The sequence below is a fragment of the Orcinus orca genome, chromosome 7 (assembly GCF_937001465.1).
Source record: "Orcinus orca chromosome 7, mOrcOrc1.1, whole genome shotgun sequence".
Lineage (NCBI taxonomy): Eukaryota > Metazoa > Chordata > Mammalia > Artiodactyla > Delphinidae > Orcinus > Orcinus orca.
Window position 1 is genome coordinate 95,932,942 of NC_064565.1, and position 144,179 is coordinate 96,077,120.

General features: G+C 33.9%; 1 pseudogene; it reads left to right on the forward strand.

Annotated features, from left to right (window-relative positions):
- The first annotated feature begins 11,458 nt into the window (after positions 1-11,458).
- Positions 11,459-86,847, forward strand: LOC117201830 (NAD-dependent protein deacetylase sirtuin-7-like; annotated as a pseudogene).
- Positions 86,848-144,179: the final 57,332 nt, after the last annotated feature.

Sequence of the window (144,179 nt, forward strand, 5' to 3'; positions counted from 1 at the left end):
CAACTTCATTTTTAGTATTCTCTATCTCACCCAGCTAAGATTTCATCAACTAAAGACAGCAAATATGTTATATTTTATCACAAATGTAGTTTTACACAAAATTCAAACAGAAAGAGAAATTAGGAAGTTATAACACCGTATCTTACTTCACTGCTTGTTTTTTCTTGCCCTCTGTCCCAAGTAGGGACACAGAAAACAAAACAAAACAATATTTTGTTAAATGAGAAAATAGTTATAGGATACAAATACTTGATATAGGAATCTTACTTATTTGTCCACCATTTAATGGAGTTACAAATATATCACTTATTTATCTTACAAAGCTATTCAGGAAAACTTAAATTCAGGCTTGTTCTCCCTTTCTATATAATCCAATTAAAATATGTGTACAATTGAAATAGATATGCTGATTTAGAAAATGTTGCCCTCATATTTTAGGTAAATGTGAATATAATACATGTGGACCCACCTTTACTATGCCATAGATGTTTAACTTAAATGGTGTTTTCCTCTTCAATTTTTAATGATTCTAGAATATCACTACTTTTCTCATCTTGATTCCAATCAATCTTTCCAACACAATCTCACACAAGTCATTCTATCTGGTATGTAATGATCTAAAAACAAACATGAATAGGCAGTGATAGCTACTACTTTTTCTTTTTTTTATAGCCACACCCTATAAAAAAGAATCTGTGCCCTCGGCAGTGAAAGCACGGAATCCTAACCACTGGACCACCAGGGAATTCCCGATAGCTACTATTTAAGCAAACTATTCAATAAAGCATTTTCTAACCCAAAGAAATAAAGTATTTTGTAAATTATCTATTTTAAGAATGAATTTTTCAGTGTAGGGTTTTGCTAAATCATACTACACAGCAGAAAGTTTAGAGCAGGCAGAGTTCAATGTGAGTGAGTAGGATATTGAAACAACACAAAACAAATACAAACCTCCACCATACACTGTTGGATTTAATTTTAGTCATCTGCTTTGAACTGCCAGAGGAGAATAAAAGGTAGGTCTTGAAGCTAGAAGTGGGCTGAAATGTAAATATTTCAGGATTTTATATTGAGCATGACTAGTTGTTCATTCTTACTGGAAACAGCTATGAAATAGGCAAAAGCAGGGTTGCTTGTTGCAACCTGAAACTCATTATTGCCAAGCATCATCCTTGATTTACTGTAACAAAACCATGCTGATGAAGCCAAGGTCTTAGGTTCCAGTGAGCCAGTCTGCATCTTGCAGTCTCTTATTTGCAGATTTATCTGCCTTTCTGCAAATATTTGTCCTTAGAAGAGTAACTATGCGTAAGTATGAAAATGAAGTAATGTATAATAGGTCCATTACCAGCACGGGGAAAATGATGCAAATTTCATGTCCTATGGAGAGTGGTTGAAAAAGCAACATCCTCATACATGAAAAAAAAAAAAAAAAATATATATATATATATATACACATATATATAATATATATAAAATAAAAGAGGATTATAAGTCCATAGCATTATAAAATATTATTAACTAAAAGACAAAGATAATATTTGAATTTAAAAATAGGACTTTTCTTTAGTAAAGAAAAAATGAACTATTTATATGATTTCTATAAAGAAATAACACGTTTTATTTTTCAAAAATAGACAGTGTTAGATGGCAGTTTCTCATATACTCAAAAAACTCCCTATAGCTCTGTCAAATATACAATAAAAGAAGACTTGTTTTTTTCAAAATTTGTTGCATTCCCATTGCAACATGTGTTATTCATTACCTGAGAGTAGATATTTTTAAAAGATTTTTGCTTTAAAAAACTATACTTTCTGACTCTTTCAAAGTCATTGCCTTTTGCTACCAATAACAGAATATTAATGCTGCTCTTTGAAAAGATATCTTAATGTATCAATTTATTTTATTTATTTTTCAGTAATAAAAGACATGTTTAATCATTAAGATTTAAGGTTTCTAGACTGCAGCACACAGAAGTCCAATGAATTACTGGCATTGTAGTATTCCAGGTCAATGGATCAACTGTTAAATAAATGTATCTCTTCATCTCTTCTTAACATACACTTTTTCAAAAACAATTTGCAAACAACTAAATTCAAGCCACAGATTAAAAGTGATTACCTATTATAACAATGGTTGAAGATAGGTATTAACATTCCTTATATATACTCTACATTATAAATCACACTGCTTTACACTTATTTGGCACTTAAAAATTATTTGCTTAAAGTGAATATATAAAACAGAGAAAATAAATTTAAAGTACAAAAGCTAGCAGGTCAGGCACCTTGTTAGAAGCTCTGAGTTACTGAATGCCAGCAGTAGCAACGAAGACCAATGGGATGACAAAGGAGAGAAACCCTCAAGAATTTTAATGAGGGTAAAAGGTCCAATGGTTCATTCCCATTACTTGCTATATTTCATCTTGTTTTAGAGAGTTCACAAAGTGTAAGACAATAGTGCAAAATCTGTGATTTTTATGCCTTGCTGTTTTCTATTATAAGTCTTAACCTTGTGACGGTGATAAAGTACATAGTAAGTAAGTTTTAGGGCCTTTTTCTAGCCAACTATACAGTGTCTCAGGGGTCTAAATTTAAGTACCATTAACTAGATTTTTTTTTCCCCAAAAAAGAAATATAAAAACTTGAGGTTACAACAAAGCTGGGTTAAAAGGTGTATACAGAGATAAGCATCAAGTTTGATATAATAAAACCATCTTGAAAGAAGGCATTTCAAAGTATTTTAATAACATATATCTAACAAAGATTAAGAAAGTATCTACAAAATATTACAGGGTTGTTGGGTTTTTTTGATTATATATAAGCACATCTTCAATCCAATTTCAAAGGCCCACTTCTGCTGTGTTCTTGAGATCTTGGGAGATATACTACATAAGATATTTTAGTATCAGTGAAAGAAAACAAACCTATCTAGTTTAAGAAAAAAAAGGGAAATCACTTCAAGGCTACTATCAAGTTCCAAGAGTATCCTATTGACCCAATGGCTGTAATGCAACCAATCTTCAGAAGCAGATTGGAACCTGGAAATGAATGGCTTCCTCATTATTAATTTGGGGTGAACGATCTCTTTCTCTGGTCTCTATGTCATTTTCAGTGTGTTGGCTCCATTCTGCTGTTTTCACAGCTCTCTCTGACACTCAAACAATGAGGAAAAAACAGCTGTGTTCTGGTATCCAAGTGGTCAAGAAGCTAACTAATATACAAACTGAATGGTCTTAGTCAAAATTCCAAATCCTCATGGGAATGGATTCTGATTGACCTAGCCTGTGTCTTATGCCCACACATGTGACCTGTGGAGCTGTCACACTGAAATAACATGAGGAGAGTCCCACATATTTATCTAGGGAACATACCACATATAAAACAGCGATTTATAATTATTATTAAATATTAAGAATAACACATTTGTCCATTAAACAAAGACTTAATGAAAACCTACTATATTTTAGGCACCATTCTAGACATTGACAATTCAGATAGTAAAAGAGGTAAATAGAGTATATGGTTAAACTGCTCTCGTGAATCACAGAAACTAGAGTGGTTTCTTACAAAGCGAGCAACAAAAAAACACTATGACCTTGCTAGTAGAGACGAAAATAAGGATGGAAAATATTTTTAAAACAAAAATACTTTCTTAATTTCTTAAAGACAGAAATAAATTCCAAAATGAAATTTAAAATCCCTATCTATGATGTCTTTCTAAACACCTTATAGATATGGGTCATTCTTAGAGGAAGGGAAATTACACATCTCTATAAAAAGCAGCTCAATGAATTACAGTTCTATAAATATATGTGAGGGCTATGTAATCCATAGGATAAGTTAATGGAAGTTTACTATTCACTCATACAATTCAAAATTTATCATAAATGATAGCATAATGCAACATAACTAGATTTCCTTTATACGGGCTCTATTTATCGCAATGTGTCAATATCGAACAGATTATGTACTTTGGAAGGAAGCTACTAAGAACACAAATGAACCATAATGTAGTTATCAGAAGGAATTAAATTTTATATTAAACAGAGAGCTTTTAGCATATTCTAAGGTATAGTTTGAAATAATGGCTCATCCAGTGCAGTAGAATGAAGATTTCAGCTAATAGTCCTAACTTTCAGGGACTCACCAAAAAACAGAGAATGGGAATCCAGAGAGTTCTGTCCTAGGACCACTTGTTGGACTAACACTTGTCAATCTCCCTTGACTATTTCATCTTATCCCCAAATGCTAATTTGTCATTTGGGTGCTGATGTTTCCTAGATATTTATCTATATTATAAGGGTCTCTATCTCTCCAATTTAATATTTTATTCCATCCCCCAATTTATCTTCATCCACACTATAAGTTCCATGAGAGGAAGAACCCTGTTTGATTCATTTGAACGCATGTGTACAGTATCTAAAGCAATAACACTAGGTACACATTTATTAACTCTGACTTAGGGCCTTCTTTCTAAGCCTTAACTTATATTACTCCCATTGGAACGCCCTCCCACCCACCCACTTTGTGAGCCTCTATTCATTTTCTCATGACTCAATCTAAGCATGTTTCTGATGAAATCTTTCCTGAATCCTTCAGAATTACCCATTCCTTTCTTTGCCCAGCACCCACACTTACCATTAACACAAGACCATGCTTTCATTCTGATTCTGGCTTCTTATTTCAGTCTTGGCAACTAAAAAATTTTGTATGTGCATATATATGTATACATGCACACACACTCATACATGCAGTAATTATTTATTACACATCTGTAACCCTCTACAAGACTGCAAGATTGTTGAAACCAAGAACAATAGATTACTTGCTATTGTATCCTTGGGCTAAGACCATTTGCTGAGCAAATGAATACATGTCACCATTAGAAATGATTATTTTCCAAAGGAACAAAGTATAAGCTCTTATTAGTAAGTCAAAAACAAAACCTATTATAATTTTCATTAAACAAACATTAAAATTGAGATATGTGCATGAGTTAGTACAAAGATTATATGAATTTTTAGAGATGCTTCTTAGGAGCCAATAATTACTTTTTTAAAGAAATAACTTATTTCTTGCTCCAAGTACAAATCTTGGTCCTCCTTATTTTATTCTTTCCCAAATGTGTTCATTCTATTAACTTATTTTTTTTTAACTTCAGAATAGTTCCTAAAAATGTAGAATATCCAATGGTATAGACCATGATGCCCAAAGATTTATATGCTACTTTCATATTTCTAAGATTAAAATTGACTAAAGTCAATTTTTGATCATTCTGTTACCTTATAAGAGATTAAGAATGATAAAATAATAAAATATGTAATAAGACAATTTTATGTTATTTATTTTAAAGACTGTCATAGTACTCATGCTATTTTTTGTTAAGCCAGTGAAATCTAGAGTAAACAAAGCAAGGAAAGAATAAGAAGAAAAACTAACATCTTAGATTGCCTTTTAAAATTTTCTCATATTATTCTGTTCTAATAGACCATTTAACCCATTTCCTCTGTTTTAGAATTCAGCTCTTACTTTTCCTTTTCTACAACATCATTGAGTTTCTTGGCATTTCTAACTAAATCTACAAATCAGCTCATATACCATCAAGTTTTTATTTTGATTTTGAAGAATAAATTCTATCTGAAAATAATCGACATGTTAGAATCTTGCAAACAAATTTTAATAACTAATACTCAGATGCACTGTTATGAAGAGGTTGTTCTAGGATAGCTTGTATGTGTTCATTTCTTGAAACGGTAGTCCAAAATAGAAAAAAAAAAAGTGCTAAGTTCTTTTTAGGTCTTCTCACTCAAGGCTTCAGATAAATTTTTACTATCTACTCTTGATAAACAAAGATGTCATAATTAAACACCATAGCTAATACAAGCTACATAACCTGTAGAATTAGAGTTCTATCAACCAAACAATACTATATGGAAACACCTTGATATGGAAATTCCCTATATCAATACTAGTATGATAGTCATTTTAAAAGCAGATATCATGTCTCATAGTGTTATTTAAGTTTTGAGGTGGTACATTTTCTGAGGTTGTTATCACTTCTAGACATTTTTATTACATTCAAAGTATTTCAAAAATGACTTTTTTACTTCTTATCTAAGTATGGAATGATTAAAAGTATCATAGTTCTCTAATTTACTATCTACTAAATAGTTTACTGTATCAGTATTCAAAACATTATTTACATCTTTATTTATATAAGACAGTGCTCCTGAGAAGTCTGTAAATAATACTGAAAATAAGATTGAATATATTCTAGGGATGCTATTATTTAAAATAATCTTATTAATTATTTTATGAAGAATAAATTATTAGTTATACAAAACACTGCATCCTCATCTCACTTCGTCAAAGTCTCTTTGAAGTTCAGATTTTCCTATACCTGTACCGGATGAAGCAAAACTTAAGAAACTGTAGGCATTAAGTACTAATAACAGGTTTAACAGAATAAGGATAAATGAGAGCCCCCAAAACAAGTCTGTAAAAGGACTCGTCTCTGGGTAACTTCATATATGCACGTGTGCGTTTATATGCATGCATATATCAACTTATATAAGTACTTGTGATTTCCTATGACTCTCAATAATTTGTTGGTTTTCAAAAACTGATGTCATTTTTCTTCTAAAGTTAACAGTATTACTCTCATTATGGTAATATGAAATAGTTTAAAATTTCCAAAGTGACAGAATGGGGCAGAAAAGGAGATTACTAGCTAAAGTTACCAATTCTTATCTGATTGGTCCTCTGATGCTCCTAGCCCACAGTCTAAAGTTTTCCTCTTGCCCGCCATTCAGAAAAAGACACACTTGCTAGAAGTCATGTCCTACACCCTGACAGAATCTTCTATCAATCTTAGGGCAACAGTAACTGTTCTAAACTAGGGTGTCAATCATGATGCCATTGGTACTCTTTTTCTTTTCCTGGGTGTGCCTTGGCATCTCTTCTCTTCTACATGTCTACAGTCATGAACACTGCCAGGCAGGGCAGACGAACATAACCATCAGGTACAAGAAGCTGGTCTGTCTTTTGCATTGTGACAACACTGTGCATTTACAAAGAAAGAAGAGAAAGAGACAGCTTTACCCGCAGAAAAGAGAGGTCCCGGTTGTGCTCGATGCTGGTTATCTCCAGGTTGCCCATGACTACCTCACAGTTCTCATAGTATTTGCGCAAGGCTCGGTACTGCTGTTCCAGGTCAGAGAGAGAGCTCAGCTTATTCTCTGTTCCTGCGCACACTGCCAAGACAAGAAAAAACATGGGAACTTATGTAAACTTTATATGACATGCACCATGACAATATTTCCCTCAACTCTCTTCCACAACAATCTACTCCAATTCCCTGAATTAAAATATTTTGAATGTTATTAAGACCCATAACCCAAACACTGATAAATATCTTCACTTTTATTTTTTCCAGCTTTACTGCATTATAATTGACATATAACATTATGTAAGTTTAAGGTGTACACATGCGGTATTGATACATTTATATATTGCAAAATGATTACCACCATAGCATTAGCGAACATCACCATCATGTCACCTGATTACCATTGTTGTGTGTGTGTGTGTGTGTGTGTGTGTGTGTGTGTGTGTGGTGAGAACATTTAAGATTTACTCTCCCAGCAACTTTCAGGTATATAATACAGTATTGTTAACTATAATCACCGTGTTACACCCAAACTTATTCATCTTATAACTGGACGTTAGTACTTTTTGACAAAAATCTCCTCATTTCCTCACCCCCAAGTCCCTGGTAACCACCATTCTTCTCTTTGTTTCTATGAGTTCAGCTTCTTTAGATTCCACATATAAGTGACATCATACATTTACATTCATAAAATGTATGTACTAACCACAGAGAGTAAGAAAGCATGGGTTCCACAGAAACATATAGCAAGGAGATAAACTTAAAATAATCACATTTGCTGTGGGCATATAAAGCATGTAAATACATTTAATTTCACTCAAATAAGATTTTCTTTCAAATTTATAATTTACTCTATTTTCTACATATGGAAGTAAATCAAAATCAAAAGATGATAAAAGTAACAATTTTATTTAAAAAATATTTTTGTATTGCAAAGTAATCTGATCTTAGTAAATTTTCTACAGAATTAAAACTTATGCTTTAAGCCCTCAAAAATGCTACCTTTTAAAATAAAAATATTAAACAACTTAGACTGAAACATTTATAACCATACACTACAAACAATATGTACTGAATTATAAACTTTTATCATATCAACTGTGTCGTTGTGTATTCATTAGTGTTCTGAGGTAAAATAGACTGTTAATAAATGTTCTCAATCTGCCATCTTTGGGGGGTGGATTTTGAATGTTTATATATAAGCTCAAGAGTATACACACATCTGTGTTTTTTAGGTTGTGTGTGTATGTATCTTTCCTCTCCTCCAGAAGTCGGAGTTTTAGTTATTACTTCTCATGGTTTGCATAGCTACCTGAACAATTTAATGCACCAACTCTACCATTTAATGCACCAATTCTAATCTTCAATAGACTGAAAAAACTCTATTATGATAAGTGTGTAAAGTTAAAAAAATGAATTGTGAATGAAACATCTTTGAGTATGTTACATGGTATACACCAAACTTAGGACAAGATACATGAAGTAAACACTGAAGACACTAGAGAAAGAGCTTAGTAATGATGTCAAATATACATTTGTGTGTCATCTCCACAGGAATGACAAAGAAGACATGAGGCTTGATGTGGTGCTCAAGGGGATAAGTTTCAATACCGAAAGGAAAAAAAAAATCTAGATTGGTATATTCTAAATAATTAGGGTCACCATAAAGCCTGTTTTTGCCTATTGACACATCAAAAATAACAAAAATCTGGATCTAAAAGTCTTGAACAATAACATAGACCTCTAACCATAGTGGAAGTTCATTATAAAAACTAAAATAAAACACAAACGTTTCTTGTTTGGATTTCTAAACCTCATCAAACAGTATATTTTCTAGAAATACTCTTTTATAAGTGGAATTGTGTCCCTCTAAGAGATATACTGAAGTCCTAACCCCTGGCACCTGTGAATGTGACCTTGTTTGGAAATATGGTTTATGAAATTAAGGTAGGATGAGTACGTTAGAATAGGCTCTAACCCAATATATTCAATGTCCTTCTAAGAGGAAAACACCCTGTGAACATCAAGACGCACAGGGGGAAAGCCATGTGACCACAGAGGCAAAGATGGGAGTGATGCAGCTGCAAACAAGGGATGCCAGCAACTGATGGCCAACACCAGAAGCTAGGAAGAGGCAAAGGAAGATTCTACCATGGGTCTCAGAGGGAGCTTGACCTTACTGACACCTTGATACTAGACTTTTAGCCTCCAGAACTGTGAAAGAATAAATTATTATTGCTTTAAGCCATCTAGACTGTGGTACTTTGTTAAAGACGCCCTAGGATATACAATCTTCAGACTATTTCTACCTGAAATCTCACATTTAAAGAAACATTAAAAATCACTTCCATACTCCAGGGTTCGATTAGTTTATCACCTTGAAGTTACTCTCCCCATTCTCCCTTCTGAATGTCAGAGTCCTCATACACGATGCTGGAACTCATTTGTTGCCCTTGAGAATATACTTTTTGTAGTGATAAGGATGGATACAAAGACTTCTAGAATCCTCAATATCCATTCTCTTCTTCTTTCACAGTAACAGACTGCACAGTTTTAGCTGGGCTTGTGGCCACCCCAAATAAAGATTACATTTCTCTGCTCCTCTTGGAGGTAAACTTTGCAGGGGACTAAGTTCTAACATGTTGTATGACACTTTCCCAGAACTTTATTTAAAACATGGTTGGAGCCTAACTTTGACTCCTTTCTTTCCCACACCTTCCTCCAATCTGCTGCCTGGAATGGAGATGTGATGGTTAAAACTTGAACCGCCATCTTGGAGCATAAGAATGAGGCACACACTAGAGACTGGCTGAGAAATGAGCTAAAGGAACCAGGATTTTCAAACAAACCTGTTTACATGTTTATTAATCATGTTTATTATCATTAACATCAAGATAATAGTGAAAAAAAAAAGATAATAGTGAATATTGGTCCTGGCTGCTAAAATATTATACGTAGGAAGGATTAAATTCAAATTAAGTTATATGCTTCTGACCTTAAGTAATTTTAACTATTCTGTCTTGTTGTTTAACTGAATTTATTCCAATGGTAATAAAACTACCAAATCATTCTTGATCATCTGAAAATTTTACTGGTTCTGTGGAAGTTTCCCTTATTACTAAAACTAACAAACATTATGAAAAAAAATAAACTATTGATAAGTACAGTAATATTCAACATAAGCAGGAGAACAAGAAGCAATTGATTCTGGTATATGATCCTTCTCCATCAAGATCAAAGTCCCACTTTTTTTTTCAATAAACTGTAGAGACTCTAAAAAACACTCCTGAGCCACAATCTTTATTTTTATTGCTCACAGCAGCTTTATAACTTGTAAAATGTCTCCTGAGAAAAGGTATAATTATATGGGTTTATGAAATATAGATTTCAATTATTTTAAATTCCAAGGAGGACAAGCTTATATTTTAATGCAACTACTGATGGGGGTAATTAAGCATCGATTAAGAAACTTGCTCACCATTTCTAAAATGTATATAATGCCACATTGCAATTTATGTATCGTTTATGTAGTAAAAGTTTCTTTCAGTCAGAAATAAAACCCACACTTTACTATCAATATGTAAAAATCAATATCTAAACATCTAAATGAAAAGATTTCTAAAATATTTAGTGTATTCTGACCTTTTCTATAAAAGCTTAAACAAATTTTGGGAGAAAATCTATCAATATAACTGTAATGCCTATGCATTTTTTCATGCTTCTCATTCTGCATATATGAAAATAATATATAATATTAAATTGCTATTATTAATTATTATTACAATAATCTGTTATATAAGAGACCTACAAAGGCTATAAACTCTTTGAAGACAGATGCAATATATTAATCATTATTTTGTATCTGCTGAGCTGTATAGCATAGTGCTTTGCAAGAAAGTTTTCTTTTTTTTTTACATTTATAAATATATTTTATTGCATGCATTTAGTTTCACATTTTTGGGGTAATTCAATTTTTTTGTGGAAAGCTTAAAGAAAATTTGAACAAAGTGAATAATTTAACTTTTACCCATAGGTGACTGCCCATTTCACAGAGGACTTCTCGCTGAATTCTGCAATTTTTCAACTGATGGGACTCAGTGATGCTCTCTCAGTAAGTGGCCCATCTGTACTCATTTGCTGGTAGCCAAGGAGGGGGCATGGTTTCCAGTCACGTGGTAAGGTGGCCTGCAGCTCCTAAAGGGCAGAGACCATGACTTTCTCTCTAAAGTCTGGTGTATAGTAGGTGCCCCATAAAGTGAATGGGTGTGACTGAGTTAACTGATTAGCCATGCCTCTGGAAGACACTGAGTGTTTGCAGGAACTGGTAAAGAATAGGGACCCCTGAGATCCCAGAGAGGGGTAAGAGGAACCCTGTCCGGGAGGTTCCACATTGCAGAAACTTTGAGCAAGTATCTGCATTTCCCACTGGTTCTGTGCACACAGGAACTTAGCTGAGTTGTTATGAATTAGGACTGACCCGGATTCTAATCTGGTCTCCACCTTTTGGTTAACCGTGTACCCAGGGACAGATGACTCTCCCTCTCTAACCCTTAGCTACTTCATCTTTCAAATGGGGTAACAATACTACCCTCGAAGGGTAGTAAGAACCAAATGAGTTATTTAATAATGTTAATTGCCATAAAAACAATTACAATTTGTATTCAGAAAATAACCCTCAATTCAGAAAAGTACCCATGTTCAATAAATGATCAGCTGTATTTTTATATACCATATGAAAAGAGAAAATTGGAATAAGTATATTTAAAAATATCTTTCAGTAACAACAAAAAATCATACAGTAAACAAATTCTAAATAATCAGAATACTCTATTCTCCAAACATTCTGATTTTTGGAGTTTTTACTATACATGGTTCCAGTTAGGAAATATTTTTGTCTCAGTGAGACTTTCCTTTATATTTATGTTTGAGTCAAGCTATCTAAAACGAGTATAATATTTCTCATAACTTTCATCTTGAAAGACGGACTTGATTTTAAAAGAACTAGTTTTGATAGATGCATAAAAATCATTTGTATTTCTCTTCATGAAGCCTTCACTGAATGCCTCGCAACTTCAATTTGTCAATCGATTGTACAATCAGGCAATGTATACAAGACAATGCTTAAACCATCAAGTTTCATTGATTTCACAAAGCTGTTTATCAGACAGAATTGAAAAATCTTTTTCACCAGCCAAAACAAGTTTAACAAAATTCAGCCCCCTTTGCCAACACTATTATAAAGTCCTTAAACTAAAAGCTTACAATAATCAAGCTTCAGAAATCCCGAATTTACATGTACTCCCTAGAGTTTTCATTTCAACAGTGACTCCAGGAGTAAAGCTATATGTGAGGCCTTAATAAAATCACCAATTATTCTATTTGGTATTGATTCCATCACAAATGCAGCTATAGTTGCAAACATGGGCTTTTTAGTCTTAAGATTTACATCCAACAGTGAGTGAACTACATGATCCTCATTCAGTAAAAAATTAAGACTATAATTAGGAGTTTGTAGCAATATAAAAAGGTTGGTTAACAAAATTATTCATTTATTCATGGGGCAAATATATTAGAAGCACAAAGAAGAAACATTAGCAATATCCATATTAATACTAAAAATCAATTATTGCCTCCACGCTTACGGCTGTGGAAACCAGCACTCCATTTGCTTACTCAAGATGAAAAGAGGGAAAAAAAATTAAATCAAAATATTGCCTGACTTTCGAATCAAATGCCTATGTGAGATATTAAGAAATAAATAATTATTTATTTAGCATCTACTGTTGACCTAGTATCATGAAAAAAATGTATATTGATTAAAATGCCCAAGGTCTTTTGTAAGGGCTCATGAAGTTGTACATGGCACCTAGTAAGGAAAGCAGCAAGCAGTGTATGTAAGTTATGTATATATTGTGTATGCACCATTCAGGGACTGTCTGCATAAAAAATATTTGGTAACCTGATAAAAGTTCTCTAATTTTTTTAATCTGATTTAACACTAAGTACTTTCTCTTTCAGAAATGTTACCATAATAAATACGCTTTAGTTTAATGTATGTTGTTGGGCATTTAAAAATCATTAAAAAATATAAAATAGTTAAAGAGAATATCAGAAGTAGCATACATTTTCAGTGACTATTGAGTGCTATTGTAGTTACACAAAGAAGTTTTGCAGCTCTGTTCAATATATGTACAGAAATGGGGCCAAATTTGCTACTTCCTCTACTATAGCCATTTAATCCAAGCCATCAAGGCTATCTACCCTGGACTTTGAAAGCAGCCTCTTAACTAACTTCTTACTTTCCCTACTTTCCCCTGTTAATTCTTTGCATAGAGGCCAGAGTGATCTTTTTAAAAACATGAATCATTCACATCACTCCATCACTGAAAACAACCCTTGGCTTCTAATCACATTTCTTACAAAATCCAAACTTCTTACCATAGCCTGTAGAACGTATATACAGATCTTTGCTCAAATGTCACTCTTTCAGAAAAGCCTTCTCTGACAATCTTATCTAAAATAGATACCAGGTTCCCATTCATCATGCTCTGTCTTCTTTGCCTTCTTTATTTTTGTTTTACTGCTATCTGAAATTATATTATACACTTGCTTGTTTACTTGTTTATTATATGTCTCTACGTTAGAATGCAAGCTCCGTTGTCAGAGGCCCTTTCTCTGCTCAACACCTAAGGAGAAGACACATAGCAGACTCTCAGTCAATACCTGTTGAATAAATAAAATGGACCTTGGAGAAATAATTAAGCCAGTATCAAATGCTGGTCCTTCTATTTTTAAGAGCTGAATGAACTTGAGCAAGTCACTTTGTTACTTGGAGTTATGTGGAATGAGCACTGGGCAAGGGCAGTGAAGGTCAGGATGCCATTGCTCCAACATTTCCTAGCTGTGTAAATTGGGACAATTATTTTCTTCTCATTGGGTCCAATTTTCTCTTTTATGTTTCCTTCCAGCTCGAAAATTCTGTGATTGAATTTATTTCTAAAATACTTATTTAAAACCTACTCTACACTGTTGGGAATGTAAATTGGTACAGCCACTATGGAGAACAGTATGGAGGTTCCTTTAGAAACTAAAAACAGAGCTAACATATGAACTAGCAATCCCAGTCCTGGGCATATAGCCAGAGAAAAACATGGTCTGAAAGGATACAGGCACCCCAATGTCCATTGCAGTGCTGTTTTCAATAGTCAAGACATGGAAGTAACCTAAATGTCCATTGACAGAATGACTGGATAAAGAAGATGTGGTACATATATACAATGGAATATTACTCAACCATTAAAAATGAAATAATGCCATTTGCAGTAACATGGATGGACCTGGAGATTATCATACTAAATGAAGTCAGACAGAGAAAGACAAATGTCATATGACATCACTTATATGTGGAATCTAAGGAAAAACATGATGCAAATGAACTTATTTACAAAACAGAAACAGACTCACAGACTTAGAAAACAAACATAGTTATCAGGGGGAAGGGTGGGGGACGAGGGATAGATTGGGAGTTTGGGACTGACATGTACACATCGCTATATTTAAAATAGATAAACAACAAGGACCTACTGTATAGCACAGGGAACGCTGCTCAATATTCTATAATAACCTAAATGGGAAAAGAATTTGAAAAAGAATAGATACATGTATATGTATAACTGAATCATTTTGCTGTACACCTGAAGCTAACACAACATTGCTAATCAACTGTGCTCCAATATAAAATAAAAATTTTTTAAAATGATAAAAAATAAAATAAAACCTACTCTACACTAAGTAATGAGTTGCATTCAGTGGGTGCTTTTAAGGAGGTCACACTGTGGCAACATCATATAAAGTTATAAGGTTAAACACTTATCAAATTATCCAGCAATCCCATTTATAAGTACATCCCTAGATAAATGAAAATTATGTTCACATAAAAATGTGTACATGAGAGTTTAACGGAACTCCACTCAAATTCACCAAAAATTGGAAACAACACAAATGTCCTTCAATGGCTGAATGCTAACAAACTATGGTATATCTATTTCATGAATATCTAGTCAGCAATAAAAATGGACAGATGATTGCTATAGCAACATGGAAAATTCCCAAAGGCATTATGCTGACTGAAAGAAGCAGGCTCAAAAGGCTACATACTATACGATTCCATTGGTATGACATTTTGGAGAAAGACAAAACTACAAAGGATGGAGAACAAATCAGTGGTTGCCAGAAGATGGGTATCTGAGAGAGAGGGTTTGACTGAAAGATCATGAGGGGAATTTAGGAGATGGCAGAATTCTTCTGCATACTGACTGTGGTGGTGATTACATAGTATACATGGGTTAAAACTCAGAGAACTGTACACCAAAAAAAGTCAGTTTTACTGTATGTAAATTAAAACACACACACACTCAAGTTGGCTTGTATGTTTAACAGAGTTAAAAATGCCCCTTTATATAAATCATAAAACATTCTTAATATATTTGTTCTTAGGCATTTTATACTTGTCATCTTTGAATAATTTTAGTTACATTTTTGAACTGCTTATTATTATTACATATTTTTAAAACTCTTGATGACTCTGGTATTTTTTTTTCCCCCTCAAAACTTGGCTACATTGCTAAATCCTTGTAATTTCTAATTAGTTTTCTTCATTGAGGTTCTTGATTTATCTAGTCTTCAATCATGTTATTTTATTTTGTTTTTTTGGCTGGTACTACTTAGACTTTCTAGATAATTTTTTTCAATTAATAAGCATAGTTGTCAATTCTATCTCTGTTCCGATCTTTACAGAAATGTTTTCCTTGGCTCGGCATATATTTTGTTATGTTATATGTTCCAGGGTCTGGCTTTACCAGATTTTTATTTTAGATTCGAATGTTGAATGTTGCTATTTTTTGCTATCAATTAATGCTAATTAAATGTGCACTAATTTTGAAATTATTAATGAGTTCCAAATACTGAACCATTCTTATATTCCTGGAATGAACCACACTTAGTAATCATGCATTATAACATTAATATACTTCTAGATTTATTGTTTTTATTTGTACTGTTATTTTAATATTAAAAAATATCTATCAATGATTTAGAAATATTTGTACCAGATGTCATCACACACAAAGTGATAAATAATGGAAGTGGGTTTATATTTTATAAAATTTGCACTCTATATAATTAACTTTAAAAGTAGTAAAGAAAAAATTTAACATCAAGTAGGAAATTTGGTTTATAATTTACATTACATAAAACTGTAGATAAAATATTTTCAATCTAAAAATCAGTATCTTTTTAAAAAAAATAAGTGACCCTATAGTATATTCTCTGAATCTTTATCTTCTACCACTCTTTTATTGACTCCCAAAGTGACAAAACAGGAATCTGCTGAAATCAACTAAATCACTTTCTAAAGGATTCTTGAGCCAAATGAAAAGGGCATTTGGCATCATAGACCTTCACTAATAGAGTTGTAGCTAGGGAAGACATAGGCATTCTATAATACAGGCTGATGAAAGGCAAGTCCATAGACTATATATACTGCTATGTGCTGCTCCATCTAAAATTTAATTGAGCTGTATTTTACCTCTGTTGTTTACTTACAACAGTCCCTAAATGCCCTCAAAGATGCTTAAACGCTAAATAATATTGCAAAGGGAAAAAAGCTCATCATTGTAGACTACCAAAAAATGATAGATGTAAATATCACACATGATTATCTCCTGTTCATCAATGATATGTTTTGTGAGTGGTCTGTTCTAATCTAGTCTTCCCAATATAATAGGTTATACTTGTATTGTTTATTTAGTATTTCAAAGATAAGCTTAGTAAAATTAAAATAATTAAAAATTATTTTAAATGCATTATATGGGTCATCAAAAACTGACTTGTAACTGCTTGAATATAAATTTTAGTTCCTGTTCTTTATTGTTTTTCTGCCTTTACATATTTTATATTTTCTTAAATTGTATCTCAAAAAATTCCTATGTTGAAAGCTGAAAAACATAATAGAAAGACTTTACAGATTTAGAAATTACATTTCTGTCATCTATTCTTAGATGAAATAATATTCCCCTTACCACTATCTTGTCATAATTCCCTCCCTGCCCTTTTTGTCATTCTTCACACCCTCTTCCCTTTCCCCACACAAAGAGTCCTTCTTATTTACTTTGTAGTATTTCCTTTTCTGTGGAAGTGCTAGGTCCTTAACTTTAATGTAGGTACTGGACTTGACAAGCAATTAAAGCAAACAATTTCCACTCATCAAGACTTGCCAAATTAGTCATCTGCCATCTGCCCCATCATCTGGTTCTCCTTGAGGTCTTGCTGTGAATCTGGATGCACTCGCTCAGATTAAGAGGGACAGTGCCAACCTCCAACCTGGTAAAATGTCAGTGGGAGCTAAGTACGTAAACATTAGCGACCATCTTTCTTTCCTAGATTATCATGCTTTCAACCACCACTTTGCATGTAATAAAGACCAGTCTGTTTGTAATGGCTTATCACTGTGAGACATTTACCATTCACTGTAATTAAAGTGGCAGTCTGTGGGATTTTTTTTCCACTTAGAAATACTTTTAAAAAGATGGACATCACTTGTGAGAAACAATTTCCTGGGAGGGCTGTAACAGTAGTAAATGATATTACTAATATACCCAGTAGCAACTACACCTGAAGAAACACCACACCTTACAAATATTTTATTCAGTGAGCCAGGTTTCTGCATATCTCTGCCTAGGTCCTCATTCACTTGTCAAAGAGGGCAAAGAGTAATTGTTCTGACACAGACAAGATAGACATATTTTTGATAACTAAGATATATTCCATTTAAGCCTGATGACTTAATTACTCTATGACTGAACATGTGGGTTTTTAATTTTTTTCTTTCATTTTATTTATTTAAGGTATTTGTTACCATAGTTTTGAGATATTACCAAGACATTACACTACTAATATTACTAGCAACTTCCCTACTCATTCCATGATCTCATGGGTTAGTTAACAGGGCATCAGGTACTACATAGACAGTCATTTAATTTGGAATGTTTTCCCATGAAAGTTTCACTAATCTTTGGATTTAAAGATCTGATATCCTTTGAGATCCTATTTTCATTTCCTTTGGATATTTACCCCAAAGTAGGATTTCTGGATCACACGGTAGTTCTATTTTTAAGTTTTTGAGAAATTTCCATATTGTTTTCTGAAACAGAGAGTCTTGGTTACCAGGGTCTCAGGGGTGAGAGAAATGGGGAGATGTTGATAAAATGATACAAATCTCCAGTTATAAAATGAACAAATTATGGGGATCTAATGTACACCATGATGATTATAAGTAACAATACTCTATTACATACTTGACAGTTCTTAACAGAATAGACCTTCAATGTTCTCACCACCAAAAAGAAATTATAATCATGTGATGTGATGGTGGTGCTAGCTAACATTATAGTGGTAATCACTTTGCAATATATAAGTGTATAAAAGTCACACGTTGTACACCTTAAATTTATCCAATATTATATGCCATTATATCTCAATAGAGTTGGAAAAATAAAAGTTTTTAAAAAGATCTGATATCCTATTTGGAGGCTTTATTATAATGAAGCAGCAGTTAAAATCTTTAATAAGAAATTGAATGTAAAAGTTCAACTTTCTAATGGAATATGCATCATTCAATATAACATCTAAAAAGCAAGGTGATGTTTAACAACTTTTTTATTATTAAAGGACATGACTTTAGAAACGTCTTTTACATTTAAGAGAAATACTTAAAAATACATATAAGGGGGCTTCCCTGGTCGCGCAGTAGTTAAGAATCCACCCGTCAACGCAGGGGACACAGATTCGAGCCCTGGTCCGAGAAGATCCCACATGCTGAGGAGCAACTAAGCCCGTGTGCCACAACTACTGAGCCTGCACTCTAGAGCCCGCCTGCCACAACTACTGCAGCTTGTGCACCTAGAGCCTGTGCTCCGCAACAAGAGAAGCCACTGCAATGAGAAGCCCGCGCACAGCAACGAAGACCCAACACAGCCAAAAATTAAATAAATAAAATAAATAAATTTATTATATATATATATATATATAAGGATACAATATTTACTACATAGTGGTAACATATTTGAACTTTTCCTTGTTATGGTTTTGTCAAAAGTTTTAGGTAATGATAACGAAGGAATAAATGCCAAAATGTGTTACAAGTTCCTTAGTTTACTTTACCTAAGACAATTCAGTAATACAGGTATCAAAAACAAAACATTCAACACTAAGCCATAGGAGTTCTATAGCATCAGGTTCAATTTTAAAAGTAAAGAATAATCTATGATTTCCTTTGATAATATAAAATAGGCTGGTAACAAGAAAAAAAAGACTTGAATTAAAGGTTTAAAATCATTTAATACTTGCATTGTCATTTTAGTTCAATGTGAATTTTTGAGAGCCTGTGCAAATAAACATAATTGCTCTATATTATAAAAATAAAAGTATTTATATTCGTATCTGGCAAGGTTCATATGTACAAAAAAATTATCTAGAAGATAAATTAAAAATTTAAACTAAATTACTGTTTACTTAGAGATACAGGTGGAATGGGAATAAATACTACTATTTTTAATCCTATCACAGCACAGCACAAATTTGATAAATTTTTAAAATTTGAAGAATGCCTTTTCTGAACATGATTCATTTTTAATTCCTGACACAAAAATAATATGTATTTTAGGGTAAGTTTTAGAAACAAGTATCTTTTATTACAGACTTCAGATTTCTACTGACACTTTCTGCCAGGATAAAATAGAATAGATTCTCTGTTACATTCTTTGCAAATGTTCAGTTTTCAAATATATTTGCCACCTGACTAGATCTTGTAAGGAAAACAATGCAAATCAAATAATAACTATAGAATTTGATTTTAAAATGCATTACTTTTTTGAGGGACAGTCTCATGTAATTGTATAATTTTTATTGTTATGATTTCAAAAAGATAAAATAAAATCCCTCAATAAAATCAATTATTTTTCAAAGATACTTTTTAAGAATATATGGGAGCATGTATATGCTTATGTGTATAAACATATTCATTGGGAAGGAAATAAAATATGGTAAAAATGTTTTCTCTCTGATTAGAAGTTTCCCAGATGACACCTATTTTCCTTTTTTGTTTACGTGTAATTTCTAAATTTATAAATTCTATAAAGAATTTTTGTATGTAAAAGGTGAATTTTATTTCATGAAGGATATATACATATTTAATTTTTAAAAAGATAAGATATTTACTCTATGCTTTGCCATTTTTTTTATGGGAATGTGTATACTAATTCCAGTTACTATTAACACTTTTGATAATCTTGGAATTTTATAAAACATTAGCATTTTATATAAAAACATTATCTTGATTTTAATATAAACTCTTGAGAAATTGTATTTTAAATCATCTGAAAGAAAAGTAGAAAAATATATTATTCTAAAGATAGAATATAAGAGTTACCTGGAAAAACTAAAAATAGAGCTACCATGTGATCCAGCAATCCCACTCCTGGGCATATATCCAGAGAAAACCATAATTTGAAAAGATACATGCACCCCAATGTTCACTGCAGCACTGTTTACAACAGCCAGCACATGGAAGTAACCTGTGTCCATCAACAGAGGAATGGATAAAGAAGATGTGGTACATATATACAATAGAATATTATTCAGCCATAAAAAATAATGAAATAATGCCATTTGCATCAGCATGGATGGACCTAGAGATTCTCATACTGAGTGAAGTAAGTCAGACAGAGAAAGACAAATATCATATTGCTTATATGTAGGATCTAAAAAAAGGCTACAAATGAACTTATCTACAAAACTGAAATAGAGTTACAGATGTAGAAAATAAACTTATGGTTATCAAGGCGGGGGGGAGGGATAAATTGGAAGATTCGGATTGACTCATACACACTACTATATATAATATAGATAACTAATAAGGACCTACTGTATAGCACAGGAAACTCTACTTAATACTCTGTAATGGCCTATATGGGAAAACAATCTAAAAAAGAGTGGATATATGTATATGTATAACAGATTCACTTTGCTGTACACCTGAAACTAATACAACATTTTTAATCAATTATACCCCAATAAAAATTAAAAAAAAAAAGAAAGAAATCAAACTTATGATTGCCAAGGGGGAAGGGAGGGGAGGAGGGATAAATTAGGAGATTGGGATTGACATAGACACACTACTATATATAAAATAGGTAACTAATAAGAACTTACTGTATAGCACAGGGAACTCTACTCATTACTGTGTAATGACCTATATGGGAAAAGAATCTAAAAAAGAGTGAATATATGTATGCGTATAACTGATTCACTCTGATGTACAGCAGAAACTAACATAACATTGTAAATCAACTTTACACGAATAAAAATTAATTTTAAGAAAAGAATTACCTAGTGATCTATAAAGGAAAGTCCAATGGTAAACCAATTTTCCACCTGAGTTGAATAGGAAATATGATTGTGTGTGTGTGTATGAGTGTGCATGTGTATGTATGTGTATATAGCTATATCTACATGTGTATTTATGTACATTATATATATATATATATACACATATATATTCATTCTAGTTTCTACATATGCTCTAGGTTTTCTAGTTCATACAATTAGATATTATACATAATTTTGTAATATTGCTTCTGATAATTTATCTCTTCTAATATTATTTTTAAAGTATATTACTATGAAATTATTAATATGAAATACATTATTATTACTATTAATAGTCTGTTCCATCTGCATATTAGTAGTACCAGAAATTATTTACAGTGCTTTATATAACATTATCATTTACTCCACATACAATCACATTAAATACCTATTATTATCATCATCATAATAATCATCTCTTTTTTTACAGAAGAGGAAACTAAGACCCAGAAAGTTAAATAATATACCCAGAAAATTAACTAGTGGAAGAACTAGGAGTCAAAATCAGTTCCAATTTCATAAGTAGTTATCATTCAGAAACATAGTACTAGTTAGTTGATGTCTACAAATACTTGTTTCAAATTATCTGTATTTAGCATTAGTATGTTATAATCAAACAAAAATGTACAATAAATAAGCTGAAATGTTTATATGCTGAGGACACATTATCTTCTATAAATTTAGAATGACAGTTATACTATTACTAGTTATGCATTATACTAGAAGTCCATGGTAGGTGCTATAGGTGATAGCCTACATGCACTTACTTGAAAGTCTACTCTAACACTTTTACTTTTAATACCAAATCTTTTATTTTCTTTTAACTAGAAAGGGTTCGAAGGCTTATCCACTTCCACCCTCTAACTTCCTTCAACTCCATCTACTTATCTTAATAAATGGTTCTCCTTTCACCCAGTTACTGGGGTTCTAGTCAGCTGACCCCTTTCTTGTCTTAAACCACTAAGGAAGTCACACACATACACACACACACACACACACACACACACACATACACAAACACACACATACACACACATCTTCAGGTCAGCTCTACCTGCAGAATGTCTGTGGGCTCCACTTGACACTCTATCGGTCCCACCTGACTGACTGTCCCTACTTCATGAAAGGCGGTCTCTATCTGAATATTGCAATAGGCTCTCATTTGATGCCCCTGCCTTTCTCCTTGTCTCCTTAGATCTAGTTTACTGTATATCATATATAAAAGATTTTTATATTTTTAACCCTTAAATCAGATCATTTATCTCCTGTGTTCAAATATCTCCAATAGTTTCTCATGTCAATCAGAATAAAGGTCCTTATCCTGACCTACAAGGCCCTGATGTAATTTGAACCCCTGCCATTTTTCTGATATTGTCTTTCATGATGTTTCACTTCCTCACTAAGATCTGACCAGGACTATCTTACTTGTCTTTGAACATTTCTATAAAATGTTCTAAATAGTTGTTATCAATTTATTAATTTATCCCATGGTGCAGCAACAGACCGGCATTGGTCTACATATGGCACTTTGAGTAGCACTGTTCTAAATCATTACACTTCATATCACTTATCACCACCCACCATGTTGTATCTTTATCTAGAATGTAAGCTCTGTGAGGGCAAGGGCTGTATTTTGTTCACTGCTATATTTATAGCATTTACAAGTGTTTGACCCATAGTAGGCACCCAATAAATATTTAATGATTGGATGAATGGATGAATGGATAAGTGGTTGTTGAAGTGTTAAAATTTGTCCCGAATTCCCAGCTTACATGTAACCTACATGTTATTTTTAATGACCAGAATGTAAGAACCACAAAGATCTTTAGAGATCATCAAGTCCAGTTTATACATATAGATGAGAAAACAGACTGATAAGTCAAAGTGCTCAACAGAGATCAAACAGCTAATCAGGAGCAGAAATAGAACAGGACTCTCCATTCACAGGCTATATGCAAATGGCACAGTGCCTCATGTTACACAGAAGCCTTCATGAAACTCTCTAGCTTTATGGAAAGGATTCCCAAGCATAATACTCTGTGGCCAGTAAGAAAACTATAGCATGAAACTTGGCATGGGTACTTAAGAACATTTGGCTAAACAGTCGATTATATAATTGGACAGTAGCTCCTGAGCAATATCTTATTTTTTTTTTCAAGTTCTGGTTAAATGGAGTTAGATGTAGCTACTTAAAAAGAAAATCTGCTTTTTTGAGAGTCTGGTTCTCCCCGTTTCTCCAATGGCCCAAGGGCGTAGCCCATATGTGCTTCCTAGTGTGTTCCCACTAGGGGGCCACGTTCCTGCTGCCTTTCTCATAAAGGAGGTCTGATGGAAGCCTGCAGTTTCATGTAGCTTCACACCATCCTGGCATCTTGATATTATTGCTTGAGTTAGCTCTGGCCAATATCTCCAGCTTTCAGCCTAAAAATTTAGCTGAGGTAAAGAAATTATTATTCATTCTAGTGCCAGTTATATTTTTAGACTGGGCTCCTTAATGACCATTAATGCACACCATGTCTGTTAGTTATCCTGAACAGTCACGGACTGGGAACTGCTTTGCTCTTTTTTATTCAATTCTCTGCCTTCTGTTGCTCCCTGTTTTCAACCTCAACATTAAATAAATAGCCAACACACGAGTGCCAAAAATTGTTGACAAGAGAACTCTAGAAGCATATGGTACTAAGTACAAAAAAACAATTCTTAGCTAAGTAATGATTCTTCATTTGAAAATATGCACTATTCCTTCTTTTTGAAAAGTCAGCACACTTGAGGGCCAAGTGTTGCCTGGGGACTTTAACTTGCATAAAGCACTGTGTTGGCTCTGAAGCAGTGAAATTCCACAGCAATGCCAGCAACACTTAAACTTCTCAAGGACCCCTATGTTATTTATCTCTGAACAGCTAGGGGGCTTTTTGCAGAGAGGTCCCTAACTACTGCAGGCATTCACTCTATTTAATGTTTCTTAATTAACAACACACAAACACCAATTCTGTGTGTGCAGTGAAGTCTGTGAACTTCCCCAGATTTGCTTTCTGAATAGATTCGGAATTGCAGCTGCAGAATAGTGCCAGACTTCCCTTCTCCACCCCAACTCTCCCTCAAAACCCGAGGATCCCTAGTCAAGAGGACATTGGTTAAAATAGGATAAAACTAATACAGGTACATGATAAAGGGAAGGGATATCTAGGAAAAAAAATTAGTCGGTACAGAAAAGCCCTGTTTGTTGTTGTTTGCACACTTTTAAAACAATAATTATAATTATGAAATAATTGGCTTTCTCCATAATACAATATGTGGAATTAGACAACCTAGAGTCATTTGAGTTAGAGATAAGATGATCTCTAAGGTCACTGCCAGTTCTAAAATTCTATGTTCAAAATCATCTAGAGAGCCTCTAAATAGCACTCAGCCGTGGGACATCAAATGAGAATTATTATTCCTAAAGCACACAGGATAAAACTCAAAGAATGCAGTTCAGAGATTAAAATAAATGAAGAATCCACAAACTACTCTCTAACTTCCAAAGTACAGAACTCTAAAAATCTCTCTGTAAACATTGGAGAAAGAAAGAAAAGAAGCATCTTCTCAAGCAGAATTAAATACATTGGGGATTATGTACTGAAAGTCTCCTTCAGGATATAAGACTTCTCAGAAGAAAAATCACATCCATTAAAATAAAATCCTGTTACTTTGAAAAATGTTGTAAAGTTTGCTCTCATCTTCTGCTTGGAGCTCACTAGTAACCCTCAATTGGAGAAACTGCAGTGACACAAAGTTTCTTCACATTTGCAGTGGTGAGGAGGTGGCATCCTTAATCATCTCAGGTTAATTGTCTTTATTCTTGTTTATTGAATTACATTGTTTTTTGCAGACTCAGTGTCAGAATCTGCTTTTATTAATGAAGAATACATATTATTAAACTCATTTAAAGGTTCTATTCTATTACTCTGTGCATCACCAGGGGGCAGCACAATTCCCAAAGAACATTCCTTTGACTTAAAGAAAAGTTACAGTGGCATAATTGGTCCCAAACTCTGTCGCAGCTTTAGGCATACACAGCTTTATTCCAATTTTTTCCCTGCAATGAATGTAGACTAAAACTAGCTGGATTCAGGGAATTATACCTACAAAGAGGAATATGCACATGAGCCTCCAGCACACCTAGTATAACCCCAAAGGGGAGGAAGTATCAATAGAGGTGTGTGTATTTGTGTATCATCTTTGTGAGGTACAAGAACAATCAAGTTATTATCATTTTCAGAATTCCCTCACAGTTTGAAAATAAATGTGAGAGAAAAACATATGAAATGGTATCATTTTCTCTTGATAACAGGAGAAGGAATCATAAGAAATATAATCTACTATGTACTTTGCAAAGTCCTGGAGATGAAGGAGGGCTGGACAGGTGAAGAAAAGAGGAGACATCAAAGATAAAGAAAACATACTTGCTTTTTTAACAGAATTTATAGATCAAACACACCACAAATTGATAAATAACAATTAACCTATTATATTTTACCTTTACTTTTGATTTGCCAAATTCATGCAAATGATACATGGAAAGCGTAATTTATCTTTTCATGCCTTACCTGTTGGTAAAACCTCTAACAGCTGCTTGAAGTATCATCTTCACATACCTTCACACAGAACTTTCAAACCATCAGGATCATTATATGAATTCTTTTTCTTTTAAAAATATTTATTGTTTTTATGGATTCATAAAATGAAATGGGTCATAAAAAGTTAAAAGGTGCTGTAAATTTTACGAGACAATAAACAACTTATAAAATCCAATAATATTCGAAGACAACAAAGTCTACAAGAGGAGGAAAAACGTTTTGCTAACTTACAGGAAGATAGAAACAGCAGCACAGTAGTATATACCATTGAAGATGTTTCACGTGTCCTATTCTTAATGGTCAGAGATACAAAGATGTTCTTATATTTAAAGAAATAAAACATGTACACACACACACACACACACACACACACACACACACACCCTTCCATTATCCCTGCTTCATCATTAAACAATAAAATGTCTATTTTCTTTTACCCCCAAAAGGAATTCATTCATTCATTCATTCATTCTTTTTTTTTTTTTCATTCAGTAAGAATTTATTTTTTTAGCACTTATTAGGCCCCTAACCTTAAGATTTCACTATTGTGTTGGGGAGACAGACATGGCAACAAATCATTCCAATACAATTTAACAGCTGTTCCAGTATAACATGAAGTACCATGGAAACAGGAACATCAAAGTCATACACAATAAACTCTTGCATGGCAGAGACTGTGTTTATCTTGTTAAGCCATGTTTCCTTTGGTAGCTAAAGAAATACTATCCAAGCAGAAAGCAACTAATATGTGTTCATGTATAAAATACCCAAATTTGCCCATAATCAGAGGTGAGGATGGAACTTGCAAAACTAGTGAATTAGTTTCCTAGTGCTACCTTAATAAAGTACCTCAAACTGAGTGGCTTAGAAAAACAGAAACTGATCGTCTCAGGTCTGAAAGCCAGAATTTCAAAATCAAGGTGTCGGCAGGGCCAGACCCTATGAAAGATTCTATGAAAGGATCCTTCCTTGATTCTTCCCGCTTCCTGCCCCAGGCATTCCTTGGCTTGTGGCAGCATGACTCTACTTTCCACCTCCATCTTCACATGGTCTTTCTGTGTCGCTGTCTTTACATGACTGTATTTTTATAAGGACACTACACATATTGGCTTAGTTGTCTATTTGCCCAATAGGACCTCATTTTAACTTATTACATTTGCAATGACCTACTTTCAAATAAGGTCACATTCAGAGGTATTAGGAATTAGGACTTTAATATCTCTCTTTAGGGGGACACAATTCTACCCATGACAACTAGTAACAGTAATTCTCTCCTCTTCCACACTTTCACTTTTTCTTCCTCAATCCTCCTTTGTCTACCTTTTTCCTCTAAGAAGAGCTCATTTTGAGACTCTACTGAAGAACACAGATTCCCCTCACACCACTCACCTCCTGAGAGTACCCATTATTTTGCTAGATTCATTCTGCTTGTGCTTGGCTTGGCTGTGCTAAACTCATACAAATGACCATCATTTACAAGAGCTGCTTACATTCATGCATAATTATGCAGTAGAATAACAATTATGCATATCATTAAATTCATGTGAGATAACCTTCAATGTAAGTTTTATTTGATTATGGCACTAAACTCTGTTCATGCATGCTTGGCCTTCATAGCAGGTTGTTCAGGAAGAATGGTTGTCTCTGCCACTTAAAAATAATGGCAGTAATATTGACCATAACCCTAACTTTCTCCAACTGAAATATCAGTTCCATAAGTTGGTACCCACCTTGTGGAAGGTTAGCACAACCAAGTCTGGATTAAATAAAATAAACAGTTCATCTATCACATATGAAAGAAAATGAAATATTGTATTCAACATTTTTAAGCTTTCTAATTTGCATCTGTTTTCCAGAATGACAAGATACATGGTTTCAGAGTATAAAGCACAGTTTCCTCTATAAAAGGGAGTTAACATACTCTAGAGTTTCTATGATGATTAAATAAAAGAATCCACATAGTTGGCATAAATAGTGTTTAGCACATCCTAGGCCTCAGATAATTGGTAGCTGTCATTAATCAGGTTTACAGAATATATTGCTTTCTCCTGCCCTCATCTGTTTACTATCCTTGTTTTCTTATTTCTCTCTGGACTTTCCTTTCAGTCTTCCTTGCAAGTGACTCTTCCTTCATCTGCCATTTAAATAGTTTCCTGTGGAACTTAGACCCTCTTCTCTTATTCTATATTCTCTCTATTCTCTCCCTGAACAATCTCGTCTATGCCTGTGGCCTTCATTATTATCCATATACTAGTGGTGCCCATATTTCTATCTTTAGCCCACATCACTCTTTTGAGCTTTTATCCATACATCTAACTGCTTCATGCACACTTCCATTCAAACGTCTAAAGACACTTCAAAACCTAAAGGTCCCAAACTAAAAGTGTCATTTTGTCAAAATGAGCTTCTCTCCTTCTTACGATTCCTCATTCAGTGAATGACCACTAATAGCCCTTTGCTACTCTAGGCTGAATGCTGAGTTATTTTCCCCTCAGCATTCTCCCTTGCCTCACAGCACATGCGTTAACAAGTCACTGTGATTCCATATCTAAAATAGCTTTTCTTGTCCTCATTCCTCTGCAACTCGAATAGTACTACCCCAGACTATACCCCTGTCATCTATTGTCCAGATTGTGCTGTGGCAATCATCTAAACAGAATTCATCCAAAGCATTTTGCATACTGCCATAAGACTTCTTTTAAAAACATGATTAAAAACAAAAACATAAATCTTATCATACAGCACCTTCTACTTAAAATCTGTCAATAGTTTCCCTGAGCTTTGATGATGAAAGACTTTAAAGGCCATGCATCATCTAGCCTCTCTACCTCTCCAGTCTTACAACTCAGCATCACCTACCCCCAAATCCTACCAACTCTTCACTCCTGCCATCCTGAATTTCTCCCAGTTTCTCTCACCTTCAGGTCTTTACACTCTTCTCACTGCAGGGGCACTATTATTTCCAACCTTTCCTCACTAAACTAACTTCTTACTCAATCTTCAAGTCTCAGTTAATGATCAAATTATTTTAAAAAAGCAAATCCATTGTTATAGTTCCTGACTTCCACTGAGCACACTAAATGCCACATTATAATTAGCTGCACAGAAAAAATGTTTTGAAGAACAATGATATATTTTAAACTCAATAGAATGAATGAGCTCCACTGTCCACATTCCACATGAATTATATATGTATGTGTATGTGTGTATATAAATATCTTTTCAAAGTCAGAGTTACCTGGCAAGTTAGAGTTTGTAGAAGAAAGTACCAGGTGTGAAAAAAGCACATATTGATTTGAAAAAGGAGATGCATGATGACATGTTTCAACACATAACACCACTTTGTGAAAACAGGCATAGGCCTATTTTTTAGTCTCCATCATAGTAAGAACTACAAAAAACAGCTATCTCTTCAACAGATAAATATTTTAGGGAGCTGTCCCTAGTAACTAAGTTTCCATCTAACATCTGGTACCTTCTTAATTATCATTTCTCCCAAACCATGAATAATTTAAATGATTTTTTCTCTACCCCTGGAATATCTTAACTGTATAAATATGCTCTATGTGACAATTTCATTCCTACCAGTGATAATAAATACGTAGATTATTACCAAGTTTATTTTTCTTAAAAGTAAGCATTAAAAGGGAGATTTCAACATTCTAACACTGATATTAAGAAACTCATCTTCTTTTCTTTAGCTTTTTGGGCCCCCAAAATCTTAGAACAAATGTTGTATTTGTAGTCTCTAACCTTCCTGCACGTGATCTTGCGGGTTTTTATGGTCACGCACTTTGCTGTCCAGGAGAGTGAAGAAAGCACAGTTCAGCCAACCACATTCCACACTTCCCACTTCCAGATTCCTGACTCCCCTTGTCTTGGTAAATTAGGCTATTGGCAGTTGTGGATTGCACTTTTGTTCTCAACTCCTCCCTCCTGACACCCAGCTGTCTCCTGTCCCTTCCTAGGTGTCAGGGTGGGGGGCGGTTCATGCCCCTTTGTTAAGTGACTTTGCACTGTCTCTCACTGTATATAGGTAGAGTGCACTTCCCCGCCCAACTAAAACTGGGTTTGGCCTTGTGACAGAATCTGGCCAACAGAATATGTGCAGAAAAAAGAGTGTGCTAATTCTAAGCCCGGGCATTAAGAGGCATTGCATATTCCATGGCCCCATATTTTACTTCTATCGTCCTTATGGGAAGAACAGCTCTCAAGGTGGATGAGAGACACTTGGGGAAAATGTGCAACTTGAAAGCAGGCTCCGACTAGATCAGCTAATCCACAGACATATGATTGGGAATGAAAGTTTTGTTATTTTAAGCCACTAAGTTTTGAGATTGTTTGTTATGCAGCATTACTGTGGAAAATATTAACTAACTGAGTAGGCTACTGAAATTATTAAAGTTCATTTGCCTCTTTTCTAAAAGTAAATCTCGGCAAAAGTTCATTTTTTTTCTTTCTTCGGTTCTCCGTACATTAAGCCCATATTAGATTTCCAGAGTCAAAACCCCCTCTGCCAAAAGTTGGAGGCACCTGCTTCCCAAAATAAGAGAAGAATAGAGGCTGCCAGTAGGACAAAGGCCTCCTACAAGCTTGCCGAACAGAAACCCCAGAAATATCCTTCAGTGGCTACTTACTGACCTTCAATAAAATCCATGTTCTTTGATAGGCATAGAATCTATGAAGAAGTAGGACACAAACAATTTCTGATTTAGAGTACCGTAAATCCTATGAAAAGGAAAATACAATGTGCTATGGACAACAGCATGCTATATTTTTATTCCTTTTAAATTCAACTATCATAATTTATGCACATATTCATATTAAATTATATCACACAGAGCTCCCATCTCCTTTTTACTAATACCATATATTTCTGTGGTACATTTCAGTTCATAAAGCATTATCATTCCCATTGCTGTATATGAAACCTTGCAGTTTTCCTAAAGGTAGGATAAACAGATATTAATCTATTAACATTTTACTGATAAAGAAAATAAAAGTCAAAATACTTTTTAAGTGGTAACAGTAGGTAACATTTGTTGAGTTCTTAGAGTTGTCCAGCTCTTTGCTGAGCACCTTACAGAAATTATTCCATTTAATCATTACAACCCGAAGTAGAAAAGTACTATTATTATTCCCAAATTTCAGATGAGGAAACTGAGCTCAAGTAACTTGCATAGATCACATTACCAGTAAGTGTTGTAGGCAAGTTTTGTGTCATTCATATATTCACATACATTTATGTGATAAATATTTAATGAGTCCTTATAATATGACAAGTAGTGAAATCCAAAGCCCAGACTTTTACAACCAAACTGTGCTACCAGTAAAGGAAGCTGAGACTTTTTTGTAACCTCCAAAGTGGTTCTCAAAACCAGTACACAAAAGTATCACCTCAAATGTGTATTGAAAAGACAGTGATTCATTGGATCTTGAAGAAATCTGGGGATTTGTGTATTTAGTAGCCTCTAAGTTATTCGGATGGATGCAGTTGACTGAGACCACAGTGGCTCCCAAATGTATATTCCCTAAAAGCACTGGGAAGTAAAAAAAAAAAAAAAAAAAGCCAATGTAGTTAATTTTTCATAGAGCCATTTTTTTAATTTTGCAAAAGAAAATATGAGTGATCTTATATTAGTCACACAATATAGAGGTAGAGAGATTGGTCAAAGAAATCCCTAAAACTGGGAATTTTTGATTTGAGGTTTCTTTCTGCTGTAGATTTCACCTACAAGTACTGATTGTGTGTGTGTGTGTGGGGGGGGGGTGTCTCTTGGAATACAATTTACTTCAAATATAAAAATGGGGGCTTCCCTGGTGGTGCAGTAGTTGAGAATCTGCCTGCTAATGCAGGGGACACGGGTTTGAGCCCTGGTCTGGGAAGATCCCACATGCCGTGGAGCAACTAGGCCCGTGAGCCACAACTACTGAGCCTGCGCGTCTGGAGCTTGTGCTCCGCAACAAGAGAGGCCACGACAGTGAGAGGCCCGCGCACCGCGATGAAGGGTGGCCCCCGCTTGCCACAACTAGAGAAAGTCCTTGTACAGAAACAAAGACCCAACACAGCCAAAAATAAAAATTACAAAAGAAGCGTCAACATTAAAAAAAAAAAAAAAAGGACATGCATAGAGTTCTGTATATATTACTCACATAAGCCTATGTATTAATAGGCTATCAGTTTAAAAGCCTACAAGTTAAAATAGCATAAGGGAGCTAGTTACAGCTGAGTGACACTTCGTGTGAATTTACTCACTGCAAACCATCCTTGATATGCTGCCTGTTTCTTCCTGGTAAATGGCAGTGAAGGTCAGTGAATCTAATTTGACAATAATGAGGCTATTCTGCAACGTGTTGTAATATTGTTCCCCTACTGCTTTTTTTTTTTTTTTTTTTTAAGGTACCAGCCAATCAAAAAGGCTGTTCAATGACACTAGGGAAACCCCAGGAGAGATGGGGAGAGTCAAAGAACAGTACTCTCTTATTTTTCTTTTCCAATAATGGAGATGGCAGAGGTTATGAACATGTTCAGTATGCATTAAAACAAAACACATCCTGATAGGAATGTTTTAATTAATAGCAATTATCTTCTGCAGCATTGTGATTCAAGCCAGGTCTCTGAGCATGAAGGAGAAACTTGACACTTGTGCTTCTTTGTGGACAGAGAGATTTTAAGCAAAGTTAATGGAAACTCAGCAGATGAATGGTGCTGCAGTTCAAATGTACTGTAAAATTACTGAAATGATTTCAATGTCACAGGACTTCACTGCATTGCATTTATGATTATTACCCCTCGCTATGCTTTATTTTGTTAGCTATCCTAAAGATTGTCTTTTAAAAAATCATATTGTTCACAGAATTATGATGCAACAAATAATAATCATTATTTCTATAATAATTTATATATATTTTATATATAACCAAAATATCCTATATGTAGTTTCTCTATATAACAATTTTATAATAATAGCAAATAATAATTATTATTACAGAGAAGATACAAAAGCTGGAATGTTGACACAGGGTAATGACCTACCAATAGCTATATGCCATCCCAATGTCTTTATAAATATTATTCTATATCTTAAGCTTTTATTTCTTGAAGGATAATTCTGGAACCTGATACATGAAAATCACATTGAATAGATGTTTAAAATATGTTCTTCGTCCCCACCCCAGACATTCTAAGTCAGCATCTCCTGGGAAGGGACCCATAAATCTGTGTTTTAACAAGCTCTCCAGATAATTTTCACACACATTAAAACTTGAGTAACACTGTCCTACACCAGAGGTTTTTAAACTGTCGGCCACAGAATTCAGGGGTCCATGAACTTGTGGTGGGAAAGAAAAAATGCTTCTTAATTTTCACTGAACTCTAACTGAAATTTAACATTTCCTTCAATTACAGATGTAGTCAACAAATCACAGTATTGAATAGTTTAAAGTGTCTGTCAGTTGTCATCAATAAAAGTCAGAGATATTGCCCTATTATATTGCAGTTGTTATAGATTTCTCAAAATACTATTGACATTACTACTTTGAAATTATATTAGTTATTAGACTCACTGCTAGAGCTCTTAATTTAATGAATTATGAAATGAGTATATATATACATATTACTATATCAGTAAAATTTTAAATACTATTTTGATAACCAGTTCAATATAACTGGTATGCTTTGTAATCCTATATATTTTATGTGATGTATTTAAAATCATTTTTCTGAACAGAGTGCCCAGGCTTCATAAGACTAGCACAAGTGTCCATGATACACACAAAGTCAAGAAGCTCGGTCCTAGCTCTCCTCGGCCTCGTATTTACGCAGAGGGAGGAGGAAAGTGTGGAGAGAGCTAAATGTAAGCTGTTGCTCTGGCCCAAACAAACCCTCCCTGGCATTTCCTCTTAACGGACATAGATGTGGGAGCATAAAGGAAGGTGTCTCATAAATTCCAATGTGTTTAAGAGTGGGGGGAAAAAAAAGCAAAGGAAAGCAGGAACGCCTGTCAGTCATGAATGGCTTATTGGCTGAGTTCACCAGCAGGGGAGCTGAATTTGATCAGTTCTGCCATGATTAGCGTCACTACAGTCAAGTGTAAATTCTGTATAAATAGAAGTGGTGGATAGGAAAATAATCCAGTCCATCCCTCTAATTGTCTCAGTCAGCACAGACATCAAGAACTGTCAGCACGAGGGAGGGAATGCACACATGCCCAACCAAGCCTATTATTGTATTCAGTATTCAAATAGTTCAAACTACAGAATATTATTTTCAACATAAGACCAAAGAAAAATCAATGTTGATTGTACAGCTTATCTAATTGTGAAAACAGCATTTGTTTATTTTTCATTGTCTCCTTGGTAAAGTAAGCAAATAGTTTTTTTTGTATTTTATCACTTTTCACTAGTAGGATAATTTTGTCTAAAAATATGCCTCTCTTCTAATTCCTTAGCTTAATGAATGATACCTCCTTCCAATCAATTGTCCAAGACAAAGACTTGAAGGAATCCTTTCCTTCCTTCACCAAGTGGACCACTATCTCCCTAATATCTCTGAAACTAATCCACTTTTGTTAGGCCCATTGTTACTAGGTTATTAGTTCAGACGATCATTTTTTTTTTTTTTTGGTATGCGGGCCTCTCACGGTTGTGGCCTCTCCCCTTGCGGAGCACAGGCTCCGGACGCGCAGGCTCAGCGGCCATGGCTCACGGGCCCAGCCACTCCGCAGCATGTGGGATCTTCCCGGACTGGGGCACGAACCCGTGTCCCCTGCATCAGCAGGCGGACTCTCAACCACTGCGCCACCAGGGAAGCTCCAGACCATCATTATTTTAACTACAATTACAGTCGACTCCTAACTGATCTCCTTGGCTTTAACCCTTCTTGTTGCTAATCTCTTCTTCATATGTTCACCAGAACAACAGTGTTAAAATGCAAGTCTTGATGTCATTTCCCTGCAAAAACACACCCATGAAATCTCACTGATCTCAGGGAACATGTCATACTTCTTGTCATGGCACATCAGGTCCTTCATGATCTGGTCCCAGGCTTACATTTGTAGTCTTAATACTCACCCCTGATACTACTGTCTTGGAACATCAGTGTAGGAGAAAACAACACACCAGGACTATATCACTGTTTGCTCATATGATATAAATGATGCTCCTAATGATGACGTTGCATGATCAATGAATCTTGGTGAATTGTGGTCAATATAGTATTTTTGAAGAGGCAGGAAGGAAGAATGCACCTTTCTAACATGATTAGACCCAATATTGTCATTTAAGAGTATCAATTATCCAGAAAATTAAGTATTATCTGGTGACTTTTATATAGATGAGATCTGTTTGCAAACATGCACATAGAGAAACACTTTTCAAAGAGCAGGCAGTTGGGGGATGTTAGCTCTATCTCAAATGTCTCTGCGTCTTTGCACAAATCATTTTTCACTGGGCCTTGAGTTTCTCATATGTGAAATACATGGAGGAAATGCATATCTATCTTTAAAATTCAAAGTCCATGTGGTAGTTTAAACAATATATCCACAAGTTATTTAACATTTCTGCCTTTAAGAGGTATAGCTCGATTTCCCTCCATTTAAATGTGGGTTGGACTTAGTGACTCATTTTAAATGAACAGAATATGGTAGAAACGATGATATGTTACCTCTGTGGTTAGAATGCAAAAGGTTTGAGGCATCAGGCTCCCATTTTGGACGCTCTTGCACTCTCTGTCTCTCTCTCATGCTTTCTTTTTTCTCAGGTAGCCTATGGAGATGTCCAAATAATGAGAAAAATAGATCTCCAGCCAACAGCTGACAAGAAACTGATGCCTGTGAACAATGTGAGTGAGCTTGGAGGTGACCACAGCCCCAGCCAAGAGCTTGACTGCCACCTCCACAGAGACACTGAGTTAGACTGACTGCTAAACCACTCTCCTAATCTCTCAATCTGTGAGATAACACGTGTTTGCTTTTTTAAAGTGCTAAATCTTGGGGTAACTTTTTATGCAAAATACATAACTCACACAGATCTGAATCCCATATATTATGTAATTCTATAACATTATCTTTCAAGTACTTCCTTATTCTTGAGCCTTACACTCTTCTCAATATCTAAAATGGCAAACTAATTGCTACCGTAGATTTACTTCTTAACTAAAATTACTGAGGTTAGAAAACACATGTATATTTGCACAACATAGATTTACACATGCATTACTTATACTCTTAAAAGGATTAGAGTTAATATATTTTCAATGAAAAGGAACTCATCTAAATGCCAGCCGAGTTGCATAATGTGGACCCCATGCTGTGGGATTTGCTGCTTTCCCAAGTTGTGTATGACAGGCTAGTTACAATTACATCAATGAATTGTTTTCTATCATCCTCACCGGTGCTTTAATGAAAGGTTGCACAATTAAAGAAAAGATCACTGCATAAGGAAGGCAGGGCAACCAGGTTAAACAAGTAGATGGAATTAAAATCATTTTACTAGCACTATTTTCCAACCCAGTAATTGCTGGAACTACTCTGAAATGCTGTGTACATCCATATTCAATATGGGCCATACTCAGAGCCAAATTTCCAAACTTATCATTAAAAATGGAACAGAGGTCTTCCCTGGTGGTCCAGTGGTTAGGATGCCGTGCTTCTACTGCAGGAGACACGGGTTCGATTCCTAGTCCAGGAACTAAGATACCACAGAACGTGCCCATCAATCAAGCAATCAAGAAACAGTTAGCTAATATAATTTAAATTATTCTATCAAACTGGCAAACTGAAAATTTACTAAATAATGGAAAGGCATTATTTTTAGGGTTACTCTATGTCCAAAGCTTTAACTCAGATTCTTTCCTTTAACACAGGCTTCCAATAACAAATCCATGTTAGGTCCAACTGCATTGTCTTCATAGTTCTCCATTTCTCCTCTTTTCAGTAATCATCCTTTTATCTAGCTGAACCTCTACCCTGGATTTTAGCACCTCCCTTTCCTCAGCAGGGTGGATAATTCTTATACACTTTGGGTTCAACTTATTCAAATGAGCCACGGACCAGTTAGTGTCACGCCAAGCATAATGAGCACTGGGCTGGTAGCTTAAGGCTCATCTGCATACTTTCACAAACCTGTGTGATAGCTATAAGCCCAGGGAGGGGGGCGCTGGGGAAGACGGAGGTGGCCAACTCTTATTCAAAATTAATAATAATCAAAAACATTGATTTATAATCAAGTGGCTCATAATTGTGCCCTCTTTTTATTCCCTAGTAAAGAAGTGAGACTTTTTATCCACATGAGTCCCCTACAGTCAAATGAAACATGTTTTTAAATCTGTATTTATCACACACAGAAAGTATTATAAATGTACAGGGATGTGAACAAAAAACTGAAAGATAAAATAATTTTTCTGTGCCACTTTAGTGTTAAAGTTCACAATTTTGTTACATTATAATCATGGTGTGGTTACACGTCATCATTCTGTATCTTCCTCTTAAGGGAAAAGAGATGTGCATCAAATCCCAAATTCTACTGGAAATTCATGGGTCTAGGCCTAAGGATTTTTCTTTCTTCAGAGAATTAGAGAGACTTTTCATGGATTTTCTTAATCGAAAGTTACTCAAGGGCTTCCCTGGTGGTGCAGTGGTTGAGAGTCCACCTGCCGATGCAGGGACACGGGTTCGTGCCCTGGTCCGGGAAGATCCCACATGCCGCGGACCGGCTAGGCCCGTGAGCCATGGTCGCTGAGCCTGCGCGTCCGGAGCCTGTGCTCCGCAACGGCAGAGGCCACAACCGTGAGAGGCCCGTGTACCGCAAAAAAAAAAAAAAAAAAGTGACTCAAATATTTTCTACTGAAGCCTAAGACCTTCTGACATCCTGCTGACTTCTTCTTAACTGATACCTCGACCTTTATGAGACATCACCACAAACTTAGCTCTAACTTGGATTCGGTTGGGGAGGAAGAAGCACTTGATTTGAAAAACAATTGCCACTAGGTGTATATTTGAAAATACAAACTCAAAAGACAGGTAACAAAATTCCAAAGAGGCACTGAAAATGCTTACAAAGCCGAGAGTGAAATAAAATTGAAAAGAGGAAAAACGCATTACAGAAAAAGTAATATTTAATGTCCTATAATTATTCATATATATGTCACATCCAGAAGATTGTAACACCAGAGTTTTAGCATTAAAAGATTGAATACTGCTTAAAATAAAAACCAAAATAATAACTAAAAACGTCTTTAATCTTCATCTGCTATATAATCAAGATCACATTGAAATATATCTTTAGAATCTCCTTCATTCACCTATCTTTATATTTATTATTCACTGAGTATAAAAGGATAGTTTTGATGATATTTTATTTATTAATACTTCTCCATGAAAAATCTTTGTACTAAAATAATTAACTTTACCGGAAATTACTACCACACTTATCTGCCTGAATTTTCAGTTATCTTTGCTTCTAAATAGGAGTAGCCACCTTGTGAAATACCATCAGGATAATTCCTCTATAACCATAATGCCTCCTTTTCTCCCACAGTTTGATGTAAATATGAATGATAAAAGAATTAAAACTAGGAAAATGTTCTGCCAAATTCTAAACTATTTTTTATGAGGAGTTGTGTCTGTAATTGAGCATTTCTACCTCTATGGTTTCATATTGGTAAAAATCTACAGTTCTTAGAGGATCACCTTCTTAATCTTTTTGTTTTATCTATGGATAAAGGAAAAACATACACATCTTTAGATAAGAAGGAAAAACCTTATATATTTAAAGTAAATTTTGAATGAAAAAACAAAAGAAGTGCTTATTTTTAATCCAGCCATAGTGCTCTATGGCCATTTATATGGCCATAAATGATTTAGAAATGCATAACAGATGAATAAAATCACCACTAAACCTTAACACTGAATAACCAGTGCAATCTAGTGGTAAAAATATTCTATTATGAATTAGACCTAGTTCTCACAGTAACTAATATATGACTTAAGATTTTCTCATTAGTTTATGCTTCCATTTTCCATCATTGCATAAATAACAATACTAAATGTTGGTGAAAATACAGAGCTACTAGTTTTGTTTGTGGGAATGTGATATGGTACAATCAGTTTGGAAGATAAAAGTCTAGCGATTTCATATAAAATTCAAACATTACATCTACTCTATGACCCAACAATTCTACTCCTAGGTATCTACCAAGAAAATGAAAACCTATGTTCATAAAAAGACTATAAAGTATACTTATAGCAGTTTACTCAAAATAACACAGCTTTTCATCAAAAGGAAAAATCAATAAATGAAATAGTGCATTCATATAATAGAATACTACTCTGCAATGAAAAAGAGCAATTAACTCATACATGCAGCAACATGAATAATTTTTAAAAACATTATCCTGAACAGAAGCCTTACACAAGAGAATATAGTGTATTATTTGAATTCAAATGAAATTCTAGAAGATGCAAAACTAATTTGTGGTGGAAGGAAATAAGGACAGTGCTTATCTCTGGAGGTAGGAGGTGGGATACACTGGAAAGGGTCACGAGGGAATGTTTCAGAGTAATGGTAATGTTTGTATCTTGAAAGAGGTTTGCATTTCACAGCTGTATGTGTCTGATAAAATACAATGAGTGTATACTTAAGATTTATACAATTCATTGCATATAAATTTTACTGAAAATTTTAAAAATAATGTAAACAAATACTAAGCTACATTAAAAGTATATATTCTAATGTGTTTAGATAGAGGTGTCTTGATTTCTGCAATTCATTTTGAAATGTAATGGACAGAAACATGATAACACAAGTATACTAAAATGTTAATGCTAAAATCTAGGTTGGGGCTATATTTCAAACTTGCTCTGTTTGATAATGTTCATAATAAAATGTTAGGAAAAATAGCAATGTCACTTCTCTTCTAATCATATAACACATTAAGGAAATGATACTTTTTTAAACTACAGTTAAAACATTTTTATGGTAACAACAACACAATAACTCTCTTTGGTATTTCCCTTGGTTTCTCCAAATATGTGTTTCCTTGCCATAGCATTTGAGGGCAGGGATGCCAAAACTTTTTACTGACATCAGCATTCTTCTGTAAACAATTTGCAAAACAGGCTATAATTCAGTTTATCTCCTTCTGCTGGAATCTCAGAACAAGAATCTCTCATCTGCGAGAAAGAACTAAAACCAATTTTATGGAATGTTTTCTGCTTTACTTCCTCTTTTCCTACAAATTTAACATCAGCATGCTGAGAAATAAATTTAGGCTTCATATATACTAGTATATGCTGTACATATACTAATATTTCATGTTAATTCTCTTTCTCTCTTAGTTACTCCACCACCCCATAACTATGTTTTCCAGTTTATATGACAATCAAAGAAAAAAGGATAAATGATATAAAGGCACTATTCATTAAAAAAGAGAAAAGCTAAACCAGACATCGTTTTCCACTAATTTACTTGGTAATTGCTGCAAAGCCTAGAGTCTTTTGCTGGTATTTCTAAAGAAGTCTGGAATTCAACTCGATCTACTACATGGATAAGATACTGAATATTATTTTTAAAAATCTTAAAACAAGCGATGAAAATTTTCACTCAGAATTTTTCTGATCAGTCTACAATAAACTGATGATGGCCCAACGAATAATAGTTTCAACTGAGTTATATGGGCTAATATAATTTGACGTGGTTCATAAAAAAAATCCACAGAATCAGCATCTTGCCTATTTTTTCACTGGATTTCTACCATTAAAAGACAGTCATAAAAAGATACATTGTGCTTTTATAGAACATGTGGCTCTCCAGCTTAGTATTAATGCCATATTTTTAGGAAAAATATTTTGTATATGATAAACTGAACAATTTTTATATCAAATAGACTAACATTAGACATGCACCAAGGGTAAAAGCTGGATGTACATAGAGATGCACTGCCCAATACAGCAGACACTAGCCACATGTAACTACTGAGTATTTGGCACATGGTTTGTCTGACTTGATATGCATTGTTAAGTGTAAAATACACACTGAATTTTGAAGCTATAATACGTAAAACAAACAAAAAAATCTCATTAATTACTTTGTATATTGAAGTGATACTATTTGGGGTATATTAATTAAATAAAGTAGGTTATTGAATTATTTTCACCTCTGTATTATTTTTTTTTAATATGCCTACTGTAAAATTTGAAATTATTTGTGACTAAGATTTCTCATGAAAATGCTGATGTAGAGGTGTGGCACTTGGCAGAAATAATTTTATATTTAGGTATGAGGCAATATCTTGATATTGAAATAGTGTACAAGGAAAAAAAGAGGGGAGAGAAATAAGATGTGATGCAACATGAGTCACTGAAGCACCAAAAATATTGTCCTGGACCCATATTTATCAATATTTAATTTTATATGTAGTTTTGAGCCTTGTTTCCTAATTCTTAGAAAATAAGAGTTTTTCTCTTAGAGAAAAAACAGTCAAAATCAATCAATCCTATCAATTGCCTTATTTAAAGCTTTTATCCATCCATCAGACGGGTCTGATACAATTATTCTTCCTGTTTTTGTTTTTTAGTTAAATAATTCTTCCATTATACTGACCAATTGGAGGAATGATTACAACGGTTTTATGTCTATTGCTGATCTCTTCTAATTACTTTAAAGAAGAATAAAACTTACAGATTTTAACTTCAATTTTATTTTATTTTTAAATTTAATTTTATTTATTTTTTTATACAGCAGGTTCTTATTAATTATTTATTTTATACATATTGTTGTGTATATGTCAATCTTACTCACCCAATTCATCCCACCACCACCTCCCGGGCACTTTCTCACCTGTGCTGTCCATACGTTTGTTCTCTACATCTGTGTCTCTATTTCTGCCTTGCAGACTAGTTCATTGGTATTATTTTTCTAGATTTCACATATATGCATTAATATACAACATTTGTTTTTCTCTTTCTGACTTACTTCACTCTGTATGACAGTCTCTAGGTCCATCCACGTCTCTACAAATGACCCAATTTCATTCCTTTTTATGGCTGAGTAATATTCCATTGTATATATGTAGCACATCTTCTTTATCCATTCGTCTGTCAACGGGCATTCAGGTTGCTTCCATGACCTGGTTATTGTAAATAGTGCTGCAATGAACATTGGGGTGCATGTGTCATTTTGAATTATAGTTTTCTCTGTGTATATGCCCAGTAGTGGGATTGCTGGGTCATATGGTAATTCTATTTTTACTTTTTTAAGGAACCTCCATACTGTCCTATAGTGGCTGTATCAATTTACATTCCCACCAACAGGGCAAGAAGGTTCCCTTTTCTTCACACCCTGTCCAGCATTTGTTGTTTGTAGATTTTCTGATGATGCCCATTCTAACTGGTGTGAGGTGATACCTCATTGTAGTTTTAATTTGCATTTCTCTAATACTTAGTGATGCTGAGCAGCTTTTCACATGCCTCTTGGCCATCTGTATGTCTTCTTTGGAGAAATATCTATTTAGGTCTTCTGCCCATTTTTTGATTGCATTGTTTGTTTTTTAATATTGAGCTGCATGAGCTGTTTATATATTTTGGAGATTAATACTTTGTCCTTTGATTCATTTGCAAATATTTTCCCCCATTCTAAGGGTTGTCTTTTCATCTTATTTATGGTTTCCTTTGCTGTGCAAAAGCTTTTAAGTTTCATTAGGTCTCATTTGTTTATTTTTGGTTTTATTTCCATTTTTCTAGGAGGTGGGTCAAAAGAGATCTTGCTGTGATTTATGGCAAAGGGTGTTCTTCCTATGTTTTCCTCTAAGAGTTTTATAGTGTCCAGTCTTATATTTAGGTCTTTAATCCATTTTGAGTTTATGTTTGTGTATGGTGTTAGGGAGTGTTCTAGTGTCATTCTTTTATGTGTATCTGTCCATTTTTCCCAGCACCACATATTGCAGAGACGATCTTTTCTCCATTGACTATCCTTGCCTCCTTTGTCATAGTTTAGTTGACCATAAGTCCGTGGGTTTACCTCTGGGATTTCTATTCCAGCCACTGACCCATTGATCTATATTGATCTATATTTCTGTTTTTGTGCCAGTACCATACTGTCTTGATTACTGTAGTTTTGTAGTATAGTCTGAAGTCAGGGAGTCTGATTCCTCCAGCTCCGTTTTTTTCCCTCAAGATTGCTTTGGCTCTTCGGGGTCTTCTGTGTCTGCATACAAATTTGAAGATTTTTTGTTCTAGTTCTGTGAAAAATGCCATTGGTAGTTTGATACGGATTGCATTGAATTTGTAGATTGCTTTGGGTAGTATACTCATTTTCACAATGTTGATTCTTCCGATCCAAGAACATGGTATATCTCTCCATCTGTTTGTGTCATCTTTGATTTCTTTCATTGCTGTCTTATAGTTTTCTGAGTACAGGTCTTTAACCTCATTAGGTAGGTTTATTCCTAGGTATTTTATTCTTTTTGTTGCAGTAGTGAATGGGATTGTTTCCTTCATTTCTCCTTCTGATCTTTTGTTGTTAGTGTATAGAAATGCAAGAGATTGCTGTGCATAAATTTCGTATCCTGCAACTTTACCAAATTCATTGATTAGCTCTAGTAGTTTTCTGGTAGCATCTTTAGGATTCTCTATGTATAGTATCATGTCATCTGAAAACAATGACAGCTTTACTTCTTCTTTTCTGATTTGGATTCCTTTTGTTTATTTTTCTTCTCTGATTGCCATGGCTAGGATTTACAAAGCTATGTTGAATAACAGCGGTGAGATCGACATCCTTGTCTTGGTCCTGACCTGAGAGGAAATGCTTTCAGTATTCACCATTGAGAATGATGTTTGCTGTGGGTTTGTCATATACGGCCTTTATTATGTTGAGGTAGGTTCTCTTTATGCCCACTTTCTGGAGACTTTTTATCATTAATGCATGTTGACTTTTGTCAGAAGTTTTTTCTGCATCTATTGAGGTGATCATATGGTTTTTATTCTTCAATTTGTTAATATGGTATATCACATTGATTAATTTGTGTATATTGAAAAATCCTTGCATCCCTGGGATAAATCCCACTTGATCATGGTGTATGATGCTTTTAATGTGTTGTTGGATTCTGTTTGCTAGTATTTTGTTGAGGATTTTTTCATCTATATTCATCAGTGATATTGGTCTGTAAGTTTCTTTTCTTGTAGTATCTTTGTTTGCTTTTGGTATCAGGGTGATGGTGGCCTTGTAAAATGAGTTGGGGACTGTTCCTTCCTCTGCAATTTTTTGTAAGAGTTTGAGAAGGATGGGTGTTACCTCTCCTCTAAATATTTGATAAAATTCACCTGTGAAGGCATCTGGTCTTGGACTTTTGTTTGTTGGAAGATTTTCAATTTCAATTTCATTACTTGCGATAGGTCTGTTCATATTTTCTATTTCTTCCTGGTTCAGTCTTGGAAGGCCATACCTTTCTAAGAATTTATCCATTTCTTCCATTTTATTGGCATAGAGTTGCTTCTGGTAGTCTCTTAGGATGTTTTGTGTTTCTGCAGTGTCTGTTGTAACTTCTCCTTTTTCATTTCTAATTTTATTGACTTGAGTCCTCTCCCTCTTTTTCTTCAGGAGTCTGGCTAATAGTTTATCAATTTTGTTTATCTTCTCAAAGAACCAGCTTCTAATTTTACTTATCTTTGCTATTGTTTTCTTTGTTTCTATTTCATTTATTTCCACTCTGATGTTTATTATTTCTTTCCTTCTATTAATTTTGGGTTTTGCTTATTCTTTTCTCTAGTTCCTTTAGGTGTAAGGTTAGATTGGTTGAGATTGTTCTTGTTTCTTGAAGTAGGATTGTATTGCTATAGACTTCCCTCTTAGAACTGGTTTTGCTGCATCCCATAGGTTTAGGATTGTCGTGTTTTCATTGTCATTTGTCTCTAGGTATCTTTTGATTTTCTCTTTTATTTCTTCAGTGATCTCTTGGTTATTTAGTAACAAATTGTTTAGCCTCCATGTGTTTGTGTATTTTCGTATTTCTCCCCTGTAAATAACTTCTAACCTCATAACGTTGTGGTCAGAAAAGATACTAGATATGATTTCAATTTTCTTAAACTTACCAAGGTTTGATTTGTGACCCAAAATGTGATCTAACCTGGAGAATGTTCTGTGCGCACTTGAGAAGAAAGTGTAATCCGCTACTTTCAGATAGAATGTCCTATAAATATCAGTTAAATCTGTCTGGTCTATTGTGTCATTTAAAGCTTGTCTTTCCTTATTAATTTTCTGTCTGGATGATCTGTCCATTGGTGTAAGTGAGATGTTAAAGTCCCCCGCTATTATTGTGTTACTGTGGATTTCCTCTTTTATAGTTGTTAACCTTTGCTTTATTATTGAGGTGTGCCTATGTTGGGTACATATATATTTATAATTGTTATATCTTCTTCTTGGATTGATCCCTTGCTCATTATGTAGTGTCCTTCCTTGTCTCTTGTAACATTCTTTATTTTAAAGTCTATTTTATCTGATATGAGTACAGCTACTCCAGCTTTCTTTTGATTTCCATTTGCATGGAATATCTTTTGCCCTCCCCTCACTTTCAGTCTGTATGTGTCCCTAGGTCTGAGGTATGTCTCTTGTAGACAGCATATAAATGGGTCTTGTTTTTGTATCCATTTAGCGAGCCTCTGTCTTTTGGTCAGAGCACTTAATCCATTCACATTTAAGGTAATTATCAACATGTATGTTCTTATTACCATTTTCTCAATTGTTTTGGGTTTGTTTTTGTAGGTCCTTTTCTCCTCTTGTGTTTCCCACTTAGAGAATTTCCTTTAGCATTTGTTGTAGAGCTGGTTTGGTGGTGCTGAATTCTCTTAGCTTTTGCTTGTCTGTAAAGCTTTTGATTTCTCCATCGAGTCTGAATGAGATCCTTGCTGGGTAATCTTGGTTGTAGCTTCTTCCCTTTCATCACTTTAAGTATATCATGCCACTCCCTTCTGGCTTGTAGAGTTTGTGCTGAGAAATCAGCCATTAATCTTATGGGAGTTCCCTTGTATGTCATTTGTCATTTTTCCCTTGTTGCTTTCAATAATTTTTCTCTGTCTTTAGTTTTTGTCAGTTTGATTACTATGTGTCTTGGCATGTTTCTTCTTGGGTTTATCCTGCCTGGGACTCTCTGTGCTTCCTGGACTTGGGTGGCTATTTCCTTTCCCATGTTAAGGAAGTTTTCACCTATAATCTCCTCAAATATTTTCTCGTGTCCTTTCTCCCTCTCTTCTCCTCCTGGAACCCCTACAATGCAACTGTTGTTGCGTTTAATGTTGAACCAGAGGTCATTAGGCTGTCTTCATTTCTTTTCATTCTTTTTTCTTTATTCTGTTCAATGGCAGTGAATTCCACCATTCTGTCTTCCAGGTCACTTATCCGTTCTGATTCAGTTATTCTGCTATTGATTCCTTCTAGTGTATTTTTCATTTCAGTTATTGTATTGTTCATCTCTGTTTGTTTGTTCTTTAATTCTTCTAGGTGTTCTTTAATTCTTCTAGGTCTTTGTTAAACATTTCTTGCATCTTCTCGATCTTTGCCTCCATTCTTTTTCTGAGGTGTTGGATCATCTTCACTATCATTATTCTGAATACTTTTGCTGGAAGGTGCCTATCTCCACTTCATTTAGTTGTTTTTCTGAGGTTTTATCTTGTTCCTTCATCTGGTACATAGCCTTCTGCCTTTTCATTTTGTCTATCTTTGTATTAATGTGGTTTTCTTTCCACAGGCTGCAGAATTGTAGTTCTTGCTTCTGCTGTCTGCCCTCTGGTGGATGAGGCTATGTAAGGAGCTTGTGCAAGCTTCCTGATAGGAGGGGCTGGTGGTGGGTAGAGCTGGGTGTTGCTCTGGTGGGCAGAGCTCAGTAAAACTTTAATCTGCTTGTCTGCTGATGGGTGGGGCTGGGTCCCCTCCCTGTTGGTTGTTTGGCCTGAGGCAACCTAGCCCTGGAGACTACCCGGCTCTTTAGTGGAGCTAATGGTGGACTCTGGGAGGGTTCGTGCCAAGGAGTATTTCCCAGAACTTCTGCTGCCCATGCCCTTGTCCCCATGGTATTCCACAGCCACCACCAGCTCTGCAGGAGACACTAGCAGGTAGGTCTGGTTCAGTCTCCTATGGGGTCATGGCTCCTTCCCTTGGGTCCTGATGCACACTACTTTGTGTGTGCCCTCCAAGAGTGGAGTCTCTGTTTCCCCCATCCTGTTGAAATCCTGCAGTCAAATCCCACTAGCCTTCAAATTCTGATTCTCTGGGAATTCCTCCTCCCGTTGCCAGACCCCCAGGTTAGGAAGCCTAATGTGAGGCTCAGGACCTTCACTCCAGTGGATAGACTTCAGTGGTATAAGTGTTCTCCAGTTTGTGAATCACCCACCCAGCAGTTATGGAATTGATTTTATTGTGATTGCACCCCTCCTACCATCTCACTATCACTGAAAGCCAAATACAATCCCAACCAACACACAGGGACGAATTAAATCCTCAATTATTTTGACCCAATTTTTGTTGATAACACTTTAATTTCTGCTTCAAGTATGAACAATGTTTGCAAAATCAGAATTATTTTACAACTATATATATATATTTTTTTTTAACATAAATCTGTTATTTCCATACTTGTCTACATAGTTCTTATTTATACTTTGGGAAGTTGCTCTCTGATAAGATCACTCTCTCACCTTCTTAGCTTCAGAATCTGTTCAGTGGAGCGCACAATTTAATTTGGTTCAATATTAACTGAGCCACTCTGTTAGGCACTAAATTAACCATGTTAAAGAACATAGTCTCAGTCTCTGCCCTTTGGCATCTTATAGATCAAATCAGATCATTCACTCCTTGATATTAAGCTCAAAGCTATGTTATAAGGAATCTTACTTTAGCATTCTGAAAATTCTTGAGGACATTCTTCTTATCACTACAGAAGTAGATGAGAGTATATCAAACTAATGTGTTTGGAAATGTGGCTGGTTGACTGTTGGTAAAAAGAATACAATGATATTCTATTTGTTTGATACTTCACATTTGCAAAACACTTCCACAAAGATTGTCTCATTTTTCTTTGAAATATCCACTGTTGGAACAACTTGGTGAAAATCAAATCTTTAAGATTAATTCTCCCTAAGCAGCAGCCACTTAGTGTGTTTCGTTTTCTATAAATGAAATTCTCCATTCTCAAAATCCTGAGGAATGCACTGGAATCATTTTAGGCTTGACTCTTTCAAGAATAAAGGAAAAATATTCTTTCTTTTCATAGATTTAAATAAGTTTAGTATGTAGTATGTCATATGAAATGCACATCAATTTGTTTTTATTAGGATTGTTCTTCTGGCACTGCATCTCTTTTTCCTCAATGATTCTTACGCATGCACTAGGCAGTGTTGGACACACATGCATGCATTCACCCTTTAAACAGACAGTTTCTAATGGAAGGCACCATGCTAAGAACTGTGGGAGAGAAAGACATGTCATAATTTCAGATTCTTTATGGTCTTAAAATACGGTAGGAAAAATTAGGTGTGTAGGCAAATTAGGATACAAGTAACATATGGAGGGATAATAAATTCAATACCGGAAGGAAAGCAGAGAAACTAACTTCTACTGGGCTTATCAGAGAAGGCTTATACTACAATCACGTGAGCCAGGTTTGAAAGGATGGCTAGAATTTCAAGAAACAGAGAGTGAAGAAGATATTACCTTCCAGTAAAAGAAAACTGCAAAGCATAAAAATGATAAAGTGAACCCATTCTGTTAATGAGGCATACAGCCAAAGTAGAGAATTTTTGTGAAGAATGGTAGAGTTGAGGCTAGAATTACTGTAAGCCAACTCAAACGTCAAACTAGATTTTGTATTTTAGTCAAATGGAAGTAACTAAAGGTTTTAGATGTCAAATTCAGTCATATTCGTGAAAAAAAATATATATAATTGCACCTATTATAAGATAGGTAAAAGATTGAAAACTTGGTAATACTCACATGATAAAGATGTGAGGGAACAGGTACACTTATTAAGGCTTAGAGAATATGTAATTCACTACACCTATTTTGAAGGGAAATTGATCAGTAACTATAAGATTTTAAATTCGTATATCCTTTTACTCAACATTTCCAATTTTTGGAATTTATTCTATAGAAGTACTGACCTGGATATATAACGTTATATGCAAAAAAATTATTTTGACAAAGATGTAATTAGCAAAAAGAAGGGAAATCTTGCCTACTCATCAATAGATAATTCAACTAATAAATCCAATTAATAAATTTTGGTACATCCATAAAATAATATTAAGATACTTTAAAAATAGGTCTTAATTAGTAATACACAAGGTCAAGGTATATTATTATATGGAAAAGGCCAGTTGCAGAATTGTATGGACCCACTTGTCAAAAATGTAAAAAGAAACACAAAATACTTCTCTCTATACATGTATAAGTATATATATATGCATATTAATATTTATTTCCTTAAAAGACACTTAAGCTCTTATTATATGTCAAATATTCTGTATGCTAGTGAAACTACAGAAAACAAAACAGACCAATCCCTGTTCATACAATTTGTATTCTAGACAAGAAAGCAAATAAACTAGATAATTACAATTTAGAATCAATCATGATGACAGAGACTAAGATAGGAAGAAAATGAGTAATATGTTAAATAAGGTGTACAGATAGGTTACTCTGAAAAAGTAACATTTAACAGAGACTAGAATGAAGTAAACCTGGAGCTAGGAGAATATCTTTGGGTAGATTATCCCAAACTCAGCCAACAGCAGTGGCAAAGGCTCTGAGTCACTATCCAGGAACAAAGAGAAGGTTAGTGTGAAGGGACTGTAAACCAGGGCAAAGGTGGTAGAAAATCACAGTCCCTTAGTTCCAAAAATGTATACCGATTGTGGCTATAGTTGCCTAAAACAATAGAAAATATTGTGTATGTAACAATGGCTGCTGTGTAACGGAGGCTTCCATTAAATGCACATACACAGAAGTATCTTGCTTTATCGTCATGAAATGAATCTATAAACCACTTGACCTCTAGTAGAGTTGATTTTTTTGACTGACCTGAAGGCAAGTCATAAGCAGAGTTTCAGAGTTTTCCTGGTCTGGTTGAAAGGAGGTGGGAGGTGGCCGAGAGAGAAAACAATGCCCTTTACGCATAGACAAGCCCGTTTGAAATCTCTTCCAGATACCCAAAGAGATAAAAGAAAAGGACTACAAAGTATTGAGCCAGTACAGTGAAGGTTAAATACGAGCTCCTACTGCCATGATTTATCCACTGAAACAGCTGGGAAACTTCCGAAGTAGTTCATATATCACAGGAGTAGAGGCAGTGAGTCTGACTGTATAAACACACCTCAGGGCTGCTACTGTTCCCATTAACTGTCTGTCTCAGTAAAGGTCTGCCATTAGACAGATTCCTGCTGTAGCTGAACTAACAGAAAACTGCAGGTACAGATAAAAATTAGAGGGAGACCTGTGTGTCAAGAACACTCACGAGAAATTTTTCAGAGGAAAGGAGGAAGAGGAGTTATACGATTTGACTACTTTAAAACTTGACACTTTTGGATTTTCATACTGTCTACTCAATATTTTGCTGTTTAATGAAGTAGCTATGTCTTTAGTCAATTATGGAAGATGTTTGTTGTAAGTGTATACAGTCTCTAATTTTTATAATATATCTGATCAGTGTTTTGAGAACTTTTCTCAAATTCTCTTACAAACAATAGTCATGAGGACTAACACATACAAATTAAGATAGATAGATAGATAGATGATAGATAGATAGATAGATAGATAGATATAAATATTTTAGAACAGGGTCAAACTTCCAAGGACCAACTGTATATGAAACAGGGCACATTTCTGCTAGTTATAGTTGAAAACTTCCCTAATATGGGACAGGAAAGAGTCAATCAAGTCCAGGAAGTGCAGAGTCCCATACAGGATAAATCCAAGGAGAAACATGCCAAGACCCATATTAATCAAACTAACAAAAATTACATACAAAGAAAAAATATTAAAAGTAACAAGGGAAAAGCAACCAATAACATACAAGGGAATCCCCATAAGGTTAACAGCTGATCTTTCAGCAGAAACTCTTTGCAAAGGGACTATTCTGTCTTCTAAAGCAATGTTTTCCCCTGAGTCCTTTCCAAATACTCTCCTGAATATACTTTTCTTCACAAGCAGCACCACTTGGGAAGTGTCCTCAGGGATTAGGCATCCCATTCCCAGGGGAGAAAAAGGTAAAGATGCCTGTGTGTCATAGGAATAAGGATATTAATATATAATTTCTGCTTAATTGAATTATGCTACTTGCTTAATAACTTTAAATCAAAGTTATTCACTAAGAACATCTTTTTTTTCATTTATTTTATACTTTACATTTTTAGCATCTATATATCTACAGTTCTTCCATTAACAACATTTTCTTTCAAAAACATATATATGATAATGTAAAATATATGTGCTCATATATTTCATATATATGCAATAAAGTATTAAAAGAACTTATTTCATGAGGATTACAATCTTTTTTGTTGTTGTTCTAGGTTACCAAAATATCACAGTAAAATCATTAAAAAAAAATAAAAAGGATGACTTGAATAAAACTTTTTTATCACACTTTTAGTTAAATATCTTTTGTTTTCAAATACAGATTTTGATTTCCTAAAAAGCTCATCATATGAATAAAAATATACTGTTTGATACCTATAATAAGCTTTCTCATAAATCCATATTATCATCTACTTATTTCTCTTCCTGGATAGAAGGCAATGTGTGTGTATTTTGTTTTTCTTTATTACTTAAGTTACTCACTCTCATGGATAAGCTAAACTGACAGCCCAGATGTTTTACAGAATTCAGCCTCCTTGCACTTTCTACAACAAGATATTGTTAACCACCAATTTCTTTCCCATTTTGTCTGTTTCTGGTATCCATTCTGTATTTGTTAGGAGGGGGCACCTAATTCTCTGGCCCTGTTTTTCCACATGGAGGGCTCTGGGCAACAGTTAAATTGTTGTCCCCTACCTAGCAAGGGTGGGATAATTTATTGATGAGGAGTTTGGAAGGAAAAAAGTAAGAAAATTCAGCTCGGCCTCTTCTGTTTTTCTGGAAAGGGCCTTTCTTCAGCATTTTAAGTTTTTCCACGCAGTATTTGAATTTTAATTCTGAAAGAAGAGGCCTGATCTTTTGATGGAGAAATGAGACTAATTCTGGGGTAAAGTGTTAGGAAGCCATTTTGTCCACACATTAAATCTAGTAATAATTTTTATCTTTATCCTGAGTACATGTTTCAGTTGCTTCCAAACTTGGGTGGGAAAAAGGAATAAACAGGCCCTCCAAATTTCCATCTCCTATTTAAATAATTTTAAAGTTCTCCTGTTGACTAAGGATAAATTACAAAATCCTTAGCATGGCATACAAAGACCTTCATAATTTGGTACAAATATACCTTTTTCTAGGTTCATCTCTTGCCATTCCACTCAAATCATCCAAAATTACAGTTAAATCAAACCTGTCTAAAATTTCTAAAAACAAGTTATCTTTCTCTCTCTTTTTTTTTTTGTCTGTATGACTTTGCATTTGCTGTTTCTGTACCAGCAATGTTAGTCCCTTTTTCTCTGGACGACTCTTACTCTTTCTTCAAGATCCAGTGTAAATATCACCATATTGTGCATAGAGCCTTCCCCTTATGTCACAGACAGAATTATTCACTTTCTCGATTTCAATCCTAGAAACGATGTTCTTTCATGTTTATGTTAAGTTATCACCAGCAGTTAGGATAGTGCTTGGCAGATAAGTAGGCAATAAATGTCGAATGAATGAAGTTCACTTTATTCCACTGATGAGATGCAACACCTTAAATTTAATGAAGATATTCATAAGTATCATGGTTAATATGACTAATAGTTCATTTGTAAAAATCACATAACGTGCTCAAATTTTCATATTTGTATTGTCAGTCTACTTGCAACCACCATGTAAAAACTGTAGGCTTTTTTGGTAAGATGAAAATTTTATAGTAGGAACCTCTAATAAAACATTAATTACAATATCCATAAGAAATCCCTATGATGTTTTCATGAAAAAAAATTATAATACCTTTTTTCCCAACTTTCTTTCTTTCAAATTTCCTACTGGTTCTGCCTATCACACTGTAACTCTGCTAAGAACTATGGATCAAACTAAAATAATTAAATCAAAAGTTGCAATGCTGAATCAAGATTCACTTAGCAAATTTAATACAAGGATAATGATTTTGAAATAATCTGAACTTTCACAGTGTATGGCAGGTTTCTTTGTATTTACCCAATGCTATTTGAATGCCAAATTTAGGTAATGAATCATATGAAGATATATCAGCCATCCTCTACTCCCATTTACCTTAATATAAGATGATGTCAAAGTTTCACTCTGATTTTTAAAAACTGTTTACAAAGCTTATCAATCATCTGGACTTCACAATACACCAGCTGTTCATTTATTCACTCTTTTATTCATTCCAAATGTGCCATACACTGTGCTAGGTACTAGAGATACAGTGGTAAGCAAATCAAGTACTCTCAGACTTACAATCTAGAAGGATGGACATATATTAATCACCCTAAAGAATGCTTGTCTCATAAGAAAATTATTCTATGAATATGTTTAACAACAACAACAACATATAAAAAATACCAACTTTGCTCCATAAATTTAAAAGAGAGGGTCCTTAAGGATAAAATGCTTAAGCTAATATCTAAAGAATGAAAAAAAATTTAAAAAGGCAGAGCATTCATGTACTGGGACAGAGGTTGTACATGGAAGAGTGTTCCAAACAGAGGAAATAGTATGCAAACACTCTGGCTTGAAAAGAGAATGACAGAATCCAGAAGAAGGATAAAAGGAGTAAAGATGATAGATAAAGCTTGGAGACATGGGGGTTGGGGTATGTTACTGTAACATCCTGGTGCTTATAGACTATGTAAGGATTTGGTCTTACCTTAAAAACAATGGTAAGCCATTGAAGGTTTTGAAGCAGTGGTAGGGAATATGATAAAATAATATGTGCATTTTGAAAAGACCACTCTAACTCATATTGGAGGAGGATTTGGGTTTGGTGGAAAACTAGTTAAGAGGTAAGTATTCCAGTCAAGAGATCACATTAGTAAGATGATAATGTTCTAAGGTGAGAGCCACAGAAAAGGAAGGATGTGGAGGGACTCATAAGATCCACAGAATGCAAAATGGACAAGACTAGGTGATAGGTTGAATATTAGGGGCATCAGAGTGGGAGATGTCAATCAAAACTAGTAGGTTTCTGGTTTCAGTGACCTTTATAATTTACTTCCCTCTCTTAAAATGTGTATGTATAAGAGGTAGGTATTAACTATCATATGACCCAGAGTTCTACTTCTGGGTATATATCCAAAGGAAACAAAATTACTATCTGCACCACCATGTTCATAGTAGCATTATTTACAATAGCCAAGACATAGAAACAACCTAAGGGTCTATCAATGGATGAATGAATTAAAAAAATGTGGAATATATACAATGGAATATTATTGAGCCATAAAAAAGAATGAAATCTTGCCATTTGTGACAACATGGATGGACATCGCAGGTATTATAATTTAAGAAAATAACTCAGACAGAAAAAGACAAATATTGTACGATTTTACTTATATGTGTTATCTTAAAACAAACAAACAAACTCATAGAAACAGAACAGATTGGTGGTTGCCAGAGAAGGGGAATGGGAGGTGAGGAAAATGGCTGAAGGTGGTCAAAGGTACAAAATTCCAATTAGAAGATAAATAAACTCTGGGGATGTACAGTATGGTGACTATAGTTAACAATAATGTATTGTATATTTGAAAGTTGCAAAAAGATTAACCTTAAAAGTTTTCATCACAAGAAAAAAGTTGTAACTGTGCGGTGATGGAGGTTAATTAAATTTATTGCCCTTATAATTTCACAACATATATGTATATCTAATCATGTTTTACATCTTACACTAATATACTGTTATACCTCAGTTATATCGTAGTAAAACTGGAGAAAATAAAAGAGGTAGATACTGAAAACCCTGAACTCAAATATTCCCGCATTATGTGAATGAAAACAAAATGTATGCCATGAAATTCATCTTAGTGATAGTTTAACACTCTAGTATGGTAAAATGACTACTGAACTTTAACCTTTCACTATGGTCACTATTTATGTATAGTTATTGATAATCAAAGCTTTGAAGATAAAAGCAGGTGCTTTACGTTGTTTTGTGTTGGAACCCTTCTTCCCTTCTTCAAAACAAGTCAATAATTTTAAAGAAACCTATAAGCAATTCTTTCAATTAGGACACATTATACTCTAGATAATGGTATTGTAAACTAAACCTGATTTTTCCATAGAAACCCTAATATAAGAGAGAATTAGGTTTCTGAACCAAGATTTGACTCTCACCTTTTTGCAGAAATGATCAGAAATACCACAATTCATTAAATATAAAAGTAATAATGCATCCTTTTTAGTATAGTATTTCTTAAATTACATTCAGACTAATGAAAAGTTAACTAAAATCATATTATATTTGGTAAGACCTAGAATCATTAGTCTATAGTATAAAAGTTCTGACATCATTTGAAACAAATAAATCTAAAAATAGGAAAATCTTAGAGTTGTGAAATGCAGAAAACCTGCTTTACCATTGCTGAAGAAATTTTGGAGGAGTTATAGGGCTACTTGACTTTTTGAAGAGTAATTTTTTTGTTATTTTATTTTCTCATTTAAAAAATCCCTGTGGCATATACAATGCAATACAACAAACATTAAGAGCTCTTTTTTGTTTTGTTTTTTACACAACGTGCTAAGCATTGAGGGTGGTCCAAAAAACAAAGCAAAAGAGTTAAGAGTAGGCTATAGTTCTTATGTTTAAGAACATTATATTCTAAAATTAGTAAAAGAGAAAAAAATAAGGACAGGCTAAATGGACACGGTAGACAAATTCTAGGAGAAAGGAATAACAAAGAAGTATATTAACATAGAAGTGGAAAAGATTACCATGGGTTGATGGGATTGGGAATTAGGGATCAAGTTGCTGGCCCTTGGGCTGCATTTGTGCCTAGATTCATTTCCTCAAAAGTGAATGATGACATGTTAATTCACAAGCTGCCGTTTACAAGTGCTAGTATGGATGTAAGTGTGAATTATTTCAAGTCAAGTTGCCATAAATCAAAGATGATAGATATTTGAGCTAGAAAACTCCTCTCCATGGAAAATGCACCAATTACAAACAAACATTCTGATGAAATATTTCATTAGGTTGATCCAGTTGCATTACAGAGAGTGGTCTCCTAAATCTACACACATTTCTTAAAATATTTATTTTTCATGAGATTGAGAAAACTCTTCTTAAAGTGATGTTAATGTCATAAATGTGATGAGAAAGCAAATTACAGGTAATAAGAAATAAATCTCAGTGAATGGCACCTAGAAAATGGGCCCATTGGGATAAAAATTATTTTATGTATATTCTTATAAAAATTATATCTGAAGAATTGTAGTATAAAGCCATGTAGCTCCCTTTGAGAGGGAATGGTGGTCATAATTGCCAGGGCACACCAAAAGAACTGGTCTTACTGAGCAAAAATTTCCTGTTAGGTACTGAAATGTAACTTCTCCCTGTGATATAATGGACCAATAATTGAAGCATATAATATATCCTCATGGGCTACACTGCTGTTTTATTTATTCTTGCCCAACTGTGAAGATAAACTCCACTAAATACATGTGATATCCTGTCAATTCAAGATAAGCATATTTTTCCTTGGACAGATGGCTGGTGAATGAAACACCTGGATCACCTCAGGGCCGCAAAATTATAATCATAGTGGATACATGATCTCAGAAACAAGTCCACTTAGACTGAAAACATTCTACTCAAGATTATGCAGGGGCAATAGTCACTCTCCCTTTTCAGCTCAGATGTAAGCTACCATCTCATTTGCTTTTAAAACCATTATATTCCACGTGACAGTTTATATTCATAGATCATCCCATCACAGATTTCCGACTCTCTGCTAAAATCCTATTAACCAGTAACAAAACATTATGCTGTATATATTTTCACTGCGACATTCTTAAAACACAGGATGAACTCCTATCCTCCTATCCTAGAACATTTTCTCTAACTTTACCAATTCTTTAACTCACAATTGGCACAATTCTGATTTATCATTTTCTAACAGCACATTATTCATTTAGAAATGTGTATTTCTAATTACAACATCTTCTGCCTCGTTTGAAAATTCAACTGAATATTTTCTAAGATTTTTTTGTACATACTCCTAGGGGCATTTACTGTATGTTTGCTGACAAGTTTTTACGGCCATCAGAATAATCACCCCCACTATAGCTGCACTCCCTCTAATAACTTCATTATACTACCTACTAACGTGTATTAAGTGTGTTAACTTTATGATATATATTGTCATAGGTGCTTCACATATAATAAATCATTTAATTCTCACAATAGCCCTATGAAAGCAGTACTGTTATTTCAATTCTACAGATTACACTGAGATCCAGAGTAGTTAACAAACTTGCCCAAAGTCATGCAGCCACAAGGTACTAGAGTCAGAATTGGAATCCAGGGAGTTTTTCTCCAGATCATCTGTTTTTGACCACACTTCTAGACTGCTCCCTGATAACATGACATGATTTATGATAAAGTTTAAAACTTGGTTTTATATAAATTTGCCTTTCTGTTTTTCAAATGTTAGCTCTGTCCACATCACATAGCTGCCACATATATATTCTTTTCTGTCAGGCTGGTGATAGATATTAAATATGATATATATTATATATATATATATATTTCTGAGAGGTTAATACATGATACACAAAACTAAATAATATACAGTATTATGCCAAATGCAGACCTCTTTATCAGTTACTCTTGAAAATCTGTAAATAATTTATTTTACTGAAATCATACTGACTCTGAATAATAACATGTACTGTTACTACTAATAATACACACATGGTTACCACCCAGAATTTCAACTTATACTACACAGTTCTACCTTCATTCAGCAGAAATTTGCTTTTGTTCCAACATGCAGCAGTTATGTTTCATGACTGACAGTGATCTCATAATGAAAAACAAGTCACAATTAATAAAAATCAAAACTAATACCTGCTAGATTAATTTAATGATTTAATGAGCTAGGAGAGAGTTTTATGAAAAGACCTATAAAAGCAAGAGACTCAATTTCTAATTAGAATCAACATCCATGAGTCTTAAGCCTCCTCAGGGTAAGGAGAGACCTATTCAGCTCTTCTTCACATTTCCCTCTACCTGTAAAGGGGCATTTATTTTCAAACAAAATCATAGTTAATGCATCTGTCCCTCTACAAATTGGGTTACAAATATTTTTTATCAGATAACTAATATGCTGTGAGAAACACTATCAGTACAAGATCAGCGATTATTTATGTGGTATCCTTACCATATTTTAATGTCTGGCCTATAATTATAGATTGATGTTGAATATTAAATTCACTTAATAACTAAAACAGTCCTTAAATGAACAGATATATTGTAATAATGATAATGGTTAACATTCCCCAAATACTCACTACATGCTAGGAATATTCTAAATCCCTAATACTTATTATCTCATTTAATTCACATAATAGCACCATGAAATGAATACTATTATTGTTCCCATTTTAATGCTGAGGAAGTAAGTACAGAGAAGTTAAATAACTTGTCCAAAGTCATACACTAATTGCTGGGGTCGATATCTGAACACAAGCGATGTCACTCCAAAGCTTTCATCCTTGGCCACTTTTCTAGACTACTTTTTGATTGATTCTATTTATAAAAGTTTAGTTTATTTCCAATTCTGCACTATTACAAATAACGTTATAATGAGCATGCTGGTACCCTCACTTTTTTGAACTTGTCCTATCATTTTCTTTGGATAAACTTCATAAAGGTTTAAATGCTGGAAGAAAGAGCATGCACATTCATCTTTGTCAGGCTTGTAGGTGAAAAGTGCTGCTTTCTACTGCTGTTTTAAATTGTATTTTGTATTAGAGAGGTTGGGCATATTTTATTTAAGTGGTGTGCTAGAGCTCGCTTCCACAGGTTTTGAGTTTCTCTTCCCAACTCCACCTTAAATGACATCAAGGTGGTAGCTTGATATTGATCATGGATAAAAGTGTTTACACCTTGGAAATCAGCATGTGATAGAAACCAGGTTTGTTTGCTTTGGTTTGGTTTTGGAGAGCCTCTTAAAAGCCCACCTCCGTGTATACCTCTGTGTATAATAGCCATTTGTGTTCTTGTTTTGAATAGACTATTCATAATCTTTATCTAGGTAAAAGTCTGCTGTGTTTGTTCGTTTCTTATTGACTTGGAAAATGAATGTTCCTACCTAGTAAATTATTAAAAGGGGAAAAAGTTTTGTTATTAACAGTGATGACCATTATTTGAAAGCTTGGCCACACAACTTAGCCATTTGTTCAAAAATGATACAGACAAAATGTAAGGTAAAAAACAATATCAGTTTCAATTTAGAATCTGCTACAGAGTTCAAATAGATTATTAGACATATGTTAAAATGATAGTTTAGGCTTGACTAAAATTGTTTTATAACAAAAGCATATGCACAATATATGCCTTTTAGAAGTACTATAGTATAGAAGGTAGTAAGGAAACCCTAAAGTTCTGCTATAGCATAGACACCTGAGGTTGGAATAAGAAAAAAGAAGTAAAACATTTGACTCAATTTATTTTTTAGTTCTTCCTTTAAACACACTCATATTCAAGATATGAAAGGCAAAGGATTATAATTTTATTGTCATAACACTTTAAACTCCACTAGGATTATGACTTAATGCTAATGTTGCAATATTAGAAATAGTGGATTGAGTTACTGACAGTCTGGATAACTTGCTATGTAACTTTTAACTAGCAGGTAACATCATAGTTATTGGTTTTATAACGAATAATATTCTTGAAGATGTATATATCTAGCAAAAACTAGTTTGGTTATAAAATCAAAGATGAGATATGACTAAATTAGGTGACATAAACCATATTGGATTTGGTAGTTCTATTTTTAGTTTGTTAAGGAACCTTCATACTGTTCTCCACAGTGGCTGTATCAATTTACATTTCCACCAACAGTGTAAGAGTGTTCCCTTTTCTCCACACCCTCTCCAGCATTTATTGTTTGTAGATTTTTTGATGATGGCCATTCTGACTGGTGTGAGGTGATACCTCATTGTAGTTCTGATTTGCATTTCTCCAATAATTAGTGATGTTGAGCATCCTTTCATGTGCTTCTTGGCCATCTGTATGTCTTCTATGGAGAAATGTCTATTTCGGTCTTCTGCCCATTTTGGGATTGGGTTGTTTGTTTTCTTGATATTGAGCTGCATGAGCTGTCTGTATATTTTGGAGATTAATCCCTTGTCAGTTGCTTTGCATATGACCCAGCAATCCCACTCAGAGAAAATCCAAGAAAACAATATACCCGGAAAAAAACATAATTCAAAAAGATACATCCACCCCAATGTTCACTGCAGCACTATTTACAATAGCCAGGACATGGAAGCAACCTAAATGTCCATCAACAGCAGAATGGATAAAGAAGATGTGGTACATATATACAATGGAATATAACTCAGCCATAAAAAGGAACAAAATTGTGCCAATGGCAGAGACGTGGATGGACCTAGAGACTGTCATACAGAGTGAAGTAAGTCAGAAAGGGAAAAACAAATATCATATGATATCGCTTATATGTGGAATCTAGAAAAAGTATATAGATGAACTTACCTGCAAAGCAGAAATACAGACACAGACGTAGAGAACAAACATATGGATACCAAGGGGGAAAGAGGGGGTGGGATGAACTGGGAGATTGGGATTGACATATATACACTACTATATATAAGATAGGTAACTAATGAGAACCTACTGTATAGCACAGTGAACTCTACTCAATGCTCTGTGGTGACCTATGGGAAGAAAATCCAATAAAAAAGGGGATATATGTATACATATAGCTGATTCACTTTGCTGTACAGCAGAAACTAACACAACATTGTAAAGCAACTATACTCCAATAAAAATTTAAAAAAAACATATTGGATTTGAACTTCACTCTTCAACAAAACCTATCTTAAGTTTTTAAAGGAATTTAATTGCTGTCATCACTTTTAATATGTAAATATTTTCTATTCAAATGCATTGAAATACTGTACTATGGAGAAAAAAATTTTGTTGATTTTTAGTTAATTTATAAAAATAGACTATACAAGATTTTAAAATTCTATTATATAAGAATAAAAGAGCATTCTTTCAGGACACAGAAATTAAAATTCTTTTGACAGGAAAATCCCCAATGCCAAGTGACCATAAAATTCATTTATGCATAATTTTACTATTACTGGTCAAGAAAAATCAAAAAATAAGCTACTCTTCTATTTTTCCAAAGATATTTTTACAGATTAACCATAGGAGAAAGGTCCATTCTTTTTCATTTTGGATTTATGATTTAAGAACCTGACACTTTTGAAAAATGCCTTATTACTGCTTTCGGCATGCTCTGTTTCTATTCTGTTTCCAAAATCATTAAATCATATTTATGAAGTGACCATATGCGTCACTAGCAATTTTGATAACTGCTTTTCTCCTGCCTTACGTCATTAGTGGACTGAACATTTTAAAATGAAATAAAACATTTTATGCATCACAGAGTAAGAAATGGACTGGATCAAGGAGCACGGTTCTTGGTGTACTCTGCTATTGCCTGGGTCTAATTCCCATTTCCAGAACTTTGTTTAACTTTTGATCCTTTCCTGAAATGACCTGGTCCTCTTTTCCCTATCAAATCTTAACTTCACCACTTTCTAAGACCCAGTTGAAAATCCTATCTTTTTGACTACTTCAACCATCATCAATTACCACTTTCGCACCCCTGACTTCAGACACTCAGAGCTATATCATATACTATAATACTTACTCATATAAGGTTTTGAATTGATTGATTTTGTTTAGTTATATTAATGTCATTTCACTAACAAAGTGGGGATTCCAGTAGGCAAGGATTATGCCTTATATATCTTTTTGAATTCCTTACTCCTGAACACCTCCCTGAATCTTCAAGCTCAAACACTTAACATCTATTCTGTCACAGTTTGAAGCACCCAGTAAATGCTCACTAACAGCTTAAGAGATTGAGTACAAATGAACCAGGTGTTTTTGTTTATTTCTTTTGTTTGTTTTTAATCTGTTTGTTTTACCAATCACTCAATTTCACTGAAGTGATTTTTTTTTTTTTTTTTTTTGGCCACTCCACAAGGCTTGAGGGATCTTAGTTCAGCAGCCAGGGATTGAACTTGGGCCCTCACAGTGAAAGTGCTGAGTCCTAACCACTGGGCCGCCAGGGAATTCCCATGCAGTGAATTTTTTTCTTACAATTTTATATAGTTTTGAAAGTAACATTAAAATTGTAGCATTGTAATTTTAAAAAGGGATATTCAAAACCCAGAATATTTTCACAAATGTCTCCTTAATTCAATACCAGGCTCACTAATCAGTTTCATTTGCCTTCCTTAAAGATAGGTTAGATTAACTTCACCAACAGTCATTTTTTTTTTCTTAGCATCAAGTCTCCTGGCTTCATACGTGAGGATTTACAAGGACCAATCTAGGACAACCTTCACCCATGGTATGCATTGTTTGTTCACAACACAGACACATACATATGTGAATACCCACACCTATCAGATCACAGTTACCTGTTCTTCAAGAATGTGTTTGGTAGGCCTCAGACAAAAAATAGCCTCAACCACTTGAAATCACTTGATGACTACAATCTTAACTGAGGTTTTCAATTTTTTGGCTACTTGGAAATCATATTCCATTAAAATATAAATACCCCTCAAAGAGATGATTTTTTTTTTAACCTGCTAACACATAAGTACTTCAGACCTTTCTCAGCGCAGAATAACTCATAATGGCCACAGTCAGGAGGGAGGGCTGCTTTGGAAAAAAAGACATTAAACAGGATTCACAGTCTAAATTGCTGGGGAAATCAGACTAATCTGACTCCTGAGTGGATGGAGGAAAAACAAGCAGGGACAGAATTGAGGAGAAATTTGGCTAAAAGTGGATATAAGAGAAACTGAAAATCAGGTAAACTGTTTCTCAGCTATAGAATAGATGCCGAGGACAGAGAGGGGAAGAAAGAAGTTAAATTATAAGCATATTTTGGGAGAGTTTTATTTCTCTTGGTGAGTATAAAAGTATAAAGACATATTTCAATATTTTATGACTATGTTTCATGTTCTAAACATGCAAATAAATACATAAAAATTTCTTAGGCAGTTGTCTAATGAATGTTTTAAAGAGTAAAGTTAATTATCTTACAACTTAAAGTAATTGGTGTCTGATCAAAACAGCTACGTTAGCATTGCATTCAACTGTTTGCTTGAAAAAAATTCATTCCTTTTAATTGTCTGTCACCTAACTGAACCCAAGGCATTTTGAAACAAAATATGTTTGTATCCTTCATATAGATTTAAAAATTAAAATGAGATTAAATGAGAAACATAGGACTGGGAAGTGCCTCCAGAGGTCATTTAGCCCATTTCTGCCTCTGGCAAGCGTCACCTAAATCATTTCAAACATACGGCTCACTACCTTGTGCCATCCTCGTTAAGCAACCTAGCTCTTGGCTGCTCGCATTAACAATGTGTGTTCCTACAAACTGGCTTAATCATTCTGCCTGGTTTAGTTACTCAAGACTGTCAGATAATCCGTCTAACTCAGTAAAATATCCCTCAGTCAAATCAGTCAAACTGCATATATGTTTATCTGACTTAGCTCATTTTTTTATTTATTTCACTGGTAAAGACAATTAAAACACTCAAACAAGTGTAGGTGTGAAGAGATAACCTATAAATCAGGTTCTTCCTTAATCTCACTAAATTGTTCCTGAACTGATTTTAATCAAATTTTACTATATTCCTTTTCCTAATGGTCTTAAATGTGCCCTTCTTCCCTGCTCTTTCTTTAGGCAAAGTAAACCGAAGAGTCAAAGAATAATAAGCCAACAAAAATTTATGAGAAAATCCAAGGAGAGATTTGGTCTATTTTTTTTTTTTCTAAATCAACACATATTCAAAAGAACAATACTGAATGATGGAGGTATGCAGCTAAATAACACACGTCAAAATGTTTGCTACTTCTTTACATCTTAGTGGTTCTTTCAAGAAATAAGAATTTCATACTTGTCTTTGCCTTTTCACATCTTGTGAAAGCAATGAAAAAAAGTTTAAAATTTGTCTATTTTTTTAAATAGCATATCTCCCTTAAAATATAATTTAAACATGTAAGACTTGCATTATTCTCTCTTCTTTAGACTAAGATCAGATTTTAGATATTACTCAGAGCCTGAAACCTTAAGATCATAAAATACTTGGAGTTTACTTGACCCAAATGTTTATAAGGGAAGCAGAGGAACATCGTTTAAAATTACACCATCTAGATAAATGCAGAATCACTATAGTACTGTTTTAGAACTGTATAAAACATTTGATTATTATTGATAATATTGAAGCTGGTTTCTAAAATACTGAATTACAATAACCAGCATATGAGATGGTCATTTCTCCAATTAAAGATTCCAACCAGAAAAAAAAAATTGTTCTTTCTTTGTATTGTCAATAAATATTCCACAATATGGAATCATTGAAGTAGCTTATGTTCAAAAATATCAAAATAAATAAATTTGACAACCTGAATATCAGTCTTACACCTGTTAATTTTTTTAAAAAACAGGATGTTAAAATATTCAATACTCAATCTGTTACTATTTTGTTAAATTAATGCCATGCAATTCCAAAGGAGAAGGGACATTTAAGTGACTCCAACTTGTGATAATACCATGAGTTTCAGGGCTGTAGCCAGTATTGTAAAATAGAACAAATAATAATGCAAAGGCAGATACAAATTATTCTCAGAGGCATGAGTGATCTTCGAGGTGAAATATAAAAATGATGTTACAAATACAAATAATGTGGCTGAGAGCTCCTAATGTTCTGATATATGGCAATATGTTCTCACACTCATTAAAGTCTAATTTTAGCTCATTGACAGTTACCAACCTCACAAAATAAGACATTGCATTTCAATGTTATAATATTCTTTAGTGATACACCCTTGCGATATCTCACAGACACTACAAAGAAAAATCTTCAAATCTGACTTTACCACGTCCCCCCACAGTTCTAGAAGTCCCTATCTTGGTGAAAAGAGCCACAATAAAAGCAGTTTGTCAGGTCAGAGATGAGCAGCCATGCATCATGTCAAACCCCAATCCTGTCAATTCTTCTTTGCAAATATCTCTCTGCTCTCTTACATGCTCTCTCTCTCTCTCTCTCACACACACACACACACACTTTCCACCCCTCCTCACTGTTTCAACTCTAGTCTAAACTATTACATTAGCCTGCACTATAACACCCTCTTGAATGATCAGCATGAACATTTCGCCCTCTACCTTTCTTTCTTCTCTTCTTTGAAGCCAGAATGCTTTCTGTAACTTGAAAAGCTAATGGTGTCACTCTCCTACATAAACTTTTCCAAAGGCTTCTCATTGTTTTAGTGAACAGGACCTTTATCACAAAGACAATTTACCTTCTGTCTACCTCTTCAGTTTCATCTAGTGCCACTTTTTCCCTTGTTGAATAGGTTTGAATCATATTTTGTCTAGCTGCCTCTTTTACCTACAAGTGTTTTGTTCTGTTTTACTTAGATCCTTCAGATCTCAGCTTAAGCGCTATTCTTTTAGGTAACCTTCCCTCACGACTTCTCTGACTAGGTGAATGTTATCTGATAGTCTCCCATACGCTCATACTTGCAATGTGTTCATTGTCTTCCCTGTTACAACATAAGCTACATGAGGATAGAGATTCAATGCCTGTCACTGTTCCTCACATATGGGTTGTTATTTAATGCATGTTAAGTATTAAGTGAGAGCTGAAGATATATAAACAGATTATTTTCCATATATGTTGCTCAATTCATGATATTGTGGCTATTCTCTGATTATTTTTTCCCTCCCCCTTTAACCTGATTATTTTATTTGAAATTACTAGTGACTTCTAATTCACAATTCCTAGAATCAGTTGAGTAATGATTGTTCTCTTTTATTCCCCAGTATATCCAGATCTCTACTCCTGTCATGGCTTTTGCTAATCCTCCACATTCTTAACTATTCCTAGTGTCATTTTATTTCAAGATTTCTGTCAATCTCTTTTCTTCATTATTGCAAATAAAAATTGTAAAATTCTCCAAACCCCCTGCATATCTTCAAGCTATTATCTTTTTTCTTTCCATTCTTGAAATACTTGCAAGTTTACTTCTCAAGAGTGGCATATCAGGCTCAATAATAAGAATCTTCAATGTTCCAATTTATAAACAAGTTTATATTCCATGAAGTGCCTAGTGTAGTGCACTAAATATGTTATAGACACATGATATATATACTACAAAATATTAAGAAAAATAAGTGTGTCTTACTGTAATCCAGTTGGAAGAAAACAGTTTCTTCTCTCATTGTAAGTCTTTCACCCTGAATATCCAAGTATTTTCTATTAAGGTGCAAAAGTTCACATTGATTTGTTTACAATATCCCTAAGTGATTAGATCAGATGCAATTTCTAACCCTCATACTATACCTGCTACACTAAAATTTGACATTGTCAGGTTAAAAATATTACTTGATAAGAACCAAAAGATGTAAACCAATTATATTGTAAGATCATCTTTATTGCTAGTAAAACTATTTTAGTTATAATATTATTCATCATATTGGAATATGTCTTCGTAAGACTAATGAAAGCATTCTTTTTTGGGAGTAAAGTCTATACAGACACAAATAATAAAATATTCAGAGGAATAACTACTTCCTAAGTGGGAATTCTTGAATGTTATTCTTTTTTAGCCATTTATAGCTATGTATTGTAAAAAGTCTTATTTATTGAACTAGAAAGATTTTTAAATTTCAAATATATGATTATCTTTATTATCCAGAGCCAAAATGGAGATTCATTTAAATGGTGTAACTTACTTGTATAGGTTCTACCCTTTAAAAACCTGGGGCCTATGGTACTTAAGGGTGTTTAAGTCAAGTTAAATTTTGAAGATTATTCACACAGCCATCTGTTCCTTTACAATGTATGTTGCAAACCATAGGGTCAATGTTAACCAATTAAAATTTAGACATTTAAACCTGTGAAAAGAATCTCATGAACCAATTTCATATCTTAATGATAAAAAAATTTTATCTTAAGTAAAGATATTTTGGATAAAGTATATCATATTTTTATCAAAATAATCGAATTCATAGTTGAATAATGTTTCAGAAATTAAGAAACCAAACCTGGCTACATTCATTCTGAACGCATTTTCAGAATTCTATTAAAAAATATATGCAGGCTCAGTAATGTATAAAATATCCAAACATATCTGAATTAGGTTTATTTGGCTAACTACAAGTTTCCTTAAATTTCACTGCCCTTCCTTAAGGATCAGAACATTGATCAGTATAGGACTAAATGCATTTTTTAAAAATTAAGTTAAAATATACCACTGTATAATTACCAATTTACCAGTAAGTATATAATTTCACTAGTAAATGTAGCTCCAGCTAACAAAGGTCTAAGAAAGTGATTCTCAAACTTTAGACTACAAAAGAATCATGCAGAAGAATTATTATAACACAGATTGCCGAGTCTTACCCCCATTTTCTGATTCTGTAGGTCTGTGCAATAATTTGCATTTCTAACTTATTCCCCTAAATGATGCTTTATCCATTGAGAACCACTGGTTTAAGGAATCATCCTATTTTTCTGCACTGCAAATGAGTTTTGACTATATTGTTTTTTAAATTAAAAGCATACTGAGAAACAGAAAAAGTTACAACCTACTTGTAGGTATATGTATTCTTTTTCATTTCCTTCGTGCCATAATTCTAAGTCCCCCTAATATTCAGTCTTTAAAATCAAGACAGACTAGCTGTGTGAGGCATTATTCTAAATTGAAATAGAACTTTGTTAATCCTTCAAATTAATTTGTGCATTGAGGGCAATAATTCCTGGATTTCATAATTATTTATTTCAATTCTCTTTCCTCTAAATATTGTAATCATACTATTATTGCATATATGTGGAGATTATATTTCAGTCTGTGTTTATTTTATGTTGCTTTCCATATATGTTTTTCCATTTTAACATTTTTTTTTCAGAATTACTTGATGAAATCTGTTGGACAAATGGTGAAAGATATAGGAAAAGAGAACAAATAGGAAAAAAATAGAATAATAATACTTTTGGTCTTAAGCCTTTTCTTATCTTCCATGGTCTTATCATAGACAGAGGCCACATCTTTTAGAGAAGGATTCATACTGGGATACTCAGGAGGTCTCTCAGGAACCATATACTATCCTCGTTAGTAGAGTGGCTTTATTTGTATTCCCAGCTAGTCCACCTGATATCTGAAAAATTTTCACAGTTACGCTGTAGACAGATCAATAGCATGATTTGATATCCATGGGGAGGAGGGGGACACCCTCTGATAGTTTCTATTTTTAAACAACTAAAGTTGTTTTGTATTCCCTAAACCATATTGATCCATGAAACAAATGATAGTTTTACTAAAGCTCCCTTTTGTAAACTCTGTCACCGAGGAAACCTTGAAAAATTACAATTAATGGCAGGGAAAATCTTGGAAATCTATCTTACCATGTAACTTTACTGCCAGCTCCTGCTATGTACAAAATAAAGCAAGACCCACATGTTTTTCTCCCTGGGTTTGGATATGGCTGGACTGATGCGGTGGCAATGAAGATGGCTTATATTTATACCTCCAGGGTGCTTTAACGCCCTCCCAACTAATCTGCCATCTTGTCCATTATGAGTATGAGCTGTAACGGCTGAACTGGCATTGTCACCATTTTTCCATTTCAGCAGAAATTTTAAAAGGTGGTTGTCACTACATAGGCTCAAGTGATGCCATCTGCTTTCCCATTTGGGGAAACACAAATAAAAATGGTGGGGGAGATTTCTGGTATTTAATTAGAGGTGGACTATCTGTTTCCCCAGTCTTCTCTATCTTGACACCTGCTGGGTCATACACAGAATACTAACAAGAGTCATAAAATGGTTCAGGAGCTCTGGTGAGAGAAATACTAAAATCAGGTTGGCCTTTGAGCATAACAAATGCACATTTTCTTATTACATTAAACCGCATAGAAAAGTTTTCATTCATGTGAAATGCATTGACCTCTTAGAACACTACAATTGTAGCTCTTAAGGAAGTATTGTTATTACATATTAGTGAATCTAGATTTCTAGGCATATATATTTCTGAAACTATATAATAAAATTCATGTTTAAAATGGAATTTAATAATTGTTATAAATATTAAATGTCTTACTTTTACCTACCAATAAAATCTCTTACCTATGGATATGTGTAATTCTTTGTCTATAATACTAAAAGATATGTAATTACTATTACAACTTCAAGGGGCCCACAATGTTTATAGTGGGCCCTTTAGACTTTGTTGAGTGTGTAGTTTATCCAACTTCTAGAGATATTTTTTCCTTACAATTCTAGATCTATACCACTGTTTTGACTATGGCACAAATGTAATGCACATTTCAATAAAACAGTACGGCTGGGAATTAACAGGCTAATAAAAAGGACTTTAAAGGTGCATTAAATTAGAATTTAAGATGTCTCCTGCATCTGCAGCACAAATGCTAACAAAATATAAATCTGTTATTAACTTTTTATAGTCATGCAAAGCAATAAAAGCTAAAAAATGTTGAAGATTTATCAGCACATATCTATAAGATGAACAGAATATAACACAGAATTGCTAAATTCTGAACAATTTAAAAGAACAAAATTAAATTATGAAACATATGTGTTAGGAAGAGGAAAAAATTTTAGGGAAGAGGTGAAGAGAAATAATGTATATATATATATATATATATATATATATATATATATATATATACACACTTTGTTTCCTTTCAAAACTAATGTTTCATTTTGGCCTACAAGGCAGCCCAAGATTTATCTTTAATGAACACAAAAGCCAAGAAACTATTTTCTGTCCTTTAAATGACTGTAGCATTAAACTAGGATATTCTGTTCCAGGGACAATACATGTGTCACATGTCACTGTTTGCAACAATATACCATTTGTGTCAAATATGTGCTGACAATACAACCTGGCGCTTTCTCATTAGGATCATACAACCTGTTAGCTGTTGCTTAATAATACATTAACCTATTGAGAATGTTCATTGTTTAAGTCATAATTGCACAGATCTAATTGTTACATGCGGCTGGGAAATTAAAATGATGATCCTCTGAGACAGCTCTGTTCAAAATTAATGTAATAATTAAAGAAAAAAAAATTTTAATTATATTCTTGCTGGCATATCTGAAGGCTTTTAATGCCTTCATAGTCAGATTTTAAAAGAAAAGTGATGCTTCTCAAAAAGAATTATCAAAATGGTGTACTTCCATCTATTTAGCTATATGGAAAAGAAAATGTTTAGGGTTTTAGGGGCATAAAGACTCTAAATTATTAATATGAAAAATAAACAAAAACTGTTTATATTTCACTTACAGAAGCCATATTTATGAAAATGCATTAAAAATTTAATACAGAAAGTTCAGAGATTGCCCACACACTATTTTGAGAAGCTGAAATATTGCAGCATGTTACATTGCAGTAAAATCCTAATAAATTTTTTAAATTTTATATAGTGTAAGAAAATGACTGCATAAAATTCACCGTTAACTGTAACAAGTATTATTTCATTGTAGGTATTACCAGAGTCCTCACTTGTCGGAATATATTATAAATTTGGTAATATAAGTTTGTTTTTTCCCATCCCTTAAAAATACCAGTTTGTCAGTATTTTAAAGAATTTTGAATACCAATAGTTATCACTTGTAAGTTGTCTTGGACAGCTGACCATTGCTAAAGGTGCCACATTCTAAGAAAAACAAAAAAAATTCTCAGATTCAGAAAAAAGCCTTGAAAAATATTTACTTCTTAGACTGCTATTAATAGTTTGCCACATAACAAATCAGTAGAAGTCCTACTTTTCTTACAAATTTTTAAATAAGGCTATTTTTAATATTAAATTAATTAAATGAAACATTGCTTTTAAAAAGATACTTGTGGTTCTCATAAAATAATTTTAGGCTTCCTAATTTAGCAAAAGTAGAAGTGGTTATAGTAGATAACAGAAATTCTCTAAGGCATAATTTTTGATATGATACAAGCATAATTCATAAGTTCCTTATTGTTTTCATGAACATTATCTTTCTAAAATAAAAATAAACAAATGCATGCTTAACATTCTCCATATCTCACCTGTAAAAATCATATTTAAAAAGTGTATTTCAGGGCTTCCCTGGTGGCGCAGTGGTTGAGAGTCCGCCTGCCGATGCAGGGAACACGGGTTCGTGCCCCGGATCGGGAAGATCCCACATGCCGCGGAGCGGCTGGGCCCGTGAGCCATGGCCGCTGAGCCTGCGCGTCCGGAGCCTGTGCTCCGCAACGGGAGAGGTCCCAACAGTGAGAGGCCCGCGTACCGCAAAAAAAAAAAAAAAAAAAAAAAAAAGTGTATTTCAAGAGCTCATTTCAGAAATGTTTACATCCCATCTTGTAAGTAACCCAGGAAACAAACTGACCAGAACTAAGGAATTGAATATGCCTGATTCCCTCTAGTCACAGTGTTCATTCTTTTATGCCACAACTGAGAAGTAAGGGTAGGTCAAGAAAATGGAAAGTTTTTTTTTTTTATAATTGTAAGATAGTCAATCATGCATAACCAGAAATATGCATTCAAAAATAAAATTATTTTGATAGAAGTCAACTTTTAAAAGGTGACTTCTTAATATAAGCAATTTTAATACAGTAGTTTGTAATAATTTGGCCTGAAAAATTTAAGTGATGCAATACAATTTTACATTGTATGTAAGGAAAGAAGCAGAAATCTCATAAAAGCACTAATCCTTAGGTAATAGTACTTGTTTACTGATCTGCCAAATTTTACATCAATTCAAGTGACTCCTTTGACCATATCTTAAATGAAATAGTGTGGTTTCTAACTTCAAGTTCTTACAAGTGCCCAAATTAATAATCATAATAGCTAAGTTAAGGGCTGAATATGTCCAAAGTATTTTATTTAGTGTTTTCTGTATAGAAATGCACAATCCCTCATCCCAGTTCCTTAGAGCCAGAAATGTTTAGGATTTTAGGTAATTCAAGTGCATGTACCATTTTATGTCATGCCCCATCTGGGTTGAGCAGCACCCCATATTTAACGAGTTTAATAATTCACAGTAAAATATGAAAAGCCACAATGAGTGGGATCAATAAAGGCTAAAAATTGTCTCAAGTCAGTTTAGGTAAGGTTTTCTGCTAAATTAATTTTGGACCCAACTTAAAAAAAGAAAAAAAAAACTGTTAGTTTTAAAGCTTTATGGATTTCAGAATTTTGAATAAATGATCGTGGACCTTGGTCATCTCACACACCTATGAGGAAAGTAACCACACACCTATGAGAAAAGTAATGTCATTACTATTTTATATACAAGGAAACTGAGGTTTAACACTGATAAATATCTCACCCAAAATTGTATAGCTAGATTCCACATATATGTGTTAGTATACGGTATTTGTTTTTCTCTTTCTGACTTAGGGGGTGGGATAGGGATTGTGGGAGGGAGAAGCAAGAGGGAGGAGATATGAGGATGTATGTATATGTATAGCTGATTCACTTTGTTATACAGCAGAAATTAACACACCATTGTAAAGCAATTATACTCCAATAAAGATGTTAAAAAAATTGTATGGCTAGTACCATAAACACAGAGCATTGATTTCAACCTAAGTTTTCTGTCTATAGGGCCTAGAAGTACTTAGGGAAATTGCCCATAATAAACCTGACAATTTCACAGATGCCACTGTGTCTTTATTCCAGATTTTGTATTGCTTTGTTTGTTTAAAACTATTTCTCTTTATAGAAAGCTGTTAGAAATTTATGTTTACTGGTCTCTGAAACTATACAGTTAAGTAGTGTTTTCTAAGGGTCTATAGAAAAGTGAGCACACTCTAAAATTCATATTCAGTTCTTTAAATTATAACTTGAAAATTTTTATTAAACTTGCAACTATAATAAGAGAATTTTAAGTGGGAAAATATACATTTGATGGATAAACTTTTTAATTTTTATTTTCACCTATTTAAGACAGGTGTTCTCAAGACTCAAACTATGAAGTTGCTCAATGGTTAAGACATTTGGTAAGAAGACTCTTATGATAGTTCAGCAAATAGACCCAAATCATAATAATATATGTTCTAACTTATAGAAGGAATACTCATAAAAGAATGCTTAATTTATAGGAAAAAATCCCTTATTAAAAGGAAAAATTCCCATTTTACTACTGTGACTGATTGAAGATAGTACTATTACCTTTTCGAAAATGTTCTATTTTTTTAATAGGTAAGTTATTTTACTGTGTCAAAATATACATAACATAAAACTTAGCATTTTAACCATTTTTTTGGTGTACAGTTAAGTGGCGTTAAGCACATTTACATTGTTGTGAAATTGTCACCACCATCCATCTCCAGAAGTTTTTCAACTTCCCAGACTAACACTATGTATCAATTAAACAACAACTCCCCATTCTTCCTGCCCCTCAGCCCCCTGCAACTACCATCCTATTTTCTGCCTCTGAATTTGACTATTCTAGGGACCTCATATAAGCAAATCATGTAATATTTGTCATTTTGTGACTGGCTTACTTCACTCAGCATAATGTCTTCAAGATTCATCTATGTTTTAGCATGTGTCAGAATTTGATTCCTTTTTAAGACTGAATAATATTCCATTGACTCCATATACCACATTTTGTTTATGCATTCATCCATCAATGTTCTTCTGGCAATTGTGAATAACGTTGCTATGAACATTAACGTAAAAATATCTGTTCAAATCCCTTATTTCAATTTCTTTGGGTATATACCCAGAAGTGGAATTGATAGATCACACAGTAATTCTATGTTTAATTTTTTGAGGAATCACCATACTGTTTTTCACAATGGCTAAAAACATTTTACATTCCTACCAGAAATTCACAAGAGTTCCAATTTCCCCACAATTCTCACCAGCATGTGTTAGAAAAAAAATTTTTTTTGTATAATTTTACCTTACCCAGTGACCCCAAACTACTTACAGCTATTAACTCATTACTAATCACAAATAAGTATTTTAATTTTCTGTTTATTTTTCTACACATTGTTCTATTATTTTTTAACCTCTAGTATATTGCACAGTATATATTACATTAAAATTTGAATGAATGAATGAACCTTATTAGAGATTTAATATATATACTGACAGGCCTATGTAAGTTACCCAAATCCAAGAACATAATTATTTAATGAGATTTGACATGGGTACATAACAAACTTTGGATTCTCTCGTGCTTATAAGCCTTGTTCTTAGGGTCACAGAGGAGAGACCACCTAAATCAGACTACATAGCTTTCTTAAGCTACCTGCCAGTACATGCAGATAAGTTCTAAGACCATAAAGCATTATAGAGAGCCTGGCCTACCTTTTAAAACAAGCTTTATCTGAGTTATCAGATATACTTCAGACTTGTAGGGTTCCTCAAGGCTGCTCATGAAAGTGCCAACCAGAAACTTCCAATTTTTAAATTATTAGGGATGAGCAATTAGCACTAACCAACTCAGATTTTCTTATACCAAAAAAATATGGAATATTTACTGATCTTCTGGTCCAAGAGACTCTAGGGACGGCCAAAAAACTGGTCAGAATTCACAGAATGCCAGTCTGAGCTATAGCATAGCCTAGCATAGTCAGTCCAGTGAAATAAGAAAAAAATATTAGTTGACATCAGGACAGAGTCAAATAGTAATTCATGTAGTTAAACTATTTGCAGACATGTTAAGGTAATAGATGACTGGAACTGAAGAATTTTTAACAAAACAAAAAGTTTATTAAAGATGCTCAGTTATCTGGACTTTCCTTGTTTAAAATTCTTCAGAAGGTCATGGTAGCTAATAATTATAGAACATTAATTTCACCACAGACACTGATGATGGTCTTAGTTTAACAAAGCCTCCTTTCTTCTACACTACACAAAATAGAAAAAATCTATTTAATTTCATACCATCTTGGGGAGATTAACCTGCACAGATACACTCAGTGGCAAATCAACCAATCTCTTTAAGGGACATAAGGGAAAAGGAATATGTAGACAAATAGGAAAAGTCATATATGTAAACTGCTAAAGTCTTCCCTAGTATTTGGTTCTAAATGTATCTTTAGAAAACTGTTTCATCTTTTTCACCTGAAAATTTTTATCTGAAGGTTTCTGTGAAATTTTTCAGAAAGTTAACATGGAAAAATTTTTAAGACTATTGGTTATTTTCATTTATAGTATGAATAAGTTTCAATACCACTTAATATGAAAGTTGTATTAATTAAAGTTTGTAGTAGTACCTACATTGTAGAGTTATTGTGAGGTTTAGATAAGCCAATATTTGTAGAGAGTTTGGAACATTGTCTGGCTTAAAAGTGTTTGCCTAATAAATATAATAATAGCGCTAATCAGACCACTGGCTATCAACTTTGCAATACTTGTAGGTCAAAAAGAATTTGTTGTTAGAAGCAAACAAATTCAAAATTAATTTTGAATTACTGATATGCTCTTCCAAAAAGAGAATAGTGCATTTCCTCTGCAGGAAGATCCAAAAAGAAATATGTTCACTTGAGCAATTGAGGGGTGCTAACTAATTATTATCATATGACTAATTAATTATCATCGCACAAACCTACGATTCATGTTAAATATAGTCTGTTCCAGAGTGATTTTATAAACCTGGACCAAGGAATCAATCAGTCAGTAGGGTAGTATTTGTTTCTGAGTTTGAAAGTAGCACTTGTCAAATACATTTCCAGGAAGAATTTGCAAAAATGTCAACTCTTTTGAATTCAAGCTGGAAGGAAAACTAACAAAAATTCAGATGCTTACACATACGTTTCTCTTTTCTCAGAATTCATCAATTAGATATTGAGGAAGTTCATTTAAAATTTAATTATCCAAGTTTTCCTTCTTTTATAACTTACCCTTATGATTAATTACCCCATACTTGTTGATTATTTTCTCTCTTTCCTATGAACATATTAGCATGAAACCATAACGATGTTAAATTACCTTTAAAAACACATAAAAATCAGTGGAGCATGCTGTTTTCCTCTTTACATGAAATCTGCTCTAAATATATTACAATATTTTAACACATTTTAGGAGTGTTTATTTTAGCCCCAATTCTAACACAGCTTGGGCTTACTGAACATGTTAAGTGGAGCCTGTGCCTCTCTGTATGGCATTCTGGATTGTTGTAATAAGGTGTATCCAGGTTGGATTTTTTCATTATTGATTTAATCAATAAATATTTTCAGAAATGATGAGAAACATGTAAGACTTTTAACTAGCTAAAATTGGCTTTTTATTCCTAATATTTTTATAATAGTATTGCTTCATTCTGAAGATAACTATGTCAAAATATTTCCTTCATTAAAAAAGTAAATCAGAGTTTCCGAAGCACGTTCTATATTTTAAAATTCATCTAAAGGGAATGACACTGACACTATGCTAGAACAGCCTACAGTACCCCCCAATATTTTGGCTTGCTGTCCAGAAAGCAATGGTTTATTTGAGTGTCTGCCTCTTCTGTGAAACTCTCATGTGTACCATATGTTAACAATCATATAACCTTATTACACATTCCTATTATCTTTTTGTTTTGTTGACACTTATCATGTGTGAGTATGTTTGCATATGTGCGTTTATGTGTGTGTATGAGAGAAAGAAAGCGGAGGATTGAGAAGAGAAAGATCATAGGGGAAAGACTCAACCTTATTCATCCTATTTTCTAGACAATGATAGCAACACTCAAGAAATGTTTGTCAAATGAATATTAATTTGGTTCCAAAGTTAGAATTGTACTATAAATTGCCTTTGAAATGTGGTAAACTCATTTAAACAAATACTTCATTATACCTCTCTTCATTTAAATGAGCATGTAATTTTATTTAAAATGGTGGTGCTTTTATCAGCGATATTAATTTTCTTTGGTTTATCAAAAGTTCACATGTATCATTTCTACATTCATCCATTCATTGAGTCAATAAATATGTATTCAGGACCTGCTATATACTATGCTATATACTAAACACATACTAGGCACTGAGGATATATTTCGATACTGAAATATTTAAATATATGAATCAAGTTCATCTTAACAATACCATATAAATCAATGTAATAAGGTAATAGTAATAAGGCTAATTTCACTATAGGCTAGATCTATATCACAAATATGATTCTTAAACATGGAGCAGGCATATTTTTTAAAACAAGATGAATGATCAGTTAAGTAAAATATCAGTTAAAATTATTGGTTTTATGTAGACTAATTTCTGGTAAACTCTTTTTATGTATACCAGCTAATTATACTAATAATATTATATTAATAACAATAAAACACTAATTTTATATCAATTATTCACAGAAATTCATTTTATTTCATTATATAAATTATCTATATAAATAATTTTATATAAATTATTAATTGAGCATCTACCAATGTGCCAGACACAGAGGATACAAAAGTGAACAAGCAAGTCAGAAATCCCTGATCTTAAGAAGCTTACATCTAGGGAGATAGGTGAAAATAAAAGATAAATCCACACATTATATAGTATGATATAGTAATATATACTAAGGAGGAAAAATGAGAGAAGAGGGATATGGGTTGAAATTTTAAATAGGGTGGCATAGGGAAGGCCTCACTGGGAAAGTAGCATTTGAGTAAAAACCTAAAGCAAGAGGCAAATTATTCTTACAGGTGTGAGAGAGAAGCAGAATCCACACCAAGGGAGCAGCAAGTAAAGACCTTCAGGCAGAAACAAGGTTGGTTCGTTCAAAAGTCAATGATTAGGCTGCTACAGCTGAAGGTGAGTGAAGGAGGAGGAAAGGCAATAAGAGAACTCAAAAACATAATGGAGTGTGGGTGTCATAGGAACTTGGAGACCTCTGCAAAGATTTTGACTTTGTGTATGAGATGGAAGGCACTGGGAAAGTTTTGAAAAGAGGAATGACATGATCTAAACAACTTTTAACAAACCACTCTGTTACTTTGGAAAATATGAAAACATTGTGCACATTTTGACATCACAGACCACATTGGCACCCATGAAAACAACACTCTAGTAATTAAAATCCTTCCTGAAATCTCATAGCCTAAACACGTTATTAATTCAATCTAGTCTCCGTCCACTTCATAACTGTTTGGAAGAAGGTAATAAATCACTAATGAACCAGCTGGATATTTCTGAACTTTATATGTCACTCAGGTCACAGAAAGATATCATTATCTTAATCTCCAATCCTGCCTACTATCAGGAAATGGAAAAACTAGTTTGGGGAAAGTAAGAAATTCTTTCTAAACAAATGACCAGTGACATTCAAAAGGCCAGTCACATTATTGAAAGATTATTTGTTTTATTATTCATACTTTTGGATAGTTAAATATTATCTGATTTATCAAAGGTTAGCCAAACATAAATCTCTAAAATGATAATGATTATCAACAGAAAACGTCAAGTTTTAATGTTTTAAAACTTGCATAAATTAAGCAATCTATAAAATCTATTCAGATCTATTTTTTTTCTATTTTTACAAAATAAGTTAGTAACTGATTTTACAAACAATGATATCTCATCTTTGGAGTATTTTGCCTTCTAATTACTAAGGATTCTATTACTGGTAAAGTAAATTACTTTTTCACATTAATAATTAGAAATTGTCCTCCAAATGAAGCAAAAGACTCTATCATTTGTTTCTTTCTAATTTTTTTTTTTTTTTTTTTTTACAAAATGTTAACTGTTTTGTTTCTAAACCAAATATATGATTTTTCCATTTGGCTGTGCTTGGATAAAGAAATGTGAATCAAAGTCTCCCTTGACTATAAGTATCTATGATTGGCTTCCAGAGGTAACGTCAGCAACCAATGGTTACACAATTCTAAAACTTTCTGTCTCTCCCAGAATATCATTTATTTGTAAAATTTTACACAAATCAGGTCTCCGTATTTGTATTTCTACCTTTATTTGTAGCCAAAGCAGAAAAAAACTATAGGTTTTTGAAATTTCTTTCTCAGTCAACAACAGGAAATCACTTTATAATGCAAATATAAATTATTTTAAGCAAGTTCTAATTTTAAATTATCATTTTTTATCTTGTTAGTTAAAACTTCTGAATTCAAAAAAATCCTCAAATGTTGAAATTTAAACCAATGCCTGCAAACTAACTCCATTCAGTTATCAAAAGTTTTTATTTGTCATAAGCCTCATTATATGTCAGTAATAACAAATGGCATTGTCTTCTCTTATTAAAATAAAACAATCTGATAGCAACATGAATCAAAAAGTTAGAATAGACATTTATTCATAAGACATCAATAACCACTTTTTAAAATCAAAATATGTGGTTAGATTTTTTTTGAAACTGAGTTGGTTATATAACATTTTAATCTGATGTCAAATGCCATTGTTAAAGAGTTTCATGAATACTACTCCTAAAGCCCAAAAGAAAGACTGTTCTAATTTCTTCAAGACTCCTAATGTATGGGAGAGAATTTCCTCTTGTGAGTTCCTACCATACCCATGATAATTTTATTCATATTTTTATAATCAGTGGTTCTGACTTCTCATAAGTTTGTTGGTTACAGCACTGAACTAATGATTTGTAAATTCATTTAGTTTTCATATTGTCCTGTTTCCACAGACCTGTTTTATGGTAACAGGCTGTCAATGTAACCCTGGCCAGTTATTGCACAGCTATCGTATATACCACTGCAACCCCAGCACCTAGCACAGGATCTGACACAAGCCAGGGAGAGGGGTAATTGGCGGTAGTCAAATAATGCTTAAGAGAGGGATACCACTAAAGTCAAAGTGTCTGGGTTCACATCCTAGGATTGCCCTTCTGACTCTGTGTCCTTAAGCAAATTACTTAGATACAGTTATAAAATGGTTTTATGTTTGTAATTATTGCATGGGATTAAATGAGGCACTACATGTATTTGGCAGTGAACTTTTTATGTTATACATTAAATATTAAAAAGGAAACAAATAGCTGATGATGGCTTATACCTAATGCCACATACTTTCACCCACATGCATTATGAACTATCTCTATGTTCTGTTCTTAAAAGTTCTTTTATTACAGTTTTAAGGTATCATAAGTAGCATGATCATGCATACTATGGTTTGCAATTCACCATGCTTTTTTTTCTGACAAGTACTGAAAAAAACTCTTTAATAAGGTTTTCATAAGTACAATTAAGTACAGTGATATGTATAAATGCCTATTCTGCAAGAGTTTCTAAAATGGAATTGGGTATAAACATATTCTAGAAAAGTAATCTCTTCAAATTCTTTCATTCTCTTCCTATTAAAATGATCAGTGATGGCATAATAAAACTTTTGTCAAGAATAAAAGATTGCCATAAAAAATCCTTGTGATAAGAGCTAGAATAAGAGAAATGTAGCCGATTCAGTCACATTAAAGAGATAAAAGACAGTGGAGTCAATTTCAACAATGATAGTAGATCATGATTTATATTAAAAAGACTTTTGCAATTAATGGAATAATCTGTTTGTTTTCCAGTGAACAATGCTATGTACTTGAAACAGTAGCATCTGTTCTCATATGATAATATATGAAAGAAGGGAAATTAATTTGTCTTTAACCATGTGCTATAAAACATATTAGTTATGAACTCAAAGAATCATGAAACATTATTTCAACTGAAGTGGAATCAGATCTAAGTTTGTTAATGTTATTCATGCTATATTAAATACAGGATAACAAGAACAAGTTTAAGACCTGAAACATTTTTTAGGGATTCTTTGGGATAAGACTGCTTATATATAATGTCATAAACAAATTACATAGTTATAAAACAGCATAGACTTTGTAATACGACAGATTGAGTCTTGCAATTTTTCTGATCTGGACAAGTTACTTGAACTTTTTACATCTAATCTCATCTATAAAATGAATAGAATTTTACCTGCTTAAAGGAGACAGAATTTTATCTAACAGAGGAGGTCATCTACTCAAAGAGTATAGACTAGAACCTAACTTTGTATCATATAAGGAAGTGTAAGTTCCTTTCTTTCATCCTGCCATTCTTTTCTAGAATGTATATGACTTTATGAATAGTTTTACCTTTTTTTGAAATTTAAACAATTAGGTGAAAGATTAAATCAGACTGTACTAATCAAAAGCATACACTTCTTTAAAATTGAGTTGCAGAGGTTAATATATATTATTGTAAACAATATTGCAAAAAAGTAGCTACTTGATGAAAGGATTTATTTATTTATTTATTTTTGGCTTCGGTGGGTCTCCGTTGTTGCACGCAGGCTTTGTCTAGTTGTGGCGAGTGGGAGCTACTCTTCGTTGCAGTGCACAGGCTTCTCATTGCGGTGGCTTCTCTTGTGGAGCACGGGCTCTAGGCGCGCGGGCTTCAGTAGTTGTGGCACATGCGCTCAGTAGTTGTGGTTTGTGGGCTCTAGAGCTCAGGCTTAGTAGTTGTGGTGCACAGGCTTAGTTGCTCCGCGGCATGTGGGATCTTCCCGGACCAGGGTTCGAACCCATGTCCCCTGCATTGGCAGGCAGATTCTTAACCACTGTGCCACCAGGGAAGTCCTGAAAGGATTTAAATATTTGCTTATTTTATGCTATATGATCTCTTCTCTTACGGTCTATATCCCCCTTATTTAAAGAATATTTACAAAGCTTGAAAACAGAAAAAAAGAACTGGTTAAAGATGAGTCTCTTGTACATGCCAGGCATGTTTCTGACTTAGCATCTCCGTCCACTGTTCCCTCTGCCTGGATTGTGCTTCCCTCTTATATCTACAAGGCTAATTCCTTCTCTTTCTTTAGGCTTTCATTCAAAAGTCACTTTTTCAGTGAAGCCTTCCACGTAACACCTTATTTAAAATTCCAGGATACTCTCTCATTGGTTTTTCTCCTTGGTACATACTACTATAACATATTATATAATATGCTTAATTATCTTGGAGAAAGATTTCATAGAAGAAAAGAGACCTGGAAAAGGAGAGACAAATTTTGAAATATATAAAAATGGCTAAGGCAAGAGCTTATACTGGAATAGGATACAATTGAGATTTAGAAGAAGAGGAAAGGAATAATGATGATAAGGAAGACACTTCATTAGTCTTGAAATGCAACATGAAAAACATGGATTTCATATGGAGATCTTGACAGTGTTATTGGATGGATGGAGGCAGTGAGAATTCAAAACACTAAGAAGGTGAGCTTTACTGCTTACTGAGTTTATCAGGGAAGGAGATAGACATCTTAAACAGAAACTGCCAAAATATGCCAGTAACAGTTGCATCACTCTGAGCAATACTATAACACTTCTGGCATTACATGCTGATAACTGCTTATCTAAAGGGAAAAAAAATATATATATATATATGTATTTTTCTGTATCATAATTTCTTAATTAGATGAACAATAAGTAACTAAATATATAGTTTAAGGAACTTTATTCATTTTCATTCTTTTATACTTTAAGGAAACTATGGAAGTAGAGTTTCAAAATAATTTTTAACTCAGAAAAACACTCTCCTGATGTATTTTTATTGGACTAAATTTAAATCCACATGTATATCAGAACATACAATAAGCATTTTAGATGTTTCCATTTTCTTAACTTTAATGGCATCTGTGCTATACTGGAGACTTTCTGACCCCATAATTTCTTTACATGAAGATTCATAATCTTTTCTATGAAAATAAAATTGTTGTCACAGACACTTGAAATGTTCAACTTAGATGAATTCTCTGTATTTTCTGCATATGAAAATTTTCCTTATTTAATAACAATACAGACTGTATGTTGAGATATTAAACATAACCATTTTTAAATGTATATTACATATTTCATCTTAGTGTGCATATGCTATTTCTTTGATATCAAAAGAAACTGTTACAAAGTCATTATGAAAATGGCTACTCTACATATATTTTCCCAAAATGTATTATAACTTTTATTTTTCCTGCTACCTTAGAGAAAAGAGTGTTTTATGATATTTCCCCAATATTCTATAGCAAGTACTTTTTTCCCATTTACTTTTAGGAATGCAGTAGAAACTAAAGGTTCAGAGAGTACAGCTGTTATTATAACAACTTGTTGAAACTCTGACTTTCTCACTTATTATTGGTGCTATGGACCAAATTGGCCTCTCCCTCCCCAGTAGTCATATGCTGAAGCCCTAACCCCTCAATGTGACTGTATTTGGACACAGGCCTATAAGGAGTATAAGGAAGTAACAGATTAAATGAGGTCATTAGGGTGGGGCCCTGATCCCTTAGAATTAGATCCCTTAGAATAGTGATTCTATAAAAAAAACACACCAGAGAGAGAGCCCTTCCTCTCCCTCTCTCCACCATGTGAGGAGAGAACAATAAGAAAGACTACAAGAAGCCAGGAAGAGAACTTTCACCAGAAAGCAACCATACTGGCATATTTATCTTGCACTTTCAGCATCCAGAGGTTGCTTCATTGCAACCTCTCAATCTATTTATCATTTTGTACTGGACATCTTCTATCCTAATGAATAATGAAATATTGAGTATGATTCTAAATGAAATCAATATAGCCCATATTAAAATTATAAGTTGGTTTTCAACATAATTTTTTTTTAATAACAAGAGTTTGTCCTACTAAATGCACACTGTTTTCTTTTAGAGATACTAAATAGTGGTAAGGGAATTTTATTGGTCAATAACTTTGCTGTTTCCCACCCAATACTCCAGACTGAAGAGAAGACGTTTCTCCCCTCAGCAAACCAAGCAAACAGCCTGTTTGCCATGCCTCTTACCTGAGTGACCCAAATTGTTTTCCAACATCAGATTATGAGTATAGAGATAGAATAGGAAGGAAGGTAAGCGTAGAAAAAGTAATTGCCTCAGAAAGCTCATTTAGACTGTGGCTATAAGGACATAATCGAAACTCTTTGAAGGCCTTACACCTTTTCTCATTCACTTCTTTACTCCACCTTCTTTATGTCACTCTAGGACATCATCAGTTACTGCTTGTACTAACTGTAGCTTCTACAAGTATCTCTTCCTCTAATCTTTACCAAACTTCCATTAATCCCTCAAATATCCATTTAAGCACTACTTCTGGTAGAAGCCTTCCCTGGAGAGGACAAACACACACACACCATACAAACATACTCAAAGGCAGGTGCTCATGACAATTTCTTACCTAGCACCGCGCGCTGCTGAATACTTAACATTCTCAGTTGCAATTAATATCAGCCTTCTCTGAAAGACCATGACTGTATCTTCCTGATCACTCTGTCCTTAGTGATTAGCTAAGATCCAGGCATATAGTTGACACTTTATAACACAGTATTCATGATTCACTCATTGAACGAATTAATAAAACATACTTGTGGAGGAGAATGGGGGTACAAAGAGTAATAGTTCCACATTCTATGCATGAGGGCTTAATGGTGAACTGTTGTCTCAGAAATGAGTAGAAATTCAACAGGAACTCTAATGAGTTGTACGATCGTAAGAGAGCAGTTTTAAAAGTCGATTTTACGTGTTTACAGGAACAGACAAAAGATACTGGAATAGTGCAAAGCCCTCTCATATTATCCCAAAGCACTGACATGGGACCTGCATAATTTGAAAATGTTTATATCTTTCTAGCAACTGATATGAGTAAAAGCCTAGAGTAATTGTGTGAAAAATACAAATATAAATGCATTCATTCAATTTCTCAAGTAAATATAATTTTGCTGAGCAAATGGCAAGATTTCCTTAAAGCAGGATGATAGGGGAAGGGCAGGGAGGGACAGATTGGGAGTTTGGGATTGACATGTACATACTGCTATATTTAAAATGAATAACCAACAAGGACCTACCATATAGCACAGGAAATTCTGCTCAATATTACGTAACAACCTAAATGGGAAAAAATTTTGAAAAAGAATAGATACATGTATATGTATAACTAAATCACTTTGCTGTACACGTGAAACTATCACAATATTGTTAATCAATTATACTCCAATATAAAATAAAAAGTTAAAAAAAACCCAGGATGATAGGGATAATCACTAGCCTCTAACTTGCTTGATACTGTAACTTCATAACCATATTTAGTAAAATCTACAGGCTGTTTAATTGCTTTCCATTTTAAGTATTAACTGTTTTCCTCAGAACTTCAAATAAGGTCTCCAGACCAGAAGGCCATGGGAGTGGCCTATCAAAAAAGAATTCAGTTTTTTGAGAGTTTTTTCATGAATCAGTGTTGAATTCTGTCAAATGCTTTTCCTGCATCTATTGAGATTATCGTATCATTTTTATCCTTTATTTTATTAATGTGGTATATCATATTGATTGATTTGTAGATGTTGAACCATCCTTGTATCCCTGGAATAAATTTCACTTGGTCATGGTGAATGATCCTTTTAATGTATTGTTGAATTTATTTTGCTATTATTTTGTTGAGGATTTTAGCATCTATGTTCACCAGGGATATTAGCCTATAATTTTCTTGTCATGTACTTGTCTGGATTTGGATCAGGGAAATGCTGGCCTTGCTAAATGAGTTTGGAAATGTTCCCTCCTCTTCTGTTTCTGAAAGAGTTTGAGAAAGACTGCTATGGATAGAAACTCATGCAGGATTTCTATGTCATAGTCTGGAAGTAGATTTCTTCTTGTATTATGTTGAGGTACATTCCCTCTACACCCAGTTTGTCACTGCCCTCCATTGATACCAGACAGTCTGGGTCTGCCACAAGTGTGATTCCCAGCTCTGGGACACAACTGTGCACTTTGGGAATAGGGGGCCCTGGGGAAGCCTCCAAACTTGGTGTTGGCAACCAACACTGCAGCAAGGCAGACACAATCCTGTGCTTAGGTTCCAGCTTAAAGATTCTAAAAATATATCCTTGCCTCTAGGGTATGACTAAGCCTCCTAGCTGGAGGTCAATGCTCTATATTGTGAACTTTCAGTGGACCCTGAAGGATGACTGGGCTGCCCTGAATCTCCATGGGAAATGTGATGACATCATGCAGCTCTCTTGGACAAGCTGAGCCTGGAGATCTCCTTCTACAGCAGGTGGCAAAACTCCATCTTTTGCCAGGCAACTTCCCTGTATTTGGATGAAGAAGAAGTCACACAGAAGCAGAGAGGAGGCTCTGCCTGGGGAACAGGGCCCCCCATCTGACTCAGCCCCCATTCTAGGGAGCTAGTTTGTCAGGGGCTGCACCAAATGCACAAAAAGAAAGAAAGTAACATAACCTCATGTTTGATGAAGAAAAACAATGGGCAATTTCCATATGGCTATAACTCTCCTTCACAGGTAAGTATTATCTTGAAGGCCTGGGCTGCCCTCATGGGATCTACTAAGAAATCTTTGGGGGTGACACCACCATTGTGACATTTTAAGTCACTTGTCTCTGCTTGTAGAGAAACCCATTGCACTGCTGTGATTGTCCTCTGATATAGGTTTGACTGTTGAAGACACTTCCCACCTAAAAGGAGGTAGCTGTGACATCTTTCTGTGAGAAGAGAACACAGGAGGTTATTCCAGACCTGGCTGGCCAAGAGAAGCACATTAATCATTCACTGGGCTAGTCTCAGGAACTTCAATGTTATTTCTACTACTTCTTGCTAAAACTGTTAACTTTATAGAAAATTATTTTCTGTATTTGGTATGTGACAAAGGGTTGGTTTTGAGTCTTGGCTCTAAGCAGATCTTTTTATTCTTCTTAAACATTTCTGCACTGTCAGAAAAAAATAGTGTAGAACATACCTCTCTATACCAAACTGAGTATAGAGTGAATACTTCAACATAATAAAACCCATATGACAAGCCTGCAGTTAATATCATTTTCAATGGTGAAAAGCTGGAAGCTTTTCCTCCAAGATAAGGAAAAAGAAAGGATGTACATTCTTGCCACTTTTATTCAACATAGTACTGGAATTATGAGCCAGAGCAATTAGGCAACACAAAGAAACAAAAGAAATCTAAATTGGAAAGGAAGAACTAAAACTGTTTCTATTTGCAGATGACATAATACTGCTTGTAGAGAAAACACTAAAGACTCCACCAAAAAAAAAAAAAAAAAAAAAAGAGTAGAACTAATCAACAAATTCAGTAAAGCTGAAAGAGACAAGATCAATATATAAAAATCAGTTGTATTTCTATACACCAATAATAAATTATCAGAAAGAGAAATTAAGAAAACAATCCCATTTATAATTGCAGCAAAAAGAATAAAATACCTAGGAATAAATTTAACCAAGGTGGTGAAAAACCTGTTTACTGAAAACTGTAAGACATTGATGAAGAAATCGAAAAAGACTCAAATTAATGTAAAGATATTGCACGCTCGTGGATTAGAATTAATATTGTTAAAACATCCACACTACCCAAAACAATCTACAGATTCAAACATAGATGAGGATAACAATCCCAATCAAAATTCCAATGGCATTTTTCACAGAAATAGAACAAACAATTCTAAAATTTACATGGAACCACAAAAGACCCCAAACAGCAAACACAATCTTGAGAAAGAAGAACAAAGCTAGAGGCATCATACTCCCTAATTTCAAACTACACTACAAAGCTATAGTAATCAAAGCAATACGGTATTGGTATAAAAACAGGTACATAGATCAATGTAATAGACTAGAGAATCCAGAAATAAGCCCACACACAAACTGTCAATAAATTTATGACAAAGGCACCAAGAATATAAAATGGGGAAAAGATAATCTCTTCAATAAATAATGTTGGAAAAACTGAAAATCCACATGCAAAAGAATGAAACTAGACCCCTATCTTCCACCACACACAAGAAACAACTCAAAATGGATTAAAGATTTGAATGTAAGACCTCAAACCATAAAATTCCTAAAAGAAAGCATAGAGGGTAAGTTCCTTGTCATTAGTCTTAGCAATGAGTTTTTGATTTGACACCAAAAGCAAAGACAACAAAAATAAACAAGTAAGACTATATCAAACTAAAAAACTTCTGCATAGCAAAGAAAACAAACAACAAAATAAAAATACTGAATGGGAGAAAAATATCAGCAAACATGTAAGTGATAAGGAGTTAATATCCAAAATATATAAAGATTTAATGCAGTTCAATAGAAAAACAAAATAGACAATCCAATTAAAAAATGGGCAAATGATCTGAATAGGCATTTTTTTTTCCAAAAAAGACATATGAATGGCCAATAGGTACATGAAAATGTGCCCAATATCACTAATCACCAGGAAAACACAAATCAAAACCACAATGAGGGCTTCCCTGGTGGTGCAGTGGTTGAGAGTCCGCCTGCCGATGAAGGGGACACGGGTTCATGCCCCGGTCTGGGAAGATCCCACATGCCATGGAGTGGCTGGGCCCATGAGCCATGGCCGCTGAGCCTGCACATCCGGAGCCTGTGCTCCGCAGCAGGAGAGGCCACAACAGCGAGAGGCCCGTGTACCACATACACACACAAAAAAGACACAATGAGATATCACCTCACTGAAACCTGTAACACGTGTTGGTGAAGATGAGAAAAGGGAACCCTTGTACACTGTTGGTGAGAATGTAAATTGGTTCAGCCTATCTGGAAAATAATATGGAGATTCTTCAAAATATTAAAAATAGAACTACCATACAATCCAGCAATTCCACTTCTGGCTATATATCGTAAAGAAATGAAAACAAGTTATCTGCACTCCCATGTTCATTGCAGCATTATTCACAATTGCCAAGATATGGAAGCCACCTATGTGTCCATCAATGCATAAATAGATAAAGAAGATAGGTAGAGTCAGCAGCCAAGATGGTTATCAGATTGGCTGTCACAGTATCATAGCACTTGTGTTCAAATGACCCTCATTTACTTAATAACAGCGCCAAAATGCTAGAATAGTGATCCTGGTAATTCGAATATTATCAAAAAGAAGTTGTAAAGTGCTTCCTTTAAGTGAAAAGGTGACATAATAAGGAAACAGAAATCGTATGACATTGTTGCTAAGATCTACGGAACTTCCTACCCAAAAACTCTGAATGAAGCTTATAGTTTCTCTTCTGATCAGGGTGGCCGTGGGGCTAACAGTGTCTTGGTGCTCTGGCCAGGTGTCAGGCCTGTGCCCCTGAGGTGGGAGAGCCGAGTTCAGGACATTGGTTCACCAGAGACCTCCCGGTTCCACGTATATCTAATGGCAAAAGATCTCCCAGAGATCTCCATCTCAATGCCAAGACCCGGCTCCACTCAACAACCAGCAAGCTCCAGTGCTGGACACCCTATGCCAAATGACTAGCAAGACAGGAACACAACCCCACCCATTAGCACAGAGGCTGCCTAAAATCATAAAAAGGTCACAGAAACCCCCAAACACACCAGCAGATGAGGTCCTGCCAACCAGAAAGACAAGATCGAGCCTCATCCAACAGAATACAGGCACCAGTCCCCTCCACCAGTAAGCCTACACAACCCACTGAACCAACCTTAGCCACTGAAGGCAGAAACCAAAAACAATGGGAACTATGAACATGCAGCCTGCAAAACGGAGACCCAAAACACAGTAAGCGAAGCAAAATGAGAAGACAGAGAAATACACAGCAGATGAAGGAGCAAGGTAAAAACCCACCAGATCAAACAAATAAGAGGAAACAGGCAGTCTATCTGAAAAAGAATTCAGGGTAATGATAGTAAAGATAATCCAAAATCTTGGAAATAGAATAGAGAAAATACAAGAAACGTTTAACAGGGACCTAGGAGAACAAAAGAGCAAACAAACAATGATGAACAACACACTAAATGAAATTAAAAATTCTCAGGAAGGAATCAATAGCAGAATAACTGAGGCAGAAGAACATATAAGTGACCTGGAAGATAAAAGAGTGGAAATAACTAACGCAGAGCAGAATAAAGAAAAAAGAATGAAAAGAATTTTGGACAGTCTCAGACACCTCTGGGACAACATTAAATGCACCAACATTCGAATTATAGGGGTCCCAGAAGAAGAAGAGAAAAAGAAAGGGACTGACAAAATATTTGAAGAGATTATAGTTGAAAACTTCCCCAATATGGGAAAGGAAATAGTCAAGTCCAAGAGGCACAGAGAGTCCCATACAGGATAAATCCAAGGAGAAACACACCAAGAGGCATATTAATCAAACTAACAACAATAAAATACAAAGAAAAAAATATTGAAAGCAGCAAGGGAAAGACAACAAATAACATACAAGGGAATCCCCATAAGGTTAACAGCTGATCTTTCAGCAGAAACTCTGCAAGCCAGAAGGGAGTGGCAGGACATTATTTAAAGTGATGAAAGGAAAAAACCTACAAGCAAGATTACTCTACTCATCAAGGAACTCATTCAGATTCGACAGTGAAATTAAAACCTTTACAGACAAGCAAAAGCTAAGAGAATTCAGCACCACCAAATCATCTCTACAACAAATGCTAAAGGAACTTCTCTAGGCAGGAAACACAAGAGAAGGAAAAGACCTACAATAACAAACCCAAAACAATTAAGAAAATGGTAATAGGGACATACATATCAATAACTACCTTATATGTAAATGGATTAAATGCTCCAACCAAAAGACAGATACTGGCTGAAGGCATACAAAAAAGAGACACATATATATGCTGTCTACAAGAGACCCACTTCAGACCTAGGGACACATACAGACAGAAAGTAAGGGGATGCAAAAAGATATTCCATGCAAATGGAAATCAAAAGAAAGCTGGAGTAGCAATTCTCATATCAGACAAAACAGACTTTAAAATAAAGACTATTACAAGAGACAAAGAAGGACACTACCTAATGATCAAGGGATCCATCCAAGAAAAAGATATACAATTGTAAATATTTATGCACTCAACATAGGAGCACCTCAATACATAAGGCAAATTCTAACAGCCATAAAAGGGGAAATCGACAGTAACACAATCATAGTAGGAGACTTTAACATCCCACTTTCACCAATGGACAGATCATCCAAAATGAAAATAAGTAAGGAAACACAAGCTTTAAATGACAAATTGAACAAGATGGACTTGATATTTATAGGACATTCTATCCAAAAACAACAGAATATACTTTCTTTTCAAGTGATTATGGAACATTCTCCAGGAGAGATCATATCTTGGGTCACAAATCAAGCCTTGGTAAATTTAAGAAAATTGAAATCATATCAAGTATCTTTTCCAATGACAATGCTATGAGATTAGATATCAATTATAGGAAAAAATCTGTAAAAAATACAAACATATGGAGACTAAACAATATACTATTAAATAACCAAGAAATCACTGAAGAAAACAAGGAGGAAATCAAAAAACACCTGGGAACAAATGACAATTAAAACATGATGACCCAAAACCTATGGGATGTAGCAAAAGCACTTCTAAGAAGGAATTTTACAGCAATACAATCTTATGTCAAGAAACAAAAAACATCTCAAATAAACAACCTTACCTTACACCCAAAGCAATTAGAGAAAGAAGAACAGAAAAAGCCAAAGTTAGCAGAAGGAAAGAAATCATAAAGATCAGATCAGAAATAAATGATAAAGAAATGAAGGAAACAATAGCAAACATCAATAAAACTAAAAACTGGTTCTTTAAGAAGATAAACATAATTGATAAACCATTAGCAAGACTCATCAAGAAAAAATGGGAGAAGACTTAAATCAACAGAATTAGAAATGAAAAAGGAGAAGTAACAACTGACACTACAGAAATACAAAGGATAATGAGAGATTACTACAAGAAACTATATGCCAATAAAATGGACATCCTGGAATAAATGGACACATTCTTAGAAAAGCACAACCTTCCGAGACTGAACCAGGAAGAAACAGAAAATGTGAACACACCAATCACAAGCACTGAAATTGAGACTGTGATTAAAAATCTTCCAAGAGACAAAAGCCCAGGACCAGATGGCTTCACAGGCGAATTCTATCAAACATTTAGAGAAAAGCTAACACCCATCCTCAAATTCTTCCAAAATATAGCAGAGGGAGGAACACTCCCAAACTCATTCTATGAGGCCACCATTACCCTGATACCAAAACCAGACAAAGATGTCACAAAGAAAGAAAACTACAGGCCACTATCACTGATGAATACAGATGTAAAAATTCTCAACAAAATACTAGCAAACAGAATCCAACAGCACATTAAAAGGATCATACACCATGATCAAGTGGGGTTTACCCCAGGAGTGCAAGGATTCTTCAATATATGCAAAACTATCAATGTGATAAACCATATTAAGAAATTGAAGGAGAAAAACCATATGATCATCTCGATAGATGCAGAAAAAGCTTTTGACAAAATTCAACACCGATTTATGATAAAAACCCTCCAGAATGTAGGCATAGAGGGAACTTACCTCAACATAATAAAGGCCATATATGACAAACCCACAGCCAACATCATTCTCAATGGTGAAAAACTTGAAACCACTTCCTCCAAGAACAGGAACAAGACAAGGTTGCCCACTCTCACCACTATTATTGAACATAGTTTTGGAAGTTTTAGCCACAGTCAACAGGGAAGAAAAATAAACAAAAGGAATCCAAATCAGAAAGAAGAAGTAAAGCTGTCATTGTTTTCAGATGACATGATACTATACATAGAGAATCCTAAAGATGCTACCAGAAAACTACTAGAGCTAATCAATGAATTTGGTAAAGTAGCAGGGTACAAAATTAATTCATAGAAATCTCTTGCATTCCTATACACTAATGATGAAAAATCTGAAAAAAAATTAAGGAAACATTCCCATTTACCATTGCAACAAAAAGAATAAAATACCTAGGAATAAACCTACATAAGGAGACAAAAGACCTGTATGCAGAAACTATAAGACACTGATTAAAGAAATTAAAGATGATAAAAACAAATGGAGAGATATACTATGTTCTTGGATTGGAACAATCAACATTGTGAAAATGACCATACTACCCAAAGCAATCTACAGATTCAATGCAATCCCTATCAAAGTATCAATGGCACTTTTCACAGAACTAGAACAAAAAATTTCACAATTTGTATGGAAACACAAAAGACCCCAAATAGCCAAAGCAATCTTGAGAAAAAAAAAAAAAAAGAAGCTGGAGGAATCAGTCTTCTGGACTTCAGACACTACTACGAAGCTACAGTAATCAAGACAGTATGGTACTGGCACAAAAACAGAAATATAGATCAATGCAACAGGATACAAAACCCAGAGATAAACCCACTCACCTATGGTCACCTTATTTTTGATAAAGGAGGCAAGAAAATACAATGGAGAAAAGATAGCCTCTTCAAAAATTGGTGCTGGGAAAACTGGACAGCTACATGTAAAAGAATGAAATTAGAACACTCCCTAACACCATACAAAAAAATAAACTCAAAATAGATTAAAGACCTAAATGTAAGACCAGAAACTGTAAAACTCTTAGAGGAAAACATAGGCAGACTACTTTATGACATAGATCACAGCAAGATCCTTTTTGACCTACCCCCTAGAGAAATGGAAATAAAAAAAATAAACAAACAAATGGAACCTAATGAAACTTAAAAGCTTTTGCACAGCAAAGGAAACCATTAACAAGACGAAAAGAGAACACTCAGAATGGGAGAAAATATTTACCAATGAACCAACTGACAAAGGATTAATCTCCAAAATTTACAAGCAGCTCATGCAGCTCAATATCAAAAAAAACAAACAACCCAATCCAAAACTGGGCAGAAGACCTAAATAGACATTTCTCCAAAGAAGATATAGATTGCCAATAAACACATGAAAGGAGGTTCAACATCATTATTCATTAAAGAAATGCAAACAAAACTACAATGAGGTATCACCTCACAACAGTCAGAATGGCCATCATCAAAAAATCTACAAACAATAAATGCTGGAGAGGGTATGGAGCAAAGGGAACCCTCCTGCACTGTTGGTGGGAATGTAAATTGATACAGCCACTATGGAGAACAGTATGGAGGTTTCTTAAAACACTAAAAATAGAACCCAGCAATCCCACTACAGGGCATATACACTGATAAAACCATAATTCAAAAAGAGTCATGTACAACAATGTACATTGCAGCTCTATTTACAATAGCCAGGACATGCAAACAACCTAAGTGTCCATCGACAGATAAATGGATAAAGAAGATGTGGCACATATATACAATGGAATATTACTCAGCATAAAAAAGAAATGAAATTGAGTTATTTGTAGTGAGGTGGATGGACATAAAGCCTGTCATACAGAGTGAAGTAAGTCAGAAAGAGAAAAACAAATACTGTATGCTACCACATATATATGGAATCTATGAAAAAAAATGGTTCTGAAGAAACTAGGGGCAGACAGGAATAAAGACACAGACATAGAGAATGGACTTGAGGACACGGGAAGGGGGAAGGGTAAGCTGGGACGAAGTGAGAGAGTGGCATGGACATACATACACTACCAAATGTAAAATAGCTAGTGGGAAGTAGCCGCATAATACAGGGAGATCAGCTCAGTTCTTTGTGACCACCTAGAGGAGTGGGATAGGGAGGGTGGGAGGGAGATGCAAGAGGGAGGAGATATGGGGATATAAGTATACGTATAGCTGATTCACTTTGTTATACAGCAGAAACTAACACACCATTGTAAAGCAATTGTACTCCAATAAAGATGTTATTTAAAAAAAAAAGAAGATATAGTGTATATTCAAAATGATATATTATTCAGCCACAAGAAAGAAATCCTGATTTGTGACAACACATATGGACCTTGAGAGCACTACGCTAAGTGAAATCAGACAGAGAAAATCAAGTACTGCATGATATTAATTATGTGTGGAATTTTAAAATGTCAAAATCTTAGAAGCAAAAATATAAAAGTATTTGGCCAGGGACTGGGAGTTGGGAGAAACAGGTTGGTAAAAGGTCCCCAACTATCAGTGGTAAGATGAATAAGGTCAGAGGATCTAGTGTAAAACATGGTGAGTAGAGCTGATAAGATCACATTGTGTAACAAAATCGATAAGAGAGTAGAACTTTAATGTTTTTGCACACACACACACACACACACACACACAATAAATGCATGAAGTGATGGATGTGTTAATTAGCTAGATGGGAGAAATCTTTTCACAATGTATACATATATCAAATCACCATGATGTACACTTTAAATATTTTATGATTTTATATGTCAATTAAACCTCAATAACACTGATTTTTTTTTTAAGATTTAAAAAAAACTGAACATTATGGAGTAATCTAAATTCATTAGTCAAGGCTTTTGTTTTCATATTAGTTGGTGCAATATTGTCAGTAAATCGGTAAAATAAAAATTTAAATCATATAGAGACTTTGTTCAATTAATATCTGAGATAAACCAAAAATGATGTTCTCATCATTTTTAATCTCAGAAGTAATGTCTTTAAAATGAACATAGTTGAATCTGGAGAGAAAATATTTTTGTTGAAATATGCAGAGCTGAGGTCATCCTCAGTTTAAAGTACAGAGTTATGTATAAATAAACTATTTTATGCTCTCAATATCTCCATTAGGCATTTTTAAATGGATAAACATGTAACATCTAAAAGAAATAGCTGATAATATGTCAACAGTGTTGCTTTAATTTGAAGAAGAAAGCCTCTTTCTTCCTAGAAGCTCTGCTGTGTCACCTCTGAGTTGATTGACTCATCTTTAAACTCATAGTTTTGTTCTTTTGAATGCATCAGAATTTCCTTAAATGATCTTTATGCTGTCATATCTTAGGTGTGAGGTTATGATAAAAAATTCAGAGAATTCAGATTTCTTTCAGAGTTTGTAGGTTAACCTATTTGTTATACAAAAGGTAATACGAAAGTTGATTGATACTGTGGATTTTCTTCAAATCAAAGAGCTGATGTAAAGAGCGAGCTATGGCTAGTACTGAGGTGTTCTGATCTAAGTACAATTTTTCAGTCACACTGGCCTTTTCATTCTTAACCCTTACAGCTAGATACATGATAAATTTTAACTAGTACTAACAGATAATAGGTTATAAATTAAATATTCCAATTAACAGATAATTTTTGTAAGTTATGGGTAACAGTATTTTTAAGCCTTTAGAATAGTTTTGTCAATAGATCTTTCTATGATAATGGAAATGTTTTATATATATGGTGCCCCATATAGTAACCAAAATCCATCTGTAACTATTGAGTTCTTGAACTATGTCTACTGTAACTAAGAAACTGAATTTTTTAATTTATTTAATTTTACATAACTGGAACAAATAATTACATATGGCTAATGGCTACTGTATCAGACAGTAAAATTTTAGAATATAGAAACACTGACTAAATTATCTTGAATAGTCACTGTACTTTATGGACATCATTATAAGATTGCTGATTGATATTTACAGTAATAAGATGATATTTAGAAATACAGCCTTTATGTTTCTGTAGAAACATATAACATATGTTCACATGCTCATATCTCTATGACTGTATAGAGATCTACTCAACTATATACACCAGACTCCTAATGCAAATAATGGTTCTGCATTTGAATAAAGGGATACTTAGAGCATTTGTTAATTGAATTTGCTGTCATATTTGTTTCAGGAATGTTGTTTATAGCATTACCTTTATAAAAATCCATGGAACAAAATTTTCATTGTTCTTGATGCCAGGAAAAGCCATGAAGTAAATAATTTATCATACATCTCTCCTTTTTTTTCTGGCTTCCAGGAAGCTGAATCTAAATTTGTATAGTCACCGATAACAAATTTCTAGATAATAAATTTACCACTGACTTTTTTTTTTTGCTGTACGCTGGCTTCTCACCTTTGTGGCCTCTCTCATTGCGGAGCACAGGCTCTGGACATGCAGGCTCGGCGGCCATGGCTCACGGGTCCAGCTGCTCCGCGGCATGTGGGATCTTCCCAGACTGGGGCACGAACCCGTGTCCCCTGCGTCGGCAGGCGGACTCTCAACCACTGCGCCACCAGGGAAGCCCTTACCACTGACTCTGAACTGAGTTTTCCTATTTTTATTTTCATCTGTCTTGGTTTTATCTATTTATTCCTCTTTTTACGAATCTTACTATACTTCCTAAAAGAGGGTATACAAATAGCCATAAGTACATAGGAAGTTCTAAATTTCATTAATAATTATGAAAATACATTTTTAAATCACAATGAGATATCACGACACATCTACAAGAATGGTGAATACTAAATAAACATGAAAGAAAGAGAGGGACAGAGAGGGAGGGAAGGAGGAAGGAAAGTAGGAAGGAAGGAAGGAAGGAAAGGGGGAGGGAGGGAAGGAAAGCAAGGAAAGAAAGGAAAGGAAGGGAGAAAGGAAAGTAGGAAGGAAGGAAGGGGGAGGGAGGGAAGGAAAGGAAGGAAAGCAAGGAAAGGAAGGAAGGAAGAAAAGAAGGAAGGAAAACTTGGCGATATCAAGGGTCAGCCAGAATGTAAAAACAAGAACAACTGAAATTCCCATACACTGCTGGTAGAAGTATACATTTGTATAAAGCTGAAAATATGCATACCTGTGACTCAATAATTCTACTGTGATACATAATATCAACAGAAATGCAACACGTGTGCACCAAAAAGCATGTACCAAATGTTCACTGCTCTACTATTTATAACAGCCACCATGTTGAACATGAACCACTTCATGTTCAACAATCGTAGAATTGATAAATTATTTATTGTATATTCATAGAAATGATGCTACAAAGCAAGGAACATTACTGAATTACTTCTATCAAAAACAAACTGTTGAGTGAGGGAATCCAGAAACAAAAGAATCCATACTTTATGAATCCATTCATTTAAAGTTCAATCAGGCAAAATTTACCTTTGGTGTTAAAGTCAGGTTATGGTTACTTTTGGGGAAGAGAGGAATAGTGATTGGGTGAAAGCACAGAGAGATTTTTAGGGTGCTTGCATGTTTTTTTTACCTGATTTGGGAGGTGATTAGACAGTGTACCTCATTTATGGAAATTCATAAAGATATACACTTAACATTTGAGCAATTTTCTGTCTGTATGTGATACATAAAATAAACAAGTTTACCTTAAAAATTCTATTACTTAACACGTATTTATGTGTCATAGTCCACATACTCTTAGAAGAGAGTCAATAAATAAATATATACATTGAAATAATTAGTGAGAAGTGGCAGACTGAAAAGCCTAAGGAAATTATTTTATCAAGGGCTAAAATTGCCATTTTTCATCATATAAACTCGTGGTGTGTATGGTGCACATTTTAGATATCATATTGTTTAAAGTGAGTTATGATTTCTTAATATTTCTAACACAAGTCATATATATTGTATTACAGTATGGAATAAAAATAAGAACATGAAAAGTAATAATTTCAGAAATTCAGTTCACGAAACATTAGTTTTTTATGTTTTTATAGTAGTATTCTACCTTGAAGGTTAAAAGGGAAAGTCATTCTTAGAAATATTACTTATCTTCAAGCTATGAAGTCACTAACAAGGACAAAACTATGTTAAAAAAATCCTGTGACAGAAATACTCATTAGCAATTTGATATGGGTATAGTTTGCATATATTATAATTACCTAGTATTTATAAACTCTATACTAATTTTTACTTTTCTTTTGGCTATATGCCTGCTTTTCTTCAATTGATTTATTAATGTCCAAGGTTGCTGTGCAGTTTTATCCTCTTAGCAATAATAGATGCAATATATCACAAAAACAAATTTTTAAGAGAACATCATTAGAGTGATATAGCACTAGTAATAAACCCCTTCACACTTGGATGAACTTAAATCAGTTTCTCTTTATTGATTTTTGGTCATAACATAATTTTAAAGTTCAACTCAGTTAATAAAAAAAGATTTGCCCTAGTGTTATGGGCAAAATACTTGTGTTGTAAGTTCCCACTTCATTTGTGGAAGACCGGTATAGTTGTATCATATATAGAGCTTGGTTAGATATAGCAATGAGAAGATTATTTTATGATAATCTTTATGTGTAATATCTTTTCCTCCCTCTTTTATTGATATTAATCCTTCAACTCATCCTTATCATGATAGGATCCAATGACTACAAAGTGAACGTTTATTTCCTATTGCCTTCGATTTGTATATATTTGTGAGGGTGTGTGTGTGTGTGTGTGTGTGTGTGTGTGTGTGTGAAAGATGTAAAAATGCAGTATTTAACAAATGTAAAGATAGTAAATCTGTTTAAATGATTCATTTTATCATGAGAATATTTTAATTATTTTTACTAATAATGTGATAATTTTCTTTAGAACGCTATATGTTATTTCTTTATGTAGGATTGCCAGTCCTATATAGAGAGTAGACTGGTTTTCAATATTGTAATTCATTCATTAAACTAGTTTCAAAAATTAATTAATCTAACCTGTTTTTAACACTATGAATCACAGACTTTATGAAGTGTCTATTCCACCAGGAGAATTAGTATCTTCATCCAGAATTAAGTAATCAATTGTAAGTAAAAAGGAAAAAAAAAAAAAAAAGGTTGCATATGAACTCAAATAAGGATGTTAAAATTTTCTTTATTGCTATTCTTCTTGTAAACTGTATATACCATAATGGTTCTCATTTTTCCCCACTGCAACATAACAAATTACATATACTACATGACTCCCTGGATTCATTCAGATACGGTCCAGAGTATTTATAAAATGCTCAGTTATCTACCAATCCTTCCTGACCTTTAGTTTTTTTGCACAAAGAAACCAATCAGAATGCAAGAGAGCAAAAGTTCACAGTTTTATAACCTTATATCCATTCCATATTTTTTAAAAGTAAATTATCCACAAATAATTAAACTAAACTGCTTTAGTTTAAACATGTCATACAATATTTTTCACATCTATATGTTAAGACTGTAAATCAAAACAGTTGGTCCATAACACACTGAGCACACACTAAAGAGAAAGGCAGCATCAGACAATTAGCAATCAATGGCTTAAGGAAAATTAAAGGATAATGTTATTAGCTTGAATGATAGAGTATAATTTTCATTGACCCTTGATTCTGACAGCAAGAAAGGCAATAGATACTTGCTCTATTCTGTAGCAGCTAAAAATGATAAGCTCTGTATTTTAATGTATCTAGAGATAAAGGAGTCCTCTATGGAGTTGACCAGAGCCAAAATCCAAAATACATATACATCTCCAACATCTCTATGTCACCACTCATCAAAGCTCCTGACATCTTTGCGAATTCAAATGTTATCTAACCTTTAAAAGTCAGTTTAAAGGTGTTCACTCATTCAGCAAATATTTATTGAGCTAGGCATCCTGTATTAGAAATATAAAGGAAAAAATAAGACACAAAACTCCTTCCTCAGTAAAAAGGGCAGACAATCTAATTTGAAGCAGACATGGGAATAATTTGTTAGTATAGTAAAAACATGTCTACAGAGGGTGGTCAGGGTGAGGTTAAGCAACATCAAGAACTGTTAGAAGTAGTTTAACAGAGGCATTAAAACAGAAGCTTCAGGGCTTCCCAGGTGGCGCAGTGATTGAGAGTCCGCCTGCCAATGCAGGGGACACGGGTTCGTGCCCCGGTCCAGGAAAATCTCACATGCCGCGGAGCGGCTGGGCCCATGAGCCATGGCTGCTGAGCCTGCGCGTCCAGAACCTGTGCTCCACAACAGGAGAGGTCACAACAGTGAGAGGCCCGCGTCCAGCAAAAAAAAAAAAAAAGCATAAGCTTCAGAATCATAAAGAACTAGGTTCAGATTCAATTGAAGACACTTGCCACGTTGCTAAGGTTGGATAATTTTCTTAACATACTTAAGCTTTCATATCTTAATCTATAAAATGACACTACTACAGTTTTTGTGAAGATGGGATGAAATAATACGTGTAAAGCACCTAGGTCCTAGGACATAATAAATGCTCAATAAAGCACAGATTTCATCTGCTGCACTTCCATCTGAAGATAGTATTTTGAGCCAGTGTGCATCATGACCACAAAAAAAGATTAATGTCTATTTGTAAATAAACTAAGAAAAATTTTAAAAACTATTTGCTGAATGTCTAATACTATCTGCTTGCCTCTATGACATCACACAACATGATTATTAACAAAATTAACATAACAGAAATGAAATAGTTGTTTGCTGCAATCTCAAAGAAATGCATTGCTGATGAGACCTGCATTAGAAATATTGGCATAAAACCTTTTTTAAAATGGCACATAAATACGGGACCTACTTTGAGTTTCATTTGGTAAGAATTTCAGTTCTTTGTGGCTTTAACTAATAACATCTGAAGTACAAATTAAATTTTTTTCTATAGGGAGACTTATCCAGAAAATTACAGGCAATTTAATCCTTCCATAATATATGAGAAAGAGAATTTTTTTTCCCCAAAACACTAACTCTATTCTTCTAACAGTAAAACATTATCCTGGCTACAGCATTCATCCTTTTGTCTATTTGTTTGTTTGCTTGTTTATTTTAAGGACCCCAAGATGGTAAGCCAATAAGAAAACAGAGGGCAAAGTCAGGTCATGTTCTCATGAGATTTAAGTCTGTGAGAGAACATCTAGAATTAATAATGTGTGAACCTGGAGCTAGTCAACCAGCTAATTGCCTTCAACAGTGTTCATCATTAATCCAGATATTGCCATTCTATTTTAGTTAAATATGGAATTTCACATTGGCAAGAGAGCGGCTACAGTACTACTCATATCTCACTAAAGGTTGACTGCCTTCTTCCACCATATGCCAATGGCTCATGCTGGCATATGTTTATATTGTGGTATATATGCTGGTAATCTAGGTTCACGTACCTTGATGAAAGATCTACACAAATTTACACTTAATATGTAGAATGAGATACTCAAAATTCTGAAATATAGTCATGTTCACTATTTTTAAAATCTCAACACTTTTTTTTAAGTTCAGCGTATTTCCTAGAACTTTCATTCTGCAATGTTGTATGCCACTTTTTTAACCACTCAAATGTAGTCATCTAAAACAAACACACACATGTACTCCCTGTGGAGTGCAGGAAACACACAGTATGATTCCTACTAAAATCCACTCCTTTTTGTGGGGTGGATTTTATAAGAATTTAATTATTTATACTAGCCTCGCCTGCAGCATTCTTCTACCACTTACTGATCCTCCCTAGAAGCTTTAAAGACCCAATGGGCAACTATATCATATATCTCCCTTGTTCTGATCATTCATGCCTGAAATTATGCATCCTTCACTCCTTTACCTTCTAAAGAGTGGTATGAATTTTGTGTGTAGCCAAACTAACCATATGACACACCCTTAGCAACAAAATAGAAGTCTGTACAAACTCTCCAGTTTTGTCAATGAAAACAGCCTTTTATTATAAAGTGACAGTTTTATAACTTCAAAAATGGGCTTTCATTTTTATACCATACTTAATTCAGGAATAGAATATATATATTTTTGATCAACTTGACAAAAAAAAAATGAGAATTTTTCATCAGCATTGTCAGAGGTAAAGGAACCTTCCATGGTGAAAGAAGTAGAAAACGAATGCAGTACCTTAAGGATGAAGAAAATAGTTTTAATTTTGGATGGTCACTTTTGTAGCATTTCAAAGATCAAGAATCTTGCTTATCAAAACAGAAGGTAGTCATCACAATGTAAAGTCCTTAGGCAATGAGAACTGCAGCAAAATATTCTTCTCCTTTTATAGCTGGATCAGTATTCTTTGTGTGTGTGTGTGTGTGTGTGTGTGTGTGTGTATATATATATACATATATATATATACACACACATTGAGTCTCTTTCACCTACTATTTTTCATATTTGCTACAAATTCTTCAATGTCACAGGAGACTGAAAGACCTCAATTAAATCCAAACACATAAATACACTATCTAGTGGATACAGACATACACACAAAAAAAACCTTTTTATTCACCATTCCGAATAACAGCATTGCTTTGCTGTAGTTATAAAACCAGAGATTTGCCTTTGCCTAGCCTAAGAGTTAATTTAGAGATATTTTAACAGAAGATAATGAATAGGGACATACTGTTTCCTAGACTCTTTGCTCCTGAAATAATACATACTAAGTGCCATCTGAGTACCCTAGTATATCTCTAGCTCTCATCTTGTTGGAGATGACAACAAAGAATGTGCTGACGATGATCAACTCCTTTTGCTAAAAGATCTTTGCAAGTATTTTTCCCTCTGTCTGGAAGGTGCATGCCTCCCCATCAAATCCAATTAATGTTTTCTTATTCTTCAGTTTTTAGTCAAATAGTAACTTTTGGGGAGAAGTCTTCCTGACCTCCTTTATCAGGTTAGATCCCCCAATTATATATTCTATGTACCTCTACACTTATCCTATTGTTATTTGTGTTTTTGATCAGTTAATATCTCAATCCCCTTACTATGCTGTAAGCTGCATGAAGACAAAAATCCTATTTATTTTTGCCAATTTTGTGTCTCTGGTTTCTAGCAAAGGATGTGATACTAAAAAGTATTCCATATATTTCTTTTGAAAAATATTAATGATTCAATTCCAGACTTTCTGTTATCTGAACCAGTTTATAGTAGACTTCACACTACCTCTCTGCTTGTTAATAACTGAAGAAACAATTGTATCTCATGCTCTGACTGAACCATGGATCAGGAAACAGAAACCATATTTGAGTGGCAGTCTCTAGTTTGCAAATATATACAACTGTGCATAAAAACTGTTTGGAGTTGATGGGGTCAGGGGCCATAGATCTCTAACAGCAATTCAGATGTTAGCTGCTGGAATCAATACAAAAGAGCACATGTTCCTGAGACTCAGGAAATTACTAAGCATTAAATGAATATATAACTTCAGTTAATATGCAAGGCATTCCTTTTGTAATAAGGATATGTTTGGTGAAAATTTACCCAGAGAGAGAGAGAGAAGAAATTAGTCACTTAATGTGGCCACAGTCAGGTTTCCAGATACAGACCTCTCAATGAGCTTCAGAAAAATGCAAATTCTTTCCTCCAATAGCTTCATTTATGATAGACACACAGACACACATACTCTATCACTTAACATTCACATTTAAAGGTGCTTTCCCAGCTTCGACGAATATTTGTTAAAGAGGTAAAAACAATCTATAGCTGTCACAACACAAAAAGAACCTGTTAAAAATATTCCTGTAATAATTAATTTGAAAAATCTTATTATTAAGTTTTATCATAAAATTCATTGATTCCTTAGTTTTCCTCTTCTATAGGAGAGACTTTTATGGCCACTATTCTTCAGCAGTCTGTGACCCTCCTCCAGCATCATCATTTAATTATACCCCACCAATGCTTGATCTATTACCTCTACTTCCTCCAAAACTGGTTATCTATCTCTTAATATCTGTAAAGAATATTATACGGTGTACAAATTCTGAAAGTAAGGACAGCTTTTTTAACTCTGTTCACAGTATCCATATCCACAGTGTCTGGAACAGTTAGGCTTTAGATAAATATTTGTTAGTAAATTAAATAAACAAACAATTATGATAATAGCTCTTAAAAAAGCAATTCCCATATAAAATCAATGTATGTTTAGTGCTTAAGTAGATTGTTTTGTGGGATTATCCTGTGTGCTGTGGTTTCACTATCTGTATAATCTAGCAGTTCTGAATGACTGTACTATGACCTTTTGTTGCTATTAACCTTAATTCCTTATTATCAGAGACATTGACAACCAGGAACGGGAGGTATGAGTTAGTGGTCAAAATCACCAGGGAACATTTTCAACATTTCTGAATAATTGCTTTCTATCTATTCTGCTTCTATAAATTTCCCATTCACATTTTAAAAAATTATACGGTATGCAAATTTTAATAAAAAATTAATTAATTGACATGAATTGTAAAAAAAATTAGGAAATCAACTCTTTCCAATCTGGTTTTAGCTCTAACACTCCTCTTGCTCAATTCATCAATGATTTCCTTATTGTCAAACCTAGGCGAAGTGAGAGTAGCATCACCATATGTACACTACCAAATGTAAAATAGATAGCTAGTGGGAGATCAGCTTGGTGCTCTGCAATGACCTAGAGGGGTGGGATAGGGAGGCTGGGAGGGAGGCTCAAGAGGGAGGGGATATGCGGACATATGCATGCATATGGCTGATTCACTTTGGTGTACAACAGAAACTAACAGTATTGTGAAGCAATTATACTCCAATAAAGATCTATTAAGAAAAAAAAATCTAGTGGATACTTTTCAGCTCTTATCATACTTAACATTTGTTCAGCAGCATTTAACACAGTCAAACACTCTTCTTCCTGATACACTATAGTCTCCTGGCTTTCATGACACCATATTATCTTGGCTTTTTTCTTATCCTCACATTTCCACTTTTCCCCCTCAGGTTCCAGTTTAAATGTCACGTCTAAGTCTTGCCTGACCCTCCTAACCTCTTTTGCATTTTGCGTTTTAGTAAAACCCTGCAGTTTACCTTCTCAGTTGTGACTAACATTTTCCAACCCTGCATATTTTCTTGGCTGGTTATGTGTTTGATGTCGTGTGACCAACTCCCACTAGACAATTTTCAGCAAAGGAGATACTATGTCTATATTATTTAGAAGGGTATCTTTTTTTTTTTTTTTTTAACATCTTTATTGGGGTATAATTGCTTTACAATGGTGTGTTAGTTTCTGCTTTATAACAAAGTGAATCAGTTATACATATACATATGTTCCCATATCTCTTCCCTCTTGCGTCTCCCTCCCTCCCACCCTCCCCATCCCACCCCTCCAGGCTGTCACAAAGCACCGAGCCAATATCCCTGTGCCATGCGGCTGCTTAGAAGGGTATCTTTTAAGACAATTATAGGTTCACAAAAAAAATTTGAGCAGGCAGTTCAGAGATTTCCCGTCCACCTCCTCTCCCTATTCATGGACAGCCTCCCCCACAATCACCATCCCCCTCAGAGTGGTACATTTGTTACAACTGATGAACTTACACTTACTCATCAGTATCACCGAAAGTACACAATTTATATTAGGGTTCACTCTTGGTACTATATATTCCTCTGATATGTTTCTTATCACCTCCTGCTCTCAGTGCCTAAACCCTGCCACCAATTTAAATAACTCTTAAAGGGCTAGGATCGCAATTATTGGGACACACGCTAAACACATACACACACAAGAAAAATACATATACATATATACATATATTCATTGTTTATATGAAAATCAAATTTAAACTAGGCATACTTTATTTGTTTGTTAAATCTGGAAACCTATAAGGGGCTAATCCCATTTACTAGTAAGCTACAAAATATTTTCCTAAAATAGTGAAAGTTTGCTTTGTTACTAATCAGTCCTAATTTCTATAATATTTTTGCTGCTGTTTAGGTATTTTTTTTTCTTAATAAGTATAGTTCACAGCCCTATAATTACCCTGCATGAGCCTTTATCTTAGCAATACCCTGATATTAAATCTATCTAATATGTATTTGTCTTTCTAACTACACACATATTCCTTGAAGATACTCACTTCTTGTCCTCCTAAACCATAAGTCTATTGCTCTCCAGCATGTTCAACCATGCACAGATTCAAAGTATATACAGGCTCTAATTAGACATGTGTTCTTCAACGATCAGTTCCTAAAGATATTGAAGGAATGACGCAGAATGTAATTTGGAAGCCAGTATAACTCTATGTTTGTAATGGCATAATTATCTCAAGTTTGTCTCTATGTTACATTTTTCCTAGATTTCCCCTTAAAAGTAACACAGTACTTTAATTTTCTGATGTTATTTATTGACTTTCTTCTTAGTAAATTATTTTTTAAATAACTATCATATTGGTAAGTCACTATTATTTGATGTCCAAGCTTTTAGCATCCAGTGTATCATCATTACACTTTTATTTCTTTCACTGAACCATTAGTGTTTGAACTTACTCAAATTAAAGCCAGGAAAATGAATCCTGAACACTTCTAATGAAACTTTTTCATTAATTACTTTCCAGTCAAGCCAATGATCAACAGCCCAATGTTAGGTTAGCGGTAACATTAAGACATATAAAATAAGCTGTCAAATTTCTGTGTTAAATTCATGCAGAAGTATTCACAATCCTGTAAAATATGTATTTCTATGGACATAAGCATTATTTGCCATGTACTATCAAAAATGTTTAGTAGGAGAATCAATAATGTTTATTCTATACAATTAAATATATTAATGCTATAATTTTTGTGTTATTTAAATTATAATTTACACCAAATTTAAAAAGTCAATTGAAACATCACATCCAATCCTTCTCCTTTCTCCAACTATATGAACTTCACTGTTTAAAGATGGGTAAAGTTGAAGTTAAATGGCTCAAGTCAAGCCAAGTCAGTATACCATGACTTCATATATGCTATCCTATAGTTATCAAATAAAGGGATTTTCATTTGAATCATGAGTTTGACACCTAGAAATAACTTGGGTGGGATCAACAGAGCTATGTTATCTGGGGTGGGAGGTGGAGATAATAAAGCCAAGGTTGCTGTATAAATAAAAATGAATCCTAATTAACCTCTGCTGCCAGCTGAGCAAAAACGGGAAAAAAGAGGGCCAGATGTATTATTCTTCTGCTTACCTATTTACCCTTCACTAAGAAAAAACGTGGGGGCTATTAAATACCTCTGTCATAACACTATCCTGACGACAGCTCTAAGTTAAGCAGTGAACACCCCTGCCTCCCGCCCCCTGCTGAATGCAAGAAGAAAGTAGCATGGGAAGCAGCAACATGCGGCTTAAAAAAGCACAAAGAAAGGAAAAAGTTATGCATTTAGTGTTACTATACTATTTTAATGAAAGTTTGGATAAGATGCAAAACATGGGGTAACAAATGATGTAACTGAAAGTTTACTGGAAGAACAAGCCTTTTGGTACTTGAATGATATTTTGAATTTGCATTTTAAATTTTAAGAATTTGAGTTATTATGCCCTTGTTCTTTGTAATGTTGAAAAGAATTCTAATTAGCACACTAACGAATGCCGATCAAAATCCAAATTTTTTGTGAATCATCTTTATAAAATTAAATTCTAGGGCTTCCCTGGTGACGCAGTGGTTGAGAGTCCACCTGCCGATGCAGGGGACACGGGTTCGGGCCCCGGTCTGGGAAGATCCCACATGCCGCGGAGCTGCTGGGCCTTTGAGCCATGGCCGCTGAGCCTGCGCGTCCAGAGCCTGTGCTCCCCAACGGGAGAGGCCACAACGAGAGGCCCGCGTACCGAAAAAAATAAAAATAAATTAAAAATTAAAAATTAAAAAAATTAAATTCTAAATTTATTATATGCCAATCCATTTAGATTTTAGGTCTTTTTTAGAAGTCATGTGAAAACTTTTCTGCCCTTTTTCCTCATAGCATTTTAACACATTTTACTATGTAAAAACTTTCATCTTCAAACAATTTGTACAGCTTTCATATTTGGACAAATTATGATAGTTCCATTATTAACTTCAACTAATATATCAAGTAACAAATTTAAATAACAGAAGTAATTCTGTTACTAGATATTTTAAGAATGTGTTAACTCTGTGAGGCTATAAAGCTAAGTACATGATAAATTTAAAAAATAAAAATACTTTCTTAGCATTTGGAGAGGTAATTTCCTCATGCTAACAATTACATGTGGTTGAAATAGATCATTTGGCTAGAACGTGAATAGATTCATTCTGTCATCACTATGCACGATCTGATGAAATACGGAATATTGCCCTGTCAGCCAAAAATAAGTTTGAACAATCTCATTGTGACAAGAAAAGCAAACAGAAATCACTGTAATATTTTATCACATGACATGGAAAATATCTATCTTATATAAGCAGTTAGGACTTACGTAAAACAATGTATTTAAGTATAGCTCCATAAAGGAGTCTAAATTAATTAATCCACATACAATTCACAGTAATGGGAACTTTATATTCAATGTAAAGGATACTTTTTCTCTCTCTATTCCTCTCTCTCAATCCCTCCTATTTCTTTCTTTTTAGCTTCAAACTAATATTCCCAAGGTTATGTGGTCCTTATGGTAGGCAGAATTCTAAGATGGCCCCCAAGAATTCTGCCCCATGATGTAATCCCTTGAACATGCATGGGTCATTTGAATATGATATAATTTCCCTCTCATAATTATATTATTCTTGCTACTTTTAGTCGGTTGATTTTGAGTTAATCAAAAGGGAGATTATCCCGGGTGGGATAGACCTAATCAGGCAAGCCCTTTAAAGTCAGAGCAATTCAAAGCAGCAAATATATTCTTCTGCTGACCCAGAACAAAGCAAACAACCATGTTATGAACTGCAGGTGGAAGAAGCTACATGGTGAGGTCCTGAGACTGGCCTGTAGGTTCTGAGAGCAACACTAGGCTGACAGCCCTAAGAAAATGGGGAGACTGGTCCTGCAGCTACAAGGACCTGAATTCTTACAACCACCTTAATGAACTTGGGAGAGGACCTCGATCTCCAAGTAAGAAGTCAGCACTGGCTGATATCCTGATTTCAGCCTTGTGAGGCTCTGAGCAGAGAGCTCAGCCATGTTGTACCTGTACTTCTAACCCACAGGAATTGACATGATAAATGTACGCTGTTTTGAGCCATTAAGTTGGTGGTAATTTGTTATCCAGCAATAGAAAAACTAATACAGTCCCAAAGCTTTATCTGAGTGTAGGAAATTTTGTTCTCTGTTGAAAAAAAATAATTATGTAGTTTTAGAAAATTTACTAATTTTAACCTATTCTACCCATTGAAAAAGATAATCACTGATAAACTCATTGCTTAAAATGCAATAAGCATAGGCATTCATCTAAAAACAGTGACATACAATTTTGGAAGAGGACAACAAAACAGTGTACATATATGTGAAGGACTTACAAATGTCAAACCTGCACTTAGATGATTTGAGCATTATAAAGTGGTAAGGCCTCCTTCTCAGAAAACTCATCTGTATATGCACATTTAGTTATGATGTATGCTAGAGTACAATATAATAGAAGAGAGGAGATAATTTATAATTAAAATCACATATTTCCGATAGACTAATGAGCCTTCAAGATCTTCAATGGATACTTTAATTCACACATTCATTCAGCAAGAACATTTTTATGGGGCTATTTTATTCATAGTGCTGACCAGAATTATAATACTGGAGGGAGAAAGAAGCAGAAAACAGAATTCTCATTCTTCAGAGCCTATCACATATGTGAGCTAGTGGATGAAGAGAATATAAACAAAGACCCCAATAAACCCCACCTAGGTGCTACAGTTCAGTGGTAAGTAAGTGGGGGATGGGAGTCTGTTTGTATAGCACTAGACATCTTTTAAGTAGTTCATTTTTCTGTAAAGTTTAGAATCATCTAGACAATAAATGTCAACTAATTACCTTAACTAAGTCAAAATTTATCTACTTGTGAGGTATGCCGGTAAGTTTGTAATGCCTGCTTTAAAAGACAAGAAGCTCTAGAATTGAACAATATTGACAAAATGCCCAACTAGGAAATGGTAGAATGAGACCTGTGTGTTTGTTTGGAATTGGGATATCAGTATGAATTCATGGCAAGGTGCAGAAAGAAAGAGAGAGAGAAAGAGAGAATGTATAAGTATGTATGACACAAAGGCAAATAATGTATAGTGTTGCAATTATGCAACACATAGTCTAATATGAAAAGCATAATGAGGAAAACATCACTAAAAATAATATAGGAATTGGGCTTCCCTAGTGGCGCAGTGGTTGAGAGTCCGCCTGCCGGTGCGGGGGACACGGGTTCGTGCCCCGGTCCGGGAAGATCCCACGTGCCGCGCAGCGGCTGGGCCCGTGAGCCATGGCCGCTGAGCCTGCGCGTCCGGAGCCTGTGCTCCGCAATGGGAAAGGCCACAACAGTGAGAGGCCCGCGTACCGCAAAAAAAAAAAAAAAAAAAAAAAAAAAAAAAAATATATATATATATATATATATATATATATATATATAGGAATGATAAAGTTAAGAGAGAGGGAAGCAGAAAATTTTATAGAAACATATGATTAGAACAACTAACCCAGAAAAAGGTGAAAGAGGGGCTCAGGAATCTCTTCAAATAAAAAATGATGCCTTAGTGGAATCTGGATGGATTAAATTTGGAGTTGAGAAAAGGTTGGGGATAGTATGCTTGTGACAGGCAAGGTACCCTAGGTAGAAGGAGCCATGTATGCAAAAGCACATCGTTAAAGGAAACCATGTTCCACTTGGGACACTGCAGAATGTGTGTGGAGAGTGTATGGAGTAAAGTGAACAGCAAAGAGAGGGGCCAAGCTTAATATTTGGATTTCACAGTGAGGGCAAAGGAGGTCATGAGAATACGGTAGTTAGGGTTTATCACAGTCTTCACTTTAGAGAGCCTACTCTGGCTGTCTCTGTCTTAGAAAGAATTATTACTGAAAGCAAAGAAGTTTAGAATTGTTATAATTATCCAGGTGATAAATAATGACAGTCTAAGAAATAATAAGTGGTTCTGGAAGGAAAAGGACAGGAGAGGCCTGTTACATGTATAAAGTAAATTCATGGGGTTTAGTGTTTGATTTCACGTGGGGGTTAAAAAAAAAAAGTTGAAAATAACTACCATGTGCCTGGCTCAAGCCATTGGTTAGATAATAGTTCCCTTAAAATGTTATAGAATGTAGAGAAAGAACTAAAGATTACAGAAAGAGGAAGGTGATGGTGCTTGGCTAAAGCTCAAACAAAATGGGATAGAAATGCACAGAATTAACAGATATCAAAATATGGGTTGCAACTTAAAAAGTCTGTGTGTAGATAGGCTACAAAAATAATACTTTACCCAAAATAAAATATACTATTTCTACTATCTCACTTAATTGATTTCCAATAAATACCATGTTCTAAGATAAGCAAAATTTAAATTCAAAGTCCAGTTTAATGCCTTTCAGAGGCAATTGAGGTAAAATATCTTTTTGCTTAAATTGCGAAGCATATTGTTGAATATCATCACCCAGATCATCAAGGACATACCATTTTCAGAAGAATTACTGTCTTTAAGTAATTAAAAACCATAAAACACGTAACACAAAAATGCATGTAGGTTTCAAACAAACTCTCTTAGTTGAATGTTGTACATATGGTTTTCTGAACACATTTTGCAAATCTTGTGTCTATATAATACGAATTATACATACTCATTCAGGTTATTTTAAATCTATCTACTTATGTATCTAAAATTAGGAATTCCCTGGTGGTCCAGTGGTTAGGACTTGGCGCTTTCACTGCCGAGGGCCCGGGTTCAATCCCTGGTCGGGGAACTAAAATCCTGCAAGCTGCATGACAGAGCCAAGAAAAAAGAACAATAAAATAAAATGAGGAATCATTATATAAAAATTTGTCATTAACGATGAGCATCGGGGCTCCCCTGGTGGCGCAGTGGTTGAGAGTCCGCCTGCCGATGCAGCGGACACGGGTTCGTGCCCCAGTCCGGGAAGATCCCACATGCCGCGGAGCGGCTGGGCCCGTGAGCCATGGCCGCTGAGCCTGCGCGTCCGGAGCCTGTGCTCCGCAACGGGAGAGGCCACAGCAGTGAGAGGCCCGCGTACCGCAAAAAAAAAAAAAAGATGAGCATCATAATGACTCTGGGTCTCAAAAAGCCTGTGAATAGTGACATTCCAGAAATCACAGGGGAATCATGCACTTACTGTGGAATCTTTACATTATGCATAAAATTGATACCATTACATAAACTAATGACTGGGCTTTAATTCACTTATACCTAAAAAATTCACAAAAGACTGTCAATTTTACCCAAATTTAAGAAATTGATTTATTTTTCTTCATCTACTTTGGAAACACAATTAGGATGTGGACATCAGCAATACTAGGAAAGTTTACCAAGACACCTAATTTCAACGATTTGATCTTAGAAAACTAATTTCCATTTGCTATTTCTGCAATTTTTTTCATCTAGTTTTACAGAAAACCAGAGATAGCTGAGCATTAGATTATAGACAGGTTTTGAAGAAATGATTTCACACTAAGAATCAAGAAAAAAATTCAGACATTCCAAACAGACAAAACCTTAGGGTGTCCCACAGAACAAACAAGTTTTAAAACATTTTATCTTTGCTCTTCAACCCGTTTTAAATTATTTGTCTGGGCGTCTGATGGGCTTATACCTAGAGAGGCCTGGAACTTAAAAAAGAGGAGGATATTTTCCTTCCATCTTTCATTATTTCAGATTGAAATGGCAAAGTGCCTCGATATCATATGTAAGTGCCAGAAGCAGCATTAAAAATTTGGCTCTTGTTAAATGCCTTCAAAGAAACCTCGTTTTCATCAGGAAATGGCAATTACATGGATAATATGGCCTGCCAAGGTTTATTCTAGAAAAGGGAAATGTTCCATAGTGTGGATATTTTCCTTACATTTAGTCACACTTCATACATATTAGTTCTCATAGAAACATATGATAAAAATTAAATAGATACAATCCAGTACAACACATGCTGCTGTTTATTTTCCTCATATTTTTACTCCTCCTGTACCAATACAACTAACCCTGGCATGCATTTATTTATTTATTTGGACAAAATCTTGCAGTCAACTAAGATACGAAATAATTTGGTTCATTTTTCTATTTACTTTTCTTTATTTAAAAATTTACTTCATTCTTCAATCTCCTTTTTGAGAGAATTTTAAGCAAGGATTTTAATAATTTTAATGTTATATCACATATCTATGAGCCAGACTGTTACATTGGCAGCAGTATTAAAATTTTATTTTGTTTTCTAGTCTTCCCATAATTCCTGTGAAATGTAATGGCTTAAAGAACCAAACTGTAATATTTCAGTCTTGTGAAAAGTGCCAAGTACAATCACTCCCAAAAATCTCTATAAGAAGAGCAATGAAAAGAAAACTGAATTTGGGGTCTGGATTTCGAGGGTTTTATCAGTTCAAGCACTTATTAATTAATGGTCTTTATTAAATCACTTAAACACTTTAAGATTTAATTTCTTCACACGTAAATAGAAATACTACACAAATGCCCTACATTTCTGACAAGGTTATATGAGGATTACATGTTACAATTTATATCAAAGTGCTTTGTATGGAATAAATCACCATCCAAAATATTATCAAGATGGTTATTTCCACTCAGCGTGGAAGGCAGTTTTCATCATGTTCATCTTAACTAGTGAGCTATCATAAATGTCTCTTCCTATCCCTCTGCTGCTGGTTATTTTCAAGTTATCTGTCAGAGCTAAACCCCATTCAAAGTATTTCCTTTCTTGGGAGGCTTGTTTTTACCCATAACCTCAGGTTTTCTCTCCACTTGAAAACACAATTCAACTTTAACAGGAGGTCTTTATAATGATAATGTGGTACACTTCTTCAAACATAAAGTGGTATGAAATAGAAAATTATGCTATTATATAAATACAAAAAACAAGTGAAAGACAGAATGTTTTTATCTGCCAGAACTCTAATCCTAAAGGGACTGAATAACAAGGTTTTCAGAGGAGGAAAATCAAGTTAAATGGAACATACTGTTAAACATTAAGAGGCAAAGTATTGGGTTGTCCAAAAAGTTCATTCAGGTTTACCTTTTGGCCAATCCAAATAATACAAAAAGAAGTAAAATGGGGAAGCAGCAAGATCATCTAACTGGATATTCTAAAATCCAAATTTTAGATAAAAATGTATATCTTGTGACCATGATCAGATAGTTCAGTTTTTCTAAACTGCTTATTATGAAATCTTGAATTGATGCTTTTGGCAAATTAAACAAGTCTTATTTGATCTTCTATGAAGGTAAGGTAAGAATAAACTAGAACAGGTCATGAATGTTTGTTTTAAACTATAACCTAACCATTAAGAAAATTAGCAATGGGAATTTGAATGCTTTCCTGAAATCATATACAAAAAATATAATTTTATTTCCAGAAAATTATTAGCAATTAAATTTAGTTCCAGATAATTAATAAATTTATTCAAACACTAGGGGACAGAATCCTTGGGATTTCATAATGCTATCAAAGAGTAGAAATATTTTTGAGGAAAATCTAAAAATGTATATGTTCACCATTTATGACAAATACACAGATTACTGCAACATTTTTGGAGAAGTAGATTCTAGGTTTGGCGGGGGAATTCACCTATCTAACCTACAATGTGCCTAACAAGATATCATCCCACCTTTGCACAACCATCTTCAATGATAGGAAATTTACCACTTCTCAAGGGAGGTCATTTTATTTTCAGTCAGATGTCATTAAGTCCTTCCTATTAGTCGAAAAAATCTTGTTTCTCCACAACTTCCACCCTTGCTGCCCTTTAAATTTTCAGAGAAATTTCCCTTCCCTCTTGCATATGACAGGCTTTATATTTCGAAGATATCTTCTTCTTCCTGGATTTTTATCTCTCAAAGCTAAATATTTCATGTTTTAAAAATTATCCTTCTTATGACTTGGTATCAGGAGCCTGTACCATCCCAGACACTTATCTTTGAAAAAATTCCAGTGTCAAAATGTCTTTTAAAAGCAGTAGCCAGAGGTCAGTAGAACATGTCAAGAACATAAGATCTGAAACTGTAAAAACTCTATAAGAAAAAAAAAAATCTTCTTAACTTCGGCCTTGGCAATGATTTCTTGGTTATGAAAACAAAAGCATAGGCAACAAAAGCAAAAATCAACATCTGGGACTACATCAAACTAAAAACTTCTTTGCAACGAAAGAAACAATCAACAAAACCTACATAATAGGAGAAACCTACAGAATAGGAGAAAATATTTGTAAACCATATATTTGATAAGGGGTTAATATCCAAAATTATAGGGAACAACAACAAAAAAACCCCAAGCAACCCAATTTAAAAATTAGCAAAGGAACTGAGTAGACATTTCTACAAAGAAGACATAGACATGGTCAACAGGTAAACGAAAAGATATTCAACACCACTAATCATCAGGGAAATGCAAGTCCAAATCCACAATGAAGTATCACCTCACACTTGTTAGTATGGCTATTATCAAAATAACAAAAAATAACAAGGGTTCTCAACAAGGATGTGGAGAAAAGGGAACCATATACACTACTGGTGGAAACATAAATCGGTACAGGCACTATGGAAAATGGTATTGATGTTCCTCAGTAAAAAAAAAAATAGAACTACCATTATGATCCAGCAATCTACTCTGGGTATATACCCAAAGGAATTGAAATCAGGATATCATAGAGATATCTGCATCCCCTTGTTCACTGCAGACATGGAAGCGACCTAAGTGACTGTTGATAGATGAATGAATAAAGAAAATGTGGTATATACATAAAATAAAAAAATTATTCAGGCTTAAAAAAGAAGGTAATCTTGCTATTTGAGACAATATGAATGAACATGGAGGACAATTTGCTAAGTGAACTAAGTAAGACACAGAAGAACAAATACTACATGATACGACATATGAGGAATATAAAATAGTCAAAGTCAAAATGCAGTCTAGTGGGAGGGAGAAACAAGGAGCTATTATTCAAAGGGTGCAAAATTTCAGTTATACAAGATGAAAAAGTCCTAGAGATCTACTGTACAGTATAGCCTCTAGCTAACAATACTGTATTATACACTTAAAAATGTTATGAGGACAGATATTATATAAAGTATTCTTATCAAAAAATAATAATAAAATTAAGGAAAAATAATAAATATCAAGGAAATTTTGGAGATGATGGATACGTTTATGGCATAGTATAATCTATGCTATATATATAATCTATGCTATCTATCTATATATAATCTATGCTTATCTCAAAACTTACCAAATTGTATATATAAAATGTGTACATCTTTTTGTATGTCAATCATATATCAATAAAGTGATTTAAAAAAATGAGTTGACCAGTCCAGAGCAGATTTGAATGATCACATTTTTAAACACTAAATTTTTCAAATCTTTATATTACACTGGTGACTTTTATGATAGTGCAACTTTGTAAAGTGCCAGCCTTTCACTGTGTATACCCACCAAATATAAGACAGGTTTCATACCCGTCTGCATCTTTTCACCGAATTATATATAAACAGATAATTACATCACAAAAATGATCTTAAATTGTATAGGTATGTATATGAACAGTTCCAAGATTTTACTAACTTACCTAAATTTTATTAAGAAACATTTAACACAGGTAATACCCACATTGTCTAATTTTATCCGGTTATTAGTATTAGCTATTGTCTTAGAAACTGATATCTTAAAAACTTTCTATCCACAGAGAAATGTGGCAAATTTCAGTATAAATTCTATTGTTTTCTCCACCATTTGCTTTGGTGTGGGATGTTTCCCCTTGTTAATTTTCTCACTATGGTATTTTCAATATTTACAACCATACCTTTTAGGTATTGGAGATATTGTGTAAAGTAAGTCAGTAAAATAACTGCATTGCATTGGTGAATCTACCTGTTATTTCTACTTTCCATGTAAATCTTCACAAAGAAAATGATTATAGGGCCTGGAGCAAGTCATTTTATCATGTTTTAATTTAATATGTATATATGTTTGCATGTTTTTTGTGTGAATAGACTAAACACACTAGTAAAAATAAAATAATCTAAAGATATTGTATAAACAATAAAAGGTTAAAATTTGATCAATACAAATGAGTCTAATAGAAATAGAAATCATAATTTTGTGAACGGATAGAAAAATTGTTTGAATATGACTATCAAGCTATAAACAGTTTCATGCCAAGAAATTTTATATGCTATAGATTAAAATATAAATTACCATTGTATTGATTTTACACTTCTAAAGCAAACAAACTTTGATCTAAATTTAATAAGACTAATTAATTGAGTAATTAATGTTTTAGCCCCCAAATTAAAATTGTGCATACCTTATTTGGATTAGATTTGAAGTAGACACTTCTTTTCCCATTACATTAAATAAAACATTCATTTTGTTAAAGAATAGAAAGCATTGATAAATATGGTATCTACAATATTTTATTGACCTGACCAAATAGTTATGGCCCATTTGTAATTTTAAAATATTTTAATAACTTTTTATAAAATTTTATTTAGTATATGTACATGAAAATAAAGATACTAACTTTTATTAAAATAAATACAAGTTACTTAATCCCTATAAAAGAAACTTTGGAGGCATCGCAAAGATATTAATACATGATCTCTCACCTCATCTCAAGATGATAATTTCCCCATAAATCAGTCAAGACAATTAGCCCATAAATGTGTTCTTATTAGTAGAAATTTCCAGTGGAAAGGATAGGTTCATTTAAGCAGGGTAAATTAAATGAACATGTATTTATAAGTTTTATAAATTTAAAATAATAGATAATCCCCATTCAGTTATATAGTGTTACTATAATTTGTAAAAAAAGTGAGTGGTTTATACTTGAACTCTCAAATTCTTATAAAAGGCGGCACAGCAAGTTGTAAATTTTAACAGAAGCTGGTGTTGCATGTTTTTTTTTTCTTTTTATCATTTAAATTGTGGCACTACAATTTAGAAGCTTTGCAGCTTGTTACTCCAAGACAAATCTCACCTAAGAGGATATGGCAGCCTTCCACACTGCGGTCTGATTGCATTAGATTGAATACGGCTAAAGAAAGAAATATTTTGACAGGGGAGATTGCACTTGAACACATCAAAGTGTCAGTTCAGATATGTGGCATCTGAAAACACCCTCCCCTTTTCCCCGTTGCATGAAATTCGCCACCTCTCATTGTCTCTTCCAGATGGTGTGCTGAGTTCTCTTCAGCTTTATTCCTAGAGAGCTCGAGTCAATATCAATCTGTTATGCCATTTTCTGGTAATACTAATGTGGCTTATTTATCAATGCCAATTAATCAATGGCACAGAACGGGCTCTTCGTTAGCAGCTAATGTAGTTTCTTTTTTTAATATTCAAAAAAAAATTAAAAGAGCAGTGACCAGATTGGCAAGTCATACATCTGGCAGACTGTGGCCACTTAGGAGGCATTCAACTGATGTAAAGGTGAAAGTGTTTATTTCAAAAAAAAAAAAAAGATTAAGAACCATATATGGATGTTATGATTTCTAGCAGGAGAGAAAGGGTAATTCTGTGAGATAAGAGGAAATTTAATTTTTTGGCATAGCAAACTCATGTCTGTCTTAATGACCTTTTAACACCATGTAAGGGAGGAAAAAACCTATCACATTTGTGAATGTTTATGTTTATTTTAGTCTTAGTGGCATCAATGTTAATATAAAAAAGATCTATGAAAGGAACCAAATCTACCACAGTTACACTTTATAACTAGGCAATTGTTTTAGAGTAAATATGCTACAGAATAGGACTTGCCTGGTAAAGTAACAAATCTTGATATTGGCAACAAATACTCATATACTCATAAATAAGTACAATGTTTCAAATTTTATTTTAAAAATGAAAATAAATATAAAGTGATGTTTAAATGCAAGTTGAAAGTCTGAGATAGATTAAATTGTATCCATCAGAATCAATTCATAGGATGAACCAGAGTTATTCAGGTCTCTTCAAGTCTCACCACAATGAATATATTTCTAAGATTATTATTTTTCTGTTATAGAATATTTTAGTTAGCAGGCATCTGAGATTACTGTAATAGTCAATCTATGAATTTTAGTTCTGGTGAGTTAGTAGTAGTCATACTAAAATCACTTACCTCTGGGCTCTGGAATTAAGGCAACAATACTATAGATATCAAATGATGCCACTACATATGGAGTGAAATAACAGCTGTAGAACCGGACACTCCAGATACAAGCAAGAAGAAGAAGAAAAAGAAAAAAAAGCCCAGGACTAGTCATTAGTAATTGGGATTCAATAAGCAATTTAAAAAATGGACTTAATGATCTCTGCTTCCTTCAAGTAGCTTCTTTATCGACCCATTACAGTTAGCAAAAGCCATCTATGTATAATGAAAGGTGTGATTTGAAAACATTAGAATGGAACATAATTCAAGTTAATTTAGTGTAAGCATTCTAAAATCAGTATTTTGCACTATCTGCTTAATTTGTATCATGTATTCAATCTACAGGGAGGTGCTAACAATGTAAAAAGCTTATGGTTCTAACAAAATGATAAAATAAATGTAGGTGGGCACAAGGAGAATAGTATAATTCATAAATAAGCAGCACATTAATAAAAATAATTTTTCATTATACATTAGAAGTTTATGAGGTAGGTGGAAGAAAATAATTAAATTACAAAACACCTGTTTTTTCAATGTACATCAACATCACAAATCCATGTTTTTTTCACTAGTTCCAAAGCAACACAGAAGAAGTCTCCAACAAAAGTCTGTGGGTTTTACTCTGGAATCTGACCTAGAATGAATCCAGAGGTCAAGTCTGAAGCATTCTGACAAGACATACAACTGTGATCTTGCCTTTGAAAACTCCACAAGGCAGAATTTGAGGTGAAAATGTACTAAAAGATAACAAGTAGGGAAGAGGGCATTGAGAAAATAATTTCTGCTTAATTTCTGCTTTACAGCAACCACACTCATCCTCACCTGTTCTCACTTTCAAGCTCTGAAAAAGGAGAAGACTAGGAGAAAAGGTGTTCCCCTGACAATCTTATATTTCACCCTAATGTCTTTTATTTAACCACGGTAATTTCCCTTTCTCACATTGTATCACTTCATTCAGGCTTTACCACTTCTCTTACCTTGAGCCAAAGTCACAGAAAATATATTTTCAAACTTTACCTCTTTTACAATGTAGTTCAAATTTTAACTATTCCAAAACCTTCTCTGAAGATATCAATGACCTCTCCAGTTGGCTTCCTACACCTATAGCACTGTTTATTGTTACTGCTTAATCATTTGCACGCTTGTATTCTAACATGAGTGCTTCAAACATCTGTGCTTTCTCTCCTCTATATTGTCACAATCAATATGTTCTAGCTAACATTAATTACTTAATATGCATTAGCCACTCACTTTTACAAGTGGTTTACATACTTTTTCCTCATTTAATCCTCACAACAACCCAGTACAGTTATATTGCTATTAGCTCACTTTTACAGATGTTAAGGGACTTACCCAAGGTTATATATTGAGTGCTGGAGCCAGGAATTGAACTGAGGTCATCTGATTCCAGAGCCATCATGAAGTCTTTACTACACCGCAAAAAAAGCCCCACCAAAACTGGTATCTTTTGCATGTTTAAAATGGCCTACACAGTACAAAGACAAACTAGGAGCTCAGTTAAGTTGTCTGGAATTCAATTCGAAATATTTGTCAAGAAACTAGAGTTTATTAAACTGGAATAGTTTACTCTCCCTGTCAGCTACACAGAGTTGATAATTCAAGGGCTTAAGCTATAGTAATAAAAACTCTTTATTAAGGAAAGTTCATAACATGGCACGAAGGAAATTGTTGACTTCATTATGCTCAACTTTCATACAACTTGTACTTTTGTACCTGTGACGTTAACACCCCTCACCACTTTCATACTCCAAAACTATACTTTCTTACATCAGCTGGCAAACCAGCATTTGGAACTCTCACATGAAGTTGCTGCCTGCCTGTCAACTGTACAGTTTGGGGAGTTAAGAAATATTTACTACATAGTAATGATTCAATTATTTGAATATTATTATTTCCTATTTCATCAAAATAGAAAACCTAATACAAGTGATAAGACTTGTAAATCTAAAGTTTACATAGGGAAACAAAGATGAAAATTATTAGAGTGGCTGAAAGCAGCAATTATAGCCTCAACCAAATAGTCACAATACTTAAGCTTAATGTAGAAGGGACAAAAGTAAATTGAAAGAAAATGAATAAATTCTTGAAAACATCAAAGTATTATCTAAAACTTAAATGTAATCAGGAATTTTAAATTTTAAAACTTAAATGTAATCAGGTACTCATTCGATTTTGAGGAATCAGGTAAAGTTTTTATGCAACTACTAAATTCAGCTTTTATGCCTGGGTACAAGAAAAACTATCGCTGTGCAGGAAGGATGGTAGTTAGACTGATTTGTGTTGACTGCTGTTGGTATAGCATTTGTCAAGTGACCTAATTTCTCTGAAACTCAGTTTCTTCTTAATCTATTTCCCTTTCTTACTGCCTGGTAAGAGTAATGTAAGGATAAAAAGTAAAAGACATAAATTATTAAGCATTCTGTATATGCATATTTGTGTATGCTATTATTAAATGCATTAAAATGGCTTCAATTGTTCATTGAGCATTGCCACACTCGTCATATGTAAAACATCCACTGACACTTCAGAAGTCTATAAGTTATTTCAGTGAAAGTATGATTTTAAAAAGAGTTACCTTACTATCTTTTAAAAGAACATTTTCTTCTTATTAAATGGATACATGCTTATTATAGAAAATTTGAAAAAGTCTGCAAAAAAGCTTTAAAAGTAAATGTATTTATAAATCCTTCCACTCGTACTATGCCAGTGTATTACCTTTTGGGTGTGTTTTTGGTGTGAATGTGTATGTGCCAAAAACTTTTAAAAATATTGATTGCATTGAACGTATAAATTGGTATCTTGCATATTCTCTTATCATTATATCATTAATATTTCCTTTTTGCTTTTTAATAGTTTTGAAAAATATTTTTAATAATTGCATAGAAGTTATCCAACCATAATGGAAAATTAACAATCAAAAATCATAAATAGTTTTTCTTGACAATTTGATCCCAGTATTACTGAAATATGGTTTGGAATATTTCACTGACAATATCAATAATAATAAAGTCCATATCGGGTATAATTTCTTATAACTTACTATGTATGACAACAGCAACAATTTAAACAAATCTTGCCTGAGCCTTAAAAATCTCTTTCAGGTAACCATATACCTGGTAGTATTATTTCCATTTCTTTTCTTGTGATTTTTACATTAGATTTAATCCTGCTGTAAAAGGAAAAATTATACTGTGGAAACACAAGTAAGTTTCTTATTATGCAAAAATATCCTGAGGATGGCATGAAGCCTGACTTCGATAGTTGTTTCCAAGGATTTAAGAAAACCACCACCACTATGGAAAGACGAATCTGTATGGTGATGTCAACCTTATAATCAGGCCCTTACCTGTACCCTCACCTCAACCTTATAAAACCAGCTTGTCAAGAAAAAAGAAACAGCTCAGAAAGCCTTCTCCTCTTCTTCTTGCACTCTCTGAGATACTTTTACTCCCTCCGGACTACTTAGAAAAGGGAGAGAGGAGAAAAATTCAAAGGAAGATAATATATTAAATGTTTTCTATGGCTGAGCTAAATGTTGTTTGGTTGTGACTTTCATAGGATACAGGAATCCTGAGTCAACAGGTTTTGCATCTGTCAGTGTTCTTTTGCAAACCTCAGGAGAGCCTTTAAGATTAGATAAATGACGCTCTATCAGAACTGGCTTGGATATACACTGTCTCTGAGAGCTCTGTAAATGTAGATTAACTGACCTCTCCGGGTCCTTCTCTGAATCCCATGGTCTGAATATGGAAATGACAGTTGACATGTATCTGCAATACACTACTCAAAGAAGTTTAACACAAAAGGACTAATTTATGCTAATAAGACAATTTTAGCAAAGAAGAGAACCACAAACTGCTTTGTTTTAAAAGCTCAAATTAACTGGATTATTTCATTTTAAGCAGCTTGAAATGAATGTGCACGAGGTGAAAATGTTCATTGAGTGTACTATTCCTCCTTAGGAAAGAAATAACGAGGATGTTATCTACATTTTAATAACAGAAATCAATATTGCATTCCATTCACTTATTCAACAAATATGTATTGAACACAATTAAATGAAAGACACAGTTGAGTTTATAGGAGATGAAAAGATGAATGAGATATAATGATAGAATCACTGCCTTCGAGTAGCTTCAAGTTAGTGTGAGAATATAGATAAAATACAAGATAGAGATGTCATAAGGGATGTAGCTAGAAAGTTATTGGTGTGCAGAGGATGAGAAATAATTGACATCTCTGGAATCAGAAAGGGAAGCACTTTCTTTTGAAGAAAGTGATATTTGAGGTAGGGTCTTGAATGGAATTAGAAATGTGAAGATGAGAGAAAAGAATTCAAGAAGAGAAAAAAGTAAGAAGAAAAACAAGGAAATCTTTAGTATAAATGTAAACAGCAGCACAGTTTCCTTACTTTCTATGAGACGATTTCTGCAGGTGCTCAGTAAATTCTCACAGGATTTACCACCTAAACTTAAGCCTCAGTTTCCTCAAAAACAAAAAAAAAAACCTATAGGATTTGATGATTTACAAAGTTTCTTCTGGCTCAAAACCCTGAAAATCTAATAAGTCATTTAAAAATCAAGGTGAAGAGGAGGGATAAATTGTAAGTTTGGGAATGACACATACATACTACTGTATTTAGAATAGATAACCAACAAGAACCTATTGTATAGCACAGGGAACTCTGCTCAATATTTTGTAATAACCTAAATGGGAAAAGACTTTGAAAAATAATAGATATATGTATATGTATAACTGAATCACAATGCTGTACACCAGAAACTAACACAAAATTGTTAATCAACTATACCCCAATATAAAATAAATTTTAAAAAATCACTTTGATTAAATGCATAGCAAGTATTTATTTAAATAATTTTAGATACCAATAAATTCCTATAAATCAAATTATTCATAGTTTGTGTAAAGACAAAATAAAGAGATAATTATTGTGCCATTATTATCCATTTAAACTCTAAACAGCTATGATGCCTTGGAATTGCACCTGTATGCCATAGTTGTTACTTCTAATGGGATGCTGCTTGTGTTTCTTTTGTCAAAAAAATTAGTGTTTTATGATTAAACTATTAACATTTCAAAAAAATTTTTAATGTGTTTCTCCCATTCTGGGGGTTAAGAGGTTTATGGTTGAAAGTTTCTAATTAATGTTGTCATTATTTCTAGAATATTTTCATTTAAAGAAATAGAAATTCAGGTGGTAAAATTATATTCTCCTCTTATTTTCCTTAAATCTATGAAGGTCAAACTGAGTTTCAAAAATGTCATGAAGAAAATATAATAGTGAGGTATTATCTCACACAGGTCAGAATGGCCATCAACAAAAAATCTACAAATGCTAAATGCTGGAGAGGGTGTGGAAAAAAGGGAACCCTCATGCACTGTTGGTGGGAATGTAAACTGATACAGCCACTATAGAAAACAGCATCGAGGTTCCTTAAAAAACTAAAAATAGAATTACCATATGACCTAGCAATCCCACTACTGGGCATACACCCAGAGAAAACCATAATTCGAAAAGACACATGCACACCAATGTTCATTGCAGCACTATTTACAATAGCCAGGACATGGAAGCAACCTAAACGTCCATCAACAGAGTAATGGATAAAGAAGTTGTGGTACATATATACAATGGAATATTACTCAGCCATAAAAAGGAATGAAATTGGGTCATTTGTAGAGACGTGGATGGACATAAAGATTGTCATACAGAATGAAGTAAGTCAGAAAGAGAAAAAACAAATATCATATATTAACACATATGTGTGGAATCTAGAAAAATGGTATAGATGATCTTATTTGCAAAGCAGAAATAGAGACACAGACGTAGAGAACAAATGTATGGATACCAAGCAGGAAGGGGTGTGGTGGGAGGAATTGGGAGATTGGGATTGACACATATACACTATTGATACTATGTATAAAATAGACAACTAATGAGAACATACTGTATAGCACAGGGAACTCTACTTAATGCACTGTGGTGACCTAAAAGGAAATCCAAAAAAGATGGGATATATGCATACGTATAGCTGATTCATTTTGCTGTACAGTAGAAACTAACACAACTTTGTAAGGCAACTATACTCCAATAAAATTAATTTAAAAAAACAACTTATAGACAGCCACAAATTTACATTTTAATAAACAGACTGGAAATTTCAAAAAAGAAAAAAGAAAATATAATAGGGAAAACAGATACACAGAAAACTATACTAATAATGTGTAATTGCAAGAAATGAAGTTAACTAATAAATATAATGTATCTTTTTAAGCCCTAGATTTAAGGCCAAGAACAATAGCTGTATTTCTTTATCTGACACAATACTGGGCACCTACTCTGAAAATTATGGGGATACTATAACAAATAAAGACAACATTAAAAATCAATATCAGGTAAAGATAAATGAGAGAGAACTAACTTGTACTGAGGGGGTGACATTTAAGCTGAGACCTAAATAATAAGAAAGATCCAGCCTTGGGATGATCAGGAGTGAAAGTGTCCTAGACAAAGAGTATAGCTAGTATTAGTGGGCTGAGACAGGTGGAATCAAGGAGAATCTCAGGTTTTCAGCCCGGGCACTAGATAAAGTGTGGTGACATTTGTTGAGATGGGAAGAACTCAGGAATGACCAGATTTGGGAAGAATGTTCATAGCTTTAATTATAATAGCTCCATTTGGAAACAATAAAAATATCCACCAACTGGTCAACAATAAAAAGAAACAATCTAGTAATATAACAAGCCATTAAGTGGGTAAACCTCAAAAACAATATCCTAAACTTTAAGAAAAGCTAGACACAAAAACCACAGCAAGTTATTGTATAATTCCATCTATGTGAAATTTCCAGAATAGGCAAATCTATAGAGACAGAAGGCAGATAAGTGGCTGCCTGGGGCTGGATGTAGGGCAGACTGATTGTGATAGAGCATAAACAAAATTTTAGAGTGAAGGAAATGTTCCAAGACAAGATTATGGTAATGGTAGCATAACTCTACAAGTTTATTAAAATTTATTTTATTTATTGTATACTTAAAAGGGGTGTATTTCATCATTTGTAAATTATACATCAATAAAGCTGTAAATAATACAGGGCTCCCCCACTTAAAGAAAATATAATGTAAGGATTTCTTCAAATAGAAAACCCGCCAAATGCAATTACATTTATTTCATATTATTAGAATTGGTCAAAAAATTTGGATATGCCTACTTGCAGGGGCCTTGGATATAAGTTCTAAGATCTCCTTGTCTAGAAAGCAATTAAAAATAAAGCATCATAAATTAGTCTGTTTTCTCAAGTAACATTCAATCATAGCACTTTAAAAATTAATGGTGTACTAAAGAAAATTCTTTACAGTGGTTATCACTGGAGTTTGAGATTTAAGTAATGTTGGAGGTGTTAACTTTGAAATTTTTACTTTTCTGCATGACTTGAATTTTGTTTTTTACTTTTGTGATTAAAAATACATAAAATACATATAATACTTAAAACATTTTAAAGTATAAATCAACAATTCAATAAAAATTATTTTAGTTTCTACTTTATGATAAAAAGGAATTGATTGGATAAACTTTGAACCAATGCCCAGTTTTTGAATTATGTACAACCATTTAAAAGCCCCTGTACTACAGCTTTATAAGCAACTATAGGACTTTTTGTTAATTTGGGCTTTACTAAGCACAACTGTTTTTGTCCTCTAGAAAGAGTATGTAATTGGTTTGTGACACAGCTGTAATAAATGGTGAGATTTTATATTGTCAATTATAAAAATTGATCTCATCACATTGTTATAGTGGTTATAACATATATGATCCCTGATTGTGATATAATTAAACATATGTTATCTACTGATGCCTCAATGTCAGAAGCTTTTCCCAAGTCTAGACTACAATGTTGGGGTTACAGTCCAATCCTACCCCAGGTCACTGCAAATTCAATTGTCCACTTAAAGAGAAAATTTAAGATGTGAGGGAAATAAGTAAGGTCTATCTAGAAAGGTTATAGGTGCTCAGCACAGTCATTAAACTTGGACTACTACTAAGAGAATTATCAAAATGCCAACTATTCCAGGTTTAGATACACTGGCTACTTCTTAGTACGCATCTTTAGGTAACTGAGTCCCTTCTTGCCGACCTATAGGGGTTGTGATCTCTCCTGCAACCTATTAATTACTTTTATAGTTTCTCCAGAATCTTTTACATATATATTGTCTTTCCTTTTGAAGTTAGATGAACTACGCACATAATTTGAGAGTGAGGTATTCTATTTCATAGTCTAATACCTGATTTCTACAATGTGATTATACAATAACTAATTGGATGAGGTGCTATTTTTACAGAGACTAAACCAGCAAATGACTCAGTCTGTTAACACTCATTGACATAGCTTACTGTTTACAATGAAACATAGTAATTAAAATCCATTGCAATCTTGATAACCATAAGAATATCAGTGTACTGTCATCTTATTCTTAGAAAAGCAAGTTAAATACAAATCTATCACACGTTACTAAGGTAATTCTGTAAAATAGGTTATATATACATATATGTATACACCCATACACATACATGTATATGTGTGTATATTTATATAATAATGGAAACTGGAAAGAACTTAAGTATTGGAAAAACTCCTTAAAATTGAATTTATATTTTGAAAGACATTCTGACCAAAGAAAGGGAAACATCACTCATGACATAGAGAAGAGAGGTTGGGACATACATTTAGCTAGAGAGGGAAAGCAGGCAGTTTTTGTTTCTCTGTTTTTAGCTTCCTGTCATTTTAGGTTGAGAAGAGTAAGGCAACAACAAAATTGATGACGTTGCTAGGGAGCAAACTTGACTAAAGCACAACAGAAGCTTAGGTGGAACAAGAATGTTTTAATCAAGAGAAAGTTACTGATTGCAGATTTTTTGATGATGACCATTCCAACTGGTGTGAGGTGATACCTCATTGTAGTTTCGATTTGCATTTCTCTAATAATTAGTGATGTTGAGCATCTTTTCATGTGTTTATTGGCCATCTAGATGTCTTGTTTGGAGAAATGCCAGTTTAGGTCTTCTGCCCATTTTTTTATTGGGTTGCTTGTTTTTTTTTTGATATTGAGCTGCATGAGAGCTGCATGAGCTGTTTGTATATTTTGTAGATTAATCCCTTGTCAGTGCTTTTACAAACAATAAATGCTCGAGAGGGTGTGGAGAAAAGGGAACCCTCTTACATTACTGGTGGGAATGTAAATTGATACAGTCACTACGGAGAACAGTATGGGGGTTCCTTAAAAAACTGAAAATAGAACTATCATATGACCCAGCAATCCCACTACTGGGCATATACCCAAAGAAAACTGTAATTCAAAAAGATATATATGCACTCCAATGTCCATTGCCACACTATTTACAATAGCCAGGACATGGAATCAACCTAAATATCCATCAGCAGAGGAATGGATAAAGAAGATGTGGTACATATATACAATGATATTACTCAGCCATAAAAAGGAACGAAATTGTGCCATTTGCAGAGACGTGGATGGACCGTCATACAGAGTGAAGTAAGTCAGAAAGAGAAAAACAAATATCATATATTAACACATATATGTGGAATCTAGAAAAATGGTACAGATGATCTTAGTTGCAAAGCAGAAATAAAGACACAGACGTAGAGAACAAATGTGTGGATACCAAGGAGGAAAAAGGGGATGGGACAGATTGGGAGATTGGGATTGACATATATACACTACTATGTATAAAATAGATAATGAGAGCCAACTGTATAACACAGGGAACTCTACTCAATGCTCTGTGGTGACATAAATGGGAAAGAAATCCAAAAAAGAGGGGATATATGTGTACATAGAGCTGATTCACCTGGGCATGGAACAACAGAAATTTCACAACTCACAGCTTTCTCTATATTTGTAAAATTCAAGAATCTCAGAACCCATTTATGGTTTAACCCACAAACTAAAGAGATTATGCATTTCATTGTGTTTGTGAACAAATACAGGACCACTGCATATGAAAGGATATCAGTTTGCTATGATATATATATTTTTTTATTTACAGAAAATTAGATACAGATTTATGCGTATGTATATAGCAAAGAAATCTGACAATTTCAAAAAGCTTACATGCAATTAACAGGCAATCAAAATCAGTTGTATAACCTAAAGGTCCATGTTATGTATACTCACCTATTACTGTGTATATGTAGTTCAAGATAAATATGCATATTACTATCTGTTAAATCATCGCACCTAATCTTTGTTCAATAATTACAAACAATAAACTACTTAATTGGTAGGGATTTAATTCTTTCAATGTCACATAATTTTTTTAAGAAAAATATTTGGGATTCTTTCCTGCCTTCTTAAACATAATGTATTGAACACAATCTAACTTCTTGATAACTGAAGGCAATCATAAAGAACAGGAATAATTATATCCTGCAGTAACACAATGATATCCTTTGAGTTTCTGAAGATATGGAGTCATTTTTCCCACAAAGTGATTCTAAAATTAGTTTTTTTCAATTCCTACAAGTACATTTGTTATGGGTTTTCTATTTCATCATTGGCTACCAGTTGATATTTCTCAGCTACCTACAAAAAGTAATCTTTTACATGTCTATTAGTTTACTCTTCCAACTGGGTATAGAGTTGAAACCTTACATAATTGTGGAAAATGTGTAAATTAGCTCTAAGGGAACTGTTGGAACTGTAGAGAGCTTGACATTTCCCTCAGTGACTTTCTGATATCAACTTTGGCCACTCAGAAACCTACTTATTTGCTTCCTTATTTATATTCTGTTTTAGGTGTTTGAGATTGCCAGATATTTAAATACCAGCCCATTGGGTAGCAAAATTATATATTGAATTTGGCACACCATGATTAGTTTCAGGAAATATTAAACAAATGTTAAAATGATACAATCTGAAATGATAATATTCAAATAACATCCAATCTAAATTCATGCATTCATTTATTCTTAGTTATTAAACAAGCAATATCTGAATGAATGAAGTCAATAATCTTCTCTTTATGCTCTAGCCAAAGCAAACACAAGCAGCCCTGTTGTTTTTGTCTGTTTTTACTCAAAAGACTAATAAGCTTATGGTGTTAAAAAAAAAAAAAAACCCAAAAAACTATCAGTTCAGAGAGGTATAAAGTAAAAGAGGAAAAGCCCTGTCCCCTTGCTTTCTTATTTCCATTTCTCAAAATTAAATATTATTAACACAAATTTATTTTTTAAAAGATCTTGATAATCAAATAGTTCTATAACTTTTAGAGATTTTGAAGAAGTTTTAAAACTATGGCCTACAAGCATGGACTTAGTTTATTTATTAAATATAGCTTACGACTGGAGTTTATTTATTAAATATGGCTTACGACTGGCAATAGCAACTCAGCTTCAAATTGGTGGGTAGACAGTTCTTCCAAATTTTCTAAGTTCAAGTATTGTTATTCTGTAGAGGATATGTGTGACTCAATTTTTAATTTCTTTACATTGTGAATTCCAATAAGAAACTCAATTTCTCTTAAGGAAGAATTACATATACAGTTTGCTGTTTCATTTCCAAAAGTGCTTTCAGTAGAAGTTTACTAAAAACTAGCATACCTGCCTATGAAGCTAAAAGCATTCAATATTTATTTACTTGTTTGTTCATTTATTCATTTGATAAATATATACTGTGTATTTACTTTGCACCAGGCAGTATTCTAGACACTTAAAAAAAACAGCTAGAAACAGAATTAAAAAAAAAAAAAAGTCCCTGCCTCCAAATACTACATATCCTAGTGGGGAGAGAAAACAGACAAGATAAGCCAGTAAAATATGTAATATGTTTGACAGTAGTAAGGAATAGGGGAAAAATAAAATGCAAAGAGGACAGATAGTGGCAAAGAAGTTACAATTTTTGATTGGATAGTCAACACCAGGACTGGCTTGGAGTATTTTTGAGAAACTACATGAAGAAAGTGAGAGAGGGAGCCACGTAGGAGCAACCTATACAGGCAGAAGGTACAGCGAATACAGAGGTCCTGAGGCAGGGGTGTGCCTGATATGTTCCAGGTATGAGAAGAAGGTCAGTGTTGCAGAATAGAAGCAAGCAAGGGGGAAATGGTAGGAGATAAGGTTAGAAAAGTGATGGTAATTAGACCATGTAGTTCTTTGTAGGTCCATTTTTGGCTTTAGTGTAAGATGTATAGGAAGCCACTGAAAGTTTTGAGCAGAGGAGTGTCCTGATCTGATTTATTTTAATACCCTGATTTTTGTATAAGAATGGAACAGGGGCTTCCCTGGTGGCGCAGTGGTTGAGAGTCCGCCTGCCGATGCAGGGGACACGGGTTCGTGCCCCGGTCCGGGAGGATCCCACATGCTGCTGAGCAGCTGGGCCCGTGAGCCATGGCCGCTGAGCCTGCGCGTCCGGAGCCTGTGCTCCGCAGCGGGAGAGGCCACAACAGTGAGAGGCCCATGTACCGCAAAAAAAAAAAAAAAAAAAAAAAAAAGAATGTGGGGCAAGGGGGGAAGAAAGGAGACCCTTCCTTCTTTCAGATGAAAGCTCACTGCATAATCCAAGGAAGAGAGAGGAATGGCTCTAACGAGAGTATCATCTTATAAGAGTGGAGGTGATGAGGTGTGGTTGGATTCTAGATACCTTTTGAAGATAGAACCTCAGAACTTTTGACATTCAGATGTGGGGTGTGACAGAAAGATGTCAAGGATAACACCCAGATATTTGGCTTGAGCAACTGGGAAAATCTGGTTCTATTTACTAAGATAAGGTATACATTTGGGTGACTTCAACATATAGCATTAAGTAAATCATGAGGATGGATATGATCATAGAAAAAAGATGTCCTAAAACTCAGACCCATGGGGTACTCCAACATTTAGAGGTAGAGGAGGTGAGGACAAAGAGAATAATAAAGTACTCTGAGAAGAACAGAAAGATAGGAAGAATTAAGGTGTCATGAAAGCCAATTTAAAGTGTTTCAAGAAGAGAACGACCTCTATGTGGAATGCTGCTGATAAATTAAGTAAAATGATATAAATGATAAATTAAGTAAAATTTGAGCATGCAACATGGTGATCATTTTTTGACCTCGGTAAGAGCTGTTTTTGGTATGACTAAGGTCAAATGTCTAACTGGGGTAGTTTCAGGAAAAGATGAAGGGGAAAATTTAAAGATAGCAAAATTTAGCCATACTTCAAAGTTGTTGGTTTTTTTTTTTCCTGTAAAGGAAAGAGAAAACAGGGTGATAGCCAAAGAGAGAAGTGAGATACGAAGAAAGTTTTTTTAAAGATAGGAGGAATAACAATATCCTTCTATGCTACAGAGGGGAAGACCTAAATCAAAAGCATGGAAAGTTCATCTATAACAGGATAGAAGACAGCAAGTAGAGGCACAGGTGACACTGTGTAGGTGTGACAGAGCTTATTTTCTGATACAGGCATATGTATTGTAAAAACTGAAAAGTTAAGTGTCACATTTCCTTAGGGCATCAACTAAAGATACTACACACTCAGACATGTAATCAAAGACTACATTAATATGAGTGAGTGTCTTGTGAGACAATTTGAATAATATCATTTGCATTTCTTCTAATACCATGACAGGTTGACATCTACATCCTATGTTTTCATTGGAAAAACTCTCCAGTTATATACTACATGCTTCATTAGCTTACTTTTCTTAGAATCTAAATGTCTGCAGATTTACTCTATTTAATATGGATAAACACCCTGTGATAGGAGTTGCCAAAGTGATACTACATAATCTGTAACAGGTCCAGGGCCCATTTACGAATATGTTAAATTAAAACTGGGTATAAACTTCCATTAACCCTCTTATTTTGTATCTGGATCCAAGAAAACAAAAAAAAGTGAGTCAGGATGGGAGCTGTAACTTCAAAGAAAAATTAAATATTTAACAACGCTGAAGTAAATAAAGAGTGAATGAACATCTGCAAATTAGGTGCAGGTAGTTGTTTGTGATATGACTGTGAATTCTAGTGCATTTTTCACCTCATCAGTTTTTCCATTTATATATATACACTTTTTTAAAAAGCAGCCAGAATAAGTACATTTGCCCCTCTTCTCCATCAAAACCAAAGTATTTCAAAATTTCATTTTCATAAGAATCACCTGAGATCTTGCTAAAAATGCAGATTCTGATTCACTAGGTCTGAAGTGAGGTTTATAATTTTGCATTTCAAACAGGGTCTCAGGTTATACCCATGCTGCTGGTTAGCAGAGCATACTTGAAGTAACAAGTCCTAATCACTGTGTCTTTTAGCATTTGCACAGAAGTTAAGATAATAAATTAATTATTCATGCCTAATTATTTAGGTTTTCTTTTAAAAAATAGAGGTAAGTAGAATTTTTAAAATATTTTAGTTGATTATAGATATGTATATTCCTATAAGAGCATATAAATATATATACAATTTTAAAACCTCCTTAAAATGTTAAAGTCTCTCATTAAAACAAACAAAATCCATACCAATTACTCAGTGCCAAAAGATTTACTCCTTATTTTATTTACCAGATATCACCTACAGCACAGAGCTTAATTTCACACCAATCCACTAATTAAATAACAAAAATTAAAGGAATAGAGGTTAAGTAAAAATGGAAACATCTATGTTGGATCTGACACACTGATTACACTGCAAAGAGAACAAACAAAACAAATAGCATTATTTAAAACTGCAGTCCTGTAAGTGGCAATAAACGTTTTGCTATGACTCTGCTGTGCTGTTTTTCCCACACCTGCTCTCACTTGCCAGGTTAGAATGGCTTAATCTGCTCTACTGTGGGATCACAATCATTTGAACAAACCCCCTCAGGGCAGCAATATCCAGGCTCTATTGCTGGCTCAGAAGAGCTCCTGACATATTTCCCCATGAATTTTTAATTTTGTTTATGTATATTAAAAGCATGGCATAAGAAAAATATAGCATACCACTGATGAGAAAAGTTTCTAAACTGCTTTCATAAAGTAATAAGATCTCTCCGTAATATTGCAAAAATCCAGGGCTCACAATGTTTATGTATTAAAAAAGGATAAGGGGCATGCTGTAAAGGTCCAATTTCAGAAGAACTGTCATTCTGAAGGGCTGCTTCCTACAAACTACTCTCCTGGTTTAAGACTTAAATTACAGCACATTAAAAGGATCATACACCATGATCAAGTGGGGGTTATCCCAGGAATGCAAGGATTCTTCAATATACACAAATCAATCAATGTGATACACCATATTAACAAACTGAAGGATAAAAACTATACGATTATCTCAATAAATGCAGAAAAAGCTTTTGACAAAATTCAACACCCATTTATGAAAATAAATAAAATAAATAAAAATAAAAACTTTCCACCCTCTGGAAAGTAGGCATAGAGGGAACTTACCTCAACATAATAAAGGCTATATATGACAAACCCACAGCCAACATCATTCTCAATGGTGAAAAACTGAAACCATTTTCACTAAGATCAGGAACAAGACAAGGTTGCCCTCTCTCACCATTATTATTCAACATAGTTTTGGAAGTTTAGCCACAGCAATCAGAGAAGAAAAAGAAAGAAAAGGAATCCAAATCCGAAAAGAAGAAGTAAAACTGTCACTGTTTGCAGATGACATGATACTATACATAGAGAATCCTAAAGAGTCTTCCAGAAAGCTACTAGAGCTAATCAATGAATTTCATAAAGTAGCAGGATACCAAATAAATGCACAGAAATCCATTGCATTCCTATACACTAATGACAAAAAATCTGAAAGAGAAATTAAGGAAACACTCCCATTTACCATTGCAACAAAAAGACTAAAATACCTAGGAATAAACCTACCTAAGGAGACAAAAGACCTGTATGCAGAAAACTATAAGACACTGATTAAAGAAATTAAAGATGATACAAACAGATGGAGAGATATACTGTGTTTTTGGATTGGAAGAATCAACATTGTGAAAATGACTATACTACCCAAAGCGATCTACAGATTCAGTGCAATCCCTATCAAACTACCAATGACATTTTTCACAGAACTAGAACAAAAAATTTCACAATTTGTATGGAAACACAAAAGACCCTGAATAGCCAAAGCAATCTTGAGAAAGAAAAATGCAGCTGAAGGAATCAGACTCCTGGACTTCAGATTATACTACAAAGCTACAGTAATCAAGACAGTATGGTACTGGCACAAAAACAGAAATACAGATCAATAGAATAGGATAGAAAACCCAGAGATAACCCCACACACATATGGTCACCTTATTTTTTATAAAGGAGGCAAGAATATACAATGGAGAAAAGACAGCCTCTTCAATAAGTGGTGCTGAGAAAACTGGACAGCTACATGTAAAAGAATGAAATTAGAACACTCCCTAACACCATACACAAAAATAAACTCAAAATGGATAAAGACCTAAATGTAAGGCCAGACACTATAAAACTCTTAGAGGAAAACATAGGCAGAACACTGTATGACATAAATCACAGCAAGATCCTTTTTGACCCACCTCCTAGAGAAATGGAAATATAAACAAATAGGACCTAATGAAACTTCAAAGCTTTTGCACAGCAAAGGAAACCATAAACACGACGAAAAGACAACCCTCAGAATGGGAGAAAATATTTGCTAATGAAGCAACTGACAAAGGATTAATCTCCAAAATTTACAAGCAGCTCATGCAGCTCAATATCAAAAAAACAAACAACCCAATCCAAAAATGGGCAGAAGACCTAAATAGACATTTCTCCAAAGAAGATATACAGAGTGAAGTAAGTCAGAAAGAGAAAAACAAATACCATATGCTAACACATATATATGGAATCTAAAAAAAAAAAAAAAAAAAAAAAAAGGTTATGAAGAACCTAGGGGCAGGATAGAAATAAAGAAGCAGACATTGAGAATGGACTTGAGGACACGGGGAGGGGGAAGGGTAAGCTGGGATGAAGTGAGAGAGTGGCATGGACTTATATATACTACCAAATGTAAAATAGATAGCTAGTGGGAAGCAGCCGCATAGCACAGGGAGATCAGCTCAGTGCTTTGTGACCACCTAGATGGGTGGGATAGGGAGGGTGGGAGGGAGACGCAAGAAGGAGGAGATATGGGGATATATGTATATGTATAGGTGATTCACTTTGCTATAAAGCAGAAACTAACATACCATTGTAAAGCAATTATACTCCAATAAAGATGTTTAAAAAAATTTTCGATTGTACAGTAAATATTTTGTCACATTTTTTTTGGGAGTGAGCTATTCTCTGAAAAAGTCTAATTTTATTAGGACATTCAGATGCTATTTAAGAGCCCAGGAAAGAGTAAATCATTCTACCTTAGATCATTTAACGGTTATAGGGCTACATCTTAATCTACCTTAACATACACAGACACAGATATACCCACATTTATCTATCTAATGAATTTTATATATATGTATATGTGTATGTGTCCATGGCATTAAGTGAGGTAAAATAGAATTCAATATTTTATAACAATAGTTTACATCCATGACATCCTTCTCATTGTTTTACATTACAGTGTACTCATAAAAATAATTATATCACTAATTACCACCATTAAGATGAACTGAAATAAAAGTAATGCTTTGCCACAATGACCAAAAAGTGGCTAATTCAGCTAATTTTCTTTTTCTAACTAATACAACTCCAGTTTTTCCCCATAATATTATGCTACAAAGGACACAGTTTACTTAATCTGTCAGTTATTTCTATTGTACATATAAGAAACCTAGGGCAAATATATGAATAAAATACTTTTTTAACTTAAGCCAAAATATGTATCAGCTCTCGGTGCAAGAAGTATTTAAGAACATAACACTTCAAAATCATTGAGTATGGACATAAAGAATATTTTGTATCATTTAATATAGATAATGTTTATTTTTCTAGAGTGAGAATTGATTTTTTCCATATACTATCTCATTTGATTCTCACAACAACCTTTATAAGATAATAAATGAAAAATTGCTTTCTTAGCTAGTAATTTCTATTAACATATAAAGCATTATTCTTTTCGGTCTGCTGAGTCGAATAATTTGTCTAATCATCATCATCATCACCCTTATCAACAACATCATTTTATTATGTAAGGAATGATATCAGTTGCTTCTTGTTGTTGGGTGGTAGTGAGTTAGGTCAAGAGAAAATTAGTTAGTTCGTCAGAAGCAAAGAACGATTGTAGATGAGGGTGTAAGGGAATAAGAAAGAGAAGAAAGTTTTGTGCATTCCTTTGGAAATCTCTTCCACAGATGGAAAGGAAGTGAGTTATTACTTATTGAGGACCTATATGTATTAAGCACTACACCATAGGCTTCATTCAGTTTACCTAATAATGCCCTGAGGTAGTTATTGTTATCCTCACATCGTTAATGAAAACAGGAGAGGGTAAATCAGCAGCCTAATATCTTCTGGGTTAATGAGTGGCAGAACCAGGACTCCAACCAGGATCCACATGACTCCAAAACTTAAGCATTTCTCACAACATGATGATGAATGAATGATCTAGTAAAGTTAGCAAATTTCCCAGATAAAACCTTGTCATATCCTAAACAGATACCAAAAAATATTATAATATTTGCATGGAAAGGGAATCTGTAGTAATCAGTATTCTAACTACTTAAATCCAAAACTTGTAGATTCCAGAAAGACTAAAGCTGAAGAATTTTGTTTCCAGTTAGTTAAAGATCTGGTTTGATTTTTGTTATCCTTTATATGATATCTTAAATAATATGAATTTTATATGAACTTTAAATAAGTTTGGACTCCATGATCACTTTGCTTACAATGTTTTGTAATTCTGAAGTAATTAGTGTTCACTTTTTTCAGTCGAGGTCAAGATTTTTCAATAGCTGATAGAATTCTGATGAACAATCATCAATCAGCAACTCAGATCCTCTATTTTTAGTGCTTCTATTATGTAGTATTTAGTTTCTATAATTTTAGAAACCAAATTGCAACTCCCATTTTTAGGTTCTTCAAAAGTCTGTATTTATGTACCTCTGAAAGGAGCTTTTATCCAAGAAATAAAATTTACTAAAACTTTAGTACCATAAGCGCCAAGACCCAGAAAGTTTAACCACCTTGCGCCAAGTTGCATAAACAATCAAGGAATTGTTAGGAATTCACTTCTAAATGCAGTGTCATGCTTCACCCATAAAATTCAATTCTCTTAATAAAGCAAACAAACTTCTTTGTACTTTGTAAAATGTATATATCACCTACTGTGGTAATCTAAGGAGAAATAAACAGAATCTCATTAAATGCATGAATATGTGGAAGAAATGTGAAAAAAGCATGGTCTGGTGGTTAAGTGACTGGGATGGTCAATCAATAAAAATGGTCCCCGATGTGTCACTAACTCAAGTATTTGTCCTTGAGAAAATATCCTCACTACTTCACAATTCCTCATTCATTCTGCTATTAAAAGATATTTAACAAAGAATTCTGATGTTTAGAATGTGCTTGAAAATATTTCAAAGCCCTAGTGTATGAATTATTGCTTGTATACAAAACTGTTTATAGGGATATTAGTATTAATATACTTGAAAATTAAGTGTACACTTACGATTCTTTCCCTATTCTTAGCAAAAAAAAAAAGAGATTTCTTTTAAACTTTAAGGGTTTTGAATACCATGTCTTGGATAATTTCATATACTATCTACAAAACAATATTTTTATATTTTACTCCTTTCAAAACCTTCTCATGAAAGAGTTTTCCTTAGTTACATTAGCAGAAGCCAAGGAAGAGAATTTGTATCTATAAATATCTGTTAAAAAGTCAGCATTTGTTTACTTAAAACTGTATCATACAATTTTAATAACAGTGATAACAAAATTAACATACACCATGTCAGAAAGAATTGAGCAGCAAATGATAAATAGCTTACATTTTAAAGGGGTAAAAATAAATCTTAATTTATTTTCTGAGTTATAAATTCTAAAGATCTTCATATTGTATGTGTTTGTAGATTATTTAGTAATTGAAAAACTATAGTCCTCAGTGTCCTGAATATTTTTTTTTCCCCCTTGAATCATACCACTTTATTTCCAAAACTTTGGAACAGATGGATGGATAGATAATAAAAGGTAAGTTTAAAAAAAATCATTACAACAAGCCAGGGAAAATACTCATTATTTTTCCTTCAAAATAAATTAGATTTGAATAGAACATTGCGACTATCCAGTTAAAACTGCCTAAGTAGTATAATCTAGGTCAAGAAATGAAATGTGTTTCTGGAAATTATTTAGCTGGTACACAAATAATGTTACAACTTGCATTTCTAGCAACTTTTTTTCAGTGCATCTAAAACTCATGAATTGGCATATATTAATACAATTTTGATTAATACTAATTGCTTTTATATCTTCCATTTATTACATGCCTTGCCTATGCTTCAAACAATTAATATCTAAGGAAAGCCATAAGAAAAGTCTCAAAAAAAGTCAAGAAACAAAATGGGACTTGAAATCTGCTGATATCTTCAGCTTGTCATGAAATGTATTAAAAAAGAGAAGAAAGATGAATTTATAGATGGATAGTAAAATGCCAGTTATAGCATTTAGGAAGTGGTTATATGAATGTTTACTGTAAATTCTTTCAACTTTGTATATTTGAGAATTTTAATAAAATGCTGGAAAGTAGAACCTAATTAATGCTCTTTATCAAATCATTAAACTTTATGCCATACATGAATTAAAATACTATCTTTAGTGTTTGTCACTTTCTTTGAACATGGGATGTTAAAATAACAAACTAAAAAAAGGATTTAAAACTCCATTGACAAATATTTTCTCTTTGCACCTCATAGATTATACTTCAAAATCTATTCTGGGACAATGGGCCACCTCCCAACACACACACACACACGCACACTTTAAGTTGAGAAATTCCAGGTACAGTCCATTAAATGCTCTGACCCATATCTAAGAAAGCAGCACCTGTTTAAACAATGACTTGCATTCCTATTGCTGAAAATTAATGAGTCAACCATGAGAATATATTTATTGGAAAGAATAAATAAGGACACAAATACAATATACATTGTATAACTGAACAAAAACAAATTCATCTGAAACATTTTCATTGATTAACAATCTAAATATTTAGTGAGTTCCAACTTCTAGAAATTATTTGTTGATAAAAAAAGAGTAAGACAGTATTCCAGGATTTTTAATTTGTTATTTGCAATTTTGTTCAATTGTACAAAATCAATAGTACTACTCCTTTGTTGTAAGTATTTATTGTTAAATGATATGATTTAAATCAATGGGAAGAATAACAGAGTAAGAAATCTACTTCTTATACAGATGTATGAAAAAAATGTGCCTTACAGAATGTCCATGTTAAAAGAGATGAGAGAAAATTAAAATTTTTATTTTTAAATGAATCTATCCAACAAATGGAACGTGTGAATATGGTATGCTAGGGAAAAATAGAAAATTAAAAGACCAAAAGGATACTTGAAGAGCAGGAAATGAGAAACAAAAGAACAGAGAACTAGAGAAAATAAAAGTCAAGCTGCTATTGAATAATAAAAGTTAGGTCCTGCTATTTGAAATTCGTGAGGCCTTTATACTTGAAGAACTATAGATTATTGGAGTTAGGAAAAATTATGATCAAATTTTAAATGAAAGTTTCCTACAAATTCATAGAGGACAAAAATTCAGTCTATAGCATTAGCTTACTTTAACATGTTCATAATCCGTCAATAGTTTGCTTACTAAGGGTGATGGGGATTAAGAAAGTAGGTTTTCTATTTTTAAATGTTTATATAACAGCTTTAAGTAGTTATTTGAAAAAAGTAGGGATGGAGAAATGGGAAATTATTTTAGAAGAAATGGAAGTTGTAAATTAAGTCTTTGATATGAATAAACTCCAAGTATATGTAATGAAAAAAACTCAGTTTGGACTCAGAATGAGAAACCCTGAGTTCTAATTCTGATTTTGATAACAAGCAATTTATGAAGATCATTCTTAGGTAGGACTGAGTAAAGGAAGTTTAAACAGAAAGATAAGAGCAAAAAATGTTAACATCTGTGTCATCTATGTATACCTAAAAAAATCAATCTATAAAAATGAGGATTCAGGCAGGAATTAGGTATTGACTTTGACAAAAGGAAATTCCCAAATAGAATAATCCAAACTAATTTTTTTAAAAATAAACTGAAATACTATCCAATAATACCAGTCAAAGACTCTAAGGAAAAGGAGAAATAAGAGAAAGAGGCAAAGACAATTCACATATGATGATTTAACTTGTCAGGGATAAAAATCTGTTCAGATGTTTTTATGACTTAGAGAAGTTAAGAAGGTAGTTATAAAAGCACAGCTTCATAAGAACTCTGTCTTTTGATCTTATTTTGCAAGAGACAAAGTTAAAAATAAAAACTCTTTGTATTTTGTAAGTGGGATTTTTTTGTTTTGTTTTGTTTTATAGAAGAATAAAATATAAAAGCAGGAATGGATTCTGTTTTTGTGGGATTTGAAGCTTACAAAAACTGGGGTGGGGGGAGCTCTTTGAGAAAAGAATATAAAATTAAATTTATAAAATGAGGTACAAATGTAAATATTTAGTTTTAATGAGAATGTATATTCCAACAAACACTTATTTTTATAAATCTGACAAATACCAAAAACAACATACATTCCACAAAAATAGTATAAAATCTTTAATTATTGACTGATACAACCCTCTCTCTCTCTCTCTCTCTCTCTATATATATATATATATATATATGTGTGTGTGTGTGTGTGTATGTGTGTACTCTGATAACTGCTTCATAGACAAAGATTTAACAAAATCATTTTCTATAGAAAATATAGAGTGACAATTCAGACTTTCCTTTCTCATGTAGATAGTTTTTAAAAGTTTCTTTTAACTTCAAAACCTACTAGTGGTAAGACCATGTTAATTGTTAGAATTGCTGTCAAACTTGGGAAAACATCTATCAAGCTTTTTTTTTTTTCATATGAGCTGTATGATCCAGAACTTTCCACAGTCTAGCTTCTAGCTCCACACATTTCAAGCTTTGTTTCTCTTCCACTACCCACAGACATCAATAGCCAGGCACCATCAAGCATATGAATAATCATTTACCACCTTTGGCCCTGCACTTTTGTATTATGAAGGGAAGTTTTATAGAGGGAAAATCAGAATGGAAAATAAAAGCAATATTAACTAATTGTGGTTAAAATATCTTTCTATTGAAAATTTTAAAAATTTACCAAGGCTTTGAAAGAAAGTAGACTGAACAGTTTAGTCTCACAATCAGCCTGCCTCTGGATACAAATAGCTTGGGGTAAGATAAGAAATAGAGTAAAGAACAAATTCATTTTAGAGCCATATGAGGGTAAATGTGAAGTGCAGTGTGAAGTTGGATCCATAGAAACATATGTTGACATTCTGTTTTCTCTCTGTAACTCTACAGAACACAAATGACATAAAGGAGAATCTGTTAATTATATATATCTAAAGACATGTCTGAAACTGCATATTCTCAACAAATAAGGAATAAACTAATACTCCAGGAATCTCCTGGTTAATCACTACAGACAGTAATTTACACTTACTATCTATAGTGGGTTGAATAGTGTCCCTTCCAAATCTATGTGACCTTATTTGGAATAAGGGTTTTTGCAGATTTTAGTATGGAAAGGATCAAGACCATAATGGATTAAGATGGGCCTTAAATCCAGTGAGAGTGCCCTTATAAGAAAGAAAAAAGAAGAAGACAAAGACAGAGAAGAAAGTGATGTGAAGATGGAGGCAGAGATTAGAGTGATGTATCTATAAGCCAAGCGATACCAAGGATTACCAGCAACCACCAGAAACTAGGA